The sequence below is a fragment of the Haematobia irritans genome, chromosome 3, assembly GCF_050003625.1.
Source record: "Haematobia irritans isolate KBUSLIRL chromosome 3, ASM5000362v1, whole genome shotgun sequence".
Classification (NCBI taxonomy): domain Eukaryota; kingdom Metazoa; phylum Arthropoda; class Insecta; order Diptera; family Muscidae; genus Haematobia; species Haematobia irritans.
Genome location: NC_134399.1, coordinates 67,383,303 through 67,527,481, shown reverse-complemented (window position 1 = coordinate 67,527,481; position 144,179 = coordinate 67,383,303). Strand labels below are relative to the sequence as shown.

The following is a 144,179-nucleotide window of genomic DNA, read 5'->3' as shown; positions in this document are numbered from 1 at the left end:
TAGAAACCCCAAGTTTTTTTCCCACTTCGTTGGTTAGTTCAGCAAAAGACTTTTAAAACTCACTTACATTTCCATATTCAAAAATGCTTTTATTAAATGAATAAATCTAAATCCTATCATAATAGATATAATTTTAATATAATATTATCCCCCTTAAGTGATATAAATAATTCATTTTACTACTAATATGGCAAATACATATGGTAAACGACCCTCAAAGGGTTAAAAGAGAAAGTATCTTTCAAAGAAAGTATCATTTATGATTGAAAATAAAAACAAGAATATCAAAACAAAGTAATAACATAAACAGAATATCAAAAAAAAGAAAGAATATCAAAACATATGGATCTACGAAGATTGTAAGAACATCACTATGAGAAACCACACAAAATATAAAATGCGTAAAATAGAAAGAGAGCAACCAAGCTGGAGAGTAAATTCCATAAAAAAAACAGTTCATTCATTACATTAGATCATAGCAACAATTATCATTCTCCTTTTGGGGTTTCTCACTGATATTTACGATCCACATGTCATCCACATTTATCAATGCAAGAACCAAATCGAAAAAAAAACAAAGAAATAATGAGAGTAACAAGACTTACCCCACTGCACCGATTAGTAGAAGGCCTCCTGCTTACTCGATGATGGTTGTTGGTGTTTTTGCTAAAGCTGTAGTAAAAATCATTTCATTGAGTTCTTGCATAGATTAGGGGTACTCACTGCAATTAGCTATTTTAGTTTTACTCTAATTTCTTATCAATTAATTATTTGTAGTAACATTATAATCAGCGACTGCTTACGGTCTTATTCATAATACGATGATCACAATAATTATTAGGTGAAACTTCAACAAAAAAATTACATTTTACACCACCTTTGGTCTCAAAATTGTGATGATGACATCCTTCTCTATCGCTGGTTGTGACGTCATCATTATGTGTAATTTTTGGTGTATTATCAAATTTTCATATGGAATTGGTTGCCTTCATATGTGGCGTTTCGGTCGACCTAGGTCATTTCCAAATCACTGGCCAATCAGCTATTAATTCAACGCATGGAAATTTTTAGTTCATCAATATGGAAGGTTATTTCTTTGGGGTTTTATTGATTTTTGGATCACATCAACTGAAATTATCACACGGTGACCAAGTCCCAAAAAAAAGGACCATGGAGAAACCTGTATATATTGCACTTATGAAACACACATTTTCAAAAATTATTGGCTTTCCTTACCGTGTCTACTAAATGTTTCATATATAGTATGGTGATTTCTGATCTAGGTTCGCACTTTGAGTAACTGAATAATGATTCCCAAGAGATAATCCAAGACTATTTTCCGTAAGATTCGCCGGTCTGGATATATTGGAACGAAGGATCAGATTATTTCTTCGTATGTTGGGAAAGATTATGCGAATCTGCTTTCGAGAAGAATATAGTTGAGGAAACTTTCTGCTCATGGAGCTGGGCATGCCCTGTGGGTAAGCCAGAAGCCCAATTTTGGTGGATATTTCGGAGCGATCTATTACGTACGTATGATCTCGTAAATTGTTCCTATTGAGAAAAAGGGAATAAACTTCTACACAAAGAAATTCTTTGCACCACGTTACCTCAAATGGGAAAATCAAATTGTAAGAAATTTCAATTCACTTTTAAACACGCGGATGCTCAGAAAAATTTGCGATTTTTTTGCCACTTTTTAGGTCTTTACTATGTGATTGCCAGAAACAAATAGGAAGAACGAAAGTTAGCAGTTGCTTGTTAAATTATTGCAATTCACATGAAATGACTAAAACCAAAAATTTCCCCTCTTCATGTCATTGTCACTCTCGAATAAATTTTCGCGAAAAATTTTGTCATTACCACTCACGAATAAAAGTACTAATTCAAACGCTTTCAAATAGCTAGAAAATTGGAAAAAAAAAAATTCGAAGAAAAAAAATTCAGCACTATTTATTAATTTTAATTTAGAAAAGAATCCGATTCATTTCACACGTGTCATATACGCGTTCTAATTCATACACTAGAATGAGAGCAACTAGCGAAGGTTTGAATGAGGACAATGTAAAGTATAGAACTTTTGCAAATCCGCCAAACTAGTGAGAGAGCGTAAATGCTATATTTGCATGAGAAAAAAAATACCAGGCGTATGCATAAAACGTTATATCGTATATTTGACCAAAGTCAAAATTATAATCATTAAAAAGTACTGAGTATACAGTGAGGGACAAAATTGAGCAAAATTTCAATCATTAAAACAAAGAGAAATATTTTTGTTTTGATAGAGTCGAATTGCATAAAGGTCGTATCAAATCTTTGAAAATCATTATATGAAAACCCATACATGAATAAGACGGCCATTACAAACCGCATAATTCTAATCAAGTTTTGAGAAAGAATTAGGAGGAAAAGCCGTCAAGTCCTAATGTCTTTAGCATGAAATGTACCGACAAGCTTACCTTCCATGTCTTCTAAAATATAATAATGACTTCCCAACTTTTCTCGAACCCTTGATTTTATAAAGGTAGGAGCCAATTTTGCGTTGAAACCTCGTTCAAAATTGCTCTGAACGAAATTTCGACGCAAAACTTCTTGGCCAATTTTAAAGGTCTCATGTCTGGTCCGAAGATTATATTGTCCCTTATTCCTTTCGTATGCATCCCTAATGTACTTTACCAAATCTCTCCGTATCAACTGTCGGTGGTCATCTCTTGTCATTCTCATACTGGGCTCATCCAACATCGAAAACTTTCTCATCAGGTCATATGAACTGGCATGCGTTACCATATTAAACCCAAAAACGGCATGATATGGTGATGTCTGTATTGACTGATGGAATGAATTTCTCAGTGCACAACTGATGAAAGAAAGTTTCTCATCCCACTGTCGATGGTCACTCTTTAAGTATGCCCTAATCCCAGCGATCAGAGAGCGATTGACCCTCTCTGACGCATTAGATTGGGGGGAGTAAAATGCGGTATACATATGCTGAATGCCGTAAGAGGTAAAAAACGCATTGAGCTCGTTGGCTCGAAATTGGCTCCCATTGTCACTGACAACTGTCTCTGGGACTCCATAGGTATGAAATATTTCATTCAATAAAAAGTTTTGAATTGCCCCCGAAGTAAATTTTTTTAACGGGCAGAGCCAATGAAACTTTGTAAGATGGTCCAAAACTATAAGCAGTCCAATATGACCAGTCTTACTTCGTGGATATGGGCCTAAGATGTCAATATATAGACGTTGAAAGGGACGGAAGGAGATTGCTGGCTTTCCCATTGGTGGTTTCAAAACCATATTTGGGGCCTTTGTGGTTTTGCATATCTCACACTCACGTATATAATTTTTCACGTCCCTAACGAGTCCTGGCCAGTAAAAATTTCGCCTCAGGAGCTCAATGGTCTTAACTAGTCTTGGGCAAAATCGTTCACCGTAGTGATTCGGACTCATCGTTCCTTTTGTACAAAGGAACTAGTTTCTTCAAATCGTTCCATCGTTCCTTTTCGTTCCGGATTTGTATATTTGTCATCACTGTCATCTACTAAAGACAAACATTACATTGTTTGTTTACTTTATGTAACGAAGTTCGTGGTCAATTGAAAGACACAAAAATATGAAAAATTGAGTGAAATTACTTCAAATAGTTTATAGTAATATACAAAAATTAAAGGAATGGAAAATTTAAGGAAATAACTAAATTCAGGATGCCAAACTCTTTGGATGGATTTTTGGATTGAATAATACTATACTCTGTGCAAAATTATTCATTGGAAGAAATTACGATGTTTTTTTGTCGTTTGTGAAGAGTCTGAGATGGAATTAAAGATTCTATTAAATAGCAGCATATCAGCCAATGGTTTAAATACATACGCGCCAAAATGAATGAATTGGTAAATAGCTCTAACAGAAGTAAAGAAATCAAACTGCGATCCGAAGAACGATGGATCGTAAATGGAAAATAGAACTAAACAAAAGGAACGATGAGAACGAAAGAGATGGAACTAGTGACAGTCGTTCCTTTTAGTGAACCGTTCATTGGAACTAGTTCGTTCCGGAACGACACAAGACTAGTCTTAACCATGCCACCATGGGCAGCTACAGGAGAATTGTGTGCCCTGGATATCACGTTAGATCGAAGTTTAAGTGGTATCCATAATTTCCAGGAATTTGATTCTTGTTCTTCGTCCCCTGTATAGTGGTCTGTACGGTAGTATACGTAACGGTCAATTATCTTAATATCGGGAAATTTGTTTGGATCGCTCCTAATTCGATTTTTCAAATCTTCATAGTCTTGATCATCAAAATGTGGTGAATTCAAGTCCACCTCAGGCTCGGTAATTTCGAGCGCTGATATCTCTTCAAATGGGGCCCTGGATAATGCATCGGGCACCACATTATCACGACCCTTCCTATGGCTTATGGAAAAAGTATAGGGTTGAAGTTTCAGAACCCATCTAGCCAATCTGCCCCTGAGATCCGGCTGTCTCATCAGCCATAGAAGGCTAGAATGGTCTGTTATTACTTCAAACTCCTGGAGTTCCAGGTAACAACGAAAACGCTTTATCGCTTCTACAGCCGCCAGGCACTCACGTTCCGTGACGCTGTAGTTGCGCTGCGCGGAGTTGAGTTTTTTACTCATAAAAGCTATGGGTTTTTCCTCCCCGTTTTCGTCCAATTGGACCAATACCGCGCCAATCCCATGGTCGCTCGCGTCACATTGTAAATAGAATTTCTTGGAAAAGTCAGGGTTAGTCAAAATGGGTGCAGAGGTCAAAAGGACCTTTATTTTCTCGAAAGCTTGAGCAGATTCACTCGTCCAAATGAATTTCTTCTTTGTCGACAATACATCAGAAATGGGAGCAACTTCACCTGAAAAATTCCGTATAAAACGACGATACCAGCCGGCCAGTCCAAGAAATCCCCTTACTTGTTTCAAGTTTTTAGGAGTGGGCCAGTTGGTAATCGCAGTAATTTTCTCAGGATCTGTTGTGATACCACCATTGCCGATTATGTACCCTAAATATTTGACTCTGGTCACACAAAAGTGGCTTTTCGAAACATTTAAAGTCAAATTGGCCTTCCGGAACTGAGAGGCTATTCTGGTCAAAACTTCGAGGTGAGTATGAAAGTCATCGGAAACAACTACCATGTCGTCAAGATAGCCGAAGACGCAATGTCTAAGGTCGGGTGGAATAAGTTCATCCATAAGGCGACACATTGTTTGGGGTGCATTGCAGAGCCCAAATGGCATAACCACAAATTGATACAATGGTCGGCCTGGTATGGTGAAAGCAGTCAGTTCCTTTGATTTTTCATCTAGGCCAATTTGCCAAAAGGCGTCTTTTAAATCCAATTTGGATATTATATTAGCCTTAGGCAGCCTAGCGAAAATTCCCTCAATGTTGGGCAAGGGGTATGCGTCTTTTCGTGTAACCGAATTAAGTTTCCTTGCATCGAGGCAAAGTCGAACTTTATTCGGCTTCACGACAAGGCGCATAGGCGAGCTCCAAGCAGAAGTAGAACATTCAATCACCCCCAAACTTAACATTCTGTCAACCTCCTTATACATCAAATTTTCTACCGCAGGTGACACTGGGTAGAATCTTTGTTTGATGGGTGTTGAACTTCCTACATCTATACTGTGCTTTATAAGCCCAGTCCTGCCCAAACCCTGTTTATCGAAATCGGGAAAAAGATCAATTATCGCACCCAATTGCATACGCTGCTGCGGTGATAGGGGGTATATGTCATCGTTGCAGCCTTCAAGGCCACCTATAGTCGATAATTGGTCAATCCTTGGAATATCAGACATGTTATTGGAGCCTAACACACCAATTGATCCAAAAAATTGGGGTAACAAATCAAAAAGTTTCCAAAAGTTTATCCCAAGGATAAGTCTTTGAGATATTGATGGAATTATAAAAATACGAATTGGTCTTGAACGGTTTTTGAAAGAAATGACAGTGTCTAACCATCCATGTATTTGTTGAATTTGTCCATTGGCAGTTTTGGCCGAAGCCTTGCATTTGGTGAAGCCATTAAAAGTGGAGAAATCATGACGTGCTAAGTCACCGCCAATACAGCAAATATTTGCTCCTGTATCTAGGAGACCATATTCATTAAATTGTAAGAAAGAAACATTTGCATAGTACCTCATATCGCTAGGATTCGATACTATAGAAGAAATACGAAATTTACTGCAAACTTTCTTTATTTTAAAGTATCGTCGTAAACGAGCTGTTGAACGTTTAACTTTCTTTGCCGCTGAAATAGTGGATACATTAAATATTTCATCCCGTCTGCGATGGTAATTCAGCCAACGCTGGTGATAGGGTAACTTAGGTGTTATAATATTAGAACAGTCATTATAAGCGTCTATAGATAAGGGCTCCTTACGCTGCAAAATAGACACAGGTCTATGATTAGTGTTTAAATCTTGATCTTGTGTGGTTTTATTCTGAGATTGGAATTCCTTGTTAGATTCTGTGGTTTGCAAAGAATCCGTCAATTTAGGTCCTTCTTTGGACCTGACGTCACAAAGTTTTTTGGCCCAGAAATTTTTCTAGAGCCACATTTAGTACAATTGGGTTTATATGTGTTCTTTAACCCGCACCCATAGCAAAAAATTGTCCTTTCACTAAGACAATCTTGCCAGAGGTGACCTATTTCACCACAATTCCAACAGGCAGAGGTGGATTCGCCCCTGTGTATGGCATCCACAAAATGATCTGGCGTATTGTCAGTACATGGATCCTCAGAATCAAAAACTTCTAATTCTGAAATATTACGTCTTTGCATCGGAACATTACTAGATCGGAAAGACATCGATTTGCGAACATACTCATCATTTAAAAAATTCTCCCGCATTTGAACAAGTCTGCGGAGATGAGAGAGAGATGTTATGCGAATGTAAAGCAAATCTTGCCTGATATCCGGACGTAGATTCCTTAGTAGTATTTCAACTAATTCCTCTTCAGAAATCGGTTCAGACAATCTATCCATAATAGACGAAATCGAGTCGAAAAATGCATCGTATGTTTCATTTGATTTTTGTTTTCGGCATCGAATTTCTTCTTTAATATCAAAGGCCGATTTAAACTCTTTATACTGACTACGAATGGCCTCGCAAAAGTGGTCCCATTCCACCGTCTGTACTTTCTTATGGTATCGCCAGATCCATTCTCGAGCTTTACCAATAAGAAGAATATTCAAATTCTTACATATGACACTGAAATCATCATCAAAATTGTCTTTTGTGAGAGATCTCACCCGATATAAAAATTCATCCACATTCAGTCCTGTTGACGAACCGTCGAATTTTAAATTCCAGTTCTGAATGATGGAAGTTATCTTGTCTGAAGGTATGCCACTTAAATTAGAACCACAAGACAACCGAGGTGATGGAGCTAGAGGAGTCCTATTAGAAGGCAAGGATTGGCGACTATTGCCCTCAAATTGATCCCTATTCGAATTTGGTAGCCTATCTACAGGATCGGTTCTATTAATATTAGAATTGGCATTTTGCGCATTCAAATTAATATCTCGCAAAATTCTGGTAAGATTCAATTCGATCATTTTGTTAATTTTGCCATAATCGATACCAACGGAATTAACGTTCTGATTCTGTTCAATCGTCGATTGATCTTGAGTTTCGGAAATTTGTTCCTGGTCAACATTAGTTGTGGTCTTAGTTGGTGTATATAAATTCAAAAAATCTAACGAAATATCGGGGTTTTGGCGCGTACTGCGTGTGTTATAATATTTCGGAATTGCACCCCTACCCCGCGGGGCACGTGGCTTGCAAGGAGCAACTGTCACTGGAACTATAATTAATTTCCTCAATTCATTAAGTTGACAAGTTCGATGGCAAACCGGGCAGTCCGATGAACTTGCCAAATAAGCCTCAATACATTTCCGATGGAAGGGATGAGAGCACTCGTTTATAATTAAACATTCTTCTCCCTCCTGCATCAATAAATTACAAATCTGACATCCTGATGGGGCAACAGTTATTGGTTCCAAAGGAACAATAGGTTGTGAAGGAGGAGGTGGGGTCCTCTCAAGCGACATCTTGGACAATGTATAAACGCAAAACCGAATTCAAAATTTTACTTTTCGGGGATAGTGTAAAACAGTCAAAAATATAATTTGTTTTAAAATCGTTTGTTATTTAAATATATTATTCATATATAATCGTCCTTTTGCTGAACTTCTCCGCTGAAGTGGGCAAAACAGAAAAGATTGATTCTGGCAAATTAAAACCTGGCTATGGAGACGAATTTATGGCAGCCATATACCTTGAAACGAACAAACCTGCTGAGGCATTTTTATAATCATATAAACCTCTTCTATCATTCCCGGTCATTGTTTTGGACCGAGCCAAAGAAATGAAATCCAAAAGGAGCAATAGGCGCTGGTACCTAAGTCCGAAAATCAAGAATATGACCAAAACAAACCCGTCGAATAGACTGTCAATTCCCATGGGAACTCAGCCACGTTCAGAAGAAAAGATAATCAAAATTACAAAGGTTAGAATATTCAATTATTAGGACCTCAAATATCTAAAATTCCAGTTAAAACTTGACTATTATTCCTCTAAAGGAAACAAAGTTCCACATGACGAAAAACACATCTATATAGAAATTTGAAATCTACTGCTATTGAAAAAAAAGAGCCAAAAAGACTAGGGCAATCTTCTCGGCCCCACGTTGGGCGCCAAATTTTTTATTGTAATGTCCCGGCTGGGATTAGGATGCTGGTTCAATAAAAGGTCATCACAAAAATTACTTAGAGTTAGGACAGTGGGAGCCTTTGACGGACTAGCAATCAGTCGGGTGGGGGGTTCGGGTCCTGCTCCAAATAATCCATTTCCCATTACAAAAAAATTATTACTATAGACTCCCTGATTTATTTATGAAGATGAGCGTTACTATGGACAAGGCAATGAAAAACAACATAATTCAAAAATCCCCTCAAAACAAATATTCATTGCTACAATAATTTAGATGTATATAGTATCAATCTTTATTTCAAAATATCTCTTCTTTTGATGTTCTGGAAGAGCTGCCTCTATACCCACACCTACCGTCATTCTAAGTGGCATTTTATTTATCTTAGAAACCCCAAGTTTTTTTCCCACTTCGTTGGTTAGTTCAGCAAAAGACTTTTAAAACTCACTTACATTTCCATATTCAAAAATGCTTTTATTAAATGAATAAATCTAAATCCTATCATAATAGATATAATTTTAATATAATATTATCCCCCTTAAGTGATATAAATAATTCATTTTACTACTAATATGGCAAATACATATGGTAAACGACCCTCAAAGGGTTAAAAGAGAAAGTATCTTTCAAAGAAAGTATCATTTATGATTGAAAATAAAAACAAGAATATCAAAACAAAGTAATAACATAAACAGAATATCAAAAAAAAGAAAGAATATCAAAACATATGGATCTACGAAGATTGTAAGAACATCACTATGAGAAACCACACAAAATATAAAATGCGTAAAATAGAAAGAGAGCAACCAAGCTGGAGAGTAAATTCCATAAAAAAAACAGTTCATTCATTACATTAGATCATAGCAACAATTATCATTCTCCTTTTGGGGTTTCTCACTGATATTTACGATCCACATGTCATCCACATTTATCAATGCAAGAACCAAATCGAAAAAAAAAACAAAGAAATAATGAGAGTAACAAGACTTACCCCACTGCACCGATTAGTAGAAGGCCTCCTGCTTACTCGATGATGGTTGTTGGTGTTTTTGCTAAAGCTGTAGTAAAAATCATTTCATTGAGTTCTTGCATAGATTAGGGGTACTCACTGCAATTAGCTATTTTAGTTTTACTCTAATTTCTTATCAATTAATTATTTGTAGTAACATTATAATCAGCGACTGCTTACGGTCTTATTCATAATACGATGATCACAATAATTATTAGGTGAAACTTCAACAAAAAAATTACATTTTACACCACCTTTGGTCTCAAAATTGTGATGATGACATCCTTCTCTATCGCTGGTTGTGACGTCATCATTATGTGTAATTTTTGGTGTATTATCAAATTTTCATATGGAATTGGTTGCCTTCATATGTGGCGTTTCGGTCGACCTAGGTCATTTCCAAATCACTGGCCAATCAGCTATTAATTCAACGCATGGAAATTTTTAGTTCATCAATATGGAAGGTTATTTCTTTGGGGTTTTATTGATTTTTGGATCACATCAACTGAAATTATCACACGGTGACCAAGTCCCAAAAAAAAGGACCATGGAGAAACCTGTATATATTGCACTTATGAAACACACATTTTCAAAAATTATTGGCTTTCCTTACCGTGTCTACTAAATGTTTCATATATAGTATGGTGATTTCTGATCTAGGTTCGCACTTTGAGTAACTGAATAATGATTCCCAAGAGATAAACCAAGACTATTTTCCGTAAGATTCGCCGGTCTGGATATATTGGAACGAAGGATCAGATTATTTCTTCGTATGTTGGGAAAGATTATGCGAATCTGCTTTCGAGAAGAATATAGTTGAGGAAACTTTCTGCTCATGGAGCTGGGCATGCCCTGTGGGTAAGCCAGAAGCCCAATTTTGGTGGATATTTCGGAGCGATCTATTACGTACGTATGATCTCGTAAATTGTTCCTATTGAGAAAAAGGGAATAAACTTCTACACAAAGAAATTCTTTGCACCACGTTACCTCAAATGGGAAAATCAAATTGTAAGAAATTTCAATTCACTTTTAAACACGCGGATGCTCAGAAAAATTTGCGATTTTTTTGCCACTTTTTAGGTCTTTACTATGTGATTGCCAGAAACAAATAGGAAGAACGAAAGTTAGCAGTTGCTTGTTAAATTATTGCAATTCACATGAAATGACTAAAACCAAAAATTTCCCCTCTTCATGTCATTGCCACTCTCGAATAAATTTTCGCGAAAAATTTTGTCATTACCACTCACGAATAAAAGTACTAATTCAAACGCTTTCAAATAGCTAGAAAATTGGAAAAAAAAAAATTCGAAGAAAAAAAATTCAGCACTATTTATTAATTTTAATTTAGAAAAGAATCCGATTCATTTCACACGTGTCATATACGCGTTCTAATTCATACACTAGAATGAGAGCAACTAGCGAAGGTTTGAATGAGGACAATGTAAAGTATAGAACTTTTGCAAATCCGCCAAACTAGTGAGAGAGCGTAAATGCTATATTTGCATGAGAAAAAAAATACCAGGCGTATGCATAAAACGTTATATCGTATATTTGACCAAAGTCAAAATTATAATCATTAAAAAGTACTGAGTATACAGTGAGGGACAAAATTGAGCAAAATTTCAATCATTAAAACAAAGAGAAATATTTTTGTTTTGATAGAGTCGAATTGCATAAAGGTCGTATCAAATCTTTGAAAATCATTATATGAAAACCCATACATGAATAAGACGGCCATTACACTAGTTCGGATTCGTGTCATCCTCCATAACCTAACCTAACCATGACCAAGGAGGGCCATTGCATAACGGTGACTACAACGTAAGGCGCACGGCGATGAATTCCTATTTATACAAATTGCTTCAAATTGAAGCACTTCCTTTTTGTGCGACTAAAGTCGCACATTTTGCCTATTTTAAAAAAGTCGCACAAAAAGTCGCATGACGTAAGAAAGGTTGCAAAATGCGACTAAAGTCGCACAACGGTAACACTGATTGAGTCTATCTCGAATAAAAAAGTACGCTGCTGATGCCTCACTCAACCTTATTATTGAAAAAAAAATCTTCTTTAATATGCGAGGTTGGGTAACTCGATGTCAAACGTTTGTAAGTTTTTCATGGCGCCACGTTAGGAATTTTTATGAACAATTAAAAATGGAATCTGTTATGAAAACTATTGTAAGAGATTTTCGTATCTTACATATTTGATATTAAAGAATTGTCTTGCCCATAATTGTTTTTTTTGCAAAAAAGAACAAATTATCAAGGGTCAGGGTTAAAGTCGTTAGCCTAAAAAAAGGAAGCTTTGAAGATCCATATAATTCTAGATGGCTATATTGTGCAAAGGTTGATCTTTCTTGATAAGAATAGTAAATGGATGTTCATGAAACATAGCGAACTATTATTTACGGATTACAAGAGCACATGGCCCTCATATTTAGTTGCAACACTAAAATATAAGGCAACATTAATACAACCTCATTCCAATGGCTTCTTTGCCCGCCTGTCACATTCAGTAAAATGGAATGTGTTTTCTATGTCTGTCTGTATGTCCGTCCATATGTCGGTTCATCCATGCATCCAACTCTTGTGTGCGAGATATACGAGTGAGTGTCTTGTTTCCCCCCTTAACAAGATCATCAGAACTAGGAATATATGAAACTATTTCAATACTTCATCACCACAATCTCTAAAATTAGAGTTTATTTTATCTATTTTCAAAGATTTTCCCATATTCGTTTTGTATCTATCATTGTTGTTGCTCTCGTTGTCATTGTGAATATATGATTGTTGTAAACTAACTCCTCCTGTATATTTCCTGGACAGACACTAATGAAATAAAAAATACTTTATTTTCTTGATGTTCGAGGGATTAGATGGAAATCCAAAACCAAAAGAGGGGTGTAACCCATAAAGAAAATAAAAAAACAACAAAAAGATTTTAGAATTTAGTATATCATTCAATTGATTCATATCATAAAATATGTTAATTTATTGTTAATTACAATGAAAATATACAAAATTGATTAATACATATATTTTTAGTTTTAGGTAGGTCGGCTATGATAGAAGATCTAAACTTGAAGATGTTTAATTAAAGTTATTCATTAGTTATTGAAATAGAAATCTCACCTTTGTGAGTAAGAAAATTGGAAAATGTACTTATAGAACCCGATGGTTCTAGAATACACAAGAGCTGTGTTAAAGTAATATGGGGTACAAAGTCAATTCGAAAGTACAGAATTATCGGCGAATAAAAATAAAATTTAATTGCTAGATTTGTTGTACAATTAATCTCAAAACGGTTAAGGGTAGGTTAAGTATAGTGGCAGCCCGATATTTCAGCCTCACTTAGACTATTTAGTCCATTGTGATACCACAGTGGTGAACTTCTCTCTTATCACTGAGGTTTGCCCGATTCTATGTTAAGCCCAATGACAAGGGACCTCCTTTTTATAATCGAGTCCGAACGGCGTTCCACATTGCAGTGAAACCACTTAATACGCTTTGAAACACTCGGAAATGTACACGCAAAGAAAAAAAACGTTTGGAAAACGTGTACCGAAAACGTTTTTCTTTTGTTAGAGTTTTTTGAATTGCTTCGAAAATTTTAAACTTTTATCACCAAAAAAATTCGTTTGTTACAAAATTTTTATTTTTTCAATAAAAAAAGTTATTTTTGAAATAACAACACAGTCCATTTCGTTTATATCAAACACTGTTCTTTTCTGACTTTAGGTCTTTAATAAGACACATTTTACAGTTCAAAATTTAATATAGTACAATGTAATGTTGAACATTTTTTCGGAATCTTCCGAATATATCTGGAATATATGTAAAAAAAAAAAAAACAAAAGCAAAAAAAAAACTTTGGCCGAAGCAGGGATCGAACCCACGACCCTTGGCATGAGAGTCGGACGTAGCTACCACTGCTCCACGGTGCCAAACTAAATGTTTGTTTCTGTTAAATAAACTTTGTTTATTCGGTTCGTGGGCGCCGCAAGCTATGCTATATAAATATAACTTATATGGATATTTATCTATTGATGACCATAACAGGTACATAGCTCAGTGGTTAGTGTGTTGGCTTACAATGTGCATGGTCCGCGGTTCGATTCTCCGTCCAGGCGAAAGGTAAAAAAAATTTTAAAAATTTATAAAATCGTATAATTTCTTCTACATTGTTGGTATTACAGGAAAAGGTGTTAAGAACTAAAAATCCTCGTGGATGTGAGAAAGATGTGAGGGACAATACAATTAGCAAGAAAATAATGTTTTTTTGAGCTAGTCTTTATGAAATTGTTTTTACATCCTGGAAAAGAATAAACGTTTATCACAAAAAGTATATACTTTTCTTCCAAATACACTTCCTTACAGCGAAAAGCAAATGAGAAACGAACTTTGTTTGTCTAAAATTTCGTTTGGGAGGAAAGAATTATTTTTTTGCGTGTAACCAGCATCACTGAGGTGGGATAATCCATCGCTGAAAACTTTTTGGTGTTTGGTCGAAACTGAGTTTGAACCCACGATCCTGTGTATTAAAGGCGGGCATGCTAACCATTGCACCACGGTGGCAGGCACCGAAGGGACAAATTTCCATCGGCCAAGCCGCCGCTACAGGGGCACTCAAAAAAAGTTTGCTTGGTTCCAAAGATATGGACTTTCCCTTAAGGATTTTGGTATTGATTCCGAGCCAAAGATGCGGCTTCTTTAAAGTAAAGACATTTTTAGTGACCTATCGTGCTTTAAATCTTGGGTCAATAAAATTAAAATTAGGATAAAGATCTCATTTATCGGTATTCACGTACAAACAAATGTTAACGTTAAACCAAAGATGCTAAATCCTCAAAATAAGCCTTAGCCTACATTTTTATCTTAAATCTAAAGATTCAATATTTTACTTAATTTAAGGACGATTTCTTTAAACCAAAGTCATATGACTGTAACGGAGGGGCGCAAATTTCCAAAATCTGTGTCGTAAATTTAATAAAAAAAAAAATCAAAGCAAAGATTATAAACATTAATTTAATTAAAATTTCATTATTTTATCGAATTTTTTAAATTGCGCATCCTAAAATTTAAGTTACGTAATTTTTAATATCACATAAATATTTTTTCAGTGTATGAAAATATTGAATCAAAATAGGACTAGAGTGTTGTTCGGGCACCTGGATTTGAGGGCATATATGTATGTAGCATTTCCACTTCAAATGAAACCTTTCTCAAAACATTTGAATCCTTTTGTAAGTCAAACCCTTTTCAAACCATTTGACTCGTTTTAAATTCAAATGAAACTCCCTTGCGATGTAGTGCCAGTTATACAAAAACAAAAATACTTTCCTCTGTAACGAAATTTTAGACAAACGAAATAATCGTTTATTATAAAGTATTTGCTTTAAGAGCACATAAACCCAAATTTATGTCATTAATCTTTTTTATATATAAATCATATTTCAGTGTATGTGATCAGTGGAGTAGTAATTTTGATTTGTCTGAATATGTGACTACAATAAAAATTCGCCTGTATTACTCATTATATAGAGTGAATCAGGGTCGATCATGGTACGGGGGATATGAATTCTGAATTTGAAAAATCTGACTAAATTTAGGTATTTCGTATACCTATCCGTATCTCTTCCATTTGTAAAAACAAGTTACATACACAAAAAAATTAAGAGCAAATAAATCGGATTTTATTGCAAACGTAGCAATGTTCCCCTCAAATCAATTTTTTCGCTGTCAAAGAAATTGTGTTTAAAGTAAAAACTTTGAAAATGAAAACAGTTTTCAGTGTATATTTGGAGCTATATCTAAATCTGAAAAAGAATTACGTTTATGTTTATACCCTGCGCCACACTGTAGAACAGGGTATTATAAGTTAGTGCATATGTTTGCAACACCCAGAAGGAGACGAGATATACACATGGTGTCTTTGGCAAAAATGCTCAGGGTGGGATCTTGAGTCGATATAGCCATGTCCGTCTGTCCGTGAACACATTTTTGTAATCAATGTCTAGGTCGCAGTTTTAGTCCAATCGACTTCAAATTTGGCACAAGTATATGTTTTGGCTCAGAATAGATCCCTATTGATTTTGGACGAAATCGGTTCAGATTTAGATATAGCTCCCATATATATATTTCGCCCGATATGGACTTATATGGCCCCAGAAGCCAGAGTTTTACCCTAATTTGCTTAAAATTTTGCGCAAGAAGAACAATTAGTACTAGAGTCAAGTGTGCCAAATTTTATTGAAATCAGTTCAGATTTAGATATAGCTGCCATATATATATATATTTCGCCCGATATGGACTAATACGGTCCCAGAAGCTAGAGTTTTACCCCAATTTGGTTGAAATTTTGCACTAGGAGTACAATTAGTAGTATAGTCAAGTATTCCAAATTTTATTGAAATCGGTTCAGATTTAGATATAGCTCCCATATATAGCTTTCGCCCGATTTACACTCATATGACCACAGAGGCCAATTTTTAACTCCGATTTAGTTTAAATTTTGCACAGGGAGTAGAATTAGCATTGGTGCTATGCGTGCCAAATTTGGTTGAAATCGGTTCAGATTTAGATATAGCTCCCATATATATGTTTTTCTGATTTCGACAAAAATGGTCAAAATACCAACATTTTCCTTGTAAAATCGCCACTGCTTAGTCGAAAAGTTGTAAAAATGACTCTAATTTTCCTAAACTTCTAATACATATATATCGAGCCATAAATCATAAATAAACTTTGCGAAGTTTCCTTAAAATTGCTTCAGATTTAAATGCTTCCCATATTTATACCCTTCACCACTACTGTGGTACAGGGTATAATAAGTTTGTGCATTTGTATGTAACGCCAAGAAGGAAAAGTCTGAGACCCATCGTTTAGTATACCGATCGTCTTACAATTAAATTCTGAGTCGATTTAGCGATGTCAGTCTGTCTGTCTGTCAGTCTGTCTGTCTGTTGATGTATTTTTGTGTGCAAAGTACAGCTCGCAGTTTTAGTCCGATTGTCCTAAAATTTTGGAAAAAAATCGGTTCAGATTTAGATATAGCTGCCATATATATTTTTCACCGATCTGGTCATAATTGGCGAGTATATCAACCGATCTTCCTCAAATTCCGTACATCCGAATATTTTATGAGTCTCGAAAAACTTGCAAAATATCAGCCAAATCGGTTCAGATTTAGATATAGCTCCCATATATAGCTTTCGCCCGATTTACACTCATTTGCCCACAGAGGCCAAGTTTTTGCTCCGATTTAGTTGAAATTTTGCACAGAGAGTGTAATTAGCATTGTAGCTATGCGTGCCAAATTTGGTTGAAATCGGTTCAGATTTAGATATAGCTCCCATATATAGCTTTCTCCCGATTTACACTCAAATGACCACAGAGGCCAATTTTTTGCTCCGATTTAGTTGAAATTTTGCACAGGGAGTGTAATTAGCATTGTAGCTATGCGTGCCAAATTTGGTTGAAATCGGTTCAGATTTAGAAATATCTCCCATATATAGCTTTCGCCCGATTTACACTCATATGACCACAGAGGCCAATTTTTAACTCCGATTTAGTTGAAATTTTGCACAGGGAGTAGAATTAGCATTGTAGCTATGCGTGCCAAATTTGGTTGACATCGGTTCAGATTTAGATTTAGCTCCCATATATATGTTTTTCTGATTTCGACCAACATTTTCCTTGTAAAATCGCCACTGCTTAGTCTAAAAGTTGTAAAAATGACTCTAACAGCCTGTTTCTGTATGTCGAACGAGCTCTATCGATCGACTGAAATGCACAGAAACAGCTGATTTTTGGTTATAAATTCAGCTGTTTGTCTCCATTTCAGTCGATCGATAGAGCTCGTTCGACATACAGAAACAGGCTGTAATTTTCCTAAACTTCTAATACATATATATCGGGTGATAAATCATAAATAAACTTTTGCGAAGTTTCCTTAAAATTGCTTCAGATTTAAATGTTTCCCATACTTTTTTACTAAAATTGTGTTCCACCCTAGTGCATTAGCCAACTTAATTTTTGAGTCTATAGATTTTGTAAAAGTCTATCAAATTCTGTCCAAATCGAGTGATATTTAAATGTATGTATTTGGGACAAACCTTTATATATAGCCCCCAACACATTTGACGGATGTGATATGGTATCGAAAATTTAGATCTACAAAGTGGTGCAGGGTATAATAAAGTCGGCCCCGCCCGACTTTAGACTTTCCTTACTTGTTTTTTACTAAAATTGTGTTCCACCCTAGTGCATTAGCCAACTTAAATTTTGAGTCTATAGATTTTGTAAAAGTCTATCAAATTCTGTCCAAATCGAGTGATATTTAAATGTATGTATTTGGGACAAACCTTTATATATAGCCCCCAACACATTTGACGGATGTGATATGGTATCGAAAATTTAGATCTACAAAGTGGTGCAGGGTATAATAAAGTCGGCCCCGCCCGACTTTAGACTTTCCTTACTTGTTTTTTCAATAAATTTGGTTATAAAAATAAGCAAAAGGATTTTTAGTACAACGAAACAAAGGCATATCACTTCAACTTTAAATAAAACTTTTATATGAAATGAAAAAGTTTTTATGCGATTGTAAAAGATTTGTTTATTCAATTAAATTCTTATTTGTCTGAAACAAATATTCAATTAATTTTTTAATTAAAAAACCGTCACATAATTGGATCAATAAAATTTTAATTGACATGGCTGACTGTCATTACAGCAAATTCAATTAAATATCAATTGAATCAAATAAATTTGTGAGTGAAACCAAAAATTATTTTTCTGAGCAGGACTGAAGTCAAATTAGAGAAATCGCTAATGAGTTCCAAGATAACACAATTTCCGTAGCTCGTCTCTATGGAACTGGAAAAATTTGAATGATACTGATATTGAAAAAACTTTAAGACTAGATTGGGTAACAGATTGCCGAAAACATAATAATCGACTTTGTGTAATCTTCAAAAATGGCTTTTCCACTTTTGAAGTTTGCCGGAACAAATCATGACTATAGAATCTGCCTTACTTCACAGACATACAAAATATAGAATATTATTTAAACAAAATAAGATAAAATAAAAAACAAAATAACACATACAAAATTTAATGCAATGTGTCAAATTTTTATTGAATAAGTGTGCTTCCCCTGCCAGCATTTCAATGTTCCATTTCATCCTCATCGCTAAATGTCACTACAACAATCGCCAACTGTGATGGGAGAAGCATATCAAAAAGTACAAAATATTCATGAAAGTATTTTGCTATCACTATTGTTAGAAGAGCCATTTTATATTTTGTGAAACGCCAAGCGCAACTAGCTTATTATAATTTATTTAAATAAAAACGAAAACAAAGAGCTGAAAACATAGTTATTACTCTTAAGTTGTGAAAGATATATGGTGAACAATTTTCGACTTTCCAAATGGAATAACCCTGCCAGCATTTCAAAGTTCCATTTCATCCTCATCGCTACCACAGATTCGTAAGTGACACTGCAACAATCGCCAACTGTGATGGGGGAAGCGTATCAAAAACTATGAAATGTACATGAAAGTATTTTGCCATCACTATTGTTACAAGACCCATTTTATATATCGTGAAACACCAAGCGCAACTAGCTTCTTATAATTTATTTAAATAAAAACGATAATAAAGTGCTGAAAACATAGTTATTTCGCTTAAAATTATGAAAGGTATATTGGTGAACAATTTTTGACTTCCAAATGGAATAAAGTGATCGTTTTTAAAATATTTTTCCAGACACGCTGCCTCCGTCGAGTATAAAAGCACTGGCTGATAGACGCTGCAACATGTAACTTGCAACTTGTAACTCAACCATCATTCTTTTATTAATGCAAAAAATTATGTTAAATGTGATAGTCGTGTAAATGTCATATTTATAAGAATTTATAAATGTTCAATCAAATTAATAAGCATCTAAACAAACGTGTTTATTTGACCACAATTATTTTACAACTACCTTAAAATTCACTTTTTCTGATAATTTGAAGGGGCTCTTATTGGCGTCGTTCTAAATTTATTAACAATTTATTAAAAGGCACCTAATAATTGCACCCATGCGATACTTTTTTGTAGTAACTTGTACTACTTCTCAATAGCGACGTCGCTTTTCCGACTAGTTTTGGATGTCGTATACGATTGTTTTCGACGTTGTGGGGATTCTCAGAAGCGCCGTCACAGGGTCCCAGCCCCTGTGGTTAAATAATTTTTAAGCTTAAAGGCCAGTTTTAAGTTGGCATTATTACGCTAAATTAGCCATTATTTCACGGTAACCTTTCTTTATTAATAAGTCATTTCACCGAAAATAAACATTTTCAATTTTTGTATTGGATCATTCCCAATCAAGTTATTTCAACAAAAAGATATTATTTTATTCTGTTGTTGCAAATTTAATTATGATTTTAGCGGCTAAACTCGAACTTAGTACCCACCTTAAGTGTTCAAATTCCGTTTATTTTGTTTTTTCACCCTTTAATCCAAAAATATACAAAATTTGTAGATCTATTTTATTAAAGGCATTTTTTGGGTATGAACAAAATTATAATATTTTTCTCCTAAAATAAATTTTATGTCATTGATTTTTACAATAATTTTAGCCTCATACAGAATGCTGAATTAATTTTGAACTTTATCGTCATCTTTCGGAAAATACCACAACTTACAAAAATTTAGCATCATCTAGAATACAATTTAAAATTCTTCTTCTTCTTCTTCTTCTTCTTTTTAGCAAAGCCGACAACCATATTCGTAACGAACATACATAGATTTTCAAGAGATGCCGTACTTGAGATACCGTATATAAATAACAGATGGCTCTAGTGAAAATTCTTCCAATGGTTCACTCATTCAGAAGATCACCCGAATTCATTGTTCCATCCATCTGCGGCTAAATTGAAGTGTTGGAAAAAGCAACATTCCGACATTTTAATAATTTTGAGGAAGCAATTCTAGTTTACCAATACCACTCCAAAAAAATTTTTTGATCTATCCCTGCCAACATTTTTTGAATTTGATACTATGCATTTTAAGATAGTTGTAAAAGAATCATTGTGGTCAAGTAAAATACGATTGTTTAGATGTTTATTAATTTGAATAAAAATGTACAAATTATTCCAGGTATAAAATTTATACGAATAAAACACATTGAAAATAATGCATTAAAAAAGGAATTATGTTGTTTTATGAGTTGTAATTCTGCTATATTCGGCTGATGCTCCAGCGTCTATCAGTTTATTCTTAATGGAGGCAGCGTGTCTAGAAAAGTGTCTGAAAAACTATCACTTTATTTCATTTGGAAAGTCGACAATTGTTCACCAATATAAAAGAAGAGGAAATAAAAACTTAAAATATATATATTTTGGACAACTGTAGCATTTGGTTTGCACCCAGCTGTGCTCCACACAGACTGGTTTTTTACATTGCCCACATTTTTGCCTAGTAGGACGATTCCTTTTTTTTTCTCACCATGGTAACACATATAGCAAGCGGTTTTTTTTGAATATCCTCTATCACCTTCATCAGGCATAAAAGAAATAGCCAACGATTGTATACACCCAAAGAAATTTGTTAGTAGGGACAGCACAAAAGTCTGCTAAAACAGCAGAAAGTCTGCTGAAAAAGGGACAGCAGTCACTGCTTGCTGAAATAGCAAACATTTCCTGCTATTTTTGAAGCTCGATTACACTAAAACATGTTTTATTTTGGCTAAAACAAATAAAAATGTCAACTTAGGAGCTATCCTAACATAATTAACGCAATATTTTATGAATATCTATAATATTTGACCAATAATCTGAATATTTATCGAATTGAGGCATAACAGCAAACAAAATGTTTGCTGATCGTATTTAGGAGATTGTAAGTATATTACAGTGCAAAAATATTTCAAAAACTACTTTTGGTTCTTAAATATGCTTTGGGGAAAAGTTTATAACCTAAAAATTTTATAAATTGTTGTTCATTTGGCCCTGAAGTGAAAAAATATAACATCAGACATCGACTGCTGTTTTTAGCAGACTTTTTTCTATGAGTGTAGGTTCACCGATAATGTTAATTTCCGTTTTTACTAACCAAAAATTGCTACCTTTTTAAAGATATACATGGGAGCTATATCTAAATCTGAACCGATTTAAACCAAATTTTGCATGCATAGTAAGAATGTTAAGTCTACACCCTGTGCAAAAGTTCGCGTAAATTGGAGTACAATTTAAGCTTCTGTGGTCATATCTGTATAAATCGAGCTATATCAAAATCTGAACCGATTTCAACCAAATTTGGCATGCATAGTAAGAATATTAATTCTACTCCCTGTGCAATTACACGTAGATCGAAGCAAAACTTTGGCGTCTGTGGTAATATGGGTGTATATCGGGCGAAAGATATATATGGGAGCTATATCTAACTGTGAACCGATTTCAATAATGGCGAACAGATAATGTTCAAAACCAACAATATATTTTCTGTAGTGAATATCAGAATGCAAAATAAACATAAAAAAGCGGTTATGAAGTTAAAAATAACAAAGGAAACAAAATATTTACATATGTAAAAATATGTAATTTACATATGGCACAAAATGTAGAAAACATTGGTGCCTAAGCTAGGGTTAAGCGAAATATCTATGTTTTCAGCACTCCATTTTCGTTTTTATTTAAATTATTTATAATAAGCTATTTGCGCTCGGTGTTTCACAAAATATAAAATGGCCCTTGTAACAATAATGATGGCAAATTGCTTTCATGTACATTTCGTACTTTTTGATACGTTTCCCCATCACAGTTGGCGATTGTTGTAGTATCACTTACGAATCTGTGATAGGGATGAAAATAAAATTGAACTTTGACAGGGGATATCGATATAAATCGATTAATATCTCCGGTTGTAAGAGGAATTTCAACGTAAAATACGGCAAATATGGCGAAATTTTCAGTTGTAAAAAGAACTTATATTTGAATAGCATTTCGTACGGCTGAAATTTAAATGAAGCACTTTTCAATAACTATATTTTTAACTACTTTGAATTCAATGATTTTTCTAGTGTTCGTGTTTATTTCAATGTCCAAAACGTATCATGTAAACGCACCTTTACTACACCAGTGCCGACTTTAATAAGGTGCAACAGTTTAGTTCATATTATCACCGCTTCACAACAGCGACATTGTCGCCGCTTTCGTTGTCAAAAATCTGCTCTGTGCTATTCTTTGGCTGGTTCGTGGATTCTTTTTGTTTAAGGAGAAATTATATTGATTGGAAGGGATAAATCATTTTACCCGGTACTAAATATTTTTAAAGAAGCTACTATGAATCGCAGAAGGCACCACGATGGAGACGAGGATGGCTACGGTAAGTTATCCATTAGAAAAATGAGAGGCCTGTTTGCAAAAACACTTTACCCACATTGTGGTGTTTTCCAAATTATCCATTGCTATTTTTTTGCATTTTTAGAACATCGGAATCGGAAACGCCGCCGCGTTTCAGAGAATCAAGAAATTGAAGATCGTCTGGAATCCTTGATTCTACGTGTGGGAGAACGGAGCACCTCATCGGTAGAATCCAATTTGGAGGGTCTGGTTTCAGTGCTCGAGGCAGATTTGGGAACCTTCCGTTTGAAAATTCTACGAATTCTTTCCGACTGTGCTGTAAAGATGCCCGAAAAATGTACCATTTACACGACATTGGTGGGTCTGTTGAATGCCAAGAATTATAAATTTGGCGGAGAATTCGTAGACCACATGGTCAAGACATTCAAGGAATCGCTCAAGCAGTGCAAGTGGAACAATGCCCGTTATTCGCTAAGATTTTTGGCCGATTTGGTGAATTGTCACGTAATCTCAGCATCTTCCTTGCTGCAACTCTTGGATACCATGATCGATGTATCCAATGAGGATCCGGTGCCACAAGTCAGGCGCGATTGGTATGTCTTTGCGGTATTATCCACGTTGCCTTGGGTTGGCCGTGATTTGTATGAGAAGAAAGAATCATCATTGGAATCATTGTTGCTGCGCATTGAAGTATATCTCAATAAGCGATCCAAAAAGCATCATAATGCTTTGCGTGTCTGGTCGGTAGATGCTCCACATCCCCAGGAGGAATACCTCGATTGTCTGTGGGCTCAAATTCGCAAATTGCGCCAAGATAATTGGGCAGAGAAGCATATTCAAAGGCCCTATTTGGCTTTCGATTCAATTCTTTGTGAAGCTTTGCAGCATAATTTGCCTCAGATTGTACCACCGCCACATCACGAGGCCTATGAATATCCAATGCCCTGGGTGGTTTACCGCATGTTCGATTATACGGATTGTCCTGATGGTCCCAATCTCCCCGGTGCCCATTCCATTGAACGTTTTCTGATTGAAGAACATCTCCATCACATCATCGAAATCCATCATAGGGAACGCAAGGATTGTGCTGCCCAGTTGCTAGCATTTCCCTACAAAAACAAAGTTCCCCTCGAATATTGTATTGTAGAAGTTATATTTGCTGAACTCTTTCATATGCCAACACCTCGGTATCTGGATATCGTTTATGGTTCTATTTTGATTGAATTGTGCAAATTACATCCGGCTACATTGCCTCAAGTTTTGGCTCAAGCTACAGAAATTCTTTTCATGCGCATTGACTCTATGAATACATCGTGCTTTGATAGATTTGCCAATTGGTTTTCATATCATTTAAGTAATTTTAAATTCACTTGGTCTTGGGAGGAATGGGATAGTTGCTTGCTATTGGATATGGAGCATCCACGTCCGAAGTTTATACAAGAGGTTTTGCAAAAATGCTTAAGGTAAGTGATTAACTCTTGCAATACTACGGATTGAGGTTCAGCGTCTGTTTTTGGTGTTTTACAGATTATCTTATCATCAACGTATTGTCGAAATGATGCCAGAGACCTATGGAAAGTTGTTGCCAGTACAACCACAACCAAATTACAAATATGCATCTGAGGAAGCCGGTAAGTGAACAAGTTATCAATCATCGAAATTCATTTTAGAAAGTACCATCTTGGTCGGGATAAATCTCAACGTGTTAATAATATAGACAATATGTACATGAAACTTCTAAACGGATAAATATAGCAGCATAAACATTCTTCGAAATGGCAGACATTTTGCGCTGCTAAATCCACTGATTTACAGGTTACAATTTCACAATTGGAAGTTTCGAATGAAAACGAATTTTGATATATTTTTATTCAAAAAATATTTTTGATATAACGAAATTTTTAAAGCAACTGAGATGTTGAACGTTTAGATTAAAGTTAAAATACTTCAAATATAGTCTAAGACTTATTTTGTAGATATTGCAAATTTGATTTAATTTTTTAATTAAAAGAAAAATTGCATCACACAGTGGTTCCAAATCACCTTTTTTTGGAAATAATTCTGTAACTTTGGAATGGATAAAAATATCAACATAATTTCTTGTGAGAAAGCTTAGGTGTTTTCCTCTAAGTTTGCAAGTTTGTGGGTCCCTAGTAGGTCCAGGGGTTGACCTGTAGGCGTTCAAAGTTAGTCACGTCGGGGCTATAAAATTTTGTTTTAGCTGCCAAAACCGCAATTAGGGCCGATATCGATTACTTTTTCTTTGCTGGATAGATTTTATAAACCCCTACAAAAAGTTAGCGTACATGTGCGAATATATTTTATAGTTCGAGATATGGGCCCCACAATTTATTTTTTTTGCAAAATTTCAACAAGGTGGGGTCAGTATTTTGAACGTAGAAGGTTTTTTGGCCGACCCATGTTTTAATTTCTTAACTGCATTCCCCACCAAATTCTACGTATTTCAGAAGAAAAAAAAGTTATGTACCTATGTACTTTAGATTAAAAGTTGTATACTCTACAATTTGGAATTTAAAAAATACAGAATTTTTTGACAAACTTGAAAACTTAGAGGAAAACACCTCAACTTTCTCACAAGAAAAAAAAATATGTTGATATCTTCCGAAAAACTTGTGAAAAAAAAGTTATCGACTTCAATCTTTGTACAAGTAGTTGTTATTAAGACAGGTCGGATTGTGTTGCAAATGGGCTATATCGGTCTACGTTTGGGCATAGCCCCCATAAAAATTGACTGCCATATTTTCGGAGAGCAAATTCCTTCCGATCCGGCTGGAAAAAAAAAAACCAATTTCCCGATTTGACTTCCGGATCCTCTGGAGGCAGCAAATTTCATCCCATCTGGTTGAAATTTGGTACATGATGTCAATACGAGTATATGCCCATTAACAATCGTTCAAAAAATAGTTCATATAGGTACATAATTACATTTAGCCTCTTGGAAGTGCAAATTTCGTCCGATATCATTAAAATTTGGTATGTGAAGTATGTATGTGCCCTCTAACAACCATGCAAAAATTGGTCGATATCAGTACATACAAAAAAATATTGTTTGTTTTCAATCACGAAATTAATTGATCCAATTAATTTTTAATTGAAATGTCTTCAATCACATAAATGATAGTGCCAATTAAAAAAATTAATTGAAAGCCAATTAAAAATTAATTGATCCAATTGAAAAATTAATTGATACTATTAATTTTTGTGATTGATTTTTGTTTCAATAAAAAAAAATTGTTGAATAAATTAAAATTTTTATTGAATATTTTTTAAAGCTCAATTACGACTTTAATTGGAAAATGTTTCGTGAACTTTTTTTCTGTGTATGTAGCTCTCATATAAACCCATTCCTATGGAGCCTCGTGAAGTAGCAAATTTCATCCTATTAAAATTTGATACACACAAAATAAAATTTTTCTGATTCAATCACGAAATTACTTGATTCAATTAATTTTTAATTGAAATGTCTTCAATCACAGAAATGATAGTATCAATTAAAAAATTAATTGAAGGTCAATTAAAAAGATAATTGATCCAATTAAAAAATTAATTGATACTATTATTTTTGTGATTGATTTTTGTTTCAATTAAAAAATTTGTTGAATCAATTAAATTTTTAATTGAATATTTTTTAAAACTCAATTAAAATTTTAATTGGAAAAATTTTCGTGAAATTTTTTTGTGTGTATGTGAAGTATGTATATGCCCTCTAACAACCATGTAAAATTTAGTCGATGTCGGTCCATAATTATATGTAGTTCCCACATAAATCGATCCCTATGTTAGATTTGACCTACGCAGCCTCGAGAAGGATTAAATTTCATCCGATGCGGTTGAAATTCGGTTCGTGAAGTCGGTATATGCTTTTTAACAATCATGTAAAAAAATTGATCTAAATCCGTTCATAAGTTTATATAACTCCAATATAAACCGGCTCCCCAGATTTTACTTCTAGAGCCTCATGGATAAAGAAATTTCATCCGGTCTCGTTAAATTTGACCTTATGCCTTTCCATTGACAACTGATTCCACAACCAAAGTAATTCGATTGTGGATGACAGTCTTTAGTGGAATTTTGTGTGCAATCTATGATGGAGGGTACATAAGATTCGGTCGTATGTACTTTTCTACTTTGAAGTATTTGTTATAATTTTGGATTGTTATAATGGCATTTATAGCTTTGTTAATATATCGCAAAAAAGCAATAAAAAATCGATAAACAAATTTTTAGAACCGTGAATTTAAGGTGGATAACCATTATTATTTTAAAAGGCGGCATCTTTGGCTATGAATCAATACCAAAATCCTTAAGAGAAAGCCAAAATCTTTCAATCCAAGTAAACTTTTTATTGAGTGGACCTATCCTCCTCTCCCCATCGCATATTTCTCTTCCCGTACGACATTGAAATTGAATTTTATACAGACGATTATACAATCATAAAATTCGGGGCTCTTATTGGTTTTGTTGATATATATAAAAAAATATTTATTCAATAAATAGGTAACAAGAGGGAAATAGCAATTATTGAAATACATACATACATTAGAGGAAGAACAATAAAATTAGGTACATTTTTATATTTACAAATGAAAAATAGAATACTCATTGGATTTTCTTGTATTAATATTTGGTTTCTAGCATTAGTCCTTATTGGGCTTTTACTTCATTCTCAGCTTCGTTGAAAATTATGGGAATTTCGGGACCATCTTCGCCAACTTTGTAGCTAATTGATTTTTGTGTTAAAACCTCATAGACTTCCGAAACACTAGTTGTTGAGGGTGACTCTGATGCCATGTCATCCATTAATGTTGCCATTGTTGTGGAAGTAGGGGTATCAATTGTAGCCATCTCTATTGAAGGATCAGGTTGCTTTTCCGTGGTGGACCAATACGATTTCGAAGGGAAATTTTTTAGTTTTATCACTTCTCTTATGGTGGCCTTTGCCTTGTGTTCCTCTCCTTTATTTTGTAAGGCCATATTGGATTCTTGAGCAAAGTTTTTTAAATTAAGTGCTTTTGCATTTGTTTCCTTTCGCCGAGGTTTCCATTTTAATACCGGCTTCTCCGTGGTTGTTGTAGAGATGCTTAATCTCTTTCTATAACGACTGACAGCTCTTAAAGGTGTTTCAGTGGTCGATGTTGAAACGAATTGCTTATTAAGTTTGGATGTGGTAGAGCTAGTGGCTGTGGTTATGTCTGTTGATATACTACTGGAATTCGGTAAAGTGGATGTTGGATCTTTTTCGGTAGTGACTCTTGTCGAGAATACCTTAGGCCTTGCTGTAGTGCTTGATGTGAGTTTTGTCACTTTCACCCGTACTCTTTTTGTTCTGTTCGGTGGGACTTTGGTTTTAGATGTAGTTGCTAGAGTAGCACTATTTGTGGCTTCGGTGTCAATTGAATTTTCAGTTGAAATTTTAATGGTAGTGGAATGACTGGCATTCTGTTCTGAAGGCTGCGTTTGCTGAGTGCTGACTTCTTGTTCGTGATCATTATCCTCGTCGTTGTCGTAGCCCTCATAGGATTGTTGTAAATTGGCTGTTTTTCGTGGTGGAGGCAGTTGAGCCTCTATCGATTCGGTATGCTCATTCGTAGTATCTTCGCTAGTTGAGGCCTCCTGCTCTGATTGCAGTCCATACTGAAAATAAGAAGAGATAGACTTGGGTAACATAGTGATAATTACAATTACATTTATCAAATCTTGTCAGATCATGGATGCAAAAGATTCAGGGAATTGATTGCGAAACATTTATTATATAAATTCAATTAATTCAACAAAGTAACTGTGTAGCTACCTTTTGAAAATAAATCCAAATATCCATCAGGTATTAGGAAATTTTCCAAGGAAGATAGGTTTTCAGATTGTGGTGTATACGATTCGAGTTTGCTGGGCGTATTTTACACTAGTGACTCATATGTGGAATGTAGGAGGAAAGCAATTAGGTCTGAGGTTTCCTATATATAGAGATATATAGAAAGTTTTTCACCTCCCCGGTCGGAGACAGTGCTACATACATACCGAGGCTGCTGTGCGAACATAACCAGCTTGCACTAAGGGATTTAACGACGACAACTTTGGGCGCCTGTTGGAATCTTACAATGGAGTGACCTACTGATTTCATATTCTATGAATGCCGAAATTATATAAATCAGTAGAACTGGGTCAATGAATTCAGAAACTTTACCCATCGTCTCACAGTGGTTCCAAACCGCTTTTAGAAGTCCCTCTCGTAACAGTTCACGAGATATGGGACTTACAATTTTTTTAACTGCAAGTTCTTTAGATTAACGGCCACTTTCATGTAGCTCCGTTCGGCTTTAACTGCCAGTTAACAGAAAGTAAAGTGAAAATATATTCTCTCTGGTTAACTTTAACTGAAAAATCTTCGGCAGTTAAGTTCTTAACTGGCATATGGAATATATAGGCGAGATGACAGCAATGTCCATAATACGGGTTAAAAGTTCGTTAGTTAACGGAACAGTAACGGAGCTTCATGAAAATGGGGGTCTAAGTTATAGACTACACAATTTGGAATTTAAAACAAAAATCGTAATTTTGCCCACCTTCGAAGAAGGTACCTGCATTCTTTCTGTCCTAATTTTTTTCTAGGCTTGCTTCTTCTTATATTAAGCAATATTTCTTAAAATCATGGATATCGGTTCAGAATTGCGGTTTTGGGAGCTGTTAGCTCATACCCTCGAGGTGACCAACTTGCAAAGCCTATAGGCCATCCCACAAGGGAATCGCTTCAGCTTTCACACAAAGAATTATTTTGATATCTTTATCCATTAAAAATTCAGTATTATTTCCAAAAAGGGATTTGGAACCAATTTCAGCCGCTTTCATGAACGACCGCTTTTCTCATGATCATGTCGGTGAGAGGAATTTCTAAGTTATCATAAATGAGTTGCCGCTCCTTTCATACCTGCTAGTCGAATTTCTCCTATTAGATTAAACTTGCAGGCAGATTCGTGAAATTATCCCTGCGGATCCTAGGAACTAGGGATTGCAATGAGAATCAAAAAATCGACTTTTCGGCTTTTTCCAAATTTAGAAAAGTCGATTTTTCGGGTGTTAAAAGTTTAAAAGGTCGACGTTGGTCTTTTGCGAATTGCATCTTTTGTCGTTGGGGAATTTTCATCATATAGAGAGCTATATAAAATACCCCATTAAATTCCAATTCGCCTCACCGACGTTTTTTGTTAAAATTCGATTAGTCGATTTGACCCGGTTTTCAAGAGCTTTAAAAGTCGCTTGGCTTATTTTAAAAAGTCGATTAGTTGCCTTTGATTCTTCTACATTTTTTTTTGACAAAATGATTCGATTTTTTACTTTTTTAGGAACTGAAACTTGAAATTATTAAAATAGTCGACGAACCCCAGTGCACCACGTTGTTAAACCACTTCAACCAATGTAGGTAAAGGTACAGACAAGATGTGGATTACAATAAGACCCCTCTCGAATTCCGGAGGGAGGGTGCCGTGATAGTGACAGATCCGAAGAGATGCGCTTGGTTTTTTATCCGACTGTTGAACAAATCGATAGAGCTACAAGAAGATGACTACGGGCCAGCATCATAGAATGAAGCCGCCGAGTCGCGCCGCTGATTTCAGTCGCCGACGACCATTGTTTGCCAGTCGATGCCGCCGCCGAATATATCGACCCATCTCGACTCAAATTTAGCCGCCTATTAAACAAAAATATCGATTTAAATCAGAAAATTGTCGTGTTTTAGCCAAAATTTTGAACCTTCCATTCACAATTAATCAATTTCAAACTGCTGTAACAGTTTTGCAAAAATTTAGCTCAGAAAATTTTAACGAAGTTTGATTGTAGGACTGGTTGTACAACTAATCTCATTACCATTCGAACAACTGCAAATTGATTTTATAATGAATAATTGTCCGCCGCCGAATGGAAAAATGTATATTGGCTTAGCCGTCAAGCCGCCGCCGGAGGCAAACATTTAGTTGTTCTTGTTGTAACAGTTTTTAATGTAGTTTCATCCATTTTTTTCTATGTGTATAACATTATTGCGTAGTTCAACTAGTAGCCAGATCAAGGAACTCTGCAACAAGGATGGGGTGTGTCCAGAGTGATCTGGTGGTGAGACGGGTAGGCTTAGCCGGGCAAGCGAAAAGTTGACGAGTTGATTACAGATGGGACACGCGGCAGCTACGCTCTGGCATCGTGTTGGGAGGGTTCTTGTCCTTGGGAACCACCTGCACGTTGTTGGCGGCGTACCACTCCATGGCCTTTTTACCGTAATGGCAAGATGCCAAATCCGGCCAAAACAGTACGGAACAACCGTGTTTCTTCAGGAAAGGCAGCAGACGTTTATTCAAACACTCTTTCACGTAAATTTCTTGGTTGACAGTCCCGGAAGCTATGAAAATGCTGCTTTTCAAGCCACAGGTACAGATGGCTTGCCAAACCAGATATTTCTTTGCGAACTTTGACAGTTTTATGTGCTTGAAAATATCTGCTACCTTTCCCCTTCCTTTTGTCGTATAAAACTCCTGTCCCGGAAGCTGCTTGTAGTCGGCTTTGACGTAGGTTTCGTCGTCCATTACCACGCAGTCAAACTTCGTCAGCATCGTCGTGTACAGCCTCCGGGATCGTACTTTGGCCGTCGTATTTTGTTTATCATCGCGATTTGGAGTCACTACCTTCTTGTAAGTCGATAGTCCGGCTCGTTTCTTGGCTCGATGCACGGTTGTAGACGGTTTGCGGCATTTCGGAGAGAGAGGTTAGGGTTTCGCTTGAAACTACCGGCAACTCTCTTTGTCGTCTCAGCGGCTTCCGGTTTTCGATTACCCCCCGATCCAGACTTCCTGGCAGTCGACAAACGTTCCCCAAACACTTTAATTACATTTGTAACGGTTGATTTGGCAACTTTTAGCGATTTTGCCACCTTTGCATGCGAGTAGCCCGGATTTTCGCGATGCGCGAGCAACATTTTGATACGCTGCTCTTCTTGCTTGGACGGCATTTTGACAACTGAAGAGTGAATTCCAAAATCAAAATAGGAGCAACATTCTACACACACACACCTTCAAAATGAGGGGTGTTCAGGTTTTTTAAATGCAAAATTGAAAGAAATACGTCAAGTTTATATTGACCAAAGTTTGACCGTATCACCCTTTAAATGGGTCATATTGGCAGTAAGAGCTGACAGGTAGCCAGAGGCATATCAACAGATTCTAGTTCCCCTGGAATATGTAAGATGCTTACTAGACTTGCTAACTCATCCGTTTCGCAGTTCCCCGGCTATGAAAAAGAGGTCCATTGTCATTGAGGTAAACATGGAATCGGGCAGCACTCAGTGACCCTATACCTAATCTAACCTATCGACGGAGACAAATTAAGGATGATCTTGTATATAAGTAGGCATGGGAAATTTTCTATTGCATGGAAAAAGTGTAACACACAATCTATATTCTATTAAAACTTACATGTTGCGGCAATTCCCCTTGGTTCTCTTGTACATTTCCATATGAAACTTGCACTTGGTCGTTTTCATTGACATTCGCATATAGAGGATCTGGTTCGGAGTATCTTATATTGTCGTCCTCAGCCATTTGTTCACTTTGCTCGAAAGGCTTGTGACTGCGTGGCGTTGGTATATCTTCCCTTTCTCCATTTACCACAGCAGGGAAAATGGCAATTGGTTCTCGCATTGTGGTCGTGGTGTATTGGGGTTGACTCAATGGTTGGTAATAGTGCTGGTATTGAGGTTTCTTCAGAGGTGGTACTGGAGTTACATGAATCACTCTATGTTGTTCGATTTCCGTAATGGGGAAAACAAATTTCTGAGGTGCTGGAGGTAATTTATGGAATTGTTGTTGTTGTTGTTGTTGCTGTGGCAATTGGAAATGTTGCTCATGCCCATTGTGTTGTTGTCCATTGTATATATGGGCAAAATGTAAAGGTTGAGGAGTTACTATTTGAACATCAGCTACTGGTGTTGTTGCCGGTTTATTTTCACCATTTGGAGAATTTTCATTACTCTCTGTAACATTGGGCATAAAAAAGTGGTGATGATAGTGATGAGTAATTAAAGCATTCGCGGGATCCTTTGGCAAATAATGTTCCTGTGATGGAAAATATTCTGGTAATTTGGAAAAATCTTGATGATGTACAAAACCAGGATTTACAGCAGGTATATTATATTCCTGATGATGCTGACCATGGTGAAATAGATTAGGCTGTGTTGCCTTTGTGTAAGCATCAGGTCGAGGAAATTGCGTTTGCTGGTAGGCTGGTACGGTGGGTGGTCTATATGTGGATGGAGAAGGTCTTTGATAAAGGTGTGGTTTACCAAACATCATGGTTAACAAATTGGGAAACAATTCTATTTTAGGTGCTGCCTTTTGCACATAGGCTCCCTTGTAGTATTCACCAATATTTAATTGATCTGGAAATGGGCGTGGTGAATTCGTCAATATCGGTGTCGATGGGTATGATGGTGGTTGTGGTGGTGGTGAGCGATATACACCCCGTATAAATGTTGGCTGAGGCATAGGAGTCACTTGTGAGGGATGTTGTTGTTGTTGGTGATTGAATTGACGTATACTTCTTAAGCCATCTTGACGACGATCAGCAAAATCATCATCCTCATTTTCCGTAAGAATTTTCCTAAAACTATTCGGATAATCATGTTCCTTTTGTATGAAAGTTTGTATATTGTTCGGTTTTGAATTCTCCAAAATGGTTCTCTTGTTGGGACCTCCCCTCACCACTATTTCACTTGGTGTTGCTGAGGTCATGGGACTAACACTAAATTTCATTTCATAGTGAAATTTTCTGTTTAGATCACGATGTCGTATTTTTTGAACATGCCATGTGGCCACCATATTATTTTCCCGGGCACATTCATAGTCACAATTACCCTCGACAAAACGATATTGACCATTTGCCATGGTTTCTAGACGTCCTTGTGCTAATGTCACTATATCGCCAAAACGAGAATCAATTGGCTTAGGTGATCGCATGTAAGGTGACTGTAGGAAGTCATTGTATTCTTTGACTTTACTGGAATAGAAAGAAGGGTAGATATATCAATCAAAAGATTCGTGATTGTTTAGTCTTAAATGTTATATAAATTTGCACTTCAAAGAAGAGCATACCCGGTTCCAGAGATTATTCCCCATATTCATAAAAGTTAATGTAAACTTCAAACCTACTATTACACACATTCTTTTTTTTCTGATTACAAATTTAATTGATGCTCATTGCAAAACCCAAATATTTTCTTACGTAACTATTTTCAATTACTTTCTTAATTGACTTACTTTCTTGATTGACGTAGTGCTTGATTAAAAAAATGATTATTTCCAATAAATGTATTTTTAACTTACTTACTGACAGTCTTCCGAGTTTGATTAAAAAGTTGATTGTATCAATACTATTTTGTAAACATTAATTAACTTAATATTTCTATCTTGATTAAAACGTTTATTGTATCTATTCATTTATTAATTGAACAACTTTTTAATTGGAAATATTTTTTTCTGGAGCTTTACAAATTCCTTCAATAAACTATCAGTTGATTCTAGGAAACAAATTTGAATTTATTCGTTTTTTCTAGATTTTTTTGTTCATGACATAGGAAAAAACAAGTATACATAGGAAAGAAAAAAACAAGATCGGCCAGGCCGAATCTTATGTACCCTCCACCATGGATTGCGTAGAAACTTCTACTAAAGACTGTCATCCAACACTTGCCGATGGCGGTAACACTTGCCGATGCCAAGGTATCTTAAAAAATCATTAACACCGTCTTCTAAATTGTAAGTTAGTCCATACGGGGGTGGGATAATCCACTGCTGAAAAACTTTTTGGTGTTCGGTCGAAGCAGGAATCGAACCCACGACCTTGTGTATGCAAGGGGGGAGCCACCACGGTGGCTCCCAAATACGTATATAATTCAGTTTGACAAAATTTTCTATAAAAATAAAAATTTGACAAAATTTTCTATAGAAATAAAAATTTGACAAAATTTTCTATAGAAATAAAATTTTGACAAAATTTTCTATAGAAATAAAATTTTGTCAAAATTTTCTATAGAAAAAAAAAATTTTGACAAAATTTTCTACCGAAATAAAATTTTGGTATATTATTTTTGGCGATATGGACCAATTTTTGTGTGATTGCTGTCGGCTATATATAACTATAGACCGATATGGACCAATTTTTGCATGGCTGTTAGCGGCCATATACTAGCGCAATGTATCAAATTTCAACCGAATCGGATGAATTTTGCTCCTCCAAGAGGTTCCGGAGGTCAAATCTGGGGATCGATTTATATGGGGGCTATATATAATTATGGACCGATGTGGACCAATTTTTGCATGGTTTTTAGATATCATACACTAACACCACGTACCAAATTTCAACTGGATCGGATGAATTTTGCTCCTCTAAGAGGCTCCGCAGGTCAAATCTGGGAGTCGGTTTATATGGGGTCTATATATAATTATGGACCGATATGAACCAATTTTTGCATGGTTGTTAGAGACCATATACTAACACCACGTACCAAATTTCAACCGGATCGGATGAATTTTGTTCCTCCAAGAGGCTCAGGAGGTCAAATCTGGGGAACGGTTTATATGGGGGCTATATATAATTATGGACCTATATAGACCAATTTTTGCTTGATTGTTAGATACCATATACTAACACCACATACCAAATTTCAACCGGATCGGATGAATTTTGCTCCTCCGAGAGGCTCCGCAAGCCAAATCTGGGGGTCGGTTTATATGGGGGCTATACGTAAAAGTATGGCCCATTGCAATACCATCTGACCTACATCAATAACAACTACTTATGCCAAGTTTCAAGTCGATAGCTTGTTTCGTTCGGAAGTTAACGTGATTTCAACAGACGGACGAATGGACATGCTCAAATCGACTCAGAATTTTACCACGAGCAATATTTCGATGTGTTACAAAAGGAATGACAAAGTTAATATATTTTTCAAAATTTAAAATAAAAAACTTAAGGACGACATTCTAACTTCAGTATGATCTTTCATAACAAAATGTATCAAAAGGCATATACAGTGAGCGTCAAAATAAACTGTACAGATGGTTTGCTTTAATTAACAGTATTGAGTTTTACATTTTTGATGTGTAAGTTTAAGTAGAGACTTCATGCTCTATAGCTAAATCAAATAATGTTTAATAAAATCGTAGATAAAAAGCGTGAAACAAAAAGTATTTTGAAAAAAAAATAATAGTATGTAAAGATTATTTTGACGCTAACTGTATATTTATAACAAATATATTGACAACTACTACAGCAGCTGCGTTGGCAGAATTTTTTCACAAAAAAAGCAATTAGATTTCCCCCAAAAATAGTTAAAACAAGTATATACAGCAGTAAGTTCGGCCGGGTCGAATCTTAAATACCCACCACCATGAATCAAATATTAGGGTTTCCTTTGAAATTTTAGGGGGGTTCGATGACAGATCAAGCAGAGCAGTTCAACTAGTATACTCCCCGAAGATAAATTTAAAGATTTTACCTATGAAGACTATATCAGATTCTGGATTTATAAGAACCATTTTTGTTTGAGTTTTAGAGGAATCATTACCATCTCTTGTAAGTCACCCGAGAAGTAAAATCTGGAAATTTCACATTAAGTTTCAAGCAATTTTCATGATCAGTGCGCCTTCCATACCTCCAAGAAGTGAAATCGGTCTATATGGAGGCCTTACCAAATGGACCGATAAAGACTAAATCCGATACCCGTTCTTGTGAGCCTAAAATACCAGAATATTTACAATTTCAGGCAAATTGGATAAAAACTACGATTTCTATAAGCCCAAGACCTCAAACCGTGGGATCGGCTATATAAAAACCTGGACCGATATATCCCATCTTCGAACTTGACCTGCCTGCAGACAAAATACAAGTTTCTGCGAAATTTCAGCACGATTGCTTTATTATCGAAGAATATAGCGTGATTACAACAGACAGACAGCCAGACAAACGACATGGTTATATCGTCTTAGAATTTCTCCTTGATCAAAAACCCAGCAAAAAAGCGTCGCCAAAAAAGTAATGAAAATGTTCTTTTTGGATCCGGAAGTGGTGCAAAATTGACACAGAAGCGATGAATTTAACATGGGCTTGTCATAGGACGGATGTCCTCCATTTCAACAGCCGTTGCACTGAATTTGCATCACTTCTTTAGGGGTAATCCGAATTCAGTGTTTTGGATGTAAATTAAAGAAATTCTGTTATATTTTGTCAAATAAATAATTTTTAATGGATTCTAACGCTTGTCGGAAACGTTTGACCTCAAATATATTCAAAAATTCACAATTTTTTCAGACAGAATTTAACATTTTTTCGACAAAATTTAAATGATTTGTACCATTTTATGAATTCTTACTCTGTTTTTAACCTATTTGAAACAAAAAAGTTAAAAATACCCATTAAGAGTATGAACAAATCAAGTTATAAAAAATTGAATCAAAAGAACTTCCTGGGTAGTAAAAATAAACAACATCAATGGGAGTGCATCTTCTGGAAGTGCTTTTAAAGTTGTGCCTTTGGAAGAACTTCCAATTTTTTTTTGCTGAGAATATATATACTTTATATAGTCGGAAATCGATATTTCGATATGTTACAAACGGAATGACAAATTTATTATATCCCCATCACCACTCTATGGTGGTGGGTATAAAAAGAAACTAAAGCTAAAACTTGTTTGTACCAAAATTCGCATTTTTAATTCAAATATAAAAATCTAAAAACTTTAGTTCACTTAAAATTCATTTAAATAAATTGTGATCGTTCACCAATCTGGTGAATGTCTCTGGAGATAGATTTCGATTTGTTGTTGCATTAGTGTAGTAACGAAACGAAATCAAAATATAAGATTAAGGAATTGTAGTTATGTGAGAAGATGATGCACAAAAAATGTTTCAATTTGGAAGGTTTAATTCTGTATGTAATTTCCATAGGATATTAACAAATAAGACCCTAATTGAATTATTTCACCCCGTCAGATCTGGACTAAAGACCATGGAAACTTGCATTAGCCACCAAAGAAACATATGTTTAGTTAGGCTTGTGGAGATGGGTATCTGACGTTTTCTTTTCAATAACTTAATATACCAATTCTTCATATCCAAAAAGCTCGCATTTAACTTGTAATAAAAGCAAAGTATTGATATCAGGCATTCATAAAAATTATACTGATTTTAATTGAACTTTTGTGAGACTATGACAATATTTATGTCATATTCGCTTCGTTCGCTTACCCGATAAATTGATGATGTGGACCTATTGTTGCTTAATGAAAAAAAAAACAGAAAAAACTTAAAGCTAAATGTATTGTTCTCCGCTAAATGAAAAAAAAAAAACACCAGATCTAGCGAGAAAAACAGCCAAATTGGCAATTTTGTACCAATGGGTGAAGATGCTTTCCTATTTAGATGCGCAATCCTATTTCGATTTTTAATTTTTTTTTATGCATGACCAAAATTAAATACAAAGTGAAATATCGTGATCATTTAGTTTTTGTTTTCATAGCAATAATAATATTATTTATTAATTATAATTCAATCTTTCCATTGAAATGAGATCATTTGATTTAAAAACATTACGTCATTTACCTAATCTTCATACAGAAAAAATATTTTCAAAGCGGTTGCTTATTTAAGATAATGATATTTGTGAGAAGAACCTCTACTAAAATGCTTTATTAAGATGCTGATCTCATTTGATATTTCCATTGATTCAATTGCGAATTAATTGATTTTGATCACAATACTTAATTACGTTTTTAATTGAGATAATTCATTATTTATTGTATTATTGTTTATTTATCATTACTTCACCTTTAGATGAATTAGTTTTCTTGTAATTTTGTTAGATTTAGTTTTCTTGTATTTTCCTTTTATAATCATATTTGGAAATTTAAAGTATATATATATATAAACAACTTATTTCCAATCAACATTTTTTTGTTTTGATTTTTCGCAAAAGTTTATTTATGGGAATTTAGAGTCATTTTTTTAGGAAAATTAGAGTCATTTTTACAACTTTTCGACTAAGCAGTGGCGATTTAACAAGGAAAATGTTGTTATTTTGACCATTTTTGTCGAAATCAGAAAACATATATATGGGAGCTATATCTAAATCTTAACCGATTTCAATAAAATTTGGCACACTTGACTACACTACTAATTGTACTCCTTGTTTAAAATTTCAACCAAATAGGGGCACAATTCTGGCTTCTGGGACCGTATTAGTCCATATCGGGCGAAATATATATATGGGAGCTATATCTAAATTTGAACCGATTTCAATCAAATTTGGCATACATGACTATATTACTAATTGTACTCCTAGTGCAAAATTTCAACCAAATTGGGCCAAAACTCCGGCTGCTGGGGCCATATAAGTCCATATCGGGCGAAAAATATATATGGAAGCTATATCTAAATCTGAATCGATTTCAACCAAATTTGGCACGCATAGCTACAATCTACTCCCTGTGCAAAATTTCAACCAAATTATGCCAAAACTCTGGCTTTTAGGACCATGTTAGTCCATATCGGGCGAAAGATATATATGGGAGCTATATCTAAATCTGAACCGATTTCAATCAAATTTTGCACACTGGACTATACGACCAGTGCTATGTTTGTGCAAAATTTCAAGCAAATCGGTATAAAACTCTGGCTTCGGCGAAAGATATATATGGCAGCTATATCTAAATCTGAACCGATTTCTTCCAAAATCAATAGGGTTCTATTCTGACCCAAAAGAGGAACTTGTGTCAAATTTGAAGGCGATTGGACTTAAACTGCGACCTAGTCTGTCTGTGAACACAAAAATGTGTTCACAGACAGACGGACGGACGGACAGACGGACATGGCTAGATCGACTCAGGAGTCCACCCTGACCATTTTTGCCAAAGACACCATGTGTCTATCCCGTCTCTTTCTGGGTGTTGCAAACATATGCACTAACTTATAATACCCTGTTCCACAGTATGGCGCAGGGTATAAAAATTATGCATAGGGGATGTTCCGCTATTCGGAATCGTGAATCGCAAAATTTTCGTTTGGCGATATTATTATATTGTATTGGAATATTATTGTACACAGAAACACAGAAATCTGATTCAATCACGAAATTATTTGGTACAATTAATTTTTTAATTGAAATGTCTTCAATCACGAAAATCAATCACTGTTGTAATTGGATATAAAAAATACTTGATTAACAAATTAATTGATTTCATTAGGAAATTTTAATTAACTTTTTAATTAATAAAATTAATTGATATCGATTGCAAAACTCAATTAATGTTTTATTTAAAAAGTAACTATTTTCAATTGCTTTCTTAACTTATTTCATTAGGAAATTTTAATTAACTTTTTAATAAATTTAATTAAAAATTTAATTGATGTCGATTGCAAAACTCAATTAATTTTTTAATTAAAATCGTAACTATTTTCAATTACTTTCTTAACTTATCCCCATTTTCATGAGAGAAGATATTTGTAATTTACTTTCTTTTGGCTGCTAGTTAAAGCCTAACAGAGCTTCATGAAAATAGCCCTTAATGTTTTTAGTTTAAATAAATTATTTCAATTAAATGTTTAGTTATTATTTTTTTAAATTGACTTAGTTCAATTCAATTTTTTAATTGGAAAAATTTTGGTGATATTTTTTGTGTGTGTATTATGCCACCTATATAATCAATCCGTTGCTTCTTATTTTCTAAGATTGTTGTCATCATAACTTCACTTCCTTGTGTCTGTAACATCTTCTATTATTGTGTGGTTTAACATAAAAATGTCAACTCACCTAAAATTTCCAGTAATGATACCATTTGCAGCATTCGTAAAAAGTGTTAAATATGTCACATGTTTTAACGTACGTTCCCAGGGCCGTGCTACTGCAGTATCATTGGTGGCATTACTACTGTTGGGCAATGTTGCATCTGCGTAAGCGTTTTCGTCATAGAAAATACGTTTGCCACTCAATTGTAGGCCTTGTTTAGGTGTTAAGATTAAATCACGATTCACAATGGCAAGCACATTGTGGAGCTGAAATAGATATCAACATAGATGATTATTAGCAGAGTATACAATATATATATTTTCATTTTAAAGGGGACTCATACTACTTTAAGAATATATTAAAAAATTTTAACGTTTTTCTAACAAACATAATTTAAGAACAAGCTTATATTGTGACTTGGTTTTTAAAAATTGTATACCAGTGAGATAGATCTAATGTTGGACGGGGCCGTTACCCAAATTTATCGGTGCTTCCAGTGATGCTACTATATTTCTAGCTCTTGTCGACAAATCAGTATATTTTCGTCTTTAAAAATCCCCAACGTGAACCAATCGATTTTCCCCATAAAATCCGAAACAAATTTTTGAAAATTTTGAACACTGAAAAACGAACGCTAATTTTAACATTGCAAAAAATTATTTGTTTCTAATTAAATTTTATTTTTTTTTTTTGCGAAATTTTCCATAGCTCAAAGAAATTTACTTTTTTTTTAAATATGTCTCAAACATTTTTGAACTAAACGTGGGTTCAATGACCGTACACATAAGTTCAATATGAACTAAAGTTTAGTTAATTTTTTCTTCTATGATGGGGCGTAATTTCGGGAATTGCAGTTAGGAAGTATAACAGGACATTAAATTTTCCTGGTTTTAACAACGCTTTGTGGATATCTCAAAATGTGGAGTACAATTTAGTTCAATTTTCGCACGAGGTACTTCATTCTTCCTATAAAACAATTTTTCTTTCTTTTAAATGACTTACAAAATGTAGTAATTTGTAAATACCCAAGGTTGCTGGGTGCTTGCACACAAAAATTTTTTTTCTGATTCAATCACGAAATTAATTGATCCAATTAATTTGAGGTCAATTGAAAAATTAATTGAAGGTCAATTAAAAAATTTGTAAAATCAATGAAATTTTTAATTGGATATTTTTTAAAACTTTTTGTTTCTTGGTGTTTTATTCGATCTTTTTCTTTAATAAATGTCAATAGTTTTATTAAGATTGAGACCTTAGTTTCCTTTATTTATTTTTAATCCATCATTCCTAATATTTCGCAATTATCATTGAATTGCTTCTTCAGAGGCGATTTGATATATGAGCCATTGTTAAAAAGAACTTCACCACTTGGACTGAATAGTCTAAGTGAGCCTAAAAATATTTGGTTGCCACTATACCTAACCTAGCTTAGTAAATGTCATAAACCCGAACAATATCCTTAAATTTAAATTATTTTTTTAATATCCCAGCAAAAAAAAAAAGCTTGCAAACAAGATCCCCAACTTATGATCTTTGGATCCTCTCCAATGAATTTTATATGGGCTTGTCATAGGAGGGAAGTACTTTATGTTCGCATCCTTTGTATTGCTTTATAAGTTGTTCCTTGGAAGTTAATTTGAATGAAGGAATTAAAAAAAAGCTTTATATTTTTATCCACATTTTTTGTAACACATTTATTTTCTTATTAGCAAATTTTTACAATTTGAAAAACTTTTTCGCTCCGACCGGGGATTGAACCTGGGTCTGTTGGCACCATTACAGAACGCCTTAGCACACTCAGCCACAAACGCCGTTGAACACGAAGCATCGAAACGTCAATGCAAATTTTTGGAATATGATAGTAATATAACAGCAAGGCCTTACATTCTAACTACTTCTCGAGATGTTTTATTATTAGTATGAATGAAAAAATAAAGAACACAGGTTCAAATCTCACTAGTAGCAAATTTTTTTTATCAATTATTTTTTCAGAAGATTGTGTTTTATGTCGTACATCGTTTTTATCTTGTTATTTTCGGCGTATACATTTTGTAGAAATATATTTTTTCCATTTAAACTCAATAAAAAATTGAAAATTCTAGTAATTTGAAAAACCTTCTCAATTGAACTTCCATGGAATTTTCATTCTTATATTTTAATTTTTTGTTGATTTTCTTTCTTTCATTTAATTGTCCAAAATTTAAAGTTTGGCTTTTAACCGCCAAATAGCTTTGTTTTGTTTATGTGAATCAAAACATTTTGTGTTTTTTGCCAAATAAATAATTTTTATATGATTTTTATTACATTAACGCATGTCTGCAACGTTTGACAAAATTTAAATAATTTGTACCATTTTAATAATTCTTGCTCTGTTTATACCTATTTGAAAAAAAAAAAATATTAAAATTAACCCTTTAAAAATATGAAAAAAAAGTTATAAAAAAATTAAGTTAAAAGTAATTCCTGAGTAGTTAAAATAAAGAACATCTTTGAGAGGACGTTTTTGGAAGGGCTTTTAAAGTTGGGCCTATAGAATAACTTCAAAGTTTTTTTGCTGGGCTAAAAGAGAATTGTGTCTTAAAGGTGTCTTTACTTCAATTCTCCGCTTCTTTGGTTCGGAATCAATACCAAAATTATTAGAACCAGGCATGTTTTTTTCGGTGTTAGCATTTAGGTGAAATAATTTTCTTGTAATTTTATTAGAGTTCATGCACAGAAAAAATTTAGTTAATGTGGTATCTCAATGGACTGCATAGTCTAAGTGAGCCTCAAAACTTAATCGGACTGCCATTTTAACTTAACCTAACCTAACCATACTTGATACTACACTGAAAAAAATATTTACGTGATATTAAAGATTACGCAACCTAAATTTTAGGATACGAAATTTACAAAATATTAAGGACAAATTTCTTTAAAATAATGAAATTTAAATTAAAATAAAGTTTATAATCTTTGCTTCAAAATTTTGTTAATTAAATTTAGGACACAAATTTTGTAAATTTGCGTCCCTCCGTTAAAGTCCATGTCTTTTAACTAAGGCTAATTTTCCTTAAAGTAAAGAAACACATTTTTGATTTCAAGAAATTGTCCTTAAATTAACTGAAATATTGAAACTTTAGATTTAAGATAAAAATGCTTCAAATATAGGCTAAGACTTATTTTGAGGATTTAGCGACTTTGGTTTAAAGTTTTTTTGGAATTAAGAAAACATTTTTTACTTTGAAGTATCCGTTATAATTTGGATTTTTGAACTGGTATTTGTTTGTACGTGAGTACCTTTATTAATAAACCGTTATAATTTAGAGAATGAAAAGAGAATGAAAATTTGATAAATGAGATCTGTATCCTAATTTTAATTTTATTGGTCCTAGATTTAAAGCCAGATAGGTCGTTAAAAATTTCTTTATTTTAGAGAAACCGCATCGTTGGCTCGGAATCAATACAAAAATCCTTAAAGGAAGATCAAAATCTTTGGATTTTTTTGAGTGTAGGTGACAAATTTGAATTTATTTTTTTTTTGCTTTTTATTCGAGTTCTTTAAAAACGGGTTAACGACAACTAAACTTTTCAAATTCATTTCTCTTTAAGTAAAAACGTCTTTAAAATACAGTATTGCGAACATCTCCCTTTTTAAACGCTTTTTTGCTTTGTAGTAACGATACAAAAATTCAATAAATTTTAAGAAAATTTCATTAATTTTGAAGAATTTTTCAGAATTAATCAAGCCAAGTTGGCCTTAGACCAACCAAATGTTCTTTCATATCAAGATACCCATTTTTAAGCCGAATCATTTAACTACAAGGAGCTACCGTGGTGCAATGGTTAGCATGCCCGCCTTGCATACACAAGGTCGTGGGTTCGATTTCTGCTTCGACCGAACACCAAAAAGTGGATTATCCCACCTCAGTAATGCTCAGTAATGGACATTTCTGAGGGTTTCAAAGCTTCTCTAAGTGGTTGCACTGCAATGTGGACTCGGCTATAAAAGGAGGTCCCTTGTCATCGGCTATAAAAGGAGGTCCCTTGTCAGTGATACCTAACCTCACCTAACTACAAAGGATAAAACCCTTCATTAAAAAAATGGAAATGCATCTTGTATGCTACTGATTTAACATTTTCGTGTATTTTCCAATTGTAATTATTGAATAAATTGATTAGTGAATCTAGTCTCACGAAGACTTGTTCAGCAGCGGACTTAGGCCCAAACTAACTAAAGATTCTGAAGAAAGCGGATATCTAAGGATCCCAGATGGCAATCTCATTTAGAGGAATCAAGACCAATCGACGAGTCACAATAGAGAAGGAACTTAGACTCCAATGGGAATTTCGCACACACACACTTACAATTGCTATACTTACATCGGTAGGTTAGGTTAGGTTATGTGGCAGCCCGATGTATCAGGCTCACTTAGACTATTCAGTCCATTGTGATACCACAGTGGTGAAATTCTCTCTTATCACTGAGTGCTGCCCGATTCCATGTTAAGCTCAATGACAAGGGACCTCCTTTTTATAGCCGAGTCCGAACGGCGTTCCACATTCTAGTGGAACCACTTAGAGAAGCTTTGAAACCCTCAGAAATGTCACCAGCATTACTGAGGTGGGATAATCCACCGCTGAAAAACTTTTTGGTGTTCGGTCGTAGCAGGAATCGAACCCACGACCTTGTGTATGCAAGGCGGGCATGCTAACCATTGCACCACGGTGGCCCCTACTTATCGGTAAACGAGAGAATGAATAGCGAGAGGTTATGTGTGATGAAGATGAGTTTCTTTATTGATGAGACGGGAGTGGAAAGACCTGATGTAGTTGACAGTAGAATCCAGAAAGAGGCTAATCGAAATGACAGTAGCGCGGACGACCTCGGTGGAAACAACAAATATTGGCCGTCACCATACACACAAAAAAATTTTTTTCTGATTCAATCACGAAATTAATTGATCCAATTAATTTTTTAATTGAAATGTCTTCAATCACAGAAATAATAGTATCAATTAAAAAATTAATTGAAGGTCAATAAAAAAATTAATTGATCCAATTAAAATATTAATTGATACTATTAATTTTTGTGATTGATTTTTGTTTCAATTAAAAAATTTGTTGAATCAATTAAATTTTTAATTGAAAATTTTTTAAAACTCAATTAAAATTTTAATTGAAAAAATTTTCGTGAAAATTTTTTCTGTGTAATGAATAAAATACTGTTTTTCCTTAATCTTTACTGAGAGAATTATAGTCTAATATTTCAATATGGTAAACTTCGTTCTAATCTGTTACAGGGTAACATTTATTCTAATTCAGTTCATTAATTCAAATTCAGTACGGTTATTATTAATTTGTATTTCATATTAATTGTAATTAATTCAAAGTGGAATTCAAAAACTACATTCAACAATTGTAGTTAAATTGGAGTCAATATTTAATTTGTATATAAAACAAATATTTCCGACCTACATTTTCAATTTTATTTTTAATATTTTAATATAATTTAATTTACATTTTTCGAAAAATCGAAAAACTACTTTGTGTGAAATTCGAATTTAGTAAAATTTTAGGCTTCATGTGCCTATAACTAGCGTTTTTAGATCAAGTCACTAAATTAAGCGAAGAAACATTTTCATATTAGTAATACGAATGTTTTATTTGCTTTAATGCCCGACAACTTTCTTTTTTTTTTTGAGTGTACTTTTCAAAAACACATTACATATTAAACTTTCCATTAAAAATCCCTTTCAATTCAATAACTTACTGTTGACAAAATTAATAAAATTTTTATCAAACTCCGAGCTTTAAACACAATTTGGTAATCCATGGTCCAAAATTGTGTGCATCGAAAGTATTTGCATTTGGTGGATGTTTTTCTTTTCTATTTTCTTTCTTCTTTCACCAAGTTTAAAATTTATAAAAAGACACTCATTAAAAAAATTGCATAACTTTGTATTATTATTATTTATTTTTATATTTATTTAATTAGAGCCAAAAAGTTATGTTTGCTTTTATTTGTTTATTTTTTAAGATTTATTTTTTTGCTTTGATTAAGACGCACTCATCATTTCTTTGTGGGGTTTTACGTTCACTGTCTGACAACCTGTCGCAACGCGTAAATAACAACAACTGAATTGTGGAAGCATTCAGCAGGGCATAATAAAATGTTCCATTGCGTTTAAGCCACTGTTTTTTCCAAATGCCCGCCAAAAATTACAATTGCTACTTGCCACCAACTCACTGGCCCAAGTCTTACTTGGTGCTGTGCTTTCCGTCTGTAAGTTTTCTTTTTTTTTGAGGGAGTCAGACTAGAAAACTCTATGGAAGGGAGAGAAAAGCCTCATAAATTGACAGAATACACTGAAAAATAGTTTACTCAAATCGAAAAATGTTTTATTTTTTTGACTTTGCGACCTAAGATTTAATTGAAAAATTAAATTAAAACATTCCAGAAGTTCTCTTAGGTTGAAATGGAATTGATAGTGGTCGACTGAACACTCTGTCACTGAAGTATATTGAGTAATGTACACGCAGAGAAGGAATATGATCACCTCAAACATGTTTCAAGACCAAAATGTTATTTTTGTATGGTGACCATGTAACATGTTTGTCACTAAAATGTTATTTTCTCGTCAAATATAACCTGCTTGCCGAAATCAGATACATGATTTCCGAGAAAATAACATGGTTGCGAAAACCATGTTACATGGTCACCACCCAAAAATAATATTTTGCTCTTAAAACATGTTTAAGGTGATCATATTCCTTCTCTGGGTGTATAATATCCCAGCAAAAGAAGCGTCGCCAACAAGGTAGTGAAAATGTTCTTTTAGGATCCGGAAGTGGTGCGAAATTGGCGCAGAAACGATGAATTTAACATGGGCTTCCACCATTTCAACAGCCGTTGCACTGAATTTGCATCACTTCCTAATGTTTGATTCGAATTCAGTGTTTTGGATGTGAATTAAATAAAAATTGTAATATTTGCCAAATAATTTTTTTTAATATTTTTTTATGATTTTTAATACATTCATAGGTTAGCTTGTGTGAAACGTTTGACCTCAAATATTTACAGAAATTCGCAATTTTTCTAGAATGAATGTAGCATTTTTCGAAAAAAAACTTTAATAATTTTTATCATTTTATTAATTCTCACTGTGTTTTAACCCATTTGAAACAAAAAAGTTAAAATTACCCATTAAAAACATGAAAAAATGCGAGTTATAAAAAATTGATTAAAAGAAATTCCTGTGTGTTAAAATAAAGAACATCTTTAGGAGACATTTTTGAAAGTGCTTTTAAAGATTTGCCTTTGGAACAACTTCCAAGATTTTTTTGCTGGGATACTATAAAAATTTTCTGCATAGTGCCGGAATCATCTGCACCGAAAGAATTTTCTTCGTAAAAAGAACGAAAAATTTCGTTAAAAGTACGAAATTTGTCATTGTTTTACAACCAAAGAAACTTTTCATTAAAAGTACGAAATATTTCGTACTTTTTACGAAGAAAAGTTCTTCCAAAATTTTCGTAGTTTGTAAGAAAAAAATTCGTACTTTTTATGAAGAATCTTCGTACTTTTTATGAAGAATCTTCGTACTTTTTATGAAAAATCTTCGTACTTTTTATGAAACAATTTCGTTCTTTTTATGAAAATGTTTCGTACTTTTTATGAAAAATTTTCGTAGTTTTTATGAAAAATTTTCGTACTTTTTATGAAAAAATTTCGTACTTTTTTCTGAAAAATGTTCGAAATTTTAGAAAAAAAATTTATAATCGAAAGTGCATGTGGTTGTAGTTGCAAGTGTGAAAAATGACATCACTACTTTACATCTTAAGTTTTTGAATAATTTTTAGTTTTATTGCTTCACTTTTATTCGTAGCGCGCTATCACCCAAATGAGAAGTAGCATAGACTTGAATAAAAAAATAGAATAAAGGAATACACTCAAGCACATTATAAAAGACAATTTAATGCCGCGAACGGAAATTTTACAACTTCAATGAAACTTCTTCGTTATTTCAAAGAAAATGTTTCGTACTTTTTATGAAGAAATTTTAACGCAGAATGTTTCGTAAAATATTCGTAAAAACTTCTTCACAAAATTCATGAAATGTGAAGAAAGTTTCGTTAAAGGTACGAACTTTTTACGAAGAAAAGTTAATGTAGAATGTTTCGTAGAAGTTTCGTATATTCGTAAAATGTTCTTCGTAAAATTTACGAAAATGAATGAAAATTTCGTTATTTTAATGAAGAATTCAGGAAGAATAGTTAATGAAGAATTCTTCGTAAAATTAACGAAGAGAATTCTTTCGGTGTGGTCACTGAGCTAAACTTTGGGAACTGCCGTAGGTATGACTAGAAAATACTTTGAAAAATGGACTCAAGTGTACCAACCACCGAAAGCATTTGTGTCTGCATTTATTTCAAAAGAAAGATATTCATGATGGAGTCTAAGCGTAATAGTGGGATTGCGATGGCGAATTAACACAACTCAAAGTATTTGTGCATCGCACCATAAATCGTTATAATGATACTGGCAGTGTTGTCAATGGTCTGAAAAAAAAAAAAACAAAAAAATAAACTGTACGAACGCATGAAATTGTTCGGGAAATGAAGGGTGGAATTCAACGAAATCCATGCAGTAGTAGCGGTCAATTGACTAAAGATCTGAAGATATCCTGTGAAAGGACGGAATACATAATGAGAAATAAAACGAGCCCGCGACAAAGGCCACTCGAAGAACCTGGTAAATTTCTAAAGATTGGTTTTTACGACGCGAAAAATGTCACAACTCAGCACTTCGTAAACTCCCAAAATTATAAATTACTTCATCGAGGGCACGGACGAAAATTGGAAATACCATGAATTATGAACCATCAAAGGATAAATATGAGGAAACGGTAGGTGTAATGGCGGATGCCGGAAAAGTATGGGTTGTTATTGCTGCTGAGTGTACCATGCGTATACAAGTAAAATGGTCCTGGGAGAATGGGACCCTGGAGCAGATACCAGAGGGAAATAACTGCTACATCGATGGATCGAAGATAGATGAAAGGTCGGGACTGGGCGTATATGTAGAACCCAGACACCGAGATCCTATTCTGATTACCGGACTACAGCACAATCCTGCAGGTAAAAGTGTGTGTCATGTTAATTGGCTCGGAAATAACACTCGGCTACAAGACGTGAACATCTTCAGAGATTCCCGGAGGCAAATTAATGCTCGATCGCAAACAGTATTAGAATGTAAAAGAATGAACAACGATTCCTCGGAATTCGGCGTAAAGGCAAATTGACTTACGAAAAGAGCTAGGACACATAGGGGGTGAACTTAGAGAACGCAAAACCAATAGGGACACATAAAGCGATGCGGACCAGTGGAACGGTCGGAAGGGCGACGAAAGTACTATGGGGTTGCCCAGATAAGAAAGAGTATGGAGAACTATTTACTCAAAGAGAGTAGGACGACAGTCAGGAAGGCCTTGGGAATAATGACCGGGCACCTGGAATTGAGAGCACATAGGTGCCGAATAGGAGCACCAGAGGATGGTGCATGTAAGACGGGGTTTGAAGATGATGAGACCTTGGTCACTGTCATGCCTTTACTAGACAAAAAGTTAATCGGGTGAATCGTGACTTGGGGGCTAATTACGGCATTCGATATCGAATTCATAATCGTATCGAAAAAATTGTTGATTCACTATTCTTACAAGGTGGTCCAGAAGCCTTATGTTGTCACGGAATGGTACGGTAATTGGTTGATCACAATCTCTTGGATATCGATCTAGCATGTGCACTTTTTATATGGTTCTTAGCCAAGCTGGGATGCTCGCTCCCGAACTCTTCTATGACCAATTTTTGTTTAACTTTTATTGGAGTTGCATTAGTCCTAACTATTCAAAATAGGTTCATTAAATGTAAACTAGCGTAACCCGGCCCGCTTTGCTGCGCCTTCCGAAGCATATTTTCGTCAACTTATGGCGATTTCGATTAGAATAAAAGGTGCAACATTCTCGAAATTGATTGTAAAATATGAAGCACACTGTCATAGATTTTGGATCCGGTATCCTTCACAATATTATGAATTAACGATAATTTTGCAATGACACTATCATTTGGGCGAAAATATAATAAGGAAAAAAGTAGTGTAACCCCAAGGCAACATATTATTTGCAAATCGAAAACGCCCTTAGTCAACCATATCCTTCGATCTGAAAACAAATTTGAAAAGATTTGAACTCTTGTAAAGAGTAGGGTCAGGGGAAGTATGGCACAAAAACTGAAGTACTGATTAATCACTCCATGGTTTTCACACACGTGTAAATTTCAAAATTTAAAAAAAATCGTACTAATTGCTTTTTCGCTTATATACAGAAATAGGGCGGTAATGCAGATGTAAAACAGACCGGCTTAACAAACGTCGGGTAGGGGGTGTTCCATTTCAACCAATTTTGTTGTTTTTTTTTTTTTAAATCGTTGGATCTTCTACATTTCCTGTGAATTTCAAGCGTGGTTTGTCAAGAGGAGGTATACTTCTCCTCAACATACCGTTCAATAAAAGTATTTAAAAATTAACCATATTAACATTTGTTAAAGTGTTGGACGCGGAGAACATGCCTTTCCCAAACATATACCGGAAAATGAAGTACCCTCTACGTTGCCTGTCAACTTAATCTACATTTAAGTTTTTTACTTAAAAAAGTCTGACAGAAGCCTGTGGAAAAAATCATAGAATTATGTACCGGGTTCCCATTTAATGACAATCCTCTACTTTCTATTTTCAAAAAATCGGGCAAAAAGGAACTCCCCTCCTTCGTTCCTCCCCGACTAGATATCGTAAATTCACGTACCCTATAATCATTTCACAAACTACCCAACTTCACTATGAAGGTTCAGTGGTTAAAACTAGAAGTGCCCATATGTAATAGGTACTTTTAGTAAAATGTGGTATCACAATGGACTGAGTTAGCCTGAAACTTAATCGGGCTGCCACTTTAACCTAACCTAAGTACACTATTCCCCTTCCCCAACCAGACATCAAAAAATCATGTACCCGGTATAAATTTAATCATCTTCTCCGAATTTCAAGCAAATCGCTTAAGTAACGGCATCGGGGGTCTCCCTCCCCGTCCCAATATCGATAAATGATATAGCGTGTATTGTGTAGACGTCCCAGAAAATCTCAAGCAAATTATAAGCCCAATTTGAAAACAGCATGGCAAGGGGAGGCCCCTCTTCACTTCCGAAATCAGATACCCATTATAATAATATAACCTACCCCACATCCTCTGTAAAATGCAAGTAAATTGGAAGAGTTTAATTGTTTCACGGTATGCATTTGAGGAGAAGTTAGTTATCCCTGTGCATTTTATTTTTCCCCGACCAAATATTAAAAAATCATATACCTCATATAAGTTTCATAATCTCTCCCAAGTTCTCCGTAAAATTTCAGTAAGTCGACAAATTTTAGTATTTTACTTAAAAAAAAAAAGTCGAACAAAGGGGAGGCGACCAAATGTCGAAAAATAAAGTAGCAGTTCTTCGCCTAGACGCCCCCTTCAACCTTCCCTGAAAATTTCAAGCAATTTCGATAATTTTGTTCCAATTTTCAAAAACTCGGGCAAGGGGTAGGTCCCTCTTCCCGTCAAAATATTAAAAAATCAGGTATTGATAACCTCACGGCGTGTTCTCTGTAAATCTCAAGTAAATCAGAGCATTTTTGTTTTTTACTGTACTTTGAACAAAAATCGTATAAAGTGGTGGTCCACCTCCGCGACCAAATAAAGTAGCGGGTCTTTGTCTAGACATCGCCCCTAACCTTCCTCGGAGAACATTGGCCCAATTTTGAAAATGTCGGGCAAGGGGGATGTCCATTGATTACTCTATACGTTCTCCGAACATTTTTCATGTGAAAAAAATTATTTTATAACAAAATCAACTGCGATGAATTCAAATTATAAATTTTTGTAATGTGCGCTGTATGTAAAAAAGAATTTACCACTTTTCCGTTGAAACTTTTTTTGAATTTTCTTTGCTTTGTGAGGTTTATCACAGACCCAGCAAAAAAAAGCGTCGCCAAAAAAGTAGTGAGAATGTTCTTTTTGGATCTGGAAGTTGTGCAAAATTGGCGCAGAAGCGCTGATTTTAACATGGGCTTGTCATAGGACGTCATGGGCTTGTCATTTCAACAGCCGTTGTAGTGAATTTGCATCACTTCTTAAGGTGTGATGCGAATCCAGTGATATGGATGTGAATAAAGAAATTTTGTGATAATTTGACGAATAAATAATTTTTAATTTTTTTTTATGATTTTTAATGTATTTAACGCTTGTCTGGAACGTTTGACATGAAATATTTTCAAAAATTCGCAATTTTTCTAGAAAGAAGGTAGATTTTTTTCGGCAAATTTAAATTTTCACTATTTTATTAATTTTTAATATGTTTTTAACCTATTTGAAACAACAAAACTTCAAATTTCCCATTAAAAATATGAAAAAAGCGAGTTGTAAAAAATTTACTCAAATGAACTTCCTGTGCAGTTAAAATAAAGAACATCTTTGGGAGGACATTTTTGGAAGTGCTTTTAAAGTTGTGCCTTAAGAAGAACTTCCCAATTTTTTTTGCTGGGGAGCCCGAGACCTTTCCAACGAATGCAAAACCGTGGAAATCGGTTCTTGCCTTCTGGAGTTGCATCAGAGATGGCGCTATATATAAAAACTTGTTGAAACTTTTCTTGAATTTTCTTTGCTATAAACCTCACAGAGTCCGAGACCTTTCCATCAAATGCAAAACCGTGGAAATCGGTTCGTGTGTTCTAGAGTTGCATCAGAGATGGCACTGTATATAAAAAAATGATTTCCCGCTTTTACGTTAAAACTTTTCTTGAATTTTCTTTGCTATAAACCTTACGGAGGAAATCGGTTCGTGCGTTCTGGAGTTAAAGCGTCAGGAAGGAAAACCTGACTTATTTTTATATATTAGATATTAGATTAATTACAAATTAGCAACCATTCGAACTAAAACTAATATATTTAATATTCCTATACGGCGAAAACAATCTAAAAAACAAGAGAAAAATGTTTTACGATTGCAATTTACCAATCGAAAAAATTGTCGATCAAAAAAACTCGATATCGACTGCCGTGATCCGAAAAATTTAGATTTCGATCATAAGTTTTCCATATCGAATGCAGTGATTAGCCCCCTGGTCCATCTTGGAGACACCTGAATCCTCTTCTCTACCTAACCTAACTTATAATATAACAAACAAATAAGGTTAATATCGCATTGACATATTTTCCAGTGTATAACAACGTTTCCATAATTAAGCCGCCACAGTTCATATTTTTCCCATCTCACAGAAAAAGAGTAAGCCTTATATTTTGGCCTATGAGCCAACTACCAACTAAACCAAGCTCCACTGCAAGTTTCAAGCGGTAGCCAAGCAAATTGAGATTGGCAAAAAACATGGAATGTTTAATGTTTCTTGGACTGCATTTGAGGTGCTCGAAAGATGTTGCGCAACATAAAAGTTGCTCACTTTGCTAAGTATATCGAAATTTCTTCTGTACACGCTCACAAAAAATCGCTTCTGTAACATATACTCCCAAACATATTTTGCTTCAAGCATATACATTTTTGGGTATTGCCCAAACATTTATATGTTTGATCTCTACCAATATATAATATGTTTGAAAGCATATTGGTCTAAACAATATATGTTTGGGTAGTCTAAGTTCCAAACATTTTGTATTTTTGCATCTAAATTCAATAATGTTGTCTTCCAAAAAACAATATGTTATTATGTGACCATATAATATGTTTGGAAGCATTTTGCACCCAAAAATATTATATGCTTAAAAAAAATTCTCCCAAACAATATTGTGCTCAAAATTTTATTTATTTATTTATATATTTACAATCATAATGAATTATGAAAATAAACAGGTAATATAGGTGCTAACAACATAGGTTTTCGACCTGAATGCTCAAAATTTTGTTTCTGCCCAATTGTATATTCCCCCACATCTTTCTCACTTCCACGAGATTTTTTAGTTCTTAGCACCTTTTTCTGTAATACAAACATTGTAGAAGAAATTATTCAATTGTATGATTTTTTTTATTTTAATTTTACCTTTTGCCGGACGGGGATTCGAACAGCGGACCACACAGTTTGTAAGGATCAAAGAAGTAGCAGATCAATTGCCCAAGGAAAAATAAAATGTAAATTTTGTAATAACAAGCAACAACCTCCAACTTAATTCAATATCGCTCCCTGTTAATAGCGCTCCAAGCTACTAAACACATATATGTTTATAGGCTATTTCTAAATTAATATATGTTTGCATCCAAGCATATTATATTTACAAACATTTTATGTCCCAAACATAATATGTTCTAACATATTAACATATATGTCCCAAACATGTTATGCTAGTTTATGAACATTATATGCTTGCACTCAAAAATATTGTGTTTAAAAATTTGTGTTCCAAACATATAATGTTTATAGCCAAACATATGAAAAACAGTCTTTTTCATCCGTGTAGGCTTTTGGTTTTGTGTTTTTTTTTCCAAATGGTTTATGAGTAACTCGTCTCTTTAGTCTCTTGCAGCGGAGTTTTGTTTTTCGTTGCTAACAAAGTGAAGCATTTAAGTTAATTGTTGAGTGTAATTAAATTATAACGCAATAAAAATTCTGAGTCACACAGTATGATACTCTGTGTGGAGTCTCTTTACAAATCTTGTGGCATAATTTTTCTTCAATTACCACATTTGACCAAGTTGGAAGCATTGTAAGCATTATAATGATTAAGGAAATTGGCAATATCATTAGACGACTAATGCATTTATCGTGTCCACATGACAAGTTTTGTGGGAATTTGTTAGTAAATCATCGACGAGATTTGTAAATGCTTATGGGGAAGAAGAATTTATTGGTTAATATATAAAAGCATACCAATTTTTAAGTTAAAAAGGTATAGATTTTATTTGTTTGATTTATATATAATAAATATAAATCTTTTTTTTAATGTTCTCATTTACTATTACATGTGTTACATGACCCTTTTTGTAAGTTTGTGTGGTTTTGGCCCCATGACTTTCTGTGCAAGCCGGGCACACTGAATTATGCTATGCAAAACATTAAAAAAAAAAAACAAAGAATCCAGAATTCCATACTGCCACCTTTCGAATTAAACTAGATAAAGTGATAATACACATATTAATAAATATATCATCTTTAGCATTGTTCAAGTACATAATTTGGCATTTATGAATATATTTTTCATCATAGATAAAAAGTTATTCAAAAATAATTGAATGCATTAAAATTCATTTGTTCTAAAGAAATATTTTTAAAAAGCATACAAATTTAAAATACAATGTATTAAATTTGAAAAAAAAAAAATAAAAAATTTGTTTGTAAATATGGGGCTATTTTTAAAAGTTCCCAAGTTAAAGATTAAATGTGGGTTTCAAAAACAAAAGACTTAAGAAATGAACGTGGTCGAAGAAGACATTGACAGCATTTATCATTTAATAGTTCTATAAGTCTACACGAGTTTATACAGCGTTTTAATCAAGATAACAATTAAAATGTTATTTCTATGAACTCTTTATAAGACGATCTTTGATGTGGAGCATGCTTAGAGAAGGTTTGAATCGTGGCATTCGAAAACGAATGTTAAACTAACAATTCTAATACATGTTAGGTTAGGTTAGGTTAGGTGGCAGCCCGATGTATCAGGCTCACTTAGACTATTCAGTCCATTGTGATACCACATTGGTGAACTTCTCTCTTATCACTGAGTGCTGCCCGATTCCATGTTAAGCTCAATGACAAGGGACCTCCTTTTTATAGCCGAGTCCGAACGGCGTTCCCCATTGCAGTGAAACCACTTAGAGAAGCTTTGAAACCCTCAGAAATGTCACCAGCATTACTGAGGTGGGATAATCCACTGCTGAAAAACTTTTTGGTTTTCGGTCGAAGCAGGAACCACGACCTTGTGTATGCAAGGCGGGCATGCTAACCATTGCACCACGCTGGCTAGTTTGTAGCAAATTGCGATATAATTGCTAGTCTCCATAGCTATCCGTCTGTCTGGTGTAATCACGCTACCATCTTCAAAAATTAAGCTATCGTGCTGAAATTTTGCAGCTGTAGCAGTCTATGTTTCTGTATAGCCCCTATACAAAACCGATCCACGGATTTGACTTCTTGAGCATATAGATGCCGCTGCTTTTATCCGATTTTTATTGCAAATCTAGAGGTATTTTGGATTCATAAAAAGTTGTGCTAAACTTTCCGAGTTGACTTTCTGAGGGCAAGTAAGCTGCCAATTTTATCAAATTTTGAAATTTGAAATCTAGAGATATTTTCGGTTCATAAAGAATTTAGGGTATATCGGTACATGTTTTGACATTGTCCCTATATATGTCCCGACTTTGTGAGGGCATGTAAGCCGCAATTTTTACCCGATTTGAATAAAATATAAAATCTGGAAGTATTTTAGATCCAAAACTATTGTAGTTTATACCAGTTGTTTACCAGTTTAAACCAAATGTTCCGATATAACTCCTTTATAGACCAATCTCATTCGACCATTTGGACCAAACAGCAATTTGTACCTGGCATGTTTTCAATTTTTTGGACACATAAATGACACTAAATATAATAAATATATTGATTTTATTTTGATATAGCCCCCTTGTGGACTGATTAAAATTATCCATTTCGATCAATAACCATCCAATGTATAACTAATCCGAATTTAGATCTAATCGTATGAAATGTTATATTTCCATTCGATTTTCTTGATTTTCCTGAACGGTTAGACATAAATGTAAGACTTCCTACACCCAGAAAAAACTAAAGGAAAAAATGTTCATCAATTTAGTTTAGCCATTTTATTTCCATTAAGTTAAATTTTTGTGTGAAATAGTAAAATTTACTTGTTTCAGTAAAAAAAATCCTAAATTGAAAGCAGTTAGGAATAATTCATTAACTATAATAAGGCATTGAATTTTACTAAAACTGTTTTCTTCGCTGGGTATAAGAATTTTCTACTGAACAAGAAAATTTTATTCGCTGATAACAAAGCATTCGTAAAAATAAACAAAACCCGAACTAAAACAAAGTTTCCTCAAATTTAGTAAAATTTCTTATAAGATGATAATTCTGACTTCCTTTATTATAGAAAACTTATCATACATACGAATAACACTTGGCATAGAAAAATATTTTAGTTCATTCGTACTAAGAAGTATTCAATCCTTTTAAAACTTAAGGAGACACACTTGTTAGGATATAGAAAATTTTCCTATATTTATTTTATCTACCTGTAATCGATACCTGTCATCGATGTAATCGATATGTTTGCGCGTAGGGTTTTTTAGTTGGAATCGCGTTGTTATGGTATACGGACAGATTGTTAGAATATAGTAAAATAATACAATAATATAGTAAAATAATACAATAAATAACAAATGAAATACGTAAAATATTTGTTATTTTAAATTAGTGAGAACATTTCTCATTTTTTGAAAATTATTAAGCATAAACAACAAACAGTAAGTCTACCAATGTTCGTGAATAACAACCCCTTCATTCGTCTTCATTTTGGAATCTTCAATTATTAGGTAACATTCAGTGACGCTAACTATTTGTGAAAAAATTGGTTTATGATTTTTTATATTTATTTGTTGGTATTGAAATTGTAAAAGGAGGACAAAATCGTTAGATATCAACTTATTAAAAGTGAAAGGTACGTTTTACAGCTGCACTGAAAAAATATTGTCGTGAGGTCAAAGATTTCATGTCTTTAAAATACGAATACAAATTTTGCTTAGCATAGAAGACGCATTTCTCTAAAATAAAGTTATTTTCCTTGTCCAAAATTCGATAAACTTTTCAATGAAGTCGTATTGTCCTTATAATTAAGTGATTTGACTTAAAAATGGGCATCTTAACATGAAAGAAAAAATTTATAGGTCAAGGTCAACTTGACTTTAATAATTCAGAAAAATTCTTTAAATTTAATGAAATTGTCTTTAAATTTGTTGTCTTTTTGCATCTTGACTACAAAGCAAAAAATCGTTCAAATATAGGACATGTTTTTCAAAACTTTATTTTAAAGAAGTTTTTTACTTGAAACATAGCATAATTTCTACTGGAAGTCGAGTCCTAATTTGGAAAATAAAGTTGCCGTTAACTCGTTTTTAAAGGACTTTGATAGCATATGAAGAAAAAAAAGCTGAGAAAGCGAAAAATTAAAATTTGCTTCCTAGAAGCAAGTACACAGAACCTAAATTTAAAAGAGAATTGTGTCTTAAAATTATCCTTACTTGTATTCTCCGCTTCTTTGGCTCGGAATCAATACCAAATTTTTTAAAGTAAAGACAAAATCTTTGGAACCGAGTATGCCTTTTTTTCAGTGTAATTTCTACAAAAATCACATCGTTCAAACAAATAAAATTGTCTTTGGCGCTATACGAAGTTCAATTTTCTTCACAATGAGTTCATTTTAACTTAAAGACTGGGTCACTTTTTTCTGGGTGTATAGAAATTAGATTTTTCAGTAAATCTAAAATTGAATGTTTCAAGTTCTAGATTAAACTATGTCATTTGAACCGATTTTCTTGAGAGAGATGTATGTTCCATCAAATTCACTTGAAATTCATTAGGAATTTTAGATTTATTGCCTCAAAAGTCGAAAATTATTGTATGCGTTAAGATTCGACCCGGCCGAATTTTTGCCCGAATGTACTTGTTTTTTCAGCACTCCATTTATTTGTTAACTAAAACTTAAGTAAATTCAAACTGGGCTTCAAATAAATAAATTTAAAATAAAGTCTTGAAAATCATCTCCTACACTCAAAGAAAAGTGAACACTCTATTTCACTAAAGCCAATTTAACTTTAGTTCATGGAATTATTATGTTTGGAGAAAGTTTATTTTACTCTAATAATTTTTTGTGTACGTTAGTTAAATTAACTAAAACCGAGGAAAAAATATGCTCAAATGAAGCATAAAAATTTACTAAATTCGTGTCTTCCACAAAATAGTTCAGAATTTCTTTAAATTTGTAAATTTTACCAAAAATGCGTCCATCATGAACTTGTTTATATTATTGACAATATCAGCTGGTCGTTTCTCTCAAAATAGTGGTTGTTCAGTTGCATTATCAATACACCATATTGAACAGAGTTGTACCGAAGAGTAACATTCAAGATTTGTGGGTGGGTAATGCCGTGCGTATTGGTGTGTAAACACCGAATACATTTTTAACGACATGAGTCACCCTGTGTCAGATCTTGGTCGTTATGAAAGCGGTGAAACAACTCGTAGAAACAGCATTGGCTCCTTTCGCCTAAATAAGCTCCAAGAATTAGAAAAGGCAAATGCCGAACTAACGCTACGAAATGAGAAATATGAAAGATTATGTATTCAATTACAACACGATGTTGCCTGTTTAAAACAACAACTACATAAACAAACTGAATCGTACGAGACAGATGAAGACGAACTTCAGCATGAAGTAGGTCACTTTGAAAATGAAAACCAACAACTACCAAGGAATACGGATAGAGAGATGGAATCCACCTCAAATGAATGGCAAACTGTTAGAAGGAAGAAAAGATCAAACGAAAGTCCTGAAAAAGCAAATAATAATAAAAAACCTGCCACTGAAAACACATATTGGTTAAGTAAAGATCCGCAAACTACAAACCAATTTGCAGTTCTAGATAATGAAGACAGGGAAAATGAAACTCAAAATGAAAACTTCGCCAGAAACTCAACCATTCCGAAACCACCACCTATTTTCGTTGAAAATGTCTCAAATATTCAACCTTTAATAACACTTTTATCCCAAACTGTACCTGACCAATTTGAAATCAAAGCTCTACGTAATGAGCAGGTCAAGATACTGCCAAAGACCCCTGATACCTATAAAAAGATAATCCAAGAGTTAGACCTTAAAAATACTGAATTCTACACTTACAAACCGAAGAGTGAGAGAGGATTCAAAGTAATCCTGAGAAACATGCATTCCTCAGTTGATATACAACAACTCAAGGATGAACTTTTTGCACTTGGACATGAAGTATTGAATATCTGGAATATAAAAAGCCGTTATACAAAGAAACCACTACCACTATTTGAATTGGTGTTAAACACCAAACCTAATAATAAAGAAATTTATAATGTAACGAAACTGGTATCAAGTATAATCAAATTTGAACCCCCGATTCCAAGAAAAACTGTTCCTCAATGTTCAAACTGTCAACAGTATGGGCATACTAAATCATATTGCAGGAAAAAACCTGTCTGTATCAAATGTGCTGGAAATCATGAATCCAAGTCATGTACTCGCAGAAATTGGGCAAATGACGTTAAGTGCGCTCTCTGTAACGGTAATCACCCTGCAAATTATAAGGGATGCTTAGTATATAAGCAAATATATACCAAGCACTACCCCCCTCCTAGAACATCGAGAGAAACTCAATCCCAAGCTTCCTTTGGCCAAGCTCAAAGAAACGATGGTATGACATACGCAACTGTTACTGCAAGCGATCGTTTTCTACTAAACAATCAACAATGCACTGATCCCCAACCAAACAATACACAAACCACTGAATCAAATAAACTGTCTGAAATTCAAGATATGCTGAAAAATTTAACCTTGCTTATGCAACAAATGTCAACTCTGCTTACGAATATAAGCACAAAACTTACCTTGCAACCCTGAGCAATAATATTAACAATGGATTATCTGAAAATAGTATTCTGGAATGCAAATGGCCTTGCCCAGCATACATTGGAAATAAAAAACTTTTTGCTATATAACCAAGTGGATATTTTACTTATATCTGAAACACATTTTACTGATAAGCACCATTTTTCCATTCCAAAATACAATTTTTACCATACTATGCACCCAAGTGGGAGGGCGCGTGGTGGATCTGGAATCCTTATCAAAGAATCAATTAAGCATTATCCTGAACGCAATTATTGCTCAGACGAAATTCAAGCAACTAATATTAGAGTCGAAAGTCTACAGGGTCCTATTACTATATCTTCGGTATATAGTCCACCAAGATACACTATTAAAAAAGATCAGTACATGAACTTCTTAGTAACTCTTGGAAATAGGTTTCTAGCATGTGGTGACTATAATGCGAAGCATACCCTTTGGGGGTCACGTCTCACGACACCCAAAGGCAGACAATTGTATTTGGCAATCAAAGAGCTTAGATTAAAGACAATTTCTCCATATTCACCGACCTATTGGCCTACTGATTTAAATAAATTTCCTGATTTGATAGACTTCTGCATTTCAAAGGGTATCCCGACTGATTCTGTAAAATGTGAATGTAGCGAAGACTTGTCTTCAGATCATTCCCCAGTTTTCTTAACCTTGCATACACAACGAATCGAAAAAGATCATAAATGCAAACTTCATACTAAGAAAACTAACTGGCATTACTTTAAATATCAAGTCAGCAAAAACTTAAATAAGAAACTCCCTCTAAAAACTGAGTATGAAATAACTGAAGCTGTAGAACATTTTGTCCAAGTAATTCAAAATGCTGCATGGAATTCAACACCAAAACCAAGTTTTAAAGACTTCCCGACCGTATCCAATACAGTGAAGAGAAAAATAATAGAGAAAAGAAAGGCCAAAAAGCAGTGGCAACTATCAAAATCTCCCGAAGACAAACGTCGACTAAACAAGGCAACGTCTGAACTCAAAAAAATTCTACAGACAATACAAGACGAACAAATTGAGAAGGAAATTCTCAATCTTGGCCCAACTAAGTCAAGTGACTATTCTTTGTGGAAAATTACTAAAAAACTAAATCTGAACGATAAAACCATTTATCCAATTCGGAAGAGTGACAGTACATGGACAAAAACCAATACTGAAAAAGTAGAAACATTCGCTGACCATTTGTACAATGTATTCACTCCCAACAGTTGCGAAGAAACTCCAGAATATATTCAAACTTTTTTAGATCAAACTCATCAACTCGATTTGCCAATTAAAAAATTCACTAAAAGCGAAATTACACAAGCTATAAAATCTCTAAAACTTGGTAAAGCTCCGGGTTATGACTTAATAACCCCAAAGGTTCTGAAGGAGCTTCCAAAAGAAGGTATTGATTGTATCACATTTATATTTAACGCCTGTCTAGTCTACAACTTTATTCCTCCGCAATGGAAAGTTGCACAAATTTCTATGATTCAAAAACCTGGTAAGCCATTTGACCAAGTGAATTCTTATCGACCAATAAGTTTACTGCCTGTATTATCTAAACTTCTGGAGTCTCTTTTCCTTAAAAGATTAATGCCCATAATTGAAGAAAATAAAATTATACCAAATCACCAGTTTGGATTCAGGAAGAATCACGGAACAATCGAACAAGTACATCGCTTGGTGGAAACAATAAATCTAGCTTTTGAATCGAGACAATACTGTACATCTGCGTTTCTAGATATTTCACAGGCATTTGATAAAGTATGGCATGATGGCCTACTATACAAAGTCAAATCGCTTGTTCCAATAAACTATTATTTGTTTATCAAATCATATATTCAAAACCGATTATTCTATGTACAAGAGAATGATGAGATGAGTACACTGAGATCTATTAGGGCGGGCGTTCCTCAGGGGAGCGTTATGGGTCCTATTTTATATATACTATTTACATCAGATCTGCCTGAATCAGAATCTACTGTCATTGGAACTTTTGCAGATGATACCGCAGTACTGGTAGTAGACAACAATGCGGAAAATGCGAGTAATTTACTACAGAATTATTTAAATACTTTAAGTATATGGCTAAAAAACTGGCGCATAAAAGCGAATGAGTCGAAATCTACCCATGTCACATTTACATTAAATCATTCAACTTGTCCACCTGTGAAAATGAATCAAATAGATATTCCACAAAAGAAAGAGGTCAAGTATCTTGGATTGTACTTAGATAGCAAACTGAAATGGGGAACCCATATCAAAACGAAACGAAAAGCACTTGATATTCAAGCCAATAAAATGAACTTTCTAATTGGTCCCAATTCGAAACTCTCTTTGGAAAATAAAATACTGATATATAAATGTATAATAAAACCTATCTGGACATATGGTATCCAGCTATGGGGCACAGCTTCCAATACAACTATCAAGATACTGCAACAATTTCAATCTAAAATACTAAGAAAAATAACTGCTGCTCCTTACTACATAACAAATAAACAAATACATGAAGAACTGAATATGAAAACTGTTAAAGAAGAAATAATATCGCAACTTCAAAGTTACAAAATAAGAACACAAAACCATCCAAACCCATTAGCAACAAATTTAATGGCAAATGTGGAAACTTTCACTAGACTAAATAGAAAAGCTCCGCAAGATTTACTATTGTAATCATTAATAAACCTTAAACATGAAGATTGAGGAAAACAAATATTGAAAATATAATAATTTTAATTAAATATATTTAATATAAAATGGGCTCACCACTGGGTGGGTACCATTAGCATAACTGTATTAATAATCAATTAAATAATGAAAATATCGCTAATAAGATAGAATGCATTAATAAAGAGATAAATAAAAAAAAAAAAAAAAAAAAAAAAAAAATGAACTTCGTATGTCACTAAAGACATTCTTGTAATTTTGAACTCCAAGTTTTTCCTTCAAACTACAAAATTTTCTTTAACAAGTGAAAAAACTTAGTTATGTCTAATAAATTTTCTTGAGTTTGTCGAAATATATTTACTTATTTTTACGACATCGGCGTGATGCCAACGTTTGTAATACTATTTAGTTAAAATTTTCTAGAATTAACCGAAAGTTTTCTTCCTGGTGGGTTCACTGTTTTTTCAGTGTATCGTTAAATTTTTTTATTCTTGTAAAAAATCAAATGAGGAGTTATTGCGGTCTTGCAATAAATCAACACCAATGGTGTTTGTTCGCCTTAAGCTCGTCATCTCCATGACAAATAATTTTCTCTTTAAGTAAAGAAGGATTGTGAACAATATAATTCCGTAAATAAGAATGTAAGAGAACTAAATTTCTGAATATTTTTCCAAATCTTGTATAATCTTCCAAATGTATAGACTAAATGGGTGTTTCAAAAACAAAAGACTTAAGAAACGAACTTAGTCACAGAAAAAATTGTCAGCATTTACATTGAACTACTTTAAGAAGTAAATCGAGATTAAATCAAAGTTCGAAGACAGTTGATCCTAAACACAATCTGGGATCAATTTGCAAGAAAATTGCTCCCAGATAAAAATTTGTTTTCTGATTCAATCACGAAATTAATTGATCCAATTAACTTTTTAATTGAAATGCCTTCAATCACAGAAATGATAGTATCAATTAAAAATTGATTGATAGTATCATTAATTGATAGTCAATTAAGAATTAATTGAGACAATTAAAAAATTAATTGATACTATTAATTTGTGTGGTTGATTTTTATTTCAATTACAAAATTTGTTGATTCAATTAAATTTTTAATTGAATATATTTTAAAACATTATATTTTTTAAAACTCAATTTTAATTGGAACAATTTTCGTGAATTTTTTTCTATGTAACAACAATAAAACAACAATGTAACAACAAATTAAAACTTTATTAACTTAAAATTTTTATTCAAAAAAAAAAAAATAATAATAATTTTTTGTGTTGCGATTTTTATATATTTCGCTATATAACCCAATTGTTCACAGGTCGTTCACGGACGAAAAAATACTGCTTTTCATATGTTTCGGTGTAAAAATTATATGTTTAGAACTCATTAATTTTAAGTGCAAGAATATAATGTTCATAAACTAGTATAACATTTTATTTTGCTAGAACATATAATGTTTGGGACATCACATTTTGTTAAATATAATGACTGTGGAAATGTAGAAAATTTTCAAGGGCAAGAGAGAATAAAGAAAAGATAAAGAGAAAGAAAAAGACGGAGATAGATAATGGAAGACATCAACGTAACACAGTGAGAGAATTAAATCAGAGCAAATGATGCTCTGCTTGACAGACATAGTTTGTATGTGGATTCAGCGCCTTAAAAGAGATATGTTTAGGGTAAACATAATAGTTTGCATAGCAAAAAAATAGTTTGTCTTTAAATATTAAATGCTTTTTTCGACTATAATCACAAGTAATGTTGTTCTTGATTGTTATCTACAGAAAGATTTCATTCATTAAAATATTCATGAAAAATTTTATAACTCTGTGGTCATGTAGTTTGCTTCATCCATGAAAATATCCATGGAATAATAATGAACGATTTTCTTACACGCCAAGGTTAACTTTTTTTGTCCACTAATACATTTATGGTAATTGCAAATTGAAATACAATTCATCCAATGTTATTATGTCATTATTATTTGTGACTAAAGAAATTACATGGAGGTCTTTGATTTTTCTTTGTCCACTCAAGATTTATCATCGAAATTTGTTTTATGATAATTATGTCCATACAGTTATAATTCGTAAATTTTGTGTTATATTTATTTACACAAAATATTCAAGACATTTTCAATTTAAGTTTCATACATATTTGCAATATTTGCCCTTTGTTTGTTTGTTTTTCACATGAAATCCTCAAACGCGTGCTGCATCTATCCATCCATTGTCTTCCAAGTGTAATTAGTTTCTTATATAGCGTGTGGTTTGTTTTGACTTCTACTACGGGAAGATAATCTCATGTCTTTGAGATTGTAACTGGTTATGGTTAATGCTTTTGCGAATCATGAGTGCCAATGATAAGAATCCACATTTTCCCAAAACCTTAATCTTTGCCATCACATTGTGTGTGGCGAGGTTCATGGAGATCTCTATTTTTCTCAAAGGCCTTCTAAGCTGATTTCACTATGTAAAAAAAAGAAACATTTATGTTTTAATGAATGTTTGGTACTAAGCGGATAAAGTCGATTTATTTTTATTTTATTTAATTTAATTTGATTAAATTTTCTCTTTATTGAACTTTATATATCTCAAATTATTCATTTAAATACCGCGAAACGCGTATCCTACTTTGGGGAGCTTCGAATGACTGATACGCCAACAAAAACAAACTACGACAATATACACAAAAAAAAAGTTTACTTTGATCCAAAGATTTTGACCTTCCCTTAAGGATTTTGGTATTGATGCCGGGCCAAAGATGCGGCTTCTTTAAAATAAATAATTTTTTTAGCGACCTATCTAGCTTTAAATCTAGGACCAATAAAATTAAAATTAGGATACACATCTCATTTATCAAATTTTCATTCTCTTTTCACGGTTTATTAATAAAGGTACTCACGTACAAACAAATTCCAGTTTAAAAATCAAAATTATAACGGATACTTCAAAGTAAGAAATGTTTTCTTAATTCCAAAAAAACTTTAAACGAAAGACACTAAATCCTCAAAATAAGTCTTAGTCTATATTTGAAGCATTTTTATCTTAAATATAAAGTTTCAATATTTCAGTTAATTTAAGGACACTTTCTTTAGATCGAAAATGTGTTTCGTTACTTTAAGAAAATTAGTCTTAGTTCAAAGACATGGGACTTTAACGGAGGGACGCAAATTGACAAAATTTGTGTCCTAAATTTAATGAAAAACAAATTTTGAAGCAAAGATTATAAACTTTATTTTAATTAAAATTCCTTTTTTTTTAAAGAAATTTGTCCTTAATATTTTGTAAATTTCGCATCCTAAAATTTAGGTTGCGTAACCTTTAATATCACGTAAATATTTTTTTCAGTATAGGCTGGAAAATTACCCATTCGCTTTTCGGTGTAAGGAAGTTTGTTTGTAAGAAAAGTATAAGCTTTTTGTGATAAACGTTGATTCTTTTACAGGATGTAAAAGTCATTTCATAAAGACTAACTAAAAAAATAATTTTCTGGCTAACAGCATCTTCTCCCACATCTTTCTCACATCTGCGAGGTTTTTTAGTTCTTACCACGTTTTTCTTTAATTTAATTTAAACAATGTAGAAGAAATGATTCGATTTTATAATTTTTTTTTTTAAGTTTTACCATTCGCCTGGACTGGAATTCGAACACACTATCCACGTAGGTGTTATTGTCATAAACAGACAATTGTCGCACAAGTAACACCAACAGTTATAGAACATAGTTTTGGGCACCCACAAGCCCATGTAAAGAAACTTTTACAGAAAAGTCCATTTAGTTGGTCACCGTGGAGCAATGTGGAGCACGCCCGCCTGGTATTAAAGGCGGGAATGCTTATAAAAGACATTAAGTCAGAAAAGAACAGCGCTTGATATAAACGAAATGAACTATTTTTGGATCAAAAAAATTTTTTATTGCAAAAATAAAAATTTTGTAAATTCAAAAACCTCCACACTCAAAAAAAAGTGAACTCTCTATTTCACTAAAGCCAATTTAACTTTATTTTAGTTCATGCAGTTATTACGTTTGGAGAAAGTTTCCTTTACTCTAATAATTTTTTAAGTAAGTTAGTTAAATTAACTAAAACCGAGGGAAAAAATATACTCAAATGAAGCATAAAGATTAACTAAATTTGCGTCTTCCACAAAATAGTTCAGAATAACTTTAAATTTGTAAATTTGACCAAAAATGCGTCCATCATGAACTTCGTATGTCACTAAAGACATTCTTGCAATTTTGAACTCCAAGTGTTTCCTTCAAATTACAAAATTTTCTTTAACAAGTGAAAAAACTTAGTTATGTCTAATAATTTTTCTTGAAATTGTCGAAAAATATTTACTTATTTTTATGACATCGGCGTGATGCCAACGTTTGTAATACTGTTTAGTTAAAATTTTCTACAAATATTTAAAATTTTCTAAAATTAACCGAAAGTTTTCTTCCTGGTTTGTTCACTGTTTTTTCAGTGCAACAAAAGAAAAACGTTTTCGGTACACGTTTTCCAAACTTTTTTTTGTTTGCATGTATGGCTAGGGAATATTGAAACATACGTGAACATCTGGTTGATAAATAACAGGTTGGCTGATTAGTATCCGGTCTGACACATAGATGGCGTCGCTAGTATTAAATTCATATTATTTTTATATAGTACCAACCTTCAAAAGATTCGTGTCAAAAATTGACGTCTGTAAGTCAATTAGTTTTTGGGATAGAGAGTCTTTTGTGAAGCAACTTTTATTATTGTGAAAAAATGGAAAAAAAAAGGAATTTCGGGTTTTGATAAAGTACTGTTTTCTGAAGTGAAAAAATACGGTGGAAGCGAAAACTTGGCTTGATAATGAGTTTCCGGACCCTGCCTCAGGAAAATCAACAATAATTGATTGGTATGCAAAATTCAAGCGTGGTGAAATGAGCACGGAGGACGGTGAACGCAGTGGACGCCCGAAAGAGGTGGTTACCGACAAAAACATCAAAAAAATCCACAAAATGATTTTGAATGACCGTAAAATGAAGTTAATCGAGATAGCAGAGGCCTTAAAGATATCAAAGGAACGTGTTGGTCATATCATTCATCAATATTTGGATATGCGGAAGCTCTGTGCAAAATGGGTGCCGCGTGAGCTCATATTTGACCAAAAACAACAACGTGTTGATGATTCTGAGCGGTGTTTGCAGTTGTTAATTCGTAATACACCCGAGTTTTTCTGTCGATATGTGACAATGGATGAAACATGGCTCCATCACTACACTCCTGAGTCCAATCGACAGTCGGCCGAAGCGTGGAAAGATTCAAAAGTCCGCTGGCAAAGTAATGGCCTCTGTTTTTTGGGATGCGCATGGAATAATTTTTATCGATTATCTTGAGAAGGGAAAAACTATCAAATGTGACGCCATATAATAGCGTTATTGGAGCGTTTGAAGGTCGAATTCGCGGCAAAACGGCCCCATATGTAGAAGAAAAAAGTGTTGTTCCCACCAAGACAACACACCGTGCCACAAGTCATTGAGAACGATGGCAAAAATTCATGAATTGGGCTTCGAATTGCTTCCCCACCCACCGTATTCTCCAAATCTGGCCCCCAGCGACTTCTTCTTTCTCAGACCTCAAAAGGATGCTCACAGGGAAAAAAGTTGGCTGCAATGAAGAGGTGATCGCCGAAACTGATGCCTATTTTGAGGCAAAACCGAAGGAGTACTACCAAAATGGTATCAAAAAATTGGAAGGTCGTTATAATCGTTGTATCGCTCTTGAAGGGAACTATGTTGAATAATAAAAACGAATTTTGACAAAAAAAAAAAAATGTGTTTTTCTTTGACTTATCAGCCAACCTGTTATTGTAGATAATACGTATTCCAGATAAAAATAATATATCTTTGGAATATTACAGATTTCCAATTAATTTACATACAAACTCATCAATTTAGTTCGATACAATGCCCATGTGATCGTTTCACTCAGTTTCACCAGCTCATAGTATCCTACACCAAGCTGGTCCCACGAAATAAACAGCAGCATACACCCGGAGAAGGAATATGATCACTACAAACATGTTTCAAGAGCAAAATGTTATTTTTTGAACGGTGAATATAGAAGACGTTTGTCGCAACTATGTTATTTCCTCGAAAATTATGTATTTGATTTCGACACCCATATGTTTTCCGAAAAGCCAAAATTTTTGCGACAAAAAAATTTTTTTTGCTCTTAAAAGATGTTGGAGGTGATCATATTCTTTCTCAGCGTGTTAGTTTATTTCTATGATTATATGACTTTGTCGTGATGGGGCACGAGGCATGCCCGATATAACCATGTGATTGTTTTCCGCTTGACATTTGTCCTACGGGAAATGAAAAAAAAAAGTTTCGAAAATGGTTATCACAAACGTTTTTCCTTAGTTACAGTTTATTAATTTCTTCGAAAATTTTAAATATTTAACACAAAAAATATATCTTTTTACAAAGTTTTTAGTTTTAGTTTTGCAATAAAAGACTACTTTTTATTCCAGAATCACAGTTCATTTCGTTTTTATCAAGCAGTGTTCTGGCTTTTTGTCTTAAATAACACATATTTTAAGTAGTACACGCAAAAAAATAATTCTTTCCTCCCAAACGAAATTTTAGACAAACAAAGTTCGTTTCTCATTTGCTTTTCGCTGTAAGGAAGTGTATTTGGAAGAAAAGTATATACTTTTTGTGATAAACGTTTATTCTTTTCCAGGATGTAAAAACAATTTCATAAAGACTAGCTCAAAAAAAAACATTATTTTCTTGCATTGCATTGTCCCTCACATCTTTCTCACATCAACGAGGATTTTTAGTTCTTAAACCTTTTCCTGTAATACCAACAATGTAGAAGAAATTATACGATTTTATAAATTTTTAAAATTTTTTTTACCTTTCGCCTGGACGGAGAATCGAACCGCGGACCATGCACATTGTAAGCCAACACACTAACCACTGAGCTATGTACCTGTTATGGTCATCAATAGATAAATATCCATATAATTTATATTTATATAGCATAGCTTGCGGCGCCCACGAACCGAATAAACAAAGTTTATTTAACAGAAAAAAACATTTAGTTTGGCACCGTGGAGCAGTGGTAGCTACGTCCGACTCTCATGCCAAGGGTCTTGGGTTCGATCCCTGCTTCGGCCAAAGTTTTTTTTTTTTGCTTTTGTTTTTTTTTTACATATATTCCAGATATATTCGGAAGATTCCGAAAAAATGTTCAACATTACATTGTACTATATTAAATTTTGAACTGTAAAATGTGTCTTATTAAAGACCTAAAGTCAGAAAAGAACAGTGTTTGATATAAACGAAATGGACTGTGTTGTTATTTCAAAAATAACTTTTTTTATTGAAAAAATAAAAATTGTGTAACAAACGAATTTTTTTGGTGATAAAAGTTTAAAATTTTCGAAGCAATTCAAAAAACTCTAACAAAAGAAAAACGTTTTCGGTACACGTTTTCGAAACGGTTTTTTTCTTTGCGTGTATATTTCATACTATGTTACTATATGAGCATCCTTTCGAAATCTTGAGAGATATATGTAAAATTACATGATTTCCATTTCCAAACGATCCAAAAAGACCTACTACAGTTATTTGTTTTCCTTAAATAAAGTTTCTTTACATCGGCATCCGTGTGTCCAACAATGTGGTCTATAAATAGACCTGCATATAGGGTTGTTTGTGTGGTGTTGGCTATAGCGATAATTGTCCTTTAATGACAATAAGCTAGGTGGGCCAGTGGATAGTGTGTTTGCTTATAAACTTATGGTCCGTGGATCGATTCTTCATGTGGACGAGATGTAAAATTTGCAAAATTTTTAAAATCGAACAACTTATTCTACATGGTTTGTATGACAAAAAAGCATGCTGAGAGTAAATAAACCAGAAAATTGAAGAAATATGTGTGTTAAAATGTCATTATTTCGAATTGCGATTAATAAAAAAACCCTGACTTCTAGTCACACATATTTCCAAGTGGAGAATTTTTAAATTGACTGTAAACGACCTTGTTTCAAGCATCAAAATAATAAATTAGTTTTATATTTAATTTTTGCCAATTATGTCTCAATTTATTAGATCACTTGCTTGGCTAACGTTCAACAAAAAAGAAAAACCTTGGAGACTTGAATTGAATTAATAATATTCAATTTATTTTGTTATCATTTGGTACAAGTAGCAAATATGTTGTGGTTGTGGCTTGCGTAAGTCACAATTCTTGTATTTCCTTTTTTTTTTGCTTCCATACATATACGTACGTACATCAGTTTTGGCTTCCATAGAAGGAAAACTGTCTGAAGCTCCCATTCATTCATCCAAAGCAAGCAACCAACAACCATCCATCTTTTCATTCATCAATTGGATATTTTATGCTCTGTTGCCGGTACTCTCACATTTATGGTTGTAAACACATGTAAGTGTCTGATAGTTTAGATTTAAGTACAAACGCTTTGATAAATACATAGTTTGGTTTCATATAAAATTACTCTACGATATTAGATCGTATGTTTTACTTTTTAGAAGTTAGATATGCTTCTGTCACTATCTGCATTTTCGTAAAAAAAAAGAGTAGAAAAAGACAGTTTATAACAACATTCCAAAGTCGGGGTGATAAACTTTCTTGGGGAGTGCCCTTGCGCCATTGCGAACCCAGATTAGATTTTTGTTGATAATGGGATATAGCAATCGCAATTGTTACATGTGCTACATCAATAGATTGTACTGATGTAATGCCGTAGTTTTTGTTGCAGCATAAGATCCCTATCAAATCGGTGCATTTATATCGCTACACTGAAAAAAATATTTACGTGATATTTAAGATTACGTAACCTAAATTTTAGCATCTGAAATTTACAACATATTAAGGACAAATTTCTTTAAAATAATGAAATTTTAATTAAAATAAAGTTTATAATCATTGCTTCAAAAATTTTGTCCATTAAATTTAGGACACAAATTTTGTAAATTTGCGTTCCGCCGTTAAAGTTCCATGTGTTTGAACTAAAGCTAATTTTCCTTAAAGTAAAGAAACACAGTTTTGATTTAAAGAAATTGTCCTTGAATTAACAGAAATATTGAAACTTTAGATTTAAGATAAAAAGCTTCAAATTTAGGCTAACACTTATTTTGAGGAATTAGCCTCTTTGGTTAAAGTTTTTTTTTTTTTGGAATTAAGAAAATATTTTTTACTTCGAAGTATCCGTCATAATTTGGATTTTTTAAACTGGCATTTGTTTGTACGTGAATAGCTTTATTAATATACCGGAAAAATATAATGAAAATTCGATAAATGAGCTTTGTATCCCAATTTTTATTTTATAGATCCTAGATTTAAAGCCAGATAGGTCGCAAAAAAATTTCCTTATTTTAAAGAACCTGCATTTTTGGCTTGGAATCAATACCAAAATCCTTAAAGGAAAGGAAAGTCCAAAGATTTTGGATCCTAGTAAACTTTTTTTGAGTGTAGGAATAATGACTTACCATTACACGACATGTTTGGTTACCATGCATCAGATTTTCATGAGCACTCGCAAATTGCATTGTTTGCTCATATCCACGCTTAAAATTTAGCTCTTGGAAAAGCTGCAGAGAAGTACTTTTCTCATAGAACATGGCCTTAATTAACAATTTTGAATTAAGTTACCTCTAAAATCGTTATCGAGATCGTTTGCCATTTTCTTTTCTCTGTAAAAAAAAAAAATTGTTAGCAAGAGAAAAATAAATTTGTTATAAACTGTAGGTCTCTTGGGGATGTGAAAACAATGTACGCACTCATATTCAATTTCTTTGTTCCCGCTTTCAATTAACTGAAAATAAACAAGTATATACGGCCGTAAGTTCGGCCAGGACGAATCTTATGTACCCTTCACCATGGATTGCCTAGAAACTTCTATGAAAGACTGTCATTCACAAATTTCAACTCACTCGGATGAAATTTGCTCCTCCAAGAGGCTCCAAAACCAAATTTGGTGATCGGTTTATATGGGGGCTATATATAATTATGGACCGATATCCACCAATTTTTGCATGGGTGTTTGAGGCCATATATTAACACCATGTACCAAATTTCAGCCGGATCGGATGAAATTTTCTTCTCTTGGAGGCTCCGCAAGCCAAATCGGGGGATCGGTTTATATGGGGGCTATATATAATTATGGACCGATGTGGATCAATTTTTGCATGGTTGTTAGAGACCATATACTAACACCATGTACCAAATTTCAGCCGGATCGGATGAAATTTGCTTCTCTTAGAGGCCTCGCAAGCCAAATTTGGGGGTCCGTTTATATGGGGGCTATACGTAAAAGTGCACCGATATGGCCCATTTGCAATACCATCCGACCTACATCAATAACAACTACTTGTGCCAAGTTTCAAGTCGATAGCTTGTGTCGTTCGGAAGTTAGCGTGATTTCAACAGACGGACGGACATGCTCAGATCGACTCAGAATTTCACCACGACCCAGAATATATATACTTTATGGGGTCTTAGATCGATATTTCGATGTGTTACAAACGGAATGATAAAGTTAATATACCCCCATCCTATGGTGGAGGGTATAAAAAGTCGATCCGAAAAGCTATTTTTAGCGTATTTCAATTTTCATATACGTCCTATTATGCGTTACTCATTACAATCCTACTTAAATTAATATGTATCACAACCACCATTGTTGTGTCGTATCCAGCACATTCAGTTCCAGATTAATGAAAACGTTGAAGAGACATTTAAATTAAACACTTTCTATTTGATGAAAAATTTATATATGTAACCCTTGTGCAGTCATACATTTAATACTAAAGCCTATATATTAGGGTGGGCATAATCTTTAGAAAAATGTAATTAGTTGAATATATAAATAAAAGTGCAAAAATGTACATGACAACAATTATATTTTTATTAAATCATGAGTTCAAAATTGATTGTGTAACATTTGGTCTTTCTATATTTCACCAAAACAAGCTGAATTTCGATGCGAAGACCAAACCGACCTCAATATTATTTTTTTTTTACAAAAAATATATTCCAATTAAAACTATAATTAACAAGTAAGGAAAGTCTAAAGTCGGGCGGGGCCGACTATATTATACCCTGTACCACTTTGTAGATCTAAATTTTCGATACCATATCACATCTGTCAAATGTGTTGGGGGCTATATATAAATGTTTGTCCCAAATACATACATTTAAATATCACTCGATCTGGACAGAATTTGATAGACTTTTACAAAATCTATAGACTCAAAATTTAAGTCGGCTAATGGACTAGGGTGGAACACAATTTTAGTGATAAAAAGTATGGGAAACATTTAAATCTGAAGCAATTTTAAGGAAACTTCGCAAAAGTTTATTTATGATTTATCGCTCGATATATATGTATTAGAAGTTTAAGAAAATTAGAGTCATTTTTTAAACTTTTCGACTAAGCAGTGGCGATTTTACAAGGAAAATGTTGGTATTTTGACCATTTTTGTCGAAATCAGAAAAAGCTATATCTAAATCTGAACCGATTTCAACCTAATTTGGCATGCATAGCAACAATGCTAATTCTACTCCCTGTGCAAAATTTCAATTAAATCGGAGCAAAAAATTAGCCTCTGTGGTCATATGAGTGTAAATCGGGCGAAAGCTATATATGGGAGCTATATCTAAATCTGAACCGATTTCAACCAAATTTGGCACGCATAGCTACAATGCTCATTCTACTCCCTGTGCAAAATTTCAATTAAATCGGAGTAAAAGATTGGCCTCTGTGGCCATATGAGTGTAAATCGGGCGAAAGCTATATATGGGGGCTATATCTAAATCTGAACCGATTTCCACCAAATTTGACACGCATAGCTATAATGCTAATTCTACTCCCTGTGCAAAATTTCAACTAAATCGAAGCAAAAAATTGTCCTCTGTGGACAAAGGAGTGTAAATCGGGCGAAAGCTATATATGGGAGCTATTTCTAAATCTGAACCGATTTGGATGATATTTTGCAAGTTTTTCGAGACTCATAAAATATTCGGATGTACGGAATTTGAGGAAGATCGGTTGATATACACGCCAATTATGACCAGATCGGTGAAAAATATATATGGCAGCTATATCTAAATCTGAACCGATTTTTTCCAAAATCAATAGGGATCGTCTTTGAGCCGAAACAGGACCCTATACCAAATTTTAGGACAATCGGACTAAAACTGCGAGCTGTACTTTGCACACAAAAATACATCAACAGACAGACAGACAGACGGACAGACAGACAGACAGACAGACAGACAGACAGACAGACGGACATCGCTAAATCGACTCAGAATTTAATTCTAAGACGATCGGTATACTAAACGTCTCAGACTTTTCCTTCTTGGAATTACGTTAGAGCTTAGCCTATATTCTGTTATTTTCCATAAAAGTTGTTGCCAGATCCAATAAATAAATCATCCCTGATGAGGCTGGAAATAATCCCAGCGAAACTTTGGATGGAAATAATGGAATAATTCAATTCTTGCTTTATTCGCATTTTAAAGTGACCTTGAAAGCCCATTAAAAAACAAAAGCTAATAATTAAGGAAAAAGGTCGATAAACTAAATAAAATTACGAAAAATTGTTTATAAAATAAAGCCGAGTAAAAATTGAGAGATCTAATTTGATATTATTAGATATGAGTTGATCCGAAAAATGGTAAAATCTAATGATATCTAATCACTATGGAATTAGATCTGATCTGATCAGATCTCAATATTGGCTTAGATCTAATGTCTTCCATTTAATTATATCTATTCCTATATATAGGTAGGTCTGATGTTAGATATAGTCATGCATGGAATTATATACACATAATTACATCTAAATTTATCCCATGAAATCTAATTAGAGCCCCCAATTTTTACACACTGGAAGAGATGTTAATTAATAATCTTGTTTTTTTTTTTTTTGTTGAATTTTGAAGTTTTCGTCTTTTTCCGATTTATTCCTAAACGTAAAGAAGACCATTTTTAGTCAAAAGAAATAATATTTAAATTAAATGCAATCTCGAATCTTTGGATTAAAGATTAAAAACTTCGGATTCTCATGAACATGTTTCATAAAAGGATATAAAGATTTTTTTTTTTCAAACTAAGAAATATCCGTTGTAATTTGGCTGTTTTAAAAGGGGGCATTTTATAAATGAGATATGCAGACTAATTTCAATTGTATAGAACCAAGATATAGATTCTTTAAATATATCCGCTTATATACAGAAAAAATATTGTCGTGAGGTCAAAGATTTCATGTCTTTAAAATACGAATGCAACTTTTGCTTAGCATAGAAGACACATTTCTCTAATATAAAGCTTTTTCCTTGCCCAAAAGTCGATAAAGTTTTCAATTAAGTCGTATTGTCCTTATAATTAAGTGATTTCACTTAAAAATGGTTATCATAACATGAAAGAAAACATGTTTGGGCTAATGTCAAATTGACTTTAATAATTCAGAAAAATTCTTTAAATTTAATGAAATTGTCTTTAAATTTGTTGTCTTTTTGCATCTTAGCTACAAAATAAAAAATCGTTCGCATATAGGACATGTTTTTCAACACTTTATTTTAAAGACGTTTTTTACTTGAAACATAGCATAATTTCTACTGGAAGTCGGGTCTTAATTTAGGAAATAAAGTTGTCGTTAACTCGTTTCTAAAGGACTTTGGTAGCATATGAAGAAAAAAGCTGAAAAAGGGAAAAATTAAAATTTGCTTCCTAAAGCAAGTACACAAAATCCAAATTTAAAAGAGAATTGTGTCTTAAAAGTATCCTTACTTGTATTCTCCGCTTCGGAATCAATACCAACATTTTTAAAGTAAAGACAAAATCTTTGGAACCGGGCCTGCTTTTTTTCAGTGTGAGGCTTCTCATCGTTGGTACCGATTTAATAACTTAAATGGAGGTCGAAATCTTTCGATCGAACTAAATTTTTAAATTTATAGTTATTTAATTAACTAACTAATATCTATTTATTTAACATTTTGTTCTACCCTAATATAACTTGTTTGCAAATATTGCTATCGTAGGTTGTATGAAGACTTTATACTCAATAATGACGACATGTCCTCTTCACATCAACGATTTTTGAACAGTAGTATTGTTATTCGTTTTACTGAACATGTATGTTTTTGGATACTACGATGATAATATTATTAAACACAATTTTAGGCAAATTAAGTTTTCTTCTAAAGCTAAAGAATTTTCTTTAAAAACTAAAACAAGTAAGGAAAGTCTAAAGACAGGCGGGGCCGACTATATTATACCCTTCACCACTATGTATACCAACATTTTTGATACCATCTTAACACCTTCAAATTTGTTAGAAGCTATATAAAGGTTTATTTTCCCATATACAAATATTTATAAACCGATTTTTTAAACTTTCACAAAATGTCTAGATTTAAAATTTAAATTGGGACGAACCACAATGTTAGTAAAAAAATATTGTAAATATTAAATTGTATAAAATTTCGGAAATCTTCATTTATGATTTATAGGTCGATATATACGAATTATAGTATAGGTAAATTTGAATCATTTTTGCGAGTTTTCGACTTACAGTGAAGATTTTACAAAGAACATATGGGTATTTTGGTCATATTTGCTAAAATCGGAAGAACGTACAGTACTGTTCAAAACATTTGCAACTAGGTCTACCATGAACCTAATCTAGGTATATCTCCCATAATAATAATTTTATTGTTTCGCTTCCACTTAAAAAATAATCTTTATGGAGTGTTATTTCCAAATTCCAATTGGGAAAATGAATGGGCTATTATTAAAAATTGATATTTCACGAAAGGTAAAGAATCGAATCGTATGATTCGACCTGTTCAAAACATTTACAACTACATATCACCCTGTAATATTTTCTTCTTTAAGGGCATTATTTTTTGTATTTTTTATCTGTAATAGTTATAAGGACCTATAAGAAGATAGATTAGATTAAATGTACAAAAATTGCATTGTAGGAATATCGTTAAGTTAATTGCATAATTTGGCCATAAACTGATCGCTATAGGCCTTAATGCCCTATTTTTTAAAATAATTCGATAAAATTATAATAAAAAGCAAAATATCGATGATTTTAAAGTTGAGGTATGACAAAAATGAAGTTTGGAAGAGTACAATATGCAAAAACCAACTGCGTCTCGAGTTACACCGTGGATGTACAAGAATGTCAAAAATTACCGATTTCAAAGAAAACAAGGATAGCGCGCCTTCAATTTTCACAAAAATACCTTAAATAGCCTCAGGAGCAGTGGATATGTGCTATATTTTCCTACGACTCAAAATTTAACTTGCATGGATCGGATGGTAGAAATTTAGTACGAAGGCTGCCAGGAAAGCCTTGATCCAAGTAATGCAAAAAGTTACGTCAGTCATGGTGGGGTCTGGGGGTATTTTTCTGGACAAGTTATTGGCCCGATTTATAGAGTCGAGGGAATGTTTGTCGAAACCATGTTCGGAAATTATGTATTTGATTTCGGAAAGCATGTTATGTTTGACGAGAAAAGATTATTTTTGCGACCACAAAGGTACATGGTCGCTGTGAAAAAGTGACATGGTGCTCTTGAAACATGTTTGAGGTGATCATATTCCTTCTCTGGGTGTGCCGTCCGCATGAATTATTCAGCGCGATCATGACCTCTAGTACACGTGTAACGTGGTAAAACAATAGATTTCTGATGAAAAATTACGGGTGCTTGACTAGCTTGTTCAGTCGCCTGAAAAGTCGCCAGTAAATGTCATAAAACAACCTTTGGAAAGATGTAAACCGAAAAAATTGGTACGAACTTGTTGCAAAAGGCTTACGAAATCTATTTAAACCTGAACCAAAGGTTATCATTGACCATTTAATCCTAAACATGTTTTGAACAGGCGAAAACTCTAATTAAAAAAAAAAAACATAAATTATCAAAAAATCTTGATCGTTAGTTCCGTTATTTCCTTGAATCTTTAAAATTAACATAGTAAGCAACAAGATTGCATTTTGGTTTTAATATTTTTATTTTCATTATAATTACGGTTTATTTTTAACAGTGAATGTGGTTGCAAATGTTTTGAACATCACTGTATATACGGGGGCTTTGTCTAATTCTGAGTCGATTTTGATAAAATAAAAAAAAACAAACATTGCTAAAATTTTAATTGAACTCTCAGTGCAAAAAATCAAAATTATCGAAATTAAACTTTGGTCTCCGTAGTTATATGGATCTAAATCGGGCGAAAGATATATATGGGAGCTATATCTAAATGAACCGATTTCAACCAAATTCGGTGTGTATATTTATATATACGTAAGTCGCAGCAAAAGATTGACCTCTGAGGACATAGGAGTGTAAATCGGGCGAAAGCTATATATGAGAGCTATATCTGAATCTGAACCGATTTGACTGATTTACGAGACTCACAAAATATTCGATTATACGAAATTTTAAGAAGATCGTTTGAAAAATACGTTATTTATTACCAGATCGGTTATAAATATATATGACAGCTATATCTAAATCTGAAGCGATTTTTTCCAAAATCAATGGAGATCGTCTTTGAGCCGAAAAAGGACCCTATGCCAAATTTGAGGCCGATCGAACTTAAACTGCGAGCTGGACTTTGCACACAAAACTACATCAACAGACAGACGGACAGACATACATCGCTAAATCAACTCAGAATTTAATTCTAAGTGGATCGGTATACTAAAAGATGGGTCTATGACTACTCCTTCTCGGCGTTACATACAAATGCACAAACTTATTATACCCTGTAACACAGTAGTGGTGAAGGGTATAAAGAGACTGTTGTTGCAAGTTCTTTGAAGTTATTTGCTACTAAAGAAAATATTTTATTACTAAGTGAAATATCATTTGTCTAAGAAGAAGCTTTCTCTTCACATATGCCATAAAAATCGTTAAACTTAGCAATAAATTTTCTTTGCAAAATATTCCTTAGAAGTCCTAGAAGACCACAAATAAACCATGGAACAATACTTCACATAAAACCACTGTGTTAACCAAATATAATTGAGTAAAATGTTCATTTTACTTAAATAAAACTACAAGTACCGATTAATTAAATTTCTTCATACATACCTAAATATGAAGTAATAGGCAACGACACAACGTCACTTAATGTAATAATGTTGCAGAAAAAAAAAACAAAAAACTGAAATGAAAGTACAACAATCTTAAAGCTGAGGTTGGTGACACTTTTGTTGCCAATTAATTTAAGAAACCGATGTAGTGTATGTGGTAAGGCGTTTGTTTGTTTTTATTTTTGAGCGCCACATAGACTTCCTTATTTTCATTTATTATCTTTGTACGATTTGATTTTAGTATTTATGTAATAACAATAAATAGTATAACATATGAATATTTAAAAAAAAATATATTTTTTTATTCAATTTAATTACAGCTTCATTGGCCGGAACCCAAGTAGCCCATCAATTGGTTGTGGCTATACGCCAAAAATGCACTGCCGAAGAGGTTATAAACATCCTAAAAGAATTGCCAAATTCGGGAGAAAATGCTGATCAGGAAATGTCTGAGACCTCATTCAATCCATTGAAAATTGATGTCTTTGTTCAGACTCTATTAAATTTGGGCTCAAAATCGTTTTCCCATAGCTTCGCTGCAATATCGAAATTTCATTTAGTTTTTAAGGTAAGTCTTGTGGGCTTTGAAATGTAATTATTCTTTGTGTAGTTAATAGTATTTCTCGTTTTTTTTTTTTATTTTTGTATCCCTAATAACAGGCCTTGGCAGAATCTGAAGAAGCTCAAATTTGTATACTTCATAATGTTTTCGAATTGTGGCAGAATCATCAACAAATGATGGTTGTCATTATCGATAAATTATTGAAAACACAAATTGTGGATTGTTCTGCTGTTGCGACATGGATTTTCTCGAAGGAAATGACAGGAGAATTCACAAAAATGTATCTTTGGGAAATATTACACTTGACCATAAAGAAAATGAACAAGCATGTCATCAAATTAAGTGAGTTGGAATAATTTATTTAGTTTGTAGTGAAATTTTAGAATATTCTCGATCAGGGATGAAAAATCAATTTTTTGAATTGTACCAACGAGAATAAAAAAGCGTACTTTTTGGATTAAAAATGTACCAAATTTAAAAATAATGGATTGGAGTATAGTAACCGAAATATGAAAATTACTTATCAACTTGTAAAATAACGAAGGTTCTATTGGTAAAGTTTTTGTGCGAGTCAAAATTCAAAATCTGTAATATTCAGTCAAAGACGTAACAAAATTGGGGATTTGAACACAAGCGCTTCTTAAAAAACCACAACACTTGCCATTTTTGTTCAAAAATTAGGAATAAGACATTCAATATTGGAAATTAATTAAGTGGAAACAATTTTTATACCCACCACTATGCAATGGTGATGGGGGTATAATAAGTTTGTCATTCCGTTTGTAACACATCGAAATATCGATTTCCGACTATATAAAGTATATATATTCTTGATCAGGGAGAAATTCTAAAACGATATAACCATGTCCGTCTGTCTGGCTGTCTGTTGTAATCATGCTACAGCCTTCAAAAATGGCGCTATCGTCCTGAAATTTGGAACAGATTCGTTTTATGTTTGCAGGCAGGTCAAGTTCGAAGATGGGCTATATCGGTCCAAGTTTTGATATAGTCCCCATATAAACCGACTTCCCGATTTGTCTGATATTGAAAATCTAGAGGTACTTGAGGACCAGAAAAAGGTGTGCCGAGTATGGTGCCCATCGGTCCATGTTTTGGTATAGCCCCCATATAGACCGATCTCCCCATTTTGCTTTTTGGGCGTCTAGAAACTGTATTTTCTATCCGATTTGCCTGAAATTGAAAATCTGGAAGTATTTTTGGACCTTAAAGAGGTGCATCGGTCCATGTTTTGGTATAGCCTCCATATAGACCGAACTCCCGATTTTACTTCTTGGGCTTCTAGAAACTGTATTTACTATCCGATTTGCCTGGAATTGAAAATCTAGGGGTATTTTGGGACCATAAAGAATTGTGCCGAAAATCGTCCGTATCGGTTCATGTTTTGGTATAGCCTCCATATAGACCGAACTCCTGATTTTACTTCTTGGGCTTCTAGAAACTGTATTTACTATCCGATTTGCCTGAAATTGGAAATCTAGAGGTATTTTGGGACCACAAATAGGTGTGCCGAAATTGAGGTGTATCGGTCCATTTTTTGGTATAACCCACATATCGACCGATCTCCGATATTACTTCTGGGGCGTCTAGAGACTATATTTTCTAATCGATTTGCTTGAAATCGGAAATCTAGAGGTATTTCAAAATCACAAATAGGTGTTCCAAATGGTGCCTATCGTTCCATGTTTTGGTATAGCCCCCATATAGATCGATCTCCCGACTTTATTTTTTGGGCTTCTAGAATTCGTAGTTTTCACCCAATTCGTCTGAAAGTGGAATTCTAGAGGTATTTGAGGAACATTAAGAGGTGTTGAGTATTGGTCCATGTTTTGGTATAGCCCCCATATAACAGGTTGGCTGATAAGTCCCCGGTCTGACACATAGATGGCGTCGCTAGTATTAATTGCATATTTTTTTATATAGTACCAACCTTCAAATGATTCGTGTCAAAATTTCACGTCTGTAAGTTTGTGATATAGAGCGTCTTTTGTGAAGCAACTTTTGTTATTGTGTGTTTTGATAAAATACTGTTTTCTGAAGGGAAAAAATACAAAAACTTGGCTTGATAATGAGTTTCCGGACTCTGCCCCAGGGAAATCAACAATAATTGATTGGTATGCAAAATTCAAGCGTGGTGAAATGAGCACGGAGGACGGTGAACGCCCGAAAGAGGTGGTTACCGACGAAAACATCAAAAAAAAATCCACAAAATGATTTTGTATGACGTTAAAATGAAGTTGATCGAGATAGCAGAGGCCTTAAAGATATCAAAGGAACGTGTTGGTCATATCATTAATCAATATTTGGATATGCGGAAGCTCTGTGCAAAATGGGTGCCGCGCGAGCTCACATTGACCAAAAACAACAACGTGTTGATGATGTTTGCGGTGTTTGCAGCGGTTAACTCGGAATACACCCGAGTTTTTCCGTCGATATGTGACAATGGATGAAACATGGCTCCATCACTACACTCCTGAGTCCAATCGACAGTCGGCTGAGTGAACAGCGACCGGTGAACCGTCTCCGAAGCGTGGAAAGACTCAAAAGTCCGCTGGCAAAGTAATGGCCTCTGTTTTTTGGGATGCGCATGGAATAATTTTTATCGATTATCTTGAGAAGGGAAAAACCATCAACAGTGACTATTATATGGCGTTATTGGAGCGTTTGAAGGTCGAAATCACGGCAAAACGGTCCCATATGAAGAAGAAAAAAGTGTTGTTCCACCAAGACATTGCACCGTGCCACAACTCATTGAGAACGGTGGCAAAAATTCATGAATTGTGCTTCGAATTGCTTCCCCACCCACCGTATTCTCCAGATCTGGCCCCAGCGAATTTTTCTTGTTCTCAGACCTCAAAAGGATGCTCGCAGCGAAAAAATTTGGCTGCAATGAAGAGGAGATCGCCGAAACAGAGGCCTATTTTGAGGCAAACCCGAAGGAGTACTACCAAAATGGTATCAAAAAATTGGAAGGTCGTTATAATCGTTGTATCGCTCTTGAAGGGAACTATGTTGAATAATAAAAACGAATTTTGACAAAAAAAATGTGTTTTTCTTTGTTAGACCGGGGACTTATCAGCCAACCTGTTAGACCTAACTCCCGAATTTATTTGTAGGTCTTCTGGAATCCGGCTGAGCACAAATAGGTTAACCGAATATGGTGTGTGTCGACCTATGTTTTAGTATAGCCTCCACATAGACCGATCTCCAGATTTAACTCCTTGGGCTTCTAGAAACCGTAGTTTTTATCCGATTTGCACAAAAATGTAAATATACTGGAATTTTAGACCCTCAAAAATCTGTATCGCATTTATTTTACCGTTCCATTTGGTAAGGCATCTATATAGACCGATTTAACTTATTGAGGGCACACCTAAAGAAGAAATATTTTCCTCCGGAATGAAATTTTAGACATACGAAATTCCCCTTTCGTATAAAGTATTTTCATTTAGAACAAACTAATCCGAATTTTTGATAATCGATTCAACGATTATCTCTAAAATTTGTATCAAAAGAAAACTTTGCTTGTCTAAAATTTAGTTCCTTAGAAAAGAAAACACTCTTTTCAGGGTATAGCAGGCGCACTGATCATGAAAGTAGCTTGAAACTGAAAGTAAAATTTCCAGATTTTACTCATCGTATTCATTTAAATAATGGCGGAAAAATCTACAGATTAAAGATTTCAAATCAAGGCGTTATTTCATCATATGCACGATATGTTTATGATTTCTCTAAAACTCAAAATTGGTTCTCATAAATCCAGAATCTGATCTAGTCTTCATAGGTAGTATCTTTAAAATTTTTCTTAGGGAAGCGTACTGGTTGAACTGATTGGCTTGGGAGAAGATTTTTCATCAAACCCCCTAAAATTATATATATAAAATTAAAAATTATATTATATAACCCGCTACGACGAAGAGTTTTCAAAGTAAACTATTATATTTGATTCATGGTGGTGGGTTTCGAAGTTTCGACATGACCTCAGTTTTAAGACTAAAGTTCCATGGAAATGCTTTATAAAATCCTAAATATAGTTTTTTATCCATTTCAGTATATAGAAAAAATGGTCTACGTCGAGTCCACAGTTGATGTATTGTATTTTAAATATTCAGTTTGCATTTAATATTCCCAAATGTTATATTTTATTGTCAGATGTCAGATACAAATCGAACTCCAAATTTTTAAATTTCTTACCCCTTTTGATTGGAATTTGGTTACTACACTGTTAGAAAAATATGTTTTTCATATGTTCCGATATAAACAAAATGTGTTTCGGGCACAATTTTTAAACACAATATATTTAAGTGCAAACATGTAATGTTCCTAAACTAACTCTAAATGTTTGGGACACATATATTAGTATGTTAGAATATATTATGTTTGGGGCATGAATGTTTCATAAAAATAATATGTGTGAATGTAAACATATATACATTTACAAATTTCGAGTAAACATATATATGTTGTGATATTTTATTCAGAGAGCGACAGAGAGATAGTATAGAGAAAGAAATAGTGATGGAAACCAGGAGGGTTGACGAAAGATATCAACATAACACAGCGAGAGAATCAAAAGAGAACAACTTGTGTGAAACCGCTTGTATGTTGTTTCGGAAAACTGTTTTATGACAAGTCCAAAAATTTGATATGCTTAAGTCTAAATATTATTTAATTTGAATATTAGAATGAGTATTCGGAGTAAAGAGAATAGTCATTTGAAAAAAAATAAAACAGCCAGTGCTTTCGCCTTGAGAGCATTCATTATAAAAATTTAATATAGTATAAATATAAATGTGTAAATTAAAAAAAAAATTGGTGTACGGTCGGAGCAGGGATTGAACCCACGACCCTTTGCATGAAAGGCGGACATGCTAACCATTGCTCCACGTGGCAAACAAATGTATGTTTCTGTTAAATAATGTTTTGTTTGCATCGGCTCGTGGGCGCTGCAGACTATGCTACATAAATATAACTTATAACGATAATTGTCTATTGATGGCCATAACAGCTACGTAGCCCAGTGGATAGTGTGATGGCTTACAAACTGTATGGTCCTCGGTTCGATTCTCCGTCCAGGAGAATGGTAAAATTTTAAAAATTTATAAAATTGAATAATTCCTTCAACATTATTTGTATTACAGAAAAAGGTGCCAAGAACTAAAAAATTTTGTAGAAATGAAAATTATGTGAGGGAATGAGCACAATCTTCTTTGGGGAGAATTCTTCCAAGCATATAATGTTTTTGGGCTCAAAATGCTTCCAAACATACAATATGTTTACATAATACAAACATATTAATGTTTCGGCAGTATCCAATAATATATATGCTTCCTGCAAAATATGTTTGGAACATATGTTAGAGAAGCGATTTTTTTTGAGGGTATACCTAAAATATGTGTGCAATATATTTTATATTGGACAATCGATTAATTAGAACTTCTCGAACATTTTGAAGACGATCTGAGTATTTCAAATTGTACCAAATACATTGTAGTACCATTGTACTTTTAAAAAGTGGATGGTACCAAATTTAGTACAATTGTACCAACTTTTACATCCCTGTTCTCCCTGTTTGTGGGGAAACAAGTAAAGAAAATCCAAAGTCGACAATATTTTTTTCCTTCACCAAATCCAAATCTAAAACCGTTTGCTAGGACCTATTTCTACATCAAAAAAATATAGCAAGTAATTGCACTCTCTGTACCAAATTTTATGAGAATTTTATAAATAGCAGTTCATATATGACCTATGTTTAAATCTTAACCGATTTCGAAAAATATCATATACTTCGCTCAAATGTCTTCTGTGGTAAAATAAATGCATATCGGGCAAAAGAGACAAATCCCCTTTCAACCCCATTCCGCATGTAACAATTCTGGCAACGCTGCATGGAATCTTAAGGAACATTACTTTAATTGTGTCTAAATTGTACATATAAATACAAAGTTGATTGTTATATTCTATTACTGGCTTACTTCTTAGGGTAAATTTAATTAAATCGACTGTATAAAATTGTTGGCAAAATAACTTTAATGTGGAAAAATGATTTATTTTAATTTTCATTGTTTTTATCTATTTTTTAGATTTTGAATTGAATGACGCCAAGGAGAAGTTATCCAAAGCAGATTCTTCATCAAGCGATTCAGAAGATGAGGCAGCACCCAAACGCAAAAAGCCCGTAACAACGGTCGACAAACCAACAGAAGAGGTAAGTCATTCCTTGAGCATTAGACATGAGTTTGAAAAATCTAAGAAATTCAGCCATTGGTGATCTACATTCAGTCACTTTGAATACAACAAAAAATGTTATTCGATTGTTTAGAGGGCTACTTCTAGTATGTCTGCAGGTGCCAGTTTAATTATGCAATTAAAGAATTAAATAATATTAGCCTGTATGCTAACAATATACATATATATTTAATGGATGTTTTTGTTATGGTTATGTTATACTTTTTTGGTCATCACGCTTCGTTTGCGGGCAAACATATACAAGTATATACCATACGTCTCTTATGGCTTTCATTTTTATTCATTACTTAGTACTTTTTTGTAAGATTTTTAAACATTAAACAATAGACTCATATCTAGATTAAAACCACCCACGTCTAATTTGTGTTCAAAGTGATTTGTTTTAGTTTTCTAAAAAATAAATCATTGTTGTTAGAAGTGAAGTGAAATCTTTGGAAGATAATAAGATCGTATTTTTGGAAATGCTTGAATTGTAGCACAATACAAGGTCATTGTTAATGTTTCCATATAGAATATATTTCTGTTATACCTTCGTGTTTAGCACTAGATTTAATAATTGCCTAAGAAGCATTTAACATAACGTGGCCTGTTGTTACTTCATGACCGTATGGTCATGATATACAACCAAAAATAAAAAATACTTTCCTCCGGAATGAAATTCCCATTTATAATTTTCGTTTTGTTTGTTATTGTTGGCTTCTCTTCAATCGTTATTGTTGTGTTTGATCTCAGCTTAAAGCCATGCATTGACTAAACTACAAGTGTAGCTTAACCAACAGAGGAAAAGTATGCTTGTCAAATTTATTTGGGCAAAGCCCTATAGACTGCAAGATGGTTGGATATACAGCTGTTTCGGAATTACCACATTCCTCATCAGCATCCTCTACTTGCAGCAAAACTATCAACCAATTATCAGAATAAATTCGGGTAATTCACTCAACCCAAAGTGAATTACACTTGAACCTCCCGAAAAAGGGTTTGATAGTCGGCTACTGCCTAAACAAATTTGCCAGCATATCTCTTTTCTTTTGCCAAACTCAAATCATCGATTTGAATGTATTTGGCTGGGTTTGTTTTTGAGCGTGCTTCCTCTATCTTCATTCGTTTTGTTTGTTATTGTTGGCTTCTCTTCAATCGTCATTGTTTTTCGACAAAATTTATCTAATGATTTTTATTTAGATTTTAGTCTCGAAATCTACTAAAAGTGAATTTGGAATCCCTTTTTATAAGGCAAATTACAGCTAAAAGTGTAATGTGTATGAGGTTTAAATAAATTTAAAATTACGTTGCTTATAAAAGAAAATTCTTTCAGTACATGTAGGATAATGCAATGATTTGTGTTTTCATAGATGCAATAATTCCATGTGTTTGTGTTATATACGGATTATTTGTGGTTATTGTTGGAGCAGAATGGAAAAACTGAAAGGAATAGTTATTAAGTGCGAAATCAACATAATCATCGTAATCGTCTTTATTTATTAATACTTATTGGGAGCGCAAATTAAAAATGCGAATTTTTTTCAAATGGTTGAAAATTAATTCCAAAACAGCTATATACACTCATCGTCGTAGGGGGTTTGATGACAAATCTTCTCCCAAGCAAATCAGTTCAACCAGTACGCTTCCCGAAGAAAAAAAAAATTAAAGATTCTACCTATGAAGACCAGCTCAGATTCTGGATTTATGAGAACAAATTTTGTTTGAGTTTTAGAGAAATCATAAACATATCGTGTATGTGATGAAATAACGCCTTGATTTGAAATCCTAGAAATAAATTCGGAAGTTAGGTCTATATGGGGCCTATACCAAAACATGGACCAATACTCACCACATCTTAATGTTCCTCAAACACCTCTTCAGACGAATTGGTGAAAACTTCTAGAAGCCTAAGAATTAAAATCGAGAGTTCGGTCTATATGGGGGCTATACCAAAACATGGACCAATAGGCACCATTTGCTACACACCTATTTGTGATCTTAAATACCTGTAGATTTTCAATTTGAAGCAAATCGGCTAGAAAATATAGTCTCTAGACGCCCAAGAAGTAAAACCGAGAGATCGGTCTATATATGGGGGTTATACCAAAAAATGGACCGATACGGACCATTTTCGACACACCTCTTTATGGTCCTAAAATACCTCTAGATTTTCAATTTGAGGAAAATCGGATAGAAAATACAGTTTCTAGACGCCCAAGAACCAAAATCGGGAGATCGGTCTATATGGAGGCTATACTAAAACATGGACCGATACGGACCATTTTCGACACAAATACCTCTAAATTTCCAATTTCAGCCAAATCGGATAGTAAATACAGTTTCTAGAAGCCCAAGAAGCAAAATCGGGAGATCGGTCTATATGGGGGCTATACCAAAACATGGACCGATACGGACCATTTTCGACACACCTCTTAACGGTCCTAAAATACTTCTAGATTTTCCATTTCAGGCAAATCGGATAGAAAATAGTTTCTTGTCAACCAAGAAGCAAAATCGGGAGATCGGTCTATATGGGCGCTATACCAAAACATGGTCCGATGGGCACCATTTTCGGCACACCTCTTTATGGTCCTGAAGTACCTCTAGATTTTCAATTTCAGGCTAATTGGACAAAAGCTACGTTTTTTATAAGCCCAAGACCCCAAATCGAGAAATCGGTTTATATGGGGACTATATCGAAACTTGGACCGCTATAGCCCATCTTCGAACTTGACCTGTCTGCAACGAATCTGTGCCAAATTTCAGGACGATACCGCAATTATTGAAGGCTGTAGCGTGATTACAACAGACAGACAGACGAACATGCTTATATCGTCTTAGAATTTCTCCCTGATCAAGAATATATATACTTTATATAGTCGGAAGTCCATATTTCGATGTGTTACACACGGAATGACAAACTTATTATACCCCCATCACCATTCTATGGTGGTGGGTATAAAAATAATAGACTGTATCAATCTCTCTGGCAACAGATGGGTATCACCAGGTCATGCGTCATCGATCGAAACAAGTTGTAATCACAGGGATCAATAACATATCTGGGCTATTCGGCGGATAGGTCAGGTCTTTCTGATTCAATCATGAAATCAATTGATCCAATTAATTTTTCAATTGAAATTGTTTCAATCACGAAAATCAATTAATCGTGGAATTAATTCGAAATTTAGCAAAAAATGTCGAAAATCACCTCAAATTATGGAAGCAGTTAAGATTTTTTTAAATTGGCCGGCTACCTTTGGCACGAATTATGACCTTCAAATGGTCGTTAAAGTCATCTCACGCTGCACAGTGGCTCCAAATAGCTTTTTTTGGAAATAATTGTGCAACCTTTGAATGGATAAAGATATCAAGATACTTTTTTGTGTAAAGGCTGATTTCGTTTAAGTTTGCAAGATTGTGGACTACCTCGGGTATATGAAATTATGTTTTAGCTGTAAAATCCTCAACTATGAAACAATTTCCATGATACCTTCTTTTCTGATAGAACCTATCTCCAATAGTTCGCGAGATATGTGCCTTAGGTTAGGTATAGCTCACAGATATTTATTTTTTTTTCCAAAATTTTAACAAAGTGGAGTCGGTACTTTGGACGTAGAACACAGAAAAAAATCATGACCAGTTCCAAAGATTTTATCTTTACACTAATGATTTTGGTATTGTTTCCGAGCCAAAGAAGCAGAGAGTTGAAGTACGGATACTTTTAAGACAGAATTGTCTTTTAAATTTAAGTTTTGCGTACTTGGTTCTACGTAGCAAATTTTAATTCATTTGTTTTTTCTTCATGTACAATTAAAGTCCTTTAAAACGTATTAACGACACAAATTTTTAAATTCAGACTCGACTTCAAGTAAAAATCGTTTTCAAATTAAAGTGTTGAAAAACATATATTTTTAAACGTTTTTTTGCTTTGTTGTCAAGATGCAAAAAGACAACAAAGTTAAAGACAATTTTATAAATTTTGACGAATTTTTCACAATTATAAAAGACAAGTTGATCTTAGTCAAACAAAATTTTCTTTGATTTTAAGATACTAATTTTTATTCGAGTCGCTTAATTATAAAGAAAAGACGACTTTATATGAAAGTTTATCGTCGTTTGGACAAGGAAAAAAACTTTATATCAGAGATGGTCTTCTACGCTAAACAAAAAACATATTCGAAGGACCGTTTGTTGGGAATTAAAAATATGAAATGAAAGCTTTATAACTTTTGAACTAATTATGATATAGTTATGATTTGGAACCACTGTGCGCTGCAAGAAAGTGGCTCTGTGCATTCCTGGCGAAGCGCCTTCTTGACCAACATATGATCAAGACTATTGTATTTTTCTGTGCTAACCTTACTCTCAAAAACGTCCCAGGTACAAAAGGCTAAAGGATTAAGATCCGTGGCCATTGTGCGGTAGAAATGAAGCGAAAACCCTCCTTTTTAAACTATCCTTGATTAACGCGTGCTGAATTATTTGGAATGTCCATGGTGTGTCGCCCAAATGTTTGTCCTAGGCTTCAATACTGTCTTTAGGAAAATTTCCCGATAATCCCGGCATTTATTTTGACTCCATGGTCGATGAATACAACCGACAAAGACCATCAGCCGTCGTTACGGTGCCCGGGCATTTTCATAGGCGGCGATTGAATTTTGATGGCCAATCGAAGGTGTAATTTTTCAGCTGACCTCTACATTTTTTGCAACTGCATCCGTTTTATGTGTTGCATCCGTTCTCGCCATATGTCCAATAGAGCTCGATTGAATTTTGATGGCCAATCGAAGGTGTAATTTTTCAGCTGACCTCTGCATTTTTTGCAACTGCATCTGTTTTATGTGTTGCATCCGTTCTCGCCATATGTCCAATAGAGCTCGACCGAAGAATCAGCTTCGTCATTCGGCCAAAAATCGATAATCGGCATTCGGCGTCAAAAGCTAGATTAATCGAATCCGAAGATTTAATTTATTTCATATCGAATTGTCCCAGTCATAACACCCAGCACAAATAAAACAAAAAAGCTAAAATTTCTTCATATTGGAAAAATCTTGACTTCATGCCCTATAAAATTGCGAAGAGTAAAAAACCAGAATTGATATTGAAGTGGATTCATGTTCGCAAATCCACTTCCTGGTGAATGTGAATCAATTCCACGATATTGGTGTTCTACAATCCACTTCCACCGCAAGTTTCGTGAAATCAATTCACTTGCAAAAGGCTTGGTGAAAGTTGGATGTATTTCCGATTAAAAAAGTACTTGCGTAAAAAAATTGAAATGTTTTATATTTAATACACGAGTTTTATTAAAAATATGTCATAGTAAATTAAAAGAAGTCTATTGATTCCACTTATTTTGATTTTTGCCATAGTGACATTTTGGGTGATTTTTGCAACCCAGCGACCTTCGGCCGATTATTAGTTTTAGTTTTGCCGAATATCGGCTTATTTTAATTTAAAATAAAACTTTTTTAAAGATTGTAGCCATCTTATATAAAATAATTACAAATAATTTCTTTTTTCTTTTTCTTTGCAGATGGTTGAACGTATGGAAGAAAAACTCGAAGCTGCAAATGTGGATCAAAAACGTCTGTTTCTCATTGTATTCCAGCGATTCATTATGATCCTCTCAGAACATTTAGTTCGGTCAGATACAGATGGACGTGATCCCGATACAGATTGGTATCGTTGGACAATTGGACGATTGCAACAAGTTTTTCTAATGGTATGTATTGAAATTTCGATTGTAAATCGATAAATTTTAAATGTCTACTTCTTCTTCATCAACTTCCAGCACCACGAACAAGTGCAAAAATACAGCAGCACTTTGGAAACTCTTTTGTTCACCTCTGACTTGGACTCACATATTTTGGAAGTATTCCATCAGTTTGTTGCACTCCGGGCTTAAACGATATGCGTAACAATTTTATACTAAGATCACCATCGTTTACTGAAAAAATGACATATTTTTTTGTTTATTACATTTAACTTCATTTATTACGAGTATATATAATTAATATTTTCAGATTATAAATTCTAAAAATTAAAATATTTGTAAAAAAAGAAGAACAAGCTAAGACACAAACACAGCGTAAAAATGTTTAATAAATATAAATAAGATTTGGAAGAATTGTCGTGTTTTTGGTCAGATTGAAAATAAGTAAGAAAGAGCTGAAGTCAAACGGAGTTGAATATGAGGTATCAAGTAAAGGATGAGAGGATATAAGCCAGAACTGAGAAGGGCTCAGAACAACTCTTGCAATGTTTACAATGTTTGTAGTAGTATTGAAAACACGTCCGAGACTTCCACAATAGAGTAGGTATTAGAATCCACCTCGTTTTATTGGAAATAACAGGTTGGCTGATAAGTCCCCGGTCTGACACATAGATGGCTTCGCTAGTATTAAATGCATATTATTTTTATATAGTACCAACCTTCAAATGATTCGTGTCAAAATTTGACGTCTGTAAGTCAATTAGTTTGTGAGATAGAGCGTGTTTTGTGAAGCAACTCTTGTTATTGTAAAAAAACGGAAAAAAGGAATTTCGTGTTTTGATAAAATACTATTTTCTGAAGGGAAAAAATACGGTGGAAGCAAAAACTTGGCTTGATAATGAGTTTCCGGACTCTGCCCCAGGGAAATCAACAATAATTGATTGGTATGCAAGCGTGTTGAAATGAGCACGGAGGACGGTGAACGCTGTGGGCGCCCGAAAGAGGTGGTTACCGACGAAAACATCAAAAAAATCCACAAAATGATTTTGAATGACCGTAACATGAAGTTGATCGAGATAGCAGAGGCCTTAAAGATACCAAAGGAACGTGTTGATCATATCATTCATCAATATTTTGATATGCGGAAGCTCTGTGCAAAATGGGTGCCGCGCGAGTTCACATTTGACCAAAACCAACAACGTGTTGATGATTCTGAGCGGTGTTTGCAGCTGTTAACTCGTAATACACCCAAGTTTTTCCGTCGATATGTGACAATGGATGAAACATGGCTCCATCACTACACTCCTGAGTCCAATCGACAGTCGGCTGAGTGGACAGCGACCGGTGAACCGACTCCGATGCGTGGTAAGACTCAAAAGTTCGCTGGCAAAGTAATGGCCTCTGTTTTTTGGGATGCGCATGGAATAATTTTTATCGATTATCTTGAGAAGGGAAAAACCATCAACAGTGACTATTATATGGCGTTATTGGAGCGTTTGAAGGTCGAAATCGCGGCAAAACGGTCCCATATGAAGAAGAAAAAAAGTGTTGTTCCACCAAGACAACGCACCGTGCCACAAGTCATTGAGAACGATGGCAAATATTCATGAATTGGGCTTCGAATTGCTTCCCCGTATTCTCCAGATCTGGCCCCCAGCGACTTTTTCTTGTTCTCAGACCTCAAAAGGAAAAAAAATTGGCTGCTATGAAGATGGGATCTTCGAAACTGAGGCCTATTTTGAGGCAAAACCGAAGGGGTACTATCAAAATGGTATCAAAAATTGGAAAGTTTTTATAATCATTGTATCGCTCTTGAAGGGAACTATGTTGAATAATAGACCGGGGACTTATCAGCCAACCTGTTAATTCTGCACCTTTTGACCGTATACAAATATCAACATAATTTTTTCTTTATGTGAAAGTTTGTGGATCCACGGGCTGACCTGTAGGCGTTCAAAGTTGGTCACCTCAGGGGTATAAAATATTGTTTTAGCTGTAAAATCCGCAATTAACCGATCTCAATGATTTCTGGCTTCTGGCTTCTGGGAGCAAAATCCAGTAACACCTAATTTTGTCGGTATTTTATATGGCCCCAGAGCAAGAATTTAACTTAGGGCGTTTTCGTTTCGCAAAAAATATGTTGCCATGGTGTTACACTACTTTTTTCTTCATTGTATTTTCCCTCAAATTATAGTATCATTCCAAAGTTATTGTTAATTTATAATGTTGTGAGGGATACAGGATCCAAAATCTATGACAAGTCCTTCATATTTGGCAATCAATTTCGAGAATGTTGCACATTTTTCCCCAATCGAAATCGCCATTACATTTGCTTGAAATTGTGCACGGGGAGTCTTATTAGTAGTGTGCAAAATTTGCTGGAAATTGGTTCAGATTTAAATAGCTCCCATATATATCTATTGTCCGATTTACACTTACATGACCAACGGAAACTAAATTTCCCTCCGAGACCACATTTGCACAGGTTGAAGAATTAAGATTTTTGCTACGCATGCCGAGTTTGGTTGAAATCGGTTCTGATTTAGATATAGTCCCCATATATATTACGTCTGATATGCACTTATGTGGCTCCAGAAGTCAGGATTTCTCCTTGATTTGTTTCAAATTTTGCACAAGGTGTACATTTGGTAGTATCGTCAAGTGTGCCAAGTTAAATCGGTTCAGATTTAGGTATAGCGCCCATATAAACGTACATGTGCAGAAATTCACTTTTTCACCTGAGTTAGTGAGGTTTAATGAAAATTTTTGGCGCATTTTACTAAGCAACCTATGTATAATATTGCGTTGGAAAGGTATTTGAAAGGATGATTTTTATTGAGTTTTGCAGGGAAAATTATTTTAAGAAATATTTCTGAATGCACCATTCCCAAAATTCGTATCAAATATCCCCAAAGTGGGGACATATGTAAAAAAAATATTTTTTGTAGTGGTCACATGGGGCTTTTTGGAAAAGAGATCGGCTTAACAATCAGTGCTTTGCCAAAAGAGAATTTTTTTTTCATTTTTAAAAACTGCCGATTTTGGGATGGGAAGAACTCATATACTACTTGACCAAAATAACCGACAAAAGCTTAAAATGTATCTTTAATTGGTGTTCTATAAGAAACAAGCAAAAAATATTGGGAGATATAAAAAAAAAAACGACTGAAAGAATGAGAGGTGCATTTTTCGAAAAAATTCTGTATTTTTTTTTTAATTCTAAATTGTGGAGTTTACAACATTTAATCTAAAGCATAGTACTACACAACTTTTCCTCCCTAAATTCGTAGAATTTTTTAGGGAATACAGTTAAGAAAAGAAAACAGAACGAATAGGCGGATTCTTTCTGTTTTCTTTTCTTAACTGTCTTGACGGTTCAAATACTGACCCCACTTTGTTAAAATTTTGCAAAAAAAAAGGAATGTGAGGCCCATATCTCGCAAACTATGCAAGTTCTATCCAGCAAAGAAAAAATCATCGAAGTCGGTTTATAATTGCGGATTTGAAGCTAAAACAAAATTTCATACCCCCGAGGTAACCAAGTTTTAAAGCCTACAGTCAGCCCGTGGACCCACTTGGGACTTACAAACTTAGAGAAAAAAGTTCATATCTTTATCCGTTGCAGAATTATTTCCAAAACAAAGCGATTTGGAACCACTGGCATCGGAGGACAACGTCCAATGTCCCTCCGACAAAACACACATTTTCGTGGCTGAACGTCCCCCTGGTAGTACCTTTGAAGCTCAACGGCAAGTGGACTTTACCGGACTTGATTTAGGGAGACGTTTTCGTTGATCTAGTAGTCGCAGTCCGTAGTCTACAAGTTTAGATAAAGTTCAGTGAATGGCGTGCTTATGTACACAGAAAAAAAATTTCCGTAGTTAAACTAACGCTAAATAAAACTTATTCTTATTGCAAAAAAATTGTTTGTAGTAAAATTTTATTATTTTTTGCGAAATTTTCCACAGCCCGTTCGTTTTTTAAGTATGTCTCAAACATTTTAAGAACTAAACGTGAGTATAAAGTTCAATGACCGTACACATAAATTCAATATGAACTAAAGCAAATGAAAATTTTCGTACGATTCCCAAAAATAGTAAGAATGAACTACTGTATGGTTAAAATGGTCATGATTTGGCGCCAATGATTTTCTACTTTATTTTAGTTAATTTCTTCTTCTATGAGAGGGTGTAATTTCGAGAACTGCAGTTAAATAGTTCAACGGGGCATTAAATTTTCCTGGTTTTAACAACGCTTTGTGGAAATCTCAAAATTTAGTTCAATTTTCGTACGAGTTATTTTATTCTTCTTACAAAAGAGTTTACTTTTTTTCGGTGTAGGTTAGGTGGCAGCCCGATATCAAGCTCACTTTGACTATTCAGTCCATTGTGATACCACTGTGGTGAACTTCTCTCTTATCACTGAGGTCAATTGCTTATAACTTTGTCATTTTTAGGCCGTTTTTCTTCTAGTTGGTCATACCACTTAACTTATCACAGGTCCAATTATGAACGATTATTCGTCATCACAGTACCTTCATTTAAGTACCAACGATATAATCGGACATTTCTAACTCGAGATATAATTTGTTTTATAAAAAACGAGCGGGATATCTCAAAAACTGTTCCATAAAAAAATTTTTAACATTTTTTTGGAATTCAGTAGATCAAAATACATAAGAAAAGTCGCCTCTCATCATATGTACATTTTCAGTGTAAACTAGTGTTATTACTCAGGTAGTCCACCTGCATCGAAATCCCTGGATTTCCGCAAATCTCTCAACGAGATGGCTGAACAGTACAATATTCACCTAATATGGGAGCTTTAGATTTTTGGCGGACCTGGAAAAGGTTAACTTACACAGTTTGCTAATGTTTTTGGAACAATCAGGGGCCAAATCACCGCAGTCGAAATCGAGTACTTCGTCTTCGTAATGTAGTTTACGCGGATCACCGCAGTCGTTATCGAATTGTTTCTACTCGAAGTTGAACACGATAGGTAGCATGCTATCGAAAACGAAGTATGTAGTGATTTTTGAGCAGAAAAAAGGAAAACAAAAAGAAAAAAGTTGGTGAAAATATAATTTTTATTCCATTTTGGCAAAATACATTTAAGAAAATATAATATTACTTGCATTTAGGGAATCGGATCAAAGAAAGGAATGCTCAGTAGCCGCTTCAAAAAAACTTATTTTTTCAAGAACATATTTAAAAGCTTCTTTTGACATATGAAAACGCCTTTTAAATCTATGGATGTTATAAACACAATTTACTCTTACTATACTTCAGGCAATGCTAAAGGACTGCTTTTGTCACGAATATTTTTCCTTATTAATGTCACTTTGTACTCATCGTCTGAATCCGAAAACGAGGAAAAAAACACTTGGATTCATAATATATTTTTACACATATATTTAAATACACAAAAACAATATAAATATCTCAGAAATAACATAATTTCATAACAAAACATTATTTTGAAATTCTACTCTCTTTCAATTTCTTATTACCATATGTTTACAGCAATGTAAAAAAAAGTAGTAGACCAAATAAATTACGATCGAATGCGGTGATCCAAAAATTTAATGCGATCGAAATGTTTCTCTATACGAAACAGGGGCCAAATCACCCCAGTCGAAATCGAGTACTTCGTCTTCGTAATGTAGTTTACGCGGATCACCGCAGTCGTTATCGAATTGTTTCTACTCGAAGTTGAGCACGATAGGTAGCATGCTATCGAAAACGAAGTATGTAGTGATTTTTGAGCAGAAAAAAGGTAAACAAAAAGAAAAAAGTTGGTGAAAATGTAATTATTATTCCATTTTGGCAAAATACATTTAAGAAAATATAATATTACTTGCATTTAGGGAATCGGATCAAAGAAAGGAATGCTCAGTAGCCGCTTCAAAAAAAAACCTATTTTTTCAAGAACATATTTAAAAGCTTCTTTTGACATATGAAAACGTCTTTTAAATCTATGGATGTTAAAAACACAATTTACTATTACTCTACTTCAGGCAATGCTAAAGGACTGCTTTTGTCACGAATATTTTTCCTTATAATTGCCACTTTGTACTCATCGTCTGAATCCGAAAACGAGGAAAAAAAAAACACTTGGATTCATAATATATTTTTACACATATATTTTAACACACAAAAACAATATAAATATCTCAGAAATAACATAATTTGATAACAAAACATTATTTTGAAATTCTACTCTCTTTCAATTTCTTATTACCATATGTTTACAGCAATGTAAAAAAAAGTAGTAGACAAAATAAATTACGATCGAATGCGGTGATCCAAAAATTTAATGCGATCGAAATGTTTCTCTATACGAAACAGAACTCGATGGCGAATGCGGTGATTTGGCCCCAGAACTAGATGACGAATGCGGTGATTTGGCCCCAGGTTGGTTCAATAGAAGAAAATAATCGGATGGATTCCCTGTAAAAAGACTAGAAGTGTGTATACGTATAGCTATTTTTAGTTAATGTGGTATCACAACCCTACGGGAAATGCAACAACCACAGGATCGGTACACTTTAACATGGGTTTGTCATTGACGGGGTAAATTTAGACTTTTGGACACGTTTTGGACTCATTCCAAAGGACACGTCATGGGACAATTTAGCAGGAGCACTCCATAGACAGGTCCTCAGGAGCCACACTCGGACAAATTCTTAGAAAACTGTTTCAGTTTGGGCATCCGAATCGCATTAGAACATCTGATCATTTTATTTCACCAAATGTGTAGATCCAAAAAGATTTTAATATCAAGTGAAAACGGAAATCAATAAAAACGGGCTGCTATTTAAACCTAACCTAACCTCTGTTGGTTAAGCTACTCTTTTAGTTCAGTTAACATATGGGTTTAAACTGATATCAAAACATTAATGGAAAAATTAAAGAAGAAACCAGAAATAATAAAACACAAAGATATTCGTCATAAAATGTTGTATAAAATAGTGTTTTTTTTATTTTATTTTAAAGCTCACAAAAATTATATATAAGATATATTGGTATAAAATATGTAAACATACAAGATAATTATAAAAACTATACATTAGGATTATATTTTAAAAAATGTGTAGTACATTTCTTCTGAAATTCTTAAAGTTGAAAATGTGGTACCCTATTGTTTCTGGTACCTACACGCAAAGAAAAAAAAAACGTTTGGAAAACGTGTACCGAAAACGTTTTTCTTTTGTTAGAGTTTTTTGAATTGCTTCGAAAATTTTAAACTTTTATCACCAAAAAAATTCGTTTGTTACAAAATTTTTATTTTTTCAATAAAAAAAGTTATTTTTGAAATAACAACACAGTGCATTTACATCCTGGAAAAGAATAAACGTTTATCACAAAAAGTATATACTTTTCTTCCAAATACACTTCCTTACAGCGAAAAGCAAATGAGAAACGAACTTTGTTTGTCTAAAATTTCGTTTGGGAGGAAAGAATTATTTTTTTGCGTGTAATCTATGTAAAACAAAATCAATGACTTTTTGTCAAATATTCTTCAAATACGATTACAACAATATATCACGATAGTTCATATCTAATTTATTTTATCAAATTCCAACCAAATACCACCATCAAGTTGTAACAAAAAATATGTTGGATCATATTTCAGATCGGTACGAGTTTTTGGATTAATACGAACTTTATAGCTGTGAATAATATGCACGAGGGCGGCTTTGATTTGCGTTAATGCAAAACGCATTCCTAAAAATAATAAAAAAAAATAATACGATAAATATTTTTAATACTTCCAAACTTATGTTCTACGATATACAAACTTACCTAAACAAATTCTAGGGCCATCTCCGAAACCGTAATATAAACCTTGCTCTTTGAATTTTTTAAGACCACCATCGAGGAATCGTTCAGGTTCAAAACCATTGGCATTCTCATAGTATTGCTCGTCCAACATTATAGCATTCGAGGGAACTATAATCGGTGTACCTACTTCCACTTTTAAAATTTTCCCATTTTTATTTTGTAAATTAATGGATTCGGTACATGTTCTAGTAGAAAAGCCTATAGCTGGAACCAAACGAAGTGTTTCTAAAACAGAGACAAATATTTCATATAAACATATTATAATTTACTCTTAAATTATTTATAATAATTTGCTATGATAAAAAAATTCTAAAAAAATATAATGTTTAAAACATTAAAAATAAATTAAAATTTCTTTGTACTGGTAGAAAAGCCTATAGCTGGAACCAAACATATTGTTTCTAAAAATGAGACAAATATTTTATATATAATAATTTACTCTATGCTTCGCTTATTTGATTCTCAATCCCCAATTCAATTTAATTAAATCAATATGCAACAGAGGTACGGAAGGATATTACACAGAAAAAATTTCTGGTTCAATAACAAAATTAATTCTTCCAATTAATTTTTTAATTGGAATTAAGTAAATTATAGTATTAATCACAGAATTAATTAGAAATACAAAATATTATGATTAAAAAATTAAAAATTAAATTAATAACCTAATTGACTTTAATCGCAAAAGTCAGTCAATTTATTTTGATTAAAGTAATGAATTATTTATTATATTTTTATTTATTTGTAATTACTTTACATTTTTATACACTTGATTTATCACTTATGTATTTTCTGGTTAGAATGATAGTAAGATCTATGGATTTAAATAAAAATTCAATGAACCAATGATTAGCATGTCTGTATGAAAACTATTTGCGACCAAAATGTTAAAATTAAAATATTTTTTGTTCAATTAAAATGTTAATTGAGACCAATAATATAATAATTTAATGCGTAAAAACTTTCATTTTCTTAAATGAATTAATGTTTTAATTTAATTAAAAATTTAATTGCAAAAGTTAATTTTTTAATTCATTATGTTTTTAACTTCAATTAATTTTTAATTGGAAATATTTTCTTCATATTTTTCCTGTGTAATCGGACAGGGTCATTATGGTAATGTTAAGTATTTCATTTTTATGTTTTTTTACATAATTCATTTCAACTTTTATTCAATTTACATTGTATAATAACTACACCCAAAAAAGTGACCCCACCGTGGAATAAAATGTAGGTTTATTTTAGAAAATTTTAACTAAAATAGTTTTCTAATTGCAACATGTTACAAATAAGTTAATACTTTTTGTCAAATTGAAGAAAATTGTTTAAAAATAATTATTTTTTTCTGTTGTTTAAGAAAATTTCATATGTTGGAAGAAAAAATTGAATTTAAAAATTGTTAAAATGTCATTAGCGCTGTGCGAAGTTCGAGACAGGTAAAATTTTAGTAAAATTTAAGGAAACTTCTGCCATTTTAGGAAAATATGAACTATTTTATTTTTTAGTAAATTTGTGCACTATATTTGTATACAACTTTTTTTTCTTATTTTTAGTTCACGTCATTAAAGTTAGCAAAAAATTATTCAAATAAGGAACATTTACTCATATTGTGCAAAATTTAACTAAAATCAACTAATCTTCATGAACTAAAATAAAGTTCAGTTTGCATTAGAGCCCCTTTTTTCTGGGTGTACTCTTATCTTGTTTAATTTTAACCAAATTATGCTTTAAATCTATTTAATAAGGTATAATTTAGTTTTATTAAATCTGTTTTAAACCATTTATTTAATTCGTTTTATTAGTTTTTAAATTTAATTTGATAAGTTTAATTCAATTTAACATTTAATTTAATTTAAATAATTAAATTAGTTTAGTTAAATTCAATTTAATGTTGTTTAATTTAGTTATGTCCACCTCAGTAATGCTGGTGACATTTCTGAGCGTTTCAAATCTTCTCTAAGTGGTTTCACTCCAATGTGGAACACGGTTCGGACTCGGCTATAAAAAGGAAGTCCCTTGTCATTGAGCTTAACTGGCAGCACTCAGTGGTAAGAGAGAAGTTCACCACTGCCCAGCAAAAAAACTTGGAAGTTCTTCCAAAGGCACATCTTTAAAAGCACTTCCGAAAGATGTACTCCAAAAGGTGTTCTTTATTTTAACTACACACACACACAATTTTTTTTCTGGTTCAATCACGAAATTAATTGATCCAATTAATTTTTTAATTGAAATGTCTTCAATCGCAGAAATGATAGTATCAATTAATAAATTAATTGATCCAAATAAAAAATTAATTGATACTATTAATTTTTGTGATTGATTTTTGTTTCAATTAAAAAATTTGTTGAATCAATTAAAATTTTAATTGAATATTTTTTAAAACGCAATTAAAATTTTAATTGGAAAAATTTTCGTGAAATTTTTTCTGTGCAGTTCTTTTAATTCAATTATTTATAACTCGCTTTTTTTCTTATTTTTAATGCGTAAATTTAATTTTTTTGTTTAAAAAAGGTTAAAAACAGAGTAAGCGTTAATAAAATGTTACCATTTATGAAATTTTGTCGAAAAGAATTCTAAATCCATTCAAGAAATATAGCGAATTTTTCAAAATATTTTAATTCAAACGTTTTAGAAAAGCGTTAGAATGTATTAAAAATCAAAAAAAAATTATAAAAATTGTTTATTTTGCAAAATATCGTAAAATTTTTTAAATTCACATCCAAAACACTGAATTCGGATCACACCTTAAGAAGTGATGCAAACTCAGTGCAACGGCTGTTGAAATAGTGGACATCCGTCCTATGACAAGTCCATGTTAAATTCATCGCTTCTGCGCCAATTTTGCACTACTTCCGGATCGAAAAAAAAAAACACTTTCACTACTTTTTTGGCGATACCTTTTTTTTGCTGGGTGTGGTATCTCAATGGACTGCACAGTCTAAGTGAGCATGATACATCGGGCAGCCACCTTACCTAACCTAGCACATTCTGTATATATGTATTTTCCGATTATAATTATAATGGGATCTTTGCTTTGGATTTGGAAAAATCAAATGAAGCATATCTGCATAAAAACTAAAATTTTTCCGACCACAATTTTCAATTTGAAATATTATGTATTTAATTACAATGTTAAATGGGACAATTAATATTTTAATTTAAAACATAAAAACTTTCTTAAGTGAGTTAATATTTTAGTTTGGTTAAATTTTTGATTGTATAAGTTATTTTTTTAATTGATTACGTTAAATTAAATTCAATCAATTTTATTTCGAAATTTTTTCTGTGTAGTTAGGTAGGTTATTGTTATTGTAAGCGATGTGTATATATATATATATATATATATATATATATATATATATATATATATATATATATATATATATATATATATATATATATATATATATATATATATATATATATATATATATATATATATATAATATATATATATATATATATATATATATATATATATATATATATATATATATATATATATATATATATATATATATATATATATATATATATATATATATATATATATATATATATATATATATATATATATATATATATATATATATATATATATATATATATATATATATATATATATATATATATATATATATATATATATATATATATATATATATATATATATATATATATATTATATATATATATATATACATATATATATATATATATATATATATATATATATATATATATATATATTATATATATATATATATATATATATATATATATATATATATATAACATAATTGTTAAAATGTATCTAATTAAATTAATTCTATTTTGAAATATATTTAATTTATCATTTTATAATTCATTCCATTCCATTCCATTCCATTTTGTAAAATATAACATAATCTAATTTTAGTTATTATACCCTGCTCCACACTGTGGGACAGGGTATTATTAGTTAGTGCATATGTTTGCAACACCCAGAAGGAGACAAGATAGACACATGGTGTCTTTAGCAAAAATGCTCAGGGTGGCCTCCTGAGTCGATATAGCCATGTCCGTCCGTCTGTCTGTGAACACATTTTTGTGATCAAAGTCGAGGTCGCAAATTTAATTCCAATCGCCTTCAAATTTGGCACATGTTCCTAATTTGGGTCAGAATAGAACCCTATTGATTTTGGAAGAAATCGGTTCAGATTTAGATATAGCTCCCATATATATCTTTCGCCCGATATGCACTTATATGGACCCAGAAGCCAGAATGTTACCCTGATTTGCTTGAAATTTCGCACAAACATAACTCTTGGTCGTATAGTCAAGTGTGCAAAATTTGATTGAAATCGGTTCAGATTTAGATATAGCTCCCATATATATCCTTCGCCCGATGTGGACTAATACGGTCCCAGAAGCCAGAATTTTACCCCAATTTGGTTGAAATTTTGCACAGGGAGCACAATTAGTAGTGTAGTCAAGTGTGCCAAATTTTATTGAAATCGGTTCAGATTTAGATATAGCTCCCATATATAGCTTTCGCCCGATTTTAGACTCATATGACCACAGTGGCCAATCTTTTACCCCGATTTAATTGAAACTTTGCACAGGGAGTAGAATTAGCACTGTAGCTATGCGCTGCCAAATTTGGTTGAAATCGGTTCAGTATTAGATATATCTCCCATATATAGCTTTCGCCCGATTTACACTCATATGACCACAGAGGCCAATTTTTAACTCCGATTTAGTTGAAATTTTGCACAGGGAGTAGAATTAGCATTGTTACTATTCGTGCCATATTTGTTGAAATCGGTTCAGATTTAGATATAGCTCCCATATATATGTTTTTCTGATTTCGACAAAAATGGTCAAAATACCAACATTTTCCTCGTAAAATGGCCACTGCTTAATCGAAAAGTTGTAAAAATGACTCTAATTTTCCTAAACTTCGAATACATATATATCGAGCGATAAATCATAAATAAACTTTTGCGAAGTTTCCTTAAAATTGCTTCAGATTTAAATGTTTCCCATATTTTTTTACTAACATTGTGTTCCACCCTAGTGCATTAGCCGACTTAAATTTTGAGTCTATAGATTTTGTAGAAGTCTATTAAAATCTGTCCAGATCGAGTGATATTTAAATGTATGTATTTGGGACAATCCTTTATATATAGCCCCCAACACGGATGTGATATGGTATCGAAAATTTAGATCTACACAGTGGTGCAGGGTATAATATAGTCGGCCCCGCCCGACTTTAGACTTTTCTTACTTGTGTTACTTCTAACTTAATATAATTTATTTCATTATTTTAATTTAATTTTATGCAACTTAATTTATTTTAATTTACACCCAAAAAATATCACCAAAATATTTTCAAATAAAAAGTTGATTGAAGTTGAAAATATCAATGATTGAAAATATCAATGATTGAAATTTTTAATCAAACTCGAAAAACTAGGTCACTTTAAAAAAGTGATGGAACTTTTTTTTTAAATTTTTAATTAAAAATTTATTTCAAACAATCAATTTTTTTAAGCAAACTAAAAACACTAAGTCAGTTAAGAAAGTAATGAGTTTTGCAATCAACATCAATTAAATTTTTATTTGAATCAATAAAAAATCGAAATTTGCTGATGACATCAATTTTATATTATTTAATAATTAGTTTTAATTGGTTTTGATTGAAAATTTTAAAATTTTTAATTAAAAAAAGAATTTGTACAATAAACTTTTTAATCAAACTCGAAAAACTAGGTCACTTTAAAAAAGTGATGGAACTTTTTTTTTTTAATTTTAATTAAAAATTTATTTCAAACAATCAATTTTTTTAAAGCAAACTAAAAACACTAAGTCAGTTAAGAAAGTAATGAGTTTTGCAATCAACATCAATTAAATTTTTAATTGAATCAATAAAAAATCGAAATTTGCTGATGACATCAATTTTATATTATTTAATAATTAGTTTTAATTGGTTTTATTTAATTTAAATTAGGTTTTAAATTTAAGTAATATGATGTAATTTAGTATCATCAAATTTGTTTTTAAACATTTAATTAAATCGTGTTTAATTTATATAAGTTTATTTGAATATACCATTTAATTGAATTTGAATAGATAAATTAATTTAGTTAAATTTAATTTTGTCTAGTTTAATTTAATTTAATATCAAATTCAATTTTTGTTTAGTTCGATTTAATTGAATTTAATTTTATTTTGTGTAATATGTTTAACATATTATTGAAGAAGTTTTCAAGATTTTACCATGTATACAAGCATCCAAATACGGTAATTCCGTTATGGCTTCGTAATCATTTAAATCGCGTAGCGTTTCATTAATCTCTCTTCGAAGAATTTCCTGACGTTTTGCATCGCGACCCAACTGCAAAAATTAAAAATGTTTAACATTTGCCTGCAATCAAAAGAAAAATATCTGCTAAAAACTAAAGAACAAATAGCATGCTATATCAGCAAACAGTGACTGCTTTCACATTTCCAGTAGACTTTTTCCTGTTTTAGCAGACTTTCTTGCTGTGTCCATTAACAAATTTCTTTGGGTGTAGCTGAAACCAATAACACTCACCATTAGAAGACAATGACTCAGTACACCGGAAGTAGTTACAAATCCATCCAAAAGAAATGTCATAGTATGGGCAGTCAATTCAGGTAATGTAAGACTTTTCTTCTCTTGCAAATGTAGCAAATAATTCATAAAATCAACTCGATCTTCATTAATACCCTGTGTCCTTTGATCGTGTCGCAGTGTAATCGATTTCTTTAAAAGATCTGTGAAAAATTCTTCTACTGGTTTCGGAATAAAACGGAGTTTTTTAAATTTACACAGAGAGGGAAAAATGCCGGCGAGTAGTAGTAAAAAGCTCAGAGAACCAGATGGATCAAAAATTTTCTTGGTCATATCCATTATGGGTGTTTCTTTATTGGTAAAAGTATTCGCTTTTATACCCAAAAACACAATCGGTTACCACCTCACATGTGTAACGCAAGCATAACTAGCGTGAAAGAAACAGATTAGAAGACTGGTGTTTTCAACTGATCTTTAGATCTTACATCTTTGCCATTGATTCCATCCTTTGCACCAATTTTTGACTGCTGGTCTATGTAATCAATCATGGTTTTGCATACTTGATTCGTTACCGGAAATACGTTCTTGATCTAAATTTAGGGTTGTTAGTAAATCATGCACAATAAATATTTGTTTAATTAGTACCCTGTTGGCTGTAAAACCTGGCGTTATTTCAGCTCTCCGTTCTTTCCATTCTTCGCCAGTCAAAATAAAAACGTTATTTCCAAAAATAAGGTCGGATTTTTTATCAACCTGAAATTAAAAATGCGGTAAAATTCTGAAGAAAGACACTATTCCAAATTTAATGAAGATCGGACTTAAACTGAGAGCTATGCTTTGCACACAAAAATGAGCAGACAGACCGACTTCGCTAAATTGACTCTGAAGTTAATTCTAAGACGATCGGTATACTAAACGATGGTTATCAGACTGGTTCGTCTTGGCGTTACATACAAATGCACAAAATTATTATACCCTGTAACAAGGTTGGCTGATAAGTCCCCGGTCTAACAAAGAAAAACACATTTTTTTAAAATTCGTTTTTATTATTCAACATAGTTCCCTTCAAGAGCGATACAACGATTATAACGACCTTCCAATCTTTTTATACCATTTTGGTAGTACTCCTTCGGTTTTGCCTCAAAATAGGCCTCAGTTTCGGCGATCACCTCTTCATTGCAGTGGGTGGGGAAGCAATTCGAAGCCCAATTCATGAATTTTTGCCATCGTTCTCAATGAATTGTGGCACGGTGCGTTGTCTTGGTGGTTTGCCGCGATTTCGACCTTCAAACGCTCCAATAACGCCATATAATAGTCACTGTTGATGGTTTTTCCCTTCTCAAGATAATCGATAAAAATTATTCCAGGCGCATCCCAAAAAACAGAGGCCATTACTTTGCCAGCGGACTTTTGAGTCTTTCCACGCTTCGGAGACGGTTCACCGGTCGCTGTCCACTCAGCCGACTGTCGATTGGACTCAGGAGAGTAGTGATGGAGCCATGTTTCATCCATTGTCACATATCGACTGCAAACACCGCTCAGAATCATCAACACGTTGTTGTTTTTGGTCAAATGTGAGCTCGCGCGGCACCCATTTTGCACAGAGCTTCCGCATATCCAAATATTGATGAATGATATGACCAACACGTTCCTTTGATATCTTTAAGGCCTCTGCTATCTCGATCAACTTCATTTTACGGTCATTAAAAATCATTTTGTGGATTTTTTCTTTCGGGCGTCCACTGCATTCACGGTCCTCCGTGCTCATTTCATCACGCTTGAATTTTGCATACCAATCAATTATTATCCCTGAAATTCGAACGAAATTCCTTTTTTTCCATTTTTTTTACAATAACAAAAGTTGCTTCGCAAAAGACGCTCTATCTCACAAACTAATTGACTTACAGACAAATTTTGACACGAATCATTTAAACGTTGGTACTTGATAAAAATAATATGCATTTAATACTAGCGACGCCATCTATGTGTCAGACCGGGGACTTATCAGCCAACCTGTTATACAAATTGTACGGTGTGACCTATCTTCGTGCATTAATTCTACTGACATACGTATTGTCTTAAAATTGAAAAAAAAAAAACTTAAATTAAATAAAAACAAATGTTTGGAAATTTTTCAAAATAAATTTAATGCGCATCGATCGATTGCGCCCATCTTCTAGAAAACAAAGAATAAACTCCATCAATGTTTGCAGTCTTACCGTTTATTGATCGATTGAAGAACTCAATGGAATCTAATTTGCGTAAATATTTGTATACTTACAAAAATATTAAGGGTTTAGAAAATTTTGGTTTAGCCGAAGTCTCCGGAGTCGAGACAAATTTTTTTTACTCCGACTCTAGCAAAATCTTCAGACACCGATTCCAAGTCTTCGACTCCCCCGCCCCTGGTTGACACCGTAGTAAAATGCAAAATTTTGGTGGAAATACCAAAGTATAGGCAGCACGCTTTCTCGGTTGAGGTATACACGCTAGCTGTATGTATTGATCTTGAGGGAGCTTTTAGATTCTGGTGATCGAATTTTTAAAAGATCGGATAGCCAATGTGCATTCCATAGCACAAGAAGGATAAGCTGTGGATCGCATGATGTGATCATAACGGGATTTATACTATTGCTAATACTGTGGGTAACAACTACAGGGCTAATAATACAGGGTCTACTTAGGATTTTAAGTAGGAATTTGAGCCCGTCTGTTACGCAGACGATGTCATAATACTTTTGCAGGGAAAGGATCCTAACCGACTCTGCAGGAGGGTAGAAAGGGGCCTAAGGATGGTATATGATTGGGCAAAATCCAGGGTCTTGAATGTTAACACGGAGAAGACAGAATTATGCCTATTCAATAAAAGTACTGAGGAGTAACCTTAGACAGGAAACTGAACTGGAAGAGCCAAATCAAAAAGAGAACTAAGAAAGCCTATCGATGTTGACCAATGTGCAGAAGAGCGGTGGGCTCTAAATGGGCCTGAATCCAAAGGGGTGACGCACTGGATATATGAGAGCGCAATAAGGCCAATCCTGACATACGCGTCGATAGTCTGGAGGGATTCAACGAAGAGGAAGTATAACATAGAAGTGTTACAACGAGTTCACGTCAACCAAGACGTGACTGGACTTAAGGCCTATAGAGGTTCAGATGAAAAGCGAAGTCGCCATGGCTGGGATGAGATTAAAGATGTTGGGAGAATGGAGGGAAACACGAAACATTATAAACCATCACTGGATAAAAGAGGAGTCGGTGGGTGCAATTGCGGATGCTGCAACAATCCATGTTCGTATACCTGAGGTGGCCATAGCTGCCGAGATGGTCCTGGGGAATGGGACCCCAGAACCGATACCAGAGGGAAATAACTGCTACCCGGATGGATCGAATATGGTTGCAAGGACGGGACTGGGCGTAAGTTAGGTTAGGTGGCAGCCCGATGTATCAGGCTCACTTGGACTATTCAGTCCATTGTGATACCACATTGGCGAACTTCTCTCTTATCACTGAGTGCTGCCCGATTCCAGGTTAAGCTCAATGACAAGGGACCTCCTTTTTATAGCCACATTGCAGTGAAACCACTTAGAGAAGCTTTGAAACCCTCAGAAATGTCGCCAGCATTACTGAGGTGGGATAATCCACCGCTGAAAAACTTTTTGGTTTTCGGTCGAAGCAGGAATCGACCTTGTGTATGCAAGACGGGAATGCTAACTTTTGCACCACGGTGGCTCCCGGGACTGGGCGTATATGTGGGAACCCAGACACCGATTACCGGATCACAACACAATCATACAGGCAGTACGTGTCATAATGGAATTTGTTAAATGACTCGGAAATAACACGAGGCCAAAAAACATGAATATTTTTTCCGAAGGGCAATGAAGCCAGTAGCAAACAATACGGTTCGATATTGACAAACGTATACTCGGAATACGGCAGGATCCGCATCATATGGGAGCCGACACATGTCGGTATAAGAGGATACGAAAAGGCAAATGAACTGGTGATAAGGGCTAAGACACATAGGGAAATTAACTTATAGAACGCAAAGCCCACAGACAGTGTTGCCGTTGTGCGGCTTTAGTCGCATTTTGCAACCTTTTTGACGTCATGCGACTTTTTGTGAGACTTTTTTAAAATATGTAAAATATGCGACTTTAGTCGCATGCGTGCGTGGGAAGTGCTTAAATTTTAAGCAATTTTTATAAGTGGGAATTCATCGCCGAGCGCCTTACGCGAAGCCACCGCAATGGCCCGCGTTGTATACAAAGGGCCATGGATTCAACCCCAGTTTCGACCAAAGAGAAACATGTGTTTCTACGGTGGATGCTGAATGTTTCAAAGCTTCTCCACCACAATGTGAGACGCCAGAACTCGGCTATAAAAAAGAGTTCACTTTTCAATGACAATTTGTCATTGAGCTAAACATAGAAGCACTCATAACTAAGAGAGAAGTAAATCACGTATAGTATCACAATGGACACCTAACCTACGATACCTACCCTACACGGTGTTCTGGTTTGTTAAGTCGTTGTTTTGTTGCATATCATTTCAACCACTAGCTCCGTTCGAGTACCCACTAATTTTTGATAATTATCAAAAATTTTTACTGGAGTCTTTCGTTTACTCCAAAAAGCTAGCAAAAGAGAGCCACAGTGAGATCAAATTTGAAATTTGAGGAATAGATAAGTTGAAAGTTTTTGCTAGGAATTTTTTTCCCAGTAAAATCTTGCAAGAATTAGCCATAAACAAATAATAGGTGCAATATATTTCACAGAGTCAATTAGGAGTGTAGTATAAAAAATAAATATTTTGGTTTTTTTAATTGATTTAAATGCTTTTAATTGGCTGATAGTAACTTGGCACTTGATGGCGTTGTACATTTCTGCTAATTTTAGGAAGGAGAAAAAAATCAATTTGTTATTTATTGCAAGTTTACGTTTTACTGGATTTTATGATACAATAAGTTACTAAAATATCTCTTTATGTTAAAGGGAGTGTTCCTTTATTGTTTTTGTGTTGATTTATAGACGATTTTTTGTAATAAAAATACTTCACAAATGTATGCGACTTTTTTATCATTATGCCACTTTTTTGTGCGACCTTTCTTTGAGTATGCGACTTTTTTGCGACTTTTTCAAAATTTCCAACGGTAACACTGCCCACAGATGCAACGCGAGCCGAATTGGATGAATGGCCACGGGAGACACATAAAGCGATGTGGACCAATGCAACGTTCGGAAGGGCGATGAAAATACTATGGGGTGGCCCAAGCAAGAAAAAGTCTGGAGAACTATTCACGACAGTCAGGAGGGCCGTGGGCACAATTAAAGGGCACCTAGAATTGAAAGCACATCTGTGCCAAATGGGAGCAGCGGATCATGGTGCATGTAGCGCATAGTTTAAGGATGATGAAACCTTCGAACACTACTTTTATCACTGATTTGTCTTTACTAGGCAAAGAGTTAAACATATCGGTGAAGAGGTTATTCGAGAAAATAGGTTAGAGCGCAAAACAGGCCGAATACAGGATTATGTGTATGTTAGGAGTACAACTAATTATCGTCAGTTTTGATTGAAATCGGTTAAGATTTATATATATCTTCTATATTGTCCCCATTTGCAAATCGATTTTACTTCAATTGACTGTATATTTTACCGAGAGAGTAGATTTAATATTCTACATATTTATGCCGAATAGCGTCTATTTCGGTTCAGAAGATTTAGATAAAGCTCCGATTTGGTTAAAAATCGTCCGCTTTGTCCCAACTCCCACAATTCTTTTCTCAGAAATAAAAATTGCTTTTATAGTTTCATTACGATATTACTTCAAATAAATTAAATTTCCTTATTACTCAATATATTTAAGTACTTACAAACTTTGAAATGTCATTGTCATGAAAATTTTTGAAATCGGTTACCATAATTCGCCTTATCATATTTATATCGGTTATCACCAGCTGTGGAGTGCATCCATTGAAAATTCCAACAAAGTTTTCGGTACGTTTGTATTTTCTAAAAACAAGAACAAAAAAATGTTAATTAAACGAATGATCTAAAGATGACTATTCCTTTTGAATTCATTGAAAAAATCCATCGTTAAATTTCAGCTAAGATTGTTTTATTTTTATTAAAAAAAATATTTTATTTTATTTACATTTTTTCTCGAAATGTTTCCCAGCTCAATAAAGTTTTCCTTGTATGTCTTAAGAAATATTGTCGTGAGGCCAATAATTTCATGTCCTTAAATTTCGAATTTTAATTTTGCTTAGCATAGGGGTTGCATTACTCTGATATATAGTTTTTTTCTTTTCCCAAAAGTCGATAAACTTTTCAATGAAGTCGACTTAAAATTGGGTGTCCTTCAAGATTAATAAAATCATCTTTAAATTTGTTGATTTTTTGCATATTGGCTACAAAGCTAAAAATTATTTAAAAATAGGCAATGTTTTTAACCCTTTATTTTAAAAACGTTGTTTATTTGAAGGCTAGGTTAGGTTAGGTTAGGTGGCAGCCCGATGTATCAGGCTCACTTAGACTATTCAGTCCATTGTGATACCACATTGGTGAACTTCTTTCTTATCACTAAGTGCTGCCCGATTCCATGTTAAGCTCAATGACAAGGGACCTCCTTTTTATAGCCGAGTCCGAACGGCGTTCCACATTGCAGTGAAACCACCAGCATTACTGAGGTGGGATAATCCACCACTGAAAAACATTTTGGTGTTCGGTCGAAGCAGGAATCGAACCCACGACCTCGTGTATGCAAGGCGGACATGCTAACCATTTCACCACGGTGGCTCCCTTGTTTATTTGAAACATTGCATTATTGAAGTTCAGTCTGAATATGAAAATTTAAGTAGTCATTAAAATCTTTTTTTAATCGACTTTGATAGCACATGAAGAGAGCTGAAAAAAAACGATTGAATTGAAATTTGTTTCATAGCAAAAACTCAAATTTAAAAGATAATTACCATATTTCTTAAATCTGTACTTAATTCAATTCTCCGCTTCTTTGGCTCGGGATCAATACACTAAAAAAAGCAGCGAACCCACCATGAAGAAAAATTTTGCTTATTTTTAGAAAATTTAGATTATATTTAGAAAATGTTAACTAAACAGTATTACAAACGCGGACATCAAGCCGATATTACAAAAAATAAGTAAATATTTTTTTGACAAATTCATGAAAACTTTTTAGACATAATTAATTTTTTTTTTTTCACTTGTTAAAGAAATTTTCGTACTTAGAAGGAAAAATTTGAAGTTAAAAATTGAAAGAATGTCTTTAGTGCCATACGAAGTTAAGATGGGCGCATTTGTACACAGAAAAAATCCCGTAGTCTAACTAACGCTAAATTTAACTTATTTTATTGAAAATTAAATTAACTTTAAATTATAGGAATAAAGTAGATATTTTATTTTCGAAATTTTCCACAGCTTATTGAAACCCTACGTTTTTTAAGTATGTCTGAAACATTTTATAAACTAAACGTGGGTATAAAGTTCAATGATCATACACATAAGTTCAATACAAACTAAAGCAAAGGAAAATGTACACTGAAAAAAATATTGTCGTGAAGTCAAAGATTTCATGTCTTTAAAATACGAATGCAAATTTTGCTTAGCATAGAAGACGCATTTCTCTAGTATAAAGTTTTTTTCCTTGACCAAAGGTCGATAAACTTTTCAATGAAGTCGTATTGTCCTTATAATTAAGTGATTTGATTTAAAAATGGATATCATAACATGAAAGAAAAAATGTTTTGGCTAAGGTCAACTTGACTTTAATAATTTAGAAAAAATATTTAAATTTAATGAAATTGTCTTTAAATTTGTTGTATTTTTGCATCCGACTACAAAGCAAAAAATCGTTCAAATATAGGACATGTTTTTCAACACTTTATTTTAAAGACGTTTTTTACTTGAAACACAGCATAATTTCTACTAGAAGTCGAGTCTTAATTTGGAAAATAAAGTCGTCGTTAACTTGTTTTTAAATGACTTTGATAGCATATGAAGAAAAAAAGCTGAAAAAGCGAAAAATTAAAATTTGCTTCCTAGAAACAAGTACACAAAACCCGATTTTAAAAGAGAATTGTGTCTTAAAAGTATCCTTACTTGTATTCTCCGCTTCTTTGGCTAGGAATCAATACCAAATTTTTTAAAGTAAAGACAAAATCTTTGGAACTGGGTATGCTTTTTTTTCAGTGTACGTACGATGCCCAAAAATAGTAAAAATGGACTACAGTATGGTTAAAATAGCCATGATTTGGCGCCAATGATTTTTTTTCTCTATCACAATGGACTGAATAGTCTAAGTGAGCCTGAAACTTAATCGGGATGCCACTTTAATCTAATGATATTTTTTTTACTTTCAGTTAATTTTTATACCCTCCACCATAGGATGGGGGGTATATTAACTTTGTCATTCCGTTTGTAACACATCGAAATATTGCTCTAAGACCCCATAATGTATATATATTGTGGGTCGTGGTGAAATTCTGAGTCGATCTAAGCATGTTCGTCCGTCCATCCGTCTGTTGAAATAACGCTAACTTCCGAACGAAACAAGCTATCGACTTGAAACTTGGCACAAGTAGTTGTTATTAATGTAGGTCGGATGTTATTGCAAATGGGCCATATCGGTCCATATAAACGGACCCTCAGATTTGGCTTGCGTAGCTTCTAAGAGAAGCATATTTCCATATGGTATATGGTCTCTAACAACCATGCAAAAATTGGTCCACATCGGTCCATAATTGTATCTAGCCCCCATATAAACCGATCCCCAGATTTGGCTTGCGGAGCCTCTAAGAGAAGCAAATTTCATCCGATCCGGTTGAAATTTGGAACGTGGTGTTAGTATATGGTCTCTAACAACCGTGCGATAATTGGTCCATATCAGTCCATAACTATATATAGCCCTCATATAAACCGATCCCCAGATTTGGCTTGCGGAGCCTCAAAGAGAAGCAAATTTCACCCGATCTGGCTGAAATTTGGTACATGGTGTTGGTATATGGTATCTAACAACCATGCTAAAATTGGTCCACATCGGTTCACAATTATATATAGCCCGATATAAACCGATCCCCAGATTTGACCTCCGGAGCCTCTTGGAGGAGCAAAATTCATCCGATCCGGTTCAAATTTTGAACGTGGTGTTAGTATATGGCCGCTAACAACCATACCAAAATTGGTCCATATCGGTCTATAGTTATATAGCCGATCCCCAATCACACAAAAATTGGTTCATATCGGTTCATAATCATGCTTGCCACTCGAACCAAAAATAATTTAACAAAATTGTATTTCTATAGAAAATTTTGTCAACATTTTATTTCTATAAAAAATTTTGTTAAAATTTTATTTCTATAGAATTTTTTTAAATTTCATTTCTATGGAAAATTTTGTACAAATGTTATTTCTATAGAAAATTTTGTCAAAATTTTATTTCTATAAAAAATGTTGTTAAAATTTTATTTCTATAGAAAATTTTGTCAAAATTTTATTTCTATAGAACATTTTGTCAAACTGAATTATATACGTACTTAATCGGTCTTTTTTAATTTAATATATACCATGAACACTCAAAAAAAAGTGAACCCTATATTTCACTTAAAGCTGATTTAATTCTATTTGAGTTCACGGAATTATTACGTTTTAATAAAGTTTCCATGACGTTAATAATTTTTTGCGTACGTTAGTTAATAAAACTAAAATAGAGGAAAAAATTATACACAAATGAAGTATAAAGATTAAAATTTGTACAATTTACCAGTAATTAGCCCATCATGAACTTCGTATGGTACTAAAGACATTTTTGCAATTTTTAACTCCAATTTTTTCCTTCAAACTTTGAAATTTTCTTTAACAAGTGAAAAAAATTAATTATGTCTAATAAATTTCCTCGAATTTATCGAAAATTATTTACTTAGTTTTAAGAAATCGGCGTGACATCCGCGTTTCTATTACACTTTAGTTAAAATTTTCTAAAATTAATATATTTTTTCTAAAACTAACTAAAATTTTCTTTCCTGGTGGGTTCACTGTTTTTTCAGTGTATGAACTTAACAACAATTTAGAGGACGGTGTTAGGAGGTCTTAAGCTACCTTGCCATCGGCAAGCGTTACCGCAACTCAAGTAACATAATTCGATTGTGGATGGCAGTGTTTAGCAGAAGTTTCTACGCAGAGGGTACATAAGCTTCGGCCTGGCCGAACTTACGGCCGTATATACTTGTTTTCTTTTATGAGAGAGTGTAATTTCGTGAGTTGTACACTGAAAAAAATAATGTCGTGAGGTCAAAGATTTCATGTCTTTAAAATACGAATGCAAATTTTGCTTAGCATAGAAGACGCATTTCTCTAGTATAAAGTTTTTTCCTTGACCAAAGGTCGATAAACTTTTCAATGAAGTCGTATTGTCCTTATAATTAAGTGAATTGATTTAAAAATGGATATCATAACATGAAAGAAAAAATGTTTGGGCTAAGGTTAACTTGACTTTAATAATTTAGAAAAAATCTTTAAATTTAATGAAATTGTCTTTAAATTTGTTGTCTTTTTGCATCTTGACTACAAAGCAAAAAATCGTTCAAATATAGGACATGTTTTTCAAAACTTTATTTTAAAGAAGTTTTTTACTTCAAACATAGAATAATTTCTACTAGAAGTCGAGTCTTAATTTGGAAAATAAAGTCGTCGTTAACTTGTTTTTAAAGCACTTTGATAGCATATGAAGAAAAAAGCTGAGAAAGCGAAAAATTAAAATTTCCTTCCTAGAAGCAAGTACACAAAACCTAAATTTAAAAGAGAATTGTGTCTTAAAAGTTTCCTTACTTGTATTCTCCGCTTCTTTGGCTCGGAATCAATACCAAATTTTTTAAAGTAAAAACAAAATCTTTGGAACCGGGTATGCTTTTTTTCAGTGTAGTTAAAAAGTATAGCAGGCCATTACATTTTCCTGGTTTTAACAACGCTTTGTGAAAATCTCAAAATGTGGAGTAGAATTTAGTTAAATTTTCGCGCGAGGTAATTCATTCTTCCTATAAAAGAGTTTACTTTTTTTCGGAATATGGCAAATTCTAATTTGAAATCTAAAATATCTTTGGGAAGCATTTTATATAGAGATACGAAGGATTAACAATTACTTTCGTCAAATCGAATTTTTGTACAAAAAACTGCTTCAAACTCGATTTATAAACATTTTACTTTAATTTAAAGGAATCTTACACTGAAAAAATATTTACGTGATATTAAAGATTTTAGGATTTAGGACAAAGTTCTTCAAAATAATGACATTTTAATTACAATAAAATTTAAAATATTTGCTTCAAAAAATTTTTTTCCGTTAAAGTCGTATGTCTTTGAGCTAAGGCAAATTTTCCTTAAAGTAAAGTTAAAGAAATTGTCCTAAAATTAAATGAAATATTGATCTTTATGATTTATCTTGAGGATTTTGTATATTGCTTTAGTTTTTTTTTAGGAAATAAGAAAACATTTTTTACTTTGAAGTATCCGCTATAATATGGATTTTTAAACTTGTGTTTGTTTGTACGTGAATAGCTTTATTAATATACCGCGAAAAAAGAATGAAAATTCGATAAATGAGATTTGTATCCTAATTTTAATTGTATTGATCCTAGATTTAAAGCCAGATAGGTCGCTAAAAAATGTATTTATTTTAAAGAAGCCGCATCTTTGGTTCGTAATCAATACGAAAATCCTTAAGGGACGGTCAAAATTTTTGGATCGAAATAATTTTTTTTTTTTTAGTGTATGTTAAACTTTTCAAATAGTCAAAAGTAGCCACTTGCGCCATTACATTTCGACTTACTCGTAAATTTCTTGCATAACGTGGGCCATATTTCGTTTCTGTGTGAATACATTAAGATAATTGCCTACTAATGGCAAAGGTTTAGGTCCTTTCACATCGCGTTTCTTCCAATAATCGAATGACCACACCAGATATAAATAAACACATAAAAGGATAACACAAATCGCAGCCAGAATAATGAAAATCATTTTTATCACTCGTATTATTTGTTTTTCGATATTTTCCACACGCTTAGTAGAATATTGTTAATATCATGGAAATGTTCCCTACGAAATGTTCTTTAAATCACGGATGAACATTGTAGTACCTTGACAGAAAACTAGAGCTTTTATTGTGACAGAGACAAAAGCTTGTGCATTATCTGATTAATCAATTGAATACTTCAATTGTTTAATACGATATAGGGAAAGCGGTGTCATCAACAAAATGTTTCGTCATTATGGGGAATATTTAAATGACATATTAATACCCTTAGTACCCATAGGATGGTGGGTATACTAAATTTGTCATTCAATTTGTAACATTGGAATATCGATTTTCGACTACATGAAGCAGATAGATTACCTAGTTGCGCAGAAAGACAGAGCATATGGATAGGTTAAGATAAGGCGCATATACGACCGAAATTCGAATCTTATGTATTAGGTGTCATTCTCCTAGGTTGTCCATATGAAAGTCAATATACAAATATATTCATCTCTGCTCCTTGTAGGCTTTAGTACCCTGACAAAAGCATGCCATGCCATGTTCCAAAGATTTTGTCTTTACTTTAAACATGTTGGTATTGATTCCGAGCCAAAGAAGCGGAGAATGCAAGTAAGGATACTTTTAGGTTTTGTGTACTTGCTTCTAGGAAGCAAATTTTGATTTTTCCCTTTTTCAGTTATTGTTCTTCATATGCTATCAAAGTCGTTTAAAAACGAGTTAACAACAACTTTATTTTTCAAATTAAGACTCGACTTCCAGTAGAAATTATGCTTTGTTTCAAGTAAAAACGTCTTTAAAATAAAGTGTTGAAAAACTTGTCCTATATTCGAACGATTTTTTGATTTGTAGTCAAGATACAAAAAGACAATAAATTTATAGACAATTTCATGAAATTTAAAGAATTTTTCTGAATTATTAAAGTCTAGTTGCCCTCAGCCAAAACATTTTTTCTTTCATGTTATGATACCAATTTTTAAGTGAAATCACTTAATTATAAAAGACTTTTCCATTGAGATTTAAATCTGGCAGATAATTTAAATAAATCTTAAAAAGGAGAGGGACCCAAGCACTTATCGTTGAGCATATTGGACCATTGCGGTTCTTCAAACTCCTCTTCGTGACTGTAAAGGGTGATACGGTCAAAATTTGGTCAATATAAACTTGACGTATTTCTTTCAATTTTGCATTTAAAAAACCTGAACACCCCTCATTTTGAAGGTGTGTGTGTGTAGAATGTTGCTCCTAGGGATCTAGAGTACAAACCAATAATCGATTTTTCGACATATCGATTATTGACTTTTAATCAAAAATCGATTTTCGATTATTTTTACCAATGAAAATTCGAATATTCGATTTTTCATAATCGATTTTCATAGTAATAATGATTCTAAAAAATATACGATTTTATGAAATCTATTTGTCTTTTTGTGAGTATTATTAACAATAGTTGTTAATAAAAGCAAAAAATTAGTTCCAGTCAAACATGTTAATTTTTAAATTTGTTTAAAAATTAAAATTTTCAACATAAAATTTTTAACATGTGCCAATCATTAATTTTTATTTCCCCAAATAATTACACTATAAATTCAAGGAAATTGAAAACACAAAGGATTCATTTCCACCAATTTGATATTTTATTTAATAAAATCAGAATTTTTATTTTTATTTTTCTAGTTCAAAATTTGAACTAAATTTTTGGTGATCAAAACTAAAAATTAGTTGAAAATCTAAAATCGATTTTGCGATTATTTTTAGCTAATCGATTTCGACTTTTTTAGATTTTCATGCCAAAATTCGAATAATCGATTAATCGATTTTCGATTTATAGATCCCTAGTTGCTCCTATTTTGATTTTGGAATTCACTCTTCAGTTGTCAAAATGCCGTCCAAGCAAGAAGAGCAGCGTATCAAAATTTTACTCGCGCATCGCGAAAATCCGACTTACTCGCACGCAAAGCTGGCAAAATCGCTAAAAGTTGCCAAATCAACCGTTACAAATGCAATTAAAGTGTTTGGGGAACGTTTGTCGACAGCCAGGAAGTCTGGATCGGGGGGAAATCGAAAACCGGAAGCCGCTGAGACGACAAAGAGAGTTGCCGGTAGTTTCAAGCGAAACCCTAACCTCTCTCTCCGAGATGCCGCAAATAAGCTGGGTGTATCGTCTACAACCGTGCATCGAGCCAAAAAACGAGCCGGACTATCGACTTACAAGAAGGTAGTGACTCCAAATCGCGATGATAAACAAAATACGACGGTCAAAGCGCGATCCCGGAGGCTGTACACGACGATGCTGACGAAGTTTGACTGCGTGGTAATGGACGACGAAACCTACGTCAAAGCCGACTACAAGCAGCTTCCGGGACAGGAGTTTTATACGGCAAAAGGAAGGGGAAAGGTAGCAGATATTTTCAAGCACATAAAACTGTCAAAGCTCGCAAAGAAATATCTGGTTTGGCAAGCCATCTGTACCTGTGGCTTGAAAAGCAGCATTTTCATAGCTTCCGGGACTGTCAACCAAGAAATTTACGTGAAAGAGTGTTTGAATAAACATCTGCTGCCTTTCCTGAAGAAACACGGTTGTTCCGTACTGTTTTGGCCGGATTTGGCATCTTGCCATTACGGTAAAAAGGCCATGGAGTGGTACGCCGCCAACAACGTGCAGGTGGTTTCCAAGGACAAGAACCCTCCCAACACGCCAGAGCTCCGGCCAATTGAGAAATACTGGGCTATTGTCAAGCGGAACCTAAAGAAGACCAAAAAAACTGCTAAAGACGAGCATCAGTTCAAGGCAAACTGGCTTTCTGCGGCGAAGAAGGTGGACAAGGTGGCTGTACAAAATCTGAGGGCAGGTGTCAAGCGTGAGGCCCGGCAATTCGGATTTGGAAAAGCGAAAGCCTAACTGAATATTTTTCCTGAATTTTATACTAATTGAACTTGAAAAAGAATTTTAATTTGATTTTTTAAATAAACGATTTCACCGATTTACACGCGTTTTCCCTTGATCAAATTTTGTCCGTATCACCCTTTATAATGCCCCTAGGGTTTGCCTAGGTCTTCCACCCAGAGACCTTGATGAAAGCAAGAATTCTTCTCACACTGCAGTTTAGAAAATCAAAAATAGTCTGAAAGAAATAAGAACACAGTATCTTCGAATTGCGGACCACACTGTAGGCCAACGTAGCTGTTATTGTCGTCAACAGACAATTATCGCTATAGCCATCATCGCAAAAGCAACACTAACAGTCAAGCTGTTATATTTATAAAGGGTAGTTTTCGGCGCCCCCGAGTCGGAGTAGAAAACCTTTATCTGACAGAAGCATTAATTTAGTTGGCCACCGTGGAACAATTGTTAGCATGTCGGCCTCGCATACAAAGGGTCCTGGGTTCGATCCCTGCTTCGACCAAACACTAAATATTTCTTTTTTTACATATATTCCAAAAATATTCGGAAGATTTCGAAAATATGTTTGACTTCAAAATTAAAGACTGAAGGTCAGAAAAGAACATTGTTTGATATAAACGAAATGGACTTTTGAATGAATAATTATTGTTTTATTGCAAAAATAAAAATTTTGAAATAAAATATAATTTTTTGGTGATAAAAGTTTGAAATTTTCGAAGAAATTCAAGAAACTCTAACAACAGAAAAACCTTTTGGGTACATGTTTTTTTCATTTGTCAATAAGTTTTTCCCAATATTTAGTTCACCAAAAATATAAAAGTCAAGGAAACTTTCTCATATTGGGGAAATTTTAAACATAATAATTTTCTTTAACTGAAATAGGGTTAAATTGCTTTTAGTGTCCGTGGAGGGTTCACTTTTTTTTTGGAGCAAGGGTCACTATTTTTTTAGTGTAAGGCCATTATTTTTTCAGCGTTACAAAAAATTTGAGACTAAATAATTTATTTAAATGTCTCATTTAATATACATCTCATTTCACTTTTACCGATATTTAATTCTCACTCACCCAATTGGAAGCTGTGCGGCATTTTAAATAATTCGTAAATGTTGACAATGTTGATGTTACTGTCTCTTGACGTAGTTATTGCTGTTCTTACATATTAAGCAATTGAATTATTCAATTTATTAAATAGGGGGATGGGAAAAAGCTTTTGTTTTCACAAAAGTATAGAATTCACAAATGATTTATCCAGTACTAGGAAGTAGACTACACTGAAGAGAGGAAGCGAAACGTAGTAACGCGTGTGATCAAAAAAATATCTTCGGACGAGAAAATCAAGCGGAAAATAAAATAAATTGAAATGCTTATCCTGATTCTTGTAGTGACTTGTGTTATTTTGATTTCGGTTTATTTGTATCTGATATGGCCTTTTGATTACTGGAAAAAGCGGGGTGTCAAAGGACCCAAGCCTTTACCGTTTGTGGGAAATTATCTTAGTGTCTTCACCCAGAAACGAAATATGGCCTGTGATATTCAAGATATTTATGAGTACGTACATGGACTATAGTGAAAGTGGTTTGTGTTACAGGACATTTTCAAGTCCTCTATAGTATTTTAGTACACAGAAAAAAACCAGGCGAATCCACCAGGAAAGAAAATTTTAGTTAATTTAAAATAATAAAAATTTTAAACATTATTATTATTTTTCACTTGTTAAAGAATTTCGTAGTTTGAGGGGAAATAATTGGAGTTAAAAATTGCAAAAATGTCTTTAGTGCCATACGAAGTTCAAGATGGACGCATTATTGATAAATTTTAAGAAATTCGGAACTATTTTGTGGGAAGCACAAATGTAGTTAATCTTTATGCTTCATTTGTGTATAATTTTTTTCCACGTTTTAAGTTAATTTAACTAACGTACGCAAAAAAATATTAAAGTCATGGAAACTTTCATAAAACTTAATAATACCATGACCTAAAATATAATTAAATTGCCTTTAGTGCCATATAGGGGTCACATTTTTAACGTACTTACACGCAAAGAAAAAAACGTTTGGAAAACGTGTACCGAAAACGTTTTTCTTTTGTTAGAGTTTTTTGAATTGCTTCGAAAAATTTAAACTTTTATCACCAAAAAAATTCGTTTGTTACAAAATTTTTATTTTTTCAATAAAAAAAGTTATTTTTGAAACAACATCACAGTCCATTTCGTTTATATCAAACACTCGCCTTTTCTGAATTTAGGTCTTTAATAAGACACATTTTACAGTTCAAAATTTAATATACTACAATGTAATACTGAACATTTTTTCGAAATCTTCCGAACATATCTGGAATATAGGTAAAAAAAAAAACAAAAAAAAAACTTTGGTCGAAGCAGGGATCGAACCCACGACTCTTGGCATGCAAGTCGGACGTAGCAACCACTGATCCACGGTGCCAAACTAAATGTTTGTTTCTGTTAAATAAACTTTGTTTATTCGGTTCGTAGGCGCCGCAAGCTATGCTATATAAATATAACTTATATGGATATTTATCTATTGATGACCATAACAGGTATATAGCTCAGTGGTTAGTGTGTTGGCTTACAAAGTGCATGGTCCGCGGTTCGATTCTCCGTCCAGGCGAAAGGTAAAAAAAATTTTAAAATTTATAAAATCGTATAATTTCTTCTACATTGTTGGTATTACAGGAAAAGGTGTTAAGAACTAAAAACCCTCGTGGATGTGAGAAAGATGTGAGGGAAAATGCAATTAGCAAGAAAACAATGTTTTTTTTTTTTTTTTTTGAGTTTGTCTTTATGAAATTGTTTTTACATCCTGGAAAAGAATAAACGTTTATCACAAAAAGTATATACTTTTCTTCCAAATACACTTCCTTACAGCGAAAAGCAAATCAGAAACGAACTTTGTTTGTCTAAAATTTCGTTTGGGAGGAAAGAATTATTTTTTTGCGTGTAGGGTTCACTTTTTTTGAGTGCAAATTTTTTACGTTTTTATTTAAAATATTAATTATTTCAACAAATATTTTAATGCAATAAAAAAATTAAATTAAAAAAAATTATATTGGAGAATGAAACTAAATTAAAAAAAAAAAAAAAAAAAAAAAAAAACAAGTATATATGGCCGTAAGTTCGGCCAGGCCGAATCTTATGTACCATCCACCATGGTACGAAAGAATGCCATCCACAATCGAATTACTTGGGTTGTGGTATCTTAACCCTTTCACTACCGAAGTAAACCTAATGTTACAAACTTAAATTTTTCTTCTGTTTTTACTTGTATTAACAGTATGTAGAATAAAAATTTTAATTCTGAGGACATACCTCAATTACTTCAAGATCTATATAAGTTTGTTCTGAAAACTTGATTCTTGAATTGTGACCAAATAGCTCTATGAAAATAAGCGCTATTTGACCTATTATATCTATCGAAGTGTGGGAAAAAATACAAAAAAGAATCCGAAACAATATCAGCTATAGTTTTCGTACGAATGTTCATTTACTAGAGGCATACAGTAGAAAAATGGACACAAATTTTCGTATTTTTCGTTTATTGCTAAAGAAGTTATTAAAAATGCATTTTAGTGCTAACCAATATGTAAAATATTTATAGTTTATTTAGGTTAAAGCCTCTACTTTAAAATAACGTAGAGAAAAAAAATCGAAACTAAACGGGGAAATAGAGTTTGGTGTCGTTTTAGAATGTCCTCCTAGGTGGACATCGGTAGTGAATGGGTTAAAACTTCTTAACATCGTTTTCTAAATTGTGAGTTATTCCATACGTGGTATATATTAGACCAAAAAGTTATGTATGGGTATGTCCACAAATAATTACGAATCGATATGGACTTTTTGCCCGATATGTAGAGAGCCAGAATTGAAATATGGGGGTCGCTTATATGGGGGCTATATACAATTATGAACTTGATATGGACCAATTTTTGTGTGATTGGGGATCGATTTATCTGAGGGCTATAATAACTATAGACCTATGATATGGACCTAGTTAGGCATGGTTGTTAACGGCCATATACTAGCACAATGTACCAAATTTCAACTGACTCGGATGAAATTTTTTCCTCCAAGAGGCTCCAAAACCAAATCTCGGGATCGGTTTATATGGGGGCTATATATGATTATGGACTGATATGGACCACTTTTGGCATGGTTGCTAAATATCATATACTACCACCACGTACCAAATTTCAACCAGATCGGATGAATTTTGCATCTCCATAAGGCACCGGAGGTCAAATCTGGGGATCGGTTTATATGGGGCCTATATATAATTATGGACCGATTTCGACCAATTTTTGCTTGGGTGTTTGAGGTCATATATTAACACCACGTACCAAATTTGAACTGAATCAGATGAATTTTGGTCTTCCAAGAGGCTCCGGAGGTCAAATCTGGTGATCGGTTTATATGGCGGCTATATATAATTATGGTCCGATGTTGACCAATTTTTGCATGGTCATTAGCTACCATATACTTACACCATGTACCAAATTTCAGCCGGATCGGATGAAATTTGCTTCTCTTAGAGGCTCCGCAAGCCAAATCGGGGGATCGGTTTATATGGGGGCTATATGTAATTATGGACCGATATGGATCAATTTTCGCATGGTTGTTAGAGACCATATACTAACACCATATATCAAATTTCAGCCGGATCGGATGAAATTTGCTTCTCTTAGAGCAATCGCAAGCCAAATTTGGGGGTCCGTTTATATGGGGGCTATACGTAAAAGTGGGCCGATATGGCCCATTTGCAATACCATCTGACCTCAATAACAACTACTTGTGCCAAGTTTCAAGTCAATAGCTTGTTTCGTTCGGAAGTTATCGTGATTTCAACAGATGGACGGACGGACATGCTCAGATCTACTCAGAATTTCACCACGACCCAGAATATATATATACTTTATGGGGTCTTAGAGCAATATTTCGATGTGTTACAAACGGAATGACAAAGTTAATATTCCCCCATCCTATGGTGAAGGGTATAAAAATAAATTAAATAAAAAATATATTTCCGGTCAAAAATATAATTGAAAATTTTCTTAATATAAAACAATTATAAATAAATATATAATAATACAATCAACAATTGACTCAATTTAAAAATTAATTTTTTAATTGAACCTATTAAAAATTGAATTGAAATTAATTTTTAATCAAGTATATTTCTTATATCTAATTAATTCTGTAATTGATACTACCATTTTCGTGATTGAAGCAATTTAAGTTAAAAATTTATTGAATCAAATTATTTCGTGATTTAATCAGTAAAAAATTCAGTGGTTGACATCAAATAAAAAAATAATTGTTTCAATTAATGTATGTGAATGAGTAGTAGGATGCGGGTATATTATCTTTATCATTCAGTTTGTAACGTTTCGAAATATTGCTCTAAGACCCCGTGCTGTATATAAATTCTTGGTCGTGGTTAAATTCACGATGTCCGTCCATCTGATGAAATCACACTAATTTTCGAAACCTGGCACAAGTAGTTGTTATTGATGTATAGGTTGGATGGTTGGACTATATCGAACCACTTTTAAATATAGGCCCCATATTAACCGATCTCCAGATTTGACTTTTGAAGCCTCCTACAAGAGGAAATTTCATCAGATCCCACTGTAATCAGAAAAATGCATCTTGTCTACTACACAAAAGGGACATTCGTATTTGAAGGACATGAATATCTTTGTGCTTACGACTATAGATTTGTCAGTGCGAACTCGGCTAGAAAAAAATAGGACATTTGTTAGTATTGAGCTAAACATAGAATCGGGCAGCATTCATTGATAATTCATGGGGCATATCGTACCACTTATGGGTATAGTTCCAATATAAACCGATCTTCAGATTTGACTTCTGAAGACTCCTGCAAGAGAAAATTTTATCCAATCTGTCTTAAATTTAACTTAAAAAAATGCATTCGTATTTTAAGGACATGGAATCTTTGCTCGTATACTGAAAAAAATATTTATCTAGTATGGAAGATTATGAAACTTAAATTTTAGGACTCGAAATTTACACAATGTTAAGGACAAAATTCTTTAAAATAGTGACATTTTAATTAAACGAAAGTTTATAATCCTTGCTTCAAAAAATTTTTTTTAGTAAATTTAGGACACAAATCATGAAATTTTGCGTCTCCCTGCTGAAGTTCTAGATCTTTAAAGTAAGGCAAATTTTCCTTAAAATAAAGAAAAACATTTTTAATTTAAAGAATTCCTCTTTAACTCAGCTGATTTATTGAATTTTTAAATTTAAGATAAAATCAAATATAGGCTAAGACTTATTTTAAGGATTTGCACATTTGGTTTAAAGTTTTTTTTTTAGCATTAAGAAAACTGTTTTTACTTTGAAGTACCTGGCATAATTTGGATTTTGAAATTGGAATTTATTTGTACATAAATACCTTTATTAATATATCGCAAAAAGTGAATAAAAATTCGATGAATGAGATATGAATCCAATTTTAATTTAATTGATCCTAGATTTAAAGCCAGGGAGGTCCGTAAAAAAGTCTTTATTTTAAAGAAGCTGCATCTTTGACTCGGAATCAATACCAAAAAAGTCAAAATCTTTGGATCCAAGTAAACTTTTTTTTGAGTGTACAGTAATCCCTAGATTTACGTCGTGATTGGTTCCGGAATTTGACGACGTTAATCGAAACGACGTAAACCGAATTAAAAATTGCTCATACTTACTCCTAAGTCCATGTTCGTGTACATAAGAAAAAACTTCAAAAATAACGGTAATTTAGTAATTTCGGTAAAAATTTCAGAAAAACATGATTCGATTCCATCATCATCGTTGCTACTTATTTTACATATGGAAGGCGTTTCTCATAAAGTGGGTAAAAAATCGACGACGAAAATCGAAGTTTGATGGAATGAAAATTTTAAGGACGTAAATCGAAACAACGTAAACCGAGGCGACGTAAATCGAAGGATTAATGTACTACAATAGTTTTGTCAGAGTCGAATTACGCATTGAATGCGTAAAATAAAGGGATACCACTACACCTTACCTTACCTACACTGAAAAAAGCATGCCCGGTTCCAAAGATTTTGTGTTTACACTAATGATTTCGGTATTGATTCCGAGCCAAAGAGGCGGTGTATTGAAGTTAGGATGCTTTTAACATACAATTCTCTTTTAAATTTGAGTTTTGCATACTTGACTCTAGGTTAGGTTAGGTTATGTGGCAGCCCGATGTATCAGGCTCACTTAGATTATTTAGTCCACAGTGGTGAACTTCTCTCTTATCACTGAGTGCTGCCCGATTTCATGTTAAGCTCAATGACAAGGGACCTCCTTTTTATAGCCGAGTCCTAACGGCGTTCCACATTCCAGTGAAACCACTTAGAGAAGCTTTGAAACCCTCAGAAATGTCACCAGCATTACTGAGGTGGGAATAATCCACCACTGAAAAACTTTTTGGTATTCGGTCGTAGCAGGAATCGAACCCACGACCTTGTGTATGCAAGGCGGGCATGCTAACCATTGCACCACGGTGGCTCCCATACTTGACTCTAGGGAACAAATTTTAAACTTAAAATTACAAAATACGGACTCGGCTTAAAGTAGAAATTATGCTATGTTTCAAGTAAACAACGTATTTAAAATAAAGTATTGAAGTGTATCTCCTATTTTTGAACTAACAAAAAGTCAACAAATTTAAAGATTATTTAATTAATTTTGAAGAATTTTTCAGAAATATTAAAACCAAGTTGACCTTAGCCAAACAAAACTTTCTTTTACATTAAGATACCGATTTTTAAGTCGAATCATCTAACTATAAGGAAAAACGACTTCATTGAAAAGATTACCGGGTTTCGGACAAAGAAAGAATCTCTTTTATGAGAGAAATGCAAAATTCGCGTTTGTATTCGAAGCACAAGAAATCTTTAACCTCACGACAAAATAATTTAACGATTTTAGATAATTAACAATATGTTATTTATCCTTTACAGAACCTATAAGCGTTCCGAAAATTTTGTAGGCATTTTTAACGGATGTACTCCTCAGCTTTTGATACTCGACGTAGATTTGATAAAACGAGTGTTGGTGTCGGATTTCAAAAATTTTCACGACAATGATGTTTCAAAGTTTGTAAGTTTTTTTCCTTTAAAGATAAATATTTACAAGGATGGAAAAAGCTTCGTAATACTGACGAAATATAACAAAAAAAGAATTAAAGCAATTAAATGATTATCCAAATACAAGGAAATTTTTCATTATAACAATGATGTATTTAATGGATAATGCAAGATTCCATACTAAGCGAGCTCATGTACATCGTTGTAGCAATGAAACATTTTCGTTATGTCTATGAAAAAATTTGGATTTAGATTAATTTTAATGATATTTTCTTTGCTTGTATTTCGTTTAATAGTACTGATGATGATTAAACGCGAATGGCTTATCTGTAAGGACAAAACGCTTTCAATGATTAATTTATCGATTGTCGTGATTACGACAAATATTGTTTCCTATGTACGAAGCTTTTTCTACCAGTGTATATTTAGTCCTTAGTACCTCGAAGTTTGTTTGTCATAGAAACATTTTTCATTATATTTTAGGTTGATAAGAAATCGGATGTAATATTTGGCAATAATCCATTTCTACTAACCGGAGAAAACTGGAAAGAACGTCGAGCTGAAATAACTCCAGGCTTTACAACAAATAGGGTTCGTGTATTTCATAAAGAAATTTTAATTCTAAATAAATAAAACAATTCATTTCATTTTAGATAAAGACTGTATTTCCGGTGACTAATAAAGTCTGCAAGAGTATGCTTGATTTTATAGAGCAACAGACAAAGATGGGCTCCAAGGATGGTATCGATGCAAAAGATGTATGATCCTCACAAAGAACAGTGGTGGATCTATGCTATGAAATGTCCATCACTGGAGTCGAACTATTATAATTTCACAGGAAACAATTAATGCTCTATAATATTCTTTTTCAGCTATGTTTGCGTTTCACTTGTGAAGTAGTCACCGATTGCGTTTTGGGCTTAAGCGCAGGTACCTTCACAAATCAACCAACGCCCATAATGGACATGAGCAAGAAAATGTTTGAACCCTCAGCTATGCTTATGATCTACTTGGTATTTGTGGGTGTCTTTCCCTCATTGTATAAATATAAAAAACTTCGTTTTGTTCCGAAAGTTGTGGAGGAATTTTTCATTGAGCTAATGAACAACTCCCTGTCTATGAGGAAGAATCAAAAGCAAGAGGGCATTAATGAGGATCGCGTAGATTTCATGAATTACATTTTACATCTGCAGGAGAAGAAACATTTGACAATACCGGAACTGACAGGCCATACTATGACTTTTCTTGTTGATGGATTTGAAACTACAGCCAGTGTACTGAGTCATTGTCTCCTTATGGTAATTTAATCGAATTAAACTTCAAAGGATTCGTGAGTTTTGTATAATCCTTTATTTTTGTTTTCAGTTGGGCCGTGAACCAAGATGTCAAGAAATTCTAAGAAAAGAAGTCTGTGAAACGCTGAACGATATAAATGATTTTGATGCTATTACGGAATTGCCTTATCTGGATGCATGCATACATGGTAATGTTGGTTCTTGAATTTTATTTCAGTCGACCTGCTGACAGATCGACAAATATTGATGGGGCTTACGAGTCTAGCTTTTTCTAAGCTATGGCAAGAATTTAGGATGGTGAAATATCCAGTAGAGTTGGGTGGTTTGTGAACGAACTAATTCAATTGAACGGATCACTGAAATGAACGGGCTGAACTAGTTCGCATCGTTCACTATGTCAATTTAGCTAACTAAGCACATTGTATCAGTTTCTTGGCTCATTTATTTTCGCTTTCCTTGGCAATGTCACAGTCTTTGCAGTCTTTAAGCTTTTTTCGATAGATACTATTCTGGATTATTTTCGTATTACGTTTCTGTGGGATGAATAAATCAGCGCAGGGCTAATACTTGTAATTTATGATGAACTGGATAAGAGCACAAAAGAACTTGAAATGAACCAGTCACCGACCGACAATGAACTAGTGGAATAATTGACCAAATTAATTCACTGATCGGAAAAGAGCTAAAGTGAGCGATATGTCCTCAACTCTAGGAGCTTGGTCATGATCTTCATGACTTACCAGACTCTCGTGCTAATCGTCTTCTGTAATTATACCCACCACCATAGAATGGTGACGGGGTATAATAAGTTTGTCATTCCGTTTGTAATATATTCTTGATCAGGGAGAAATTCTAAGACGATATAACCACGTCCGTCTGTCTGTCTGTTGTAACCACGCTACAGTCTTCAACAATGAAGCAGTCGTGCTGAAATTTTGCACAAACTTTTGTCCATATAAACCGACCTCCCGATTTAAGGTCTTGGGCTTATACAAACCGTAGTTTTTATTCAATTTGCCTGAAATTGCAAATCTAGAGGTATTTTAAGACCAAAAAGAGGTGTGCCAAAAATGGTTAGTATCGATCCATGGTTTGGCATAGCCCCCATATAGACCGATCTCCCGATTTTACTTCTTGGGCTTATAGAATCCGTAGTTTTTATCCAATTTACCTGAAATTGGAAATTTAGAGCTATTTTAGGACTATAAAGAGGTGTGCCAAAAATGGTTAGTATCGATCCATGGTTTGGTATAGCCCCCATATCGACCGATCTCCTGATTTTACTTCTTGAACATATGAAATCCGTAGTTTTCATCCAATTTGCCTCAAATTGTAAATCAAGAGGTATTTTAGGACCATAAAGAGGTGTACCAAAACAGGTGAGTTTCGGTCCATGGTTTGGTATAGCCCCCATATAGACCCATCTCCCGTTTTACTTCTCGGGCTTAAACAAACCGTAGTTTTCATCCAATTTGCCTGAAATGGAAATCTAGAGGTATTTTAGGACCACAAAAAGGTGTACCAAAAATTGTGAGTACCGGTTCATGTTTTGGTATAGACCGATCTCCCGATTTGAGGTCTTGGACTTATACAAACCGTAGTTTTTATTCAATTTCCCTGTAATTGGAAATCTAGAGGTATTTTAGGACCAAAAAGAGGTGCGACAAAAATGGTGACTATCGGACCATGTTTTGGCATAGCCCCCATATAGACCGATCTTCCGATTTTACTTCTTGGTCTTATAGAAATCGTAGTTTTTATTCAATTTACCTGAAATTGTAAATCTAGAGGTATTTTAGGACCATAAAGAGGTGTGCCAAAAATGGTGAGTGCCGGTCCATGGTTTGGTATAGCCCCCATATAGACCGATCTCCCGATTTTAGTTCTTGGGCTTATAGAAAACGTAGTTTTTATCCAATTCGCCTCAAATTGTAAATCTAGAGGTATTTTAGGACCATGAAGAGGTGTGCCAATTATGGTGAGTACCGGTCCATGTTTTGGTATAGCCCCCATATAGACCGATCTCCCGATTTTAGTTCTTGGGCTTATAGAAACCGTAGTTTTTATCCAATTTGCCTCAACTTGTAAATCTAGAGGTATTTTAGGACCATAAAGAGGTGTGCCAAAAATGGTGAGTATCGGTCCAGGTTTTGATATAGTCCCCATATAAACCGACCTCCCGATTTGAGGTCTTGGACTTATACAAACCGTAGTTTTTATTCAATTTCCCTGCAATTGGAAATCTAGAGGTATTTTAGGACCAAAAAGAGGTGCGACAAAAATGGTGATTATCGGACCATGTTTTGGCATAGCCCCCATATAGACCGATCTTCCGATTTTACTTCTTGGGCTTATAGAAATCGTAGTTTTTATTCAATTTACCTGAAATTGTAAATCTAGAGGTATTTTAGGACCATAAAGAGGTGTGCCAAAAATGGTGAGTGCCGGTCCATGGTTTGGTATAGCCCCCATATAGACCGATCTCCCGATTTTAGTTCTTGGGCTTATAGAAAACGTAGTTTTTATCCAATTCGCCTCAAATTGTAAATCTAGAGGTATTTTAGGACCATGAAGAGGTGTGCCAAAAATGGTGAGTACCGGTCCATGTTTTGGTATAGCCCCCATATAGACCGATCTCCCGATTTTAGTTCTTGGGCTTATAGAAACCGTAGTTTTTATCCAATTTGCCTCAACTTGTAAATCTAGAGGTATTTTAGGACCATAAAGAGGTGTGCCAAAAATGGTGAGTATCGGTCCAGGTTTTGATATAGTGATTATCGGACCATGTTTTGGCATAGCCCCCATATAGACCGATCTTCCGATTTTACTTCTTGGGCTTATAGAAACCGTAGTTTTTATCCAATTTGCCTGAAATTAGAAATCTAGAGGTATTTTAGGACCATAAAGAGGTGTGCCAAAAATTGTGAGTACCGGTCCATGTTTTGGTATAGCCCCCATATAGACCGATCTCCCGATTTTAGTTCTTGGGCTTATAGAAACCGTAGTTTTTATCCAATTTGCCTCGAATTGTAAATCTAGATGTATTTTAGGACCATAAAGAGGTGTGCCAAAAATGGTGAGTACCGGTCCATGTTTTGGTCAGGTCAAGTTCGAAGATGGGCTATATCGGTCCATGGCCCGTTTTACTTCTCGGGCTTAAAGAAACCGTAGTTTTCATCCAATTTGCCTGAAATGGAAACCTAGAGGTATTTTAGGACAACAAAAAGGTGTGCCAAAAATTGTGAGTACCGGTGCATGTTTTGGTATAGCCCCCATATAGACCGATCTCCAGATTTTATTTCTTGGGCTTATAGAAACCGTAGTTTTTATCCGATTTGCCTGAAATTGTAGATATACTGGTATTGTAGACTCACAAAAACGTGTATCGGATTTAAATTTTATCTGTCCATTTGATATATCTCCATATAGACCGATTTCATTTCTTGAAAATTGCTTGAAACTAAATGTAAAATTTCCAGATTTTACTTCTCGTAATCATGTAAATAATGGGGGTGAAAATCTACAGATTTTAGATTTCAAATCAAGGCGTTATTTCATCATTTTCTTGCACACTTACAAAAGATGATAATGATTTCTCTAAAATACAAACAAAAATGGTTCTTATAAAACCAGTCTTACAGGTACTGGTTGAACGGGAAGTGTGTTGGCTGAACTGCTCTGCTTGGGAGAATATCTGTCATCAAACCCCCTGAAATTTGAAAGTAAACTATAATATTTGATTCATGGTGGTGGCTATTTAAGATTCGGCCCGGCCGAACTTACTGCTGTATATACTTGTTCCATATTATTTTCGTCACTTTTCCGTGTGACATAGATAGTACTTCACGTCCTACATATGACATCTTCTGAAAAAAATATTATCGTGAGGCCAAAGATTTCATGTCATTAAAATACGAATGCAAATTTAGCTTAGCATAGAAGACGCATTTCTCTAATATAAAGTTTTTTTTTTTCCTTGTCCAAAAGTCGATTAACTTTTGAATGAAGTCCTATTGTCCTTATAATTAAGCGATTTTACTTAAAAATGGGTATCATAGCATGAAAGAAAAAATTGTTGGGGTAAGGTCAACTTGACTTTAATAATTCAGAAAAATTCCTTAAAATTAATGAAATTGTCTTTAAATTTGTTGTCGTTTTGCATCTTGACTACAAAGCAAAAAATTGTTCAAACATAGGACATGTTTTTCAACACTTTATTTTAAAGATGTTTTTTTACTTGAAACATAGTATAATTTCTACTGGAACTCGAGCCTGAATTTTGAAAATAAAAATGTCGTTAACTCGTTTTTACAGGGCTTTGATAGCATATGAAGAAAGAAATCTGAAAAGAACGAAAAATCATAATTTGCTTTCTAAAAGCAAGTACACAAAACCCAAATTTAAAAGAGAATTGTGTCTTAAAAGTATCCTCCTCTTTCTACCAAAATTATTAAAGTAAACACAAAATCTTTGGAACCGCGCATGCTTTTTTTTTCAGTGTATTCAACGCATAATTGTCCTCAACTCTAGATGCCTGCACAGAAACAAATTTCACGAACATTTTTCCAATTAAAATTTAATTGAGTTTTAAAAAATATTCAATTAAAAATTTAATTGATTCAACAAACTTTTTTAATTGAAACAAAAACCAATCTCAAAACTTAATAGTATCAATTAATTTTTCAATTGGATCAAATAATTTTTTAATTGATCTTCAATTAATTTTTTAATTGATACTATCATTTCTATGATTGAAGACATTTCAATTAAAAAATTAAATGGATCAATTAATTTCGTGATTGAATCAGAAAAAAAATTTGTGTGTGGTCATGCTTCCCATGACCCTCCTTCAGTATTTCTCGTCAGACTCTCCTTCAGTATTTCAGTATTTTCTGTTTGGAAACAAATTTGAATTCATTCCTTATTTCAGCTTTCTTCGTCATATGCTATCAGAGTCCTTTAAAATCATGTTAACGACAACCTAAATTTACAAATTCGGACACGACTACAAGTAGGCTTTAAAATAAAGTGTTTAAAAAAATTTCCTATTTTTAAACGCTTTTTGCTTTCTAATCAAGATGCAAAAAGGCAACAAATTTAAAGATAATTTAATTTATTTTGAAGAATTACTTAACTATAAAGGCAACTTCATTGAAAAGTTAATGGATTGAAGTCTGGGATTGTCTGTAAAATCCTGCGGATAGGAAATATTGGAGGAGGGTGGAATATTTGTATGGAAATATAAAGGGTGATTTGTTAAGAGCTTGATAACTTTTTTTTTAAAAAAAACGCATAAAATTTGCAAAATCTCATCGGTTCTTTATTTGAAACGTTAGATTGGTCCATGACATTTACTTTTTGAAGATAATTTCATTTAAATGTTGACCGCGGCTGCGTCTTAGGTGGTCCATTCGGAAAGTCCAATTTTGGGCAACTTTTTCGAGCATTTCGGCCGGAATAGCCCGAATTTCTTCGGAAATGTTGTCTTCCAAAGCTGGAATAGTTGCTGGCTTATTTCTGTAGACTTTAGACTTGACGTAGCCCCACAAAAAATAGTCTAAAGGCGTCAAATCGCATGATCTTGGTGGCCAACTTACCGGTCCATTTCTTGAGATGAATTGTTCTCCGAAGTTTTCCCTCAAAATGGCCATAGAATCGCGAGCTGTGTGGCATGTAGCGCCATCTTGTTGAAACCACATGTCAACCAAGTTCAGTTCTTCCATTTTTGGCAACAAAAAGTTTGTTAGCATCGAACGATAGCGATCGCCATTCACCGTAACGTTGCGTCCAACAGCATCTTTGAAAAAATACGGTCCAATGATTCCACCAGCGTACAAACCACACCAAACAGTGCATTTTTCGGGATGCATGGGCAGTTCTTGAACGGCTTCTGGTTGCTCTTCACTCCAAATGCGGCAATTTTGCTTATTTACGTAGCCATTCAACCAGAAATGAGCCTCATCGCTGAACAAAATTTGTCGATAAAAAAGCGGATTTTCTGCCACTGATTTTGGTAATAAAATTCAATGATTTGCAAGCGTTGCTCGTTAGTAAGTCTATTCATGATGAAATGTCAAAGCATACTGAGCATCTTTCTCTTTGACACCATGTCTGAAATCCCACGTGATCTGTCAAATACTAATGCATGAAAATCCTAACCTCAAAAGAATCACCCTTTATTAACTAATGAACCGCTTATCCTGTTTTCCCTTAGAAACTCTTCGCATAATTCCTGCCGGTGGATTCTCCACTAAAATGTGTACCGAATCCATAGACTTACAAAATAAAGATGGAAATATTATAAATATTCCCGAAGGAATGCCAATTATTATACCCTCATATGCTGTGATGAAGGACGAGCACAATTACGAGAATCCCGACAATTTCGAACCTGAGCGTTTTCTGGATGGCGGTCTCAAACAACTCAAAGATCAAGGTATATTTTTGGGTTTTGGTGATGGTCCTCGAATTTGTTTAGGTGAGCCAAGTCCAATGTGTTGTTGGTACAAAATGTTAGCTATATCTTTAAAATAATTCTTCCCATTTTAGGAATGCGTTTTGCTTTGACACAAATAAAGGGAGCTCTTGTAAATATCCTTCGAAATTATAGAGTTCGTATTAATCCAAGGACCCGTAGTGATTGGAAAATTGATCCGACATACTTACTGATGCAACTTGATGGTGGAATTTGGTTGGAATTTGATAAAATAAATTAATTTATTTTATCAAATTAATTTGTCAATTAATAAAAAAATATTAGAGTTTTCCCATTGATTGTGTTCGTATATACTCCTATATTAGGGTGGGTCGGTAAAAGTATTTTATTTTTCTAAACATGTTAACGTAAACTTAAATTTCCAAATTCAAACTTTCATGTAAAAATCGTCTTTAAAAAAAAGTGTTGAAAGATATCTCCAATTTTTGAACGCTTTTTTGCTTTACAGTCAACATCCTAAAAGACAACAAATTTAAAGACAATTTCAGTAATTTCTGAGAATTAACACCAAGTTGGCCATAATCAAACAATATCATCTTTCATGTAAAGATACCAAATTTTAAGTCGAATCACTTAATTATAGGACAAAACGACTTCGTTGAAAATTTTATCGACTTTTGGACAAGAAAAAAAATATATCAGAGAAATGACCCTTCTGTGCATGACGAGAACTAAAAACTGTGTGCGTGAAGAGAACTAATTAACTGATGTCTAAATTAAGAAGATATAGAAGAATGTAGTCAAACGAAATCCCCCAGATTTCCTGACCTAATCAGAAAATAGTCCATCGGCAAATTCATGCTAATTGGTAATCATTTTTGTAGGAATTATTTTTTCGAAGTTTTTAAATGCAAACTAAAGTTGAAAAAAAATTTCCAATGATTTTTTTTGTTCTAAGTTTTCTACAGCCCAATGCAATTTTTCTTATCCTAAGTATGTCTCAAAAATGTTATAAACTAATCATAGTCATAGATATCAATAATCGTGCAAAAAAAAATTAATGTAAACTAAAGTTCAAGGAAATAGGGAGCCACCGTGGACCATTGCACAGTGGTCGATCCCTTTGGCCAAAAATAAAAAATCAAAGTTAGAAATTTGCCATCACTGTTTCTTATGTAAACAAGGTTTTGCAATGTGTATTTGTTTTTGTTTTATTCCATCTGTACTCTTTATGTTAAGAACGGCTTCAAAAAGAGAGGAAGTAAGCAGTTCGTTTTTGAAGTGTGAAAAAGTGTAAAATTAAGTGCACTTTTAAATAAATAAAACAAAAGAAAACAAGTATATACGGCCGTAAGTTCGGCCAGGCCGAAGCTTATGTACCCTCCATCATGGATTGCGTAGAAACTTCTTCTAAACACTGCCATCCACAATCGAATTACTTAAGTTGCGGTAACGCTTGCCGATGGCAAGGTATCTTAAAACCTCCTAACACCATCTTCTAAATTGTATGTAAGTCCATACGTGGTATATATTAAATCAAAAAAGATCGATCCAATACGTATATAATTCAGTTTGACAAAGTAGACATAAAATTTTGACAAAATTTTCTACAGAAATAAAATTTTAACAAAATTTTCTATAGAAATAAAATTTTCACAAAATTTTCTATAGAAATAAAAATTTTAACAAAATATTCTATAGAAAGAAAATTTTGACAAAAATTTCTACAGAAATAAAATTTTAACAAAATTTTCTATAGAAATAAACTTTTGACAAAATTTTCTATAGAAATAAAATCTTGGTAGATTATTTGTGGCTCGAGTGGCAACTATGATTATGAACCGAATAAAATTTGAACAAAATTTTCTATAGAAATAAAATTTTGACAAAATTTTCTATAGAAATAAAATTTTGAAAATGATGAAAATTTTATTATGAACCGAATAAAATTTTAACAAAATTTTCTCTAGAAATAAAATTTTGACAAAATTTTCTATAGAAATAACATTTTGACAAAATTTTCTATAGAAATAAAATTTTGGTAGATTATTTTTGGCCCTAGTTGCAACCATGATTATGAACCGATATGGACCAATTTTTGTGTGATTGGACCAATTTTGGTATGGTTGTTAGCGACCATATACTAACACCACGTTCCTAATTTGAACCGGATCGGATGAATTTTGCTCCTCCAAGAGGCTCCGGAGGGCAAATCTGGAGAACGTTTTATATGGGGGCTATATATAATTATGGACCGATATGGACCAATTCTGGCACGGTTGTTAAAGATCATATACTAACACCATGTTCCAAATTACAACCGGCTTGGATGAAATTTGCTTCTCTTGGAGACTTCGCAAGCCAAATCTGGGGATCGGTTTATATGGGGGCTATATATAATTATGAAGCGATGTGGACCAATTTTTGCATGGTTGTTAGAGACCATATACCAACATCATGTACCAAATTTCTGCCGGATCGGATGAAATTTGCTTCTCTTTGAGGCTCCGCAAGCCAAATCTGGGGATCGGTTTATATGGAGGTTATATATAATTATGGACCGATGTGGACCAATTTTTGCATGATTGTTAGAGACCATATACCAACACCATGTACCAAATTTCAGCCAGATCGGATGAAATATGCTTCTCTTAGAGACTCCACAAACCAAATCAGGGGATCGGTTTATATGGGGGCTATATATAATTAAGGACCGATATGGACCAATTTTTGCATGGTTGTTAGATACCATATACCAACATCATGTACCAAATTTCAGCCGGATCGGATGAAATATGCTTCTCTTAGAGGCTCCACAAACCAAATCTGGGGATCGGTTTATATGGGGGCTATATATAATTATGAACCGATGTGGACCAATTTTTGCATGGTTGCTAGAGACCATATACCAACATCATGTACCAAATTTCAGCCGGATCGGATGAAATTTGCTTCTCTTTGAGGCTCCGCAAGCCAAATCTGGGGATCGGTTTATATGGGGGCTATATATAATTATGGACCGATGTCGACCAATTTTTGCATGATTGTTAGAGACCATATACTAACACCATGTACCAAATTTCAGCCGGATCGGATTAAATATGCTTCTATTAGAGGCTCCACAAGCCAAATCTGGGGATCGGTTTATATGGGGGCTATATATAATTATGGACCGATATGGACCAATTTTTGCATGGTTGTTAGAGACCATATACCAACACCATGTACCAAATTTCAGCCCGATCGGATGAAATATGCTTCTGTTAGAGGCTCCACAAGCCAAATCTGAGGGTCCCTTTATATGGGGGCTATACGTAAAAGTGGACCGATATGGCCCATTTTCAATACCATCCGACCTACATCGATAACAACTACTTGTGCCAAGTTTCAAGTCGATAGCTTGTTTCGTTCGGAAGTTAGCGTGATTTCAACAGACGGACGGACGGACGGACGGACGGACGGACGGACGGACGGACGGACATGCTTAGATCGACTCAGAATTTCACCACGACCCAGAATATATATACTTTATGGGGTCTTAGAGCAATATTTCGATGTGTTACAAACGGAATGACAAAGTTAATATACCCCCATCCTATGATGGAGGGTATAAAAAATTATATCGAAATAAATCGAAATTGAATTAAATGGTATTAATTATATTTTAAAATAAAAAAGTGTGTAAAAATTGTTTTAAATTTGTTATAAAATCAATTTTTGTCAGTCTCATTGTTTCGTGTTCGTTCGTTCTTATATGTAAATTTTATGTAGAGTTTTAGTTGTATTCCCCCCTGAAGTCTCCAATGGGATTTTTTGTGGTTTTTTAGTTAATATTTCAAGATTCTAAATTGATAAAAATCAGCTGCCTCTGTGTTTGAAGTTTAAGGCAAATCGGATAGAAAATACGGTTTCTAGAAGCCCAAGAAGTCAAATCGGGATATCGGTCTATATGGGGGCTATGTAAATACATGGGAGCCACCGTGGTGCAATGGTTAGCATGCCCGCCTTGCATACACAAGGTCGTGGGTTCGATTCCTGCTTCGACCGAACACCAAAAAGTTTTTCAGCGGTGGATTATCCCACCTCAGTAATGCTGGTGACATTTCTGAGGGTTTCAAAGCTTCTCTAAGTGGTTTCACTGCAATGTGGAACGCCGTTCGGACTCGGCTATAAAAAGGAGGTCCCTTGTCATTGAGCTTAACATGGAATCGGGCAGCACTCAGTGATAAGAGAGAAGTTCACCAATGTGGTATCACAATGGACTGAATAGTCTAAGTGAGCCTGATACATCGGGCTGCCACCTAACCTAACCTAAACTAAATACATGGACCGATAGACACCATTTTCGGCACTGCTATTTGTGGTCCTAAAATACCTCTAGATTTCCAATTTCAGGGAAATCGGATATAAACTATGGTTCCTAGAAGCCCAAGAAGTAAAATTGGGAGATCGGTCTATATGGGGGCTATACCAAAACATGGACCGATACACACAATTTTCAGCACACCTACTTTTGGTCCTAAAATAGCTTTAGATTTCAATTTTCAGCCAAATCGGATAGAAAATACAGTGTCTAGAAGCCCAAGAAGTAAAATCGGGAGATCGGTATATATGGGGGGCTATACCAAACCGTCCCATTTTATCATTAAATAGTCCTGACATAATAATAAAGCCGTGACCGAAGTTTCACGATTATACATATACTGGAAGTATTTTTGGCCGCTAACTCCATATAGCACCGACCACTGTGCATTGGTTAACATGTCCGCCTTGGTTTATCTCCTATCAGTAATGCTGGTGACATTTCTGAGTATTTCAAAGATTCTCTAAATGGTTTCACCGCAACGTGCACCCAAAAAAAAGTGAACCCACCGTTGAAGAAAATGTAGGTTTATTTTAGAAAATTTTAACTAAAATAGTTTTCTAATTGCAACATGTTACAAATAAGTTAATACTCTTTGT

At 33.6% G+C, this 144,179-nt stretch overlaps 3 protein-coding genes and 1 pseudogene across 3 annotated transcripts; 2 read left to right on the top strand and 2 right to left on the bottom strand.

The window, feature by feature from the left end:
* The first annotated feature begins 22,914 nt into the window (after positions 1–22,914).
* Cbp80 (Nuclear cap-binding protein subunit 1) lies at positions 22,915–94,403 on the top strand. Its single transcript, XM_075298749.1, has 8 exons — positions 22,915–23,111; positions 23,214–24,552; positions 24,617–24,720; positions 81,783–82,030; positions 82,123–82,366; positions 88,126–88,250; positions 93,810–93,998; positions 94,068–94,403. Exons 1-8 carry the CDS (start codon positions 23,069–23,071, stop codon positions 94,179–94,181), a joined length of 2,406 nt encoding a protein of 801 aa, XP_075154864.1. The 5' UTR covers positions 22,915–23,068; the 3' UTR covers positions 94,182–94,403.
* Positions 27,560–47,022, bottom strand: LOC142228349 (uncharacterized). The gene is made up of 4 exons (XM_075298748.1): positions 46,677–47,022; positions 40,949–41,190; positions 32,563–34,141; positions 27,560–28,744 (listed from the first exon to the last, which is right to left on the bottom strand). Exons 1-4 carry the CDS (start codon positions 46,737–46,739, stop codon positions 27,755–27,757), a joined length of 2,874 nt encoding a protein of 957 aa, XP_075154863.1. The 5' UTR covers positions 46,740–47,022; the 3' UTR covers positions 27,560–27,754.
* A 6,530-nt stretch (positions 94,404–100,933) lies between the features above and the next one.
* Positions 100,934–120,548, bottom strand: LOC142230611 (putative cytochrome P450 28d1; annotated as a pseudogene).
* A 4,085-nt stretch (positions 120,549–124,633) lies between these two features.
* On the top strand, positions 124,634–139,555 carry LOC142228105 (putative cytochrome P450 28a5). Its single transcript, XM_075298423.1, has 8 exons — positions 124,634–124,916; positions 131,361–131,499; positions 131,970–132,077; positions 132,140–132,244; positions 132,359–132,784; positions 132,852–132,969; positions 138,996–139,259; positions 139,331–139,555. The coding sequence occupies exons 1-8, from the start codon at positions 124,729–124,731 to the stop codon at positions 139,495–139,497; spliced, it is 1,515 nt and encodes a 504-aa protein (XP_075154538.1). The 5' UTR covers positions 124,634–124,728; the 3' UTR covers positions 139,498–139,555.
* Positions 139,556–144,179: the final 4,624 nt, after the last annotated feature.

Excerpts from the sequence above, each read along its gene's own strand:
- Cbp80 (XM_075298749.1), top strand. The coding sequence starts at position 23,069 with ATGAATCGCAGAAGGCACCACGATGGAGACGAGGATGGCTACG. Across the intron at positions 24,553-24,616 it reads GTTTTGCAAAAATGCTTAAG|ATTATCTTATCATCAACGTA; the intron begins GTAAGTGATTAA and ends GGTGTTTTACAG. Across the intron at positions 88,251-93,809 it reads TCGACAAACCAACAGAAGAG|ATGGTTGAACGTATGGAAGA; the intron begins GTAAGTCATTCC and ends TTTTCTTTGCAG.
- LOC142228349 (XM_075298748.1), bottom strand. The coding sequence starts at position 46,739 with ATGGATTACCAAATTGTGTTTAAAGCTCGGAGTTTGATAAAAATTTTA. Across the intron at positions 34,142-40,948 it reads ATCATTACTGGAAATTTTAG|TAAAGTCAAAGAATACAATG; the intron begins GTGAGTTGACAT and ends TTTCTATTCCAG. Across the intron at positions 28,745-32,562 it reads AAGGGGAATTGCCGCAACAT|TATGGACTGCAATCAGAGCA; the intron begins GTAAGTTTTAAT and ends TCTTATTTTCAG.
- LOC142228105 (XM_075298423.1), top strand. The coding sequence starts at position 124,729 with ATGCTTATCCTGATTCTTGTAGTGACTTGTGTTATTTTGATTTCGGTT. Across the intron at positions 132,078-132,139 it reads CAGGCTTTACAACAAATAGG|ATAAAGACTGTATTTCCGGT; the intron begins GTTCGTGTATTT and ends ATTTCATTTTAG. Across the intron at positions 132,970-138,995 it reads TCTGGATGCATGCATACATG|AAACTCTTCGCATAATTCCT; the intron begins GTAATGTTGGTT and ends GTTTTCCCTTAG.